Source organism: Mesocricetus auratus, unplaced genomic scaffold (genome assembly GCF_017639785.1).
Source record: "Mesocricetus auratus isolate SY011 unplaced genomic scaffold, BCM_Maur_2.0 Super-Scaffold_100013, whole genome shotgun sequence".
Classification (NCBI taxonomy): domain Eukaryota; kingdom Metazoa; phylum Chordata; class Mammalia; order Rodentia; family Cricetidae; genus Mesocricetus; species Mesocricetus auratus.
Genome location: NW_024429196.1, coordinates 76,306,916 through 76,449,894, shown reverse-complemented (window position 1 = coordinate 76,449,894; position 142,979 = coordinate 76,306,916). Strand labels below are relative to the sequence as shown.

Genomic DNA, 142,979 nt, shown 5'->3' with positions numbered 1-142,979 from the left:
AACTGCATAGCCCCCAAAGCCTAGAATTCTGTGGTTTCTTCCCACCTCTTGCTAGGAAAAATACATTTTTCCCTGTTCCATTCACCTCTTTATTTCCAGACTTAACATAGTATCTGGAACATAGTCAATACCTATTTCTTAAAAGGATGCATGAAGGGATGTTATAATAACATGCTCTTTTTCTAGCAGATTTGAACAAAGTAAATAGTTACATTTGTTGAAGAATTACAAAATAAAGCTTATTAATAATTTGTTCTCAATGTAGGTAGAATTCCACACATTTTCAGATCCATTGTTTCTGGAAAAGTCAGGAAGTGTGGAAAGCAAATCCAAGATCCTTTTTCCTTCCATAAAATCAGTCTTGGTTGTACTAAAGGTTCTACTGGTCCTGTTAGGATGAACACATTGGTTATAAATGTATAAACATGGTGTCTCATACTAACTAAAAGTGGTTTTCACATAGTAGGGAGCTAGTGTGCTACTAAATTACTATGGAACGATATCTCTTTCTCAAGACACATAAAGTTGGTTTTTCCCCTCTTTAATCAACTCTGAATTCGTTGTTTTAGTCTTAAAGGACACTTAGGTGGCACAGTACATGTTTCATCATAACCACATTTGCTATCTTCTTTGAAATCCCATAATTTTATCTAGTTTTCCACTGGTTTATAAGTGGGAAAAATAAGACAGGATCCTCGAGAGCTTCTCAAGCTGTCCAGAGGCCACAGAATTCACCTAGACAGAGCAGGCTACCTACCCAGGCAACTGCTGGGTAACCGCATCAGCAAACGAGGCTGATGCTCGCCCTGAAGGCTAAAGGGCTCCACCAGCCTTGGCTTTAGAACCTAAGACCATCAGGTCAGTCTGGGTCTGTGGTTTATAAACAAGGAAGTAACTATTTAGCACTAGTCAATTTTCATCTGATTACTTATATTATTCTTAATCCCCAAATGACCCAATTTTTTCCAGCCTATCTTTTAAAAAGATAACAGGCTAGCAGAAAGCCTGGATAAGAGAGCCATGACCCAGTTTGTAGGAGTGAAGATGCTGTTATCCCTACCCCGCTTCTGTAGGAACTCTCTGTGAGGTGGTTTTTATCCACAGCCAATAATGTAGTGCTAGTTACAAACCGAATACTACTTTAACCTGGCTCCCTGGTGGTGAACAAAATGGAGATAGACTCCCATCCTTCAAATAATTAGCTTGAGTGTGAGGAGAAGACAATGAACAGGCCAAGTTCATCATTAAGATGGCTTTGAGTGCTAACAAACATAAAGAAGATAAAATATTGTAGGCGTTATGGTTAGTGTGAGTTGTCAACTTGACAGACCTAGAATCACCTTGGAGCCTTTGGAGACAATCACAGTCATTGTTTATTTAGTCACTTACTTACGTGTGTATGCTCGTGCAAACACACATGCTACTCACTGCCCATGTGTGGAGGTCAGAGAACAAATTGCTGCCACCATATGGGTCCTGGGGGTCAAACTCGACTTCTTAGACTCGATGGGAGGCACCTTTACCACCAAGCCAACTCGCTGTCCCAGGACTACCTCTCCCTGTTTGAGCTCCTGGACTGTATGAATGGCAATGGGCACTGAAGAGCAGCAGTGGGCATCCGGCCTTCCCTGCTGCCTGACAACGGTTGCCACGGAACGGATGCCTCAAGCTCCTGCTCCTTGGCTTCCTGACCACGATGGACGGTGCCCTGGACTGCCAGGCAGGCCATTTCTCCCTTGCACTGCTTTTGACAGAGTATTTCCTAAACTAAGGAGCACGAGCAGGGAGTGACCCGCTTGAGAAGACATCTCAGAGGAGCTGAGGACACTCAGGTGAGGCTTGAAGACAGTGGTTCCTACAAAGACAAAACTCCACCTCTTTGATTATCCAGCACTGAAATTTAACTGACAGGCAGACCCCTGGGGCTACTTGGCCAGCCAGTCTAGCCTAATTGGTGAACTCTAAGCCAATGAGAAACCCAGTCTCATGGATGGATGGATGGATGGTGTTTGGGGCTGGGGACGGGGAGTTGCCCTCTGGCAGTCACATGCACGCACTCATATGAGCACCTGCACACATATGAACACAAACACTGTTTTAAAAGAAGTTTACCATATCTCACAAAAGGCACCACATTCTTACCTTTGGCACATTCATAAAACTCGGTTTGGCTGTGGAAATCAGTCCCAAGGTCTGGATAGAACAGTTTACCAGCTGAGAGAGGATATCGCAGGCAGCCTCTGCTGACTCAGCACTACTATCAACCTGTAAAGACAATTCTCATCTGAATGTCCTGGAGGCAATTGATCAGAGACACTGGAAATGCAATTATTTAGTGGGATTCAGTAAGTGAGTTTTGCTGGCCTCTTTCATCTGCATAAATGGCTGTGTTTATATGAAATGTCTGAGCTTCCAAAGGGAGAAACAGGGATATTGCAGAGTAACTCTGCAGCACTTCATGCTTTCAGGCCTCTATAATTACCTGGGTATTGATAATAATATCCAAATGAGGAAAGTGGACTTCAGGTCATTTACTTACAGCCCATGTTCTCTATTTCAGTCTGTGCAATCACTAGAGACAAACCAGAAAGCGATGTGGGGTAACAGTGTCCTGGAGTGTTTACCGAGTGCCTCCAGGTAAGGACCCACACACACAAGGGTTTGCCGGGTGAGCGGCTTCCTACCTTAAAGCTGACGTACTGCAGATGTGCAGCGTGCTTCTTGATGATCTGCTGGATGAGGTCAGGGTGCGTGGACTTGAAATAGGAGGTGGCTGACTGGTTCAGCTCAAACTCAAACTTTCTCCAAAGATCAGGGATGTGAAACACTTCATTCCACCTCCTACACACGGAAGATGCCCGGGCTCGGTCTATTAACGGGAGATACTGGAAAATGTGTAATATCACGTGGTGAGGTAACGTCCCCCAGTCCAGGAGAACAGAGAGCATGTGAGTCTGCGTGAGAGACGTGCAGAGCCCGCGCTTGGGCTGCTTCACTACTGGCGAAGTCGGGACAGCTTTATTCACAGCAGAGAAATTGTTCCTCTTCATTCTGAAAGCACCAGAAGACGCTGTTTGTTTCCTTCCCACTGTTCCAGAAACATCTACGCACTAACTGTGTAGGATAATACTAGAGATGGATAATACTCCCATGGACACACCTCTAACTGTGTAGAATAATACTAGAGACGGATAATACTCCCATGGACACACCTCTAACTGTGTAGGATAATACTAGAGACGGACAATACTCCCACGGACACACTTCTAACTGTGTAGAATAATACTAGAGACGGATATACTCCCACGGACACACCTCTAACTGTGTAGAATAATACTAGAGACGGATAATACTCCCATGGACACACCTCTAACTGTGTAGAATAATACTAGAGATGGACAATACTCCCACGGACACACCTCTAACTGTGTAGAATAATACTAGAGACGGACAATACTCCCACGGACACACCTCTAACTGTGTAGAATAATACTAGAGACGGATAATACTCCCATGGACACACCTCTAACTGTGTAGGATAATACTAGAGACGGACAATACTCCCACGGACACACTTCTAACTGTGTAGAATAATACTAGAGACGGATATACTCCCATGGACACACCTCTAACTGTGTAGAATAATACTAGAGATGGACAATACTCCCACGGACACACCTCTAACAGTAATGTCCACTTCCTTGCTTTGGTAAGTGCTGCTTTGTGCTGAGGACACAGGTCACCTGTTAACCCGCCCTGGCAGCCATGACCAATGGTTGAAAGCAGTGGTAAATGACTTGGCTGGGGGGGGGGGGACAAGCAGCATGAGAGGAAAAAGAGAACTAACTGCTCGTGACTGCTCTTGTGTGTGGAAGAAGCGCCTGGGGGGCCTCTAAGAGGAGGCATTAAAGCAGCATATACACCCCCTGTATCTTATTATATCCTACAAAGGAAACAGCACACGGAAATTCTGCTGAATCCGTGGGATCTGGGAGACAGTACAACTACACTAAGGGCATCCGTGGCGAAGAGTCTCGTGTGCTGACCACGTGACTCTAAGCCTGGTCTCTCATCCACAAGGCAGGGATCAGGGCACTCATGGAGCTGCTGTGAGGCGTGGACCACTTTATATATGAGTGTGTGCCGTGCACACGCGAGAAATGCAGCTGTGCTAACTTGTGTTTCTCTGAACTGCTTTCATTTCACAAGCCACGGTTCTAGAAGAAAACCAAATGACTCAATGGACTGAACATAAGAATTCTGGGACATGTGGACACAGCAGACAGAGTATCTGCATGAGTACAATCTGCTCCTCTGCGGTCAGTATTAAGGAGCACAGGGATGAACATTATTCTCCCCAGAAAGAATCTCCAGGCATTAACTACTTGGGACACCACAAAGCTCTAACACTCTGAAGCCCAGATATAGCGATACATGTGAGAAATTATCTGTAACCTCTGCACGTTTTATGTAAGAATCCAAATTATTAAACAGAATATTACTTGAGAGGTTTTACAATGGTAAAAATGATTTTGAACTAACCCTCCTTTCACACATCAATATCAGGAACAGATATTACAAGTTCAGTATCAGTTTTGAACATACCTGCAAATCTACTGAAATATTTATTTATAGTGTAAGTATATTTGTCTTGTGATTCGGTCTGAGTGATGCGAAACATTTCTTAACCACAACGTAAAGTAGAATCCCAGAAGCAGGACTGATCTATAAAATCACTGAAAAAAAAGAAAGTCATTTTAGGGCTTAGAAAACGCAATGGAAAACAAAACCCTTGAAACCCTTGCCAACTTGTAACAAAGAAGGAGCTGCTCTGTCCATCTCCATCTGAGCCTGCCAAGCAACACAGGGCAACCATTCAGAGCACAGCCTACAGTTGCACTCTTTACTGCTCGCTCCTTTAGAAACGCCTCCCCCTCCCCGTGTGTGTGTGTGTGTGTGTGTGTGTGTGTGTGTGTGTGTGTGTGTGTGTAGGTGTGTAGGTGTAGGGGCTAGATTCTAAACTCAGAGGCAGAAGACATCCAAAACAGCATGACTATAACTGTCTCAGTAGCCTATAAAACAGTTAAAACTTTGGCTGGTTGATGGTGGCCCAGGCCTTTAATCCCAGTATTGGGAGGCAGAGCAGATGGATCTATGTGAGTCTGAGGCCAGCATGGTCTACAGAGTGAGTTCTAGGACAGCCAAGGCTACACAGAGAAATCCTGTCTCAAAAAACAAACAAAAACAAAAACAAAAAAGGAAAGAAAGGAAGCAAAAAGAAAGGCTATCCCTAATATAAAACTTCACTAGAAGAGCAGTGACGACAAATACAGACTTTATCCAAATGCCAGGTTTTGCACAACTACCTCACAGTTCTCTGCACAGAGCGATTGTGTTTATATAGCAAGCTTGATTGTACATTACAAGAATTGTTTAATTTCATCTATTCATTATATTGCCGGTTCACTGAATCATCGTAAAGAATTAATGTTATTAAGAGCTAGAAAGATAGCTCCGTGTTTACAATCCCTTGCTACTCTTACAGAGGACCCAGGTCAGATTCCCAGCACCCACACATGCACCAGGCATACACATGGTGCACAGGCAAGTGAACTTCTCAAGACATATTATATTCACATTACAATAATTTAGTAAAATACATGTTAATTTCCTTTCCCCTCACATAAATTAATAAAGCATAAAACTCCCAATTATAAACTTTATATAGCACAACATTGCAGGCATGTGTGCCAGTATATTTTAGAATGTAAGATAAATTGATTTGTATTACTTGGAAGTACTTTTCTGATCATTTATTCATTATTTAGTTAAATAATGTGAGTTACACCAAATGATTTATGAATACAGAATGCCACTTGTATTGTATTCCCCTTGAATTTTTTCTTGGAAATGTTTTATATAAAAATTCTAACTTAGCCAAGCGTTGGTGGTGCATGCCTTTAATGCCAGCACTTAGGAGGCAGAGGCAGGCAGATCTCTGTGAGTTTGAGGCCAGCCTGGTCTACAGAGGGAGTTCCAGGACAGATAAGTCTATTACACAGAGAAGCCCTGTCTCAAAAACAATACAATACAAACAAACAAAAAAACCAACAACAACAAAACTAACTTAAATATATGGTGCCATTATTTATTTTTACGTAAAAGAAATGGGATCAATTCTTTTTCAAGACTCTCTTACCTAACGGTGGTTTCCAAGTTGCAGTGCAGGCTGAACCAATGAAATGAAGGAATTGCAGCCATGGGATACTCACCAGCATCCATCTGCCTTCTCTTTCAATCTTGGAAAACACCACAAAAGCATCATTAGAGCAGATAATAATTTATGCTTAGGTTATTCATAAGTCATTATTACATTAAGTGATTTTATTAGTAAATTATTAATGCTAAAACTATTTTCTGTCCATATGGAAAACTAACTTGTGGAAATATTGCAGTGCTTGCCAGGAATCACACTGGAACGTATACTAAAGTTCCATATCAGGCAGTAAACAACTCTGAAAAATTACATTTTACTTAATATCTATGGAGAGCTATCACGAAAATTTAAGGTGCTTCATAAGTACATGCATTTGTTTATAAGCTGTACAAATCTTTCCCCACAGTTCAGACTTCCCTGTAGTATTAAGATATATTTACTTACGAAGGAAACTTCAATTTTTAAAAATAGATACACTCATTTTTAATTGCAGTATCTGAAGACTGGAGTTTGCAAAAACGGACTTGGATTGAAAACACCCTTTTGAGACGCGAGGATGCCAGAAAAGTTGCACAGAACTTGACCTGAGTCATCTCTTAGGATCCCTTAGGGAGCTGGGCACCCAGAATCCTGCCCCATCTTCCTGCAACCTCTGCTTCCAGCCTGGACAGAGGCGACGTCAAGCCAGGGCAGAGTTTAGAGTCTAAAACTGAGTTCAAACAAGAGTGCAAACGCACCGCTCTAAACATGCACGGTGCAATTGATCTTACATTCTAACTGGCCGGAGGAACGCGGTTTGGGAACAACCCCACCCTAGCCAAAAAACCTTCCACACAAGACACAAGTAGCGGCAAAAGGCCGGAAGAGCCGGCTCGGGAGGGGGCTCGGCTCGGCTCGGCAGGCTTGGGTCCGAGCCGGTTCGGTTCCGCTCTCCCTCTGGGGCCCTGCGGCCCCGGGGGCTCGCCTTTGCGGCTCGTCTCGCCCCGCCCCGCCCTGCCCCGTCCCGTCCGTTCCGGGAGGCTGCTCCACAAATGTTACCTCAAAACACACGCCTGAGCTGCAGCCAGCCCAGGTCCTGGCCTCGGGAAGCAGCGCAGGACTCTGCTTGCCGAGCACACTCAGCCCGCTTCTCAGGTGGGAGCCCTCGAGCGCCGCCCAAAGCTGGGCTGTGATGGACAGAATGGGCCCGTGGCTCAGGCCCCGCCCCCACCCCGCCCACGTCCCGCCCTCCCGGAGGCTCAGAGTCTGTAAGCCCCGCCCCCGCGAAGCCTCGCCCCACCCCCAGCGGCTGTGCTATGCCTTGTGCCCGCCCACACCCCGCCCCTCAATAATGCCACGCCCTCCGGAAGTGCCTGCCCCTCAGCGATGCCCCGCCCCTGTCAATCCCGCCCCGCCCCCAGCCACTGCGCTTAAATTCAGAATTCGTCTAGAGGCCGACCCTGACGCCCGCCCACGCCCCGCCCCTTAGGGAATGCTCCGCCCATTGGTGGAAGCCCGGGTCAGCTCCGACCCTAGGCAGCCCCGCCCCGTCTCCGCTGCTCTGTGGGAGCCCAGGGCCTCACCTAGCACCTGCAGGTTCCCACGCCTCTAGAAGTTCTTTGGTGTCCCCATGGGCAACGTGAGAGTACTCCATAACTGGCAATCTGGATGCAGTTCCTGTTTCCGGTTTTAACTTGAGAATCACCCCAAGGCTACCATAAGGCAGATACTTGAGGGACCTTGGTAAGAAGCTGCAGTGATAGCCCCTTGGGTCCGGAAGCTGCAGGCCAGGATTGCAGAAGGTCACCTATGAGCGCCCAGCCTGCCGGCATGCAAACAGTGCACAGTGAGCTAAGGATTTTAAAGTTTATTTTTTAAAAAATTCTTTCAAAATGGGAGCTCAAGCCATGCACAGCGTTCTGGAGCTTTCCCTTTTGCTTATTACATCAAGACACAGTTCTGCACCAACATGTAGTCCCGCCCACACTCGCTTTGTAATGACCAGCCTTATTGCCCTGTAACCGGCAACCACAAACTGCACATACCCCAGGATTTGCTGCCTCTGAGACCAGCATGGCGGACGAGATTAGGAGCACACCATGGATCTGTGTCTCCCCCAGATTTCCCCAAGTCCCTCTGTAATCCCCACCATCATCCTCCCTCACTGTGTTCTAACACTTTAGATTAACTTGCGGTTCATATTCTAAACTGAAGTCTGGGGCGTCCAGCAGCTGGCTCTTTTCCCTCGGGAACTCCATTGACACAGACCTTTCCACGTTTGCCTACCAAGTGACCTGCACAGGCCCCTCCCCTGCGCCCCCCGACCTGTTTTTGCCCTTCTCTGACCTTCTTTGATCTCTTTTAGATCGTCTGGTCACCTCATGAACTAGACTCATCTGCCAGTCTAGAGCTCAAGCCCACCAAAGCCTCTGCTTCATAAATTCACTTCCAGCCATGGCGTTCAGCAAAGCCACTTCCAAGCTCTTGTACCCCAAGGCAAGGCTTTTCAACTTGGATCTATCTTGAACCTTCTTAGACTTCCAACTTGGGATCCCGACTCTGACCCCCTGTGGCTCAGCCCTAGTTACACATCTCACTATCCATAGCAAGAGCCTTGCAATTCCTGCCACGATAATAGTAATATTAGTAGTAGTAATAATATAATAAATCAAGTAAATCATGGAAAACCCCACCAGCCTGGAGGCCTCTGCTCAGCTCACAGACGGTTCAAACAGACACGCTTCTCTGCTGCTCACTGTGGTTCAGCTGGTCAGCGCCTGGATTTAAGAGCCGTGTACTGTTTCCACACAGCTTGGAGGGGCCTCTGAGAATACGCCAAGATTCTGCTCTCCACGTATGTGATCTTCCCTTTCCCTCCAAGGTCTCATGAGCCTCTTCCTCCCTCCTGGAGGGGCTGTTTCGGTTTCAAGAAAATCTCTGTACACTATCTCCTATCCAGTGTTTCCTATTTCATCTCTTTATGACATCTCAGAGACCACGCCTCTTGCATTCCCATTTTAAAAGCCTTTTATTGCCGTCCTTGAATGAATATTCCATTCCTCCATCTTGTCTTCGAGCCCTGGTATTTTGTTCTCCCCATGATCTGCTCCACTGGCTTTCCACGGGGCTTCTCATTTCACTCGCTGGGGTTTTCAGTCCCAGCACTGATTCCTTTTCCCCCAGATGCTTGTCTTTGCTGGGTTCCATTCATATCCTACATTGACTTCCTTATTGCATTCAGCTGTTTGTGGCCTTTGGGGTTTCATTCAGGAGTTTGCCTATGCCTTCTTTCATTTCTATGAATGGATTTATCATCGTGCTTTTTTTTGAATTCTTTGTCTGGAATTTCATCTAGGTCAGTCTTATGGAGGAACTTTGCTTTAGGATGGGCAGAATTTGGAGGAGACGTGTCTTATTTTGTTGTTGTTGTTTTCCTTCTGTTTTTACATTGGGACCTGCATGTCAGGAGTTAGGTAGTTGATTTAATATTATTATTATTATTTAGATAATGTTTGTTCTTTTAGCTATGTTTAGGAGGGACTAGGTTGTAGTGGGGTTGGAGTGTTGTTTCCCTCTGTTAGGCTGGTGTTTAGGGAACCAGGCTCTATTCCCAGCTCTCCCCTGCTGTCGAAGAAAAAGTTTCCACTACTTATAGCCTACCCACTTCTTGGTACTTTGTTGTAGCCTAAGACAGCAATTCACCATCCAGGATGAGACCCACTATGAAAAGAAAAAGAGTAATAGGCAACTATACAACTCACCCCTGTGCAGAGCTGAGGAAGCCCTAAGTGAAAGTAAAGATTAAATTAACGAGTCCTGAGTAAATGTGTACGGTTGACATGCTCACAGCTGTGCCAAGAACCCAATGCCTCAGACCCAATGGGAACTGACAAAACCTTTTCCCTGGGGTGAGGGTTGGAGGGACCACAAAATCTTCCTTTGGCCCCAGTGCGAATTTGGGCAGTGTGTGCAGGTATGCGTGTCTGTGAACAACTGTCCAGTATGTGAAAAAACTAGCACCCGCAGCTTCCTCCTTCCAGGTTTCTACAGCCTGAGGCTGCCTACCCTTAGAGGCCCCCTTCTGAGCTAACTCCTCCCTGATGCTGGGGTTCCAGGCTGCTGTTTGGAGTTGGTGACGCCCCAGCAGAGTGCGCCTGTGGCCAGTGTGAGCCCAGCTTTTCTGCACGTGTCTGTTCTTTCTTCATTACCTCATCACCCCAACCAGGTCTCCAGAATCGAGATATGCAGGCCACAGCACACCCTTAAGTGGTGATCAAGGGAACAGAGTGTCTGGCAGTACTATGAGAACTCGCACATTAGTTATTGTGGGTGTAAATGGACAACAAAATGAAGGAAGAAAAAACGCACGCACACTCAGATTCGTGGTTAGGGGTGGACGGAGAGCAAGCAGAAGAAGGAAATCTCATGGCGTGGGCTGTAGGAGAAAACGCACATTAGGGATGTGAAGAACAATTTAGACTAAAGATGGGGTAAAGACGCATTGTCAGAGGGGCACTCCCCTTGGAAGGAAGCTAAGGCACAGGGACCCCGAAATTCAGGCCAGTTGAGGTCTTCAGGCAAGGGAAACAAAAGAAAGACTAACGAAGAGACAGGGACAAGAACAAAGGCCAAGCTGGCCTTGGGGGTCCGGACGTGTCTTCAAAAGTAGTCATGCATGGTAATAGGACTTGTATGAGAATTTATCTACCTTTATGAGGCAGGTGCCCAAATCGCCTCATCTCCTCTGCCCCATAAATTCCAGAGACCGTGTCAAAAAGCCCAGAGGAGCTGGAGACTCACACCCTGATTCTGGTCCTTCCTGCTGTACCACAGACAAGCTGCTGCTTCTCTCTCTCTGCACACCACTTCAGAAACAGTGCAGTGTTTACACAGAGCAGTGGGTTAATTAGGACAATGGGTTCACAGCAAGGGCTTAGATAGTGACTGGCACACAGTGAATGCACATGTCTCCCTCCCCGATTCAGTTGTTGACTTCTGAACCTTAAATTGGTTTCCTGGATGTGGCGTTTTGAGGAGCCAATTAGATACTGAGGGCAGGGTTCTCATGATTGACATTGGTGTCCTTAAAAAAAAAAAAAGACTACACAGTGCTAGCAAGGGCCTACCAGTGAAGATGTAGACAGTAAAACTGATAAAGTCGCAGACAGCCCACAATGAATCTACAGGCATTTAATGTTAAACTCTACTGCTTCCGTATTGTGAGAAATACATTCCCATTGTTTGTAAGCTACCGAGTTTACAGTATTTTGTTATAGCAAGCTCAACAGACCAGCACAGCAAGTCATTTAAAACGTGCAGAATGGTAGTCACGTTCTTTCTGGTGCTTTTATCCCAGTGCCACGAATTTACCACACAGAAGAACTGACATTGCCCTTGCCTGCTTAGCAACAGCTCCTGGGTCATACACATGAAAATGCTAGGCATCTTCAAAACTTTGGTCCCATCTAACTTCCTACTTTTTTCCTTCCCAACTTCCAACAGGTTGGACATATCAAGGGCTAGAAGATCACAACCCAGGAGCTGAGGCCAAAGGCCAGACCTGTCTTGGAGTAGAGGTAATTGTTCCACTCCTAGGTTAAGTCATAATTGACTCGACAATCACTTCAAACTCTACAGTGATAGTGTTCATACGTCCTTTTGGAAAGAAAAATGCTCTTGAAATACGCCAGGAAGATTTTCTGATATAGGGTTGTTATTTGGGGCTGCATAATCCTGGGCTCATTTCTCAACTGCCTATTCCTAGGGAAAATTCAGGGTGGTGTTTACACTTTCCCTCTTACATCCGTCAGACTCTACTGGGAGGTCAGCAGGGGAGGGTGGATCCCAGAGCAGATAGAGGGAGGAGTGGAAGGTAATATGAACAAACTATATTGCATGAAATTCTCAGAGAATTAATAAAAATATTTTAAAAAGGTTCTCTAAGATGTCCCAGTGGGCAAACATGAGCAAAGTACAATGATACATGCATACAACACTGTCATCGTTAAGCTCATTGTTTTCCAAAGTGCAATGATACATGCATACAACACTGTCATCGTTAAGCTCATTGTTTTCCAAAGTGCAATGATACATGCATACAACACTGTCATCGTTAAGCTCATTGTTTTCCACACTAACTTAAAGATTAATAAATATAAAACTTTATCTTTATTATTATCCCATTTGGACCTCTAATTAATTAATTAATTATTCTTTGGATATCTATTTTTCAATATTTTTTTCATTTAAAAAGATGTGTAATCTGTTTTCTCAATAAATTTCCAAAGAAATAAATAGCTCCCTAAATAAATTACTTCTAAATATTACTTGCCTGTGTAAAAAATACATACAACTTTCACTTCATAATCTGTTAGATTAACTCTTCCTTGAAGGAAATGAGAAAAGGAAGTATTTAATTTTACTCAAAAGTTTGGGCTATTCATTTTAATAACCATGACTCTCACACTCTGTCTCTGAATGCAGAAGAAATCTTCAGTGCTTGTCCGTCCTCACAGCACGAAGCTCCCACAAGCAGGGAATTATGAAATAAGTGTTTCTAAATGGGTCAGGCTGAGTCACCACTGCCAACACTGATTCAAAGCCATCACTCTGCTCTGGAGGGTGAATAAAGCCAGAGCATTGCATGGAGCCCACGATTTCATTAACGCCAACTTCTGACACATTGTAGCTTTGTCTTACCCAGTGAGTCAGAGAAGACAAGCAGCCACATGCTCCCTGGGTAGCACAGCCAGGTGCTCACAACAGAGATGGGCTGGACGGTCTGAGTCATCTCTGGTCCTTCACTCAATTCTCCAAGTCTCCCAGCTAGTGCTGTTAATGAAAATTATTACAAAAGTAAAGTCCAAACAGAGCACAGACTATCTATGTATTTTTTTTAATGTATGGGTTCTCTGTCTGCATGTACACCTGCAGGTCAGAGGAGGGCATCAGATCTCATTATAGATGGTTGTGGGACACTGTGCAGGTGCTGGGAATTGAACTCAGGACCTCTGAAAGAGCAAGCAGTGCTCTTAACCAGCAAGCCATCTCTCTGACCCCCAAGCACAGAGTGTCTAGTGTTCATGGATCCTTACATGGAGTGCCTGGATGGAGAGAGCAACACCTATAGACAGTGATGGTTTCCACCAGAACCTTGCAGAACGGAGTGAGGCATTTATGTACCGATTTTTTCTTTTGTTTTGTCAAATAATTTTTATTGATTCTTTGAGAAATTCATACAGTGCATTTGAGCATACCTAACCCTGTCCCTTAGTCCTCCCAGATCTACCCCCAACCCCTAGCCCACCCAACTTCCTGTTCTCTCATCTCTTTTCCCCTCCCTTTAAATGCAGCAAGTCCAGTTTGTGTTGGCCAATGACTTTTGCGCTTGGGGACCGCTGTGTGTTCAGTATACCAGAAGGAGATCATATCATGAAAGAGAACTGACTCGTCTCCCAGCAGCCGTGGAGTGTTAATAGTTCTTCAGCTGGGGTGGGACTTTGTATCCACTCTCTCCTCCATTTAAGTGAAACTGCTTGCTGGACCACACGCGGATCTGGAGTGGCGTGGCTCTGAGGCCAGCTCAGGATACAGCCAAGCCTTTAGGATGGCAAAAAAATCCTGTGCTTGGAGAAGAGGTTTTCCCCCTAAAGGAGAGAATTGAAACAAGCTCCCCTCACTCCCACAATGAACATCTCATCTCATAAATGCACTTGGGCTTGAACCATAGCAAATGTGTATTAATACGGCTACGTCACTTCCTGCCTGTCTGTACAGACCTCTATGGTTAGCTAGTGGCACGCTCCATTCTCTGACCCCCACACAGACTTTATTTATGCAAGAAAGATATCACCACACTCAAATCCTTGCTGGGTCTTTACCTTTCTGTCTAACATCAGAGGAGCTTCTCCTCAGGGAATATTTCCTCATTCATTTTTCTATAGCAACATCTAGCACATCTTCTTGCTTTTAGGGACCTTTTCAAAAATTTAAAAGGAAGTTTTATAACACCATCCATTGCTGAATGAAGTGTGTTCCATGAAAAGCGAATTGCTATTGAGTCATATCCTGAAGTCTATTGTCAGTTTTAGTAGGTAATATCCAGGTGCTTCAGAAGAGGACCCAGCCAAGACTATGACCTTCCTGATGTTTCTCTTTTGGGCAGAGCTTTTAAGTTGGCAGACACACGTGAGCACACGTAAGCACGTGCTGTGAACATAGGTGCATGCTCCCTTTTAATAATTAGTGACTATGGTAGGCGAATACCTCACTGATGCCCAGACACAACACTACAGTCGTGTGTCTTTGAATGACATAGCTAGAAACTTAATAAATTAAACATAGCATTGCTTATCCAAGTACCTAGAACCTTTTGTAATTCTCTCCAGGTTAAAGTTAGAGCATCATCCAATCAGATAATTTGGGGGTGTTATTCCATAGAAATATGCTAAGGCCTTCCCACAGAGTCTGCTACTGTTATTCTGCTAACGGCCACAGTGTTACATCAAATCCTTAAGATCTATTGCTACACTCATAGTTTAGTCTCCACCCACATCACAGAAGCATCTTTCTTCAGCAGATGGTGGCTAACACGGTGGGGACTTGGTCTCTGTGGCTCCCAGCATCTGCTGCTCTCCTCTGCATGGGGTACACTGGAAAATAAAGAGGAGTCTGCTCCTGCTTGATGACTAAGTGCTGTGAATACATGTGTTGTCAGTGCCTTGGACACTAAATGGAGAATAACTATGCGAATGCCCTGGACAAAAAAACTCACTTGTCATCTTGGTTTAATTTTGGTAGGTCATGAGCATTTAGAAATTTATCCATTTTAGATTTCCCATTTTAGTGAAGTACAGGTTTTTAAGGTACATCCTCATGATTTTCTGGATTTTATTGGAATCTCTTGTAATGTTTCCATTTTTTGTCTAATTTTATTACCTTGGGAGCTCACACTTTGTTTGGGATAATTTGGCTAATCATTTGCCAGTCTGTTTATCTCTTCAAAGAACCAATATTCAAATCCATTGATTCTATATATTATTTTTCATTTCTATTTCATTAATTTCTACCTTGTTCTTACTTATTTCTTGCCATCTACTACTTTTAGGTTCGGTTGCCTCTGTTTTCTAGAGACTTAAAGTACATTATTAGGTTATTTACTTGGGACCACTTGAACTTTTTGATGTAGGAATTAACTGCTATAAACATTCCTCTTATAACTATCTTTGTGTGTTTTGCAGTTTTTGCTATGCTGTTGTTTCATTTCACTCATTTCAAAGATTTTAAAGTTTCCATCTTGATTATTTCAGTGAGCCAATTATCATTCAATAATGTGTTGTTTAATTTCCATGTGTACTTTCTAGTTCCCCTTTCTGTTCACATCTAGCTTTAGTCCATTTGATCAAATAGAATATATGGTATCATTTCAATATTGTGATATTTGTTGAGGCTTGCTTTGTATTATAAAACATGATTTATTTGGGAAAACATTTCCTGTGTTGTTGAGAAGAATGTGTATCCATTAGTGTTTGGTTGGAATTTTATGTAAACATCCATTAGTTCTAACTGATTTATGATGCCATTTAACTACAGTGTTTCTGTGTTTAATTTTTGCTGGATGACCGGTCTAATGGTAAAAGGGGGATTGAAGACCCACAATTACTGTGTTGGGGTTAATTTATGACTGTAGATCTGGTAGAGTTTGTTTCATGAAATTAGGTGCAATGGGCTTGGCACATACTTGTTCATAACCATAAAATCCTCTTGGTGAATTGTTCCCTTAGAGCCCTTCATCTCTTCTCATTAGTTTTGCTTTGACTCTGTTTCATCAGATATTAATATGGCTACACCTGCTCATTTCTTAGTTCTATTTGCTTGAAATACATTTCTCCATTCTTTTTTCCCCCGAGGTAGTGTCTATCCTTGATGATAAGGTCTGTTTCTTGAAAGCAACAAAAGATGGGTCCTGTTTTATTAATCCAGTCTGATGTTCTATGTCTTTTCATTGAGGGATTTGAGAGCATTAATATTCAGAGTTAATATAAAGATGTATTAATTCTTGGCATCTTGATGATTGTGTTTCCTAGACATCTTTTGATGAACTGCCTTGATTTTGATTTCTTTTCCTGTGGTCTCCTGGGCATGTTTATTCTTCTCTTTAGTCCTAAGTATTCCTTTAAGTACACTCTGAAGGACTGGCTTAGTGATCATGAATTCCTTTAATTGTTTTTATTTCCTCTTTACTCATAAAAGATAGCCTTGCTGGGTATGATATTCTGGACTGGCAGTCAAGATCTTTCCAAGATCATGACTTTAGAAGATTCCACTGTATAACAGGCTGTTAATCTAAGGACCCTGCCTTTCTATGTAACTTGGCCATCCTTACTCTCAGCTTTCGATAGCTTTTCTCTACTTTGTGTTTTTAGTCTTTTAACTATTATAATACAGTTTCTTTCGGGTCCCATCTGCTTGGTGTTCTGTAGACCTCTTTGATCTGCATGGATACAGATTTTAGAAATTTTCTTCTACTTTATTCAATATATTTTCTGTGCCTTTGACTTAGACTGCCTCTCCTCTGTGCCTGTAAGTGGGAAGGGAAGGAGGGCTTTATCTGGTCCCATGGATCCTGGCCATTGTGTGGTTGGTTTGGCTCAAGAGGACTCTAGATGGTTTCTTTTTTTTTTTGAACCGCAGACTCTCTACTTAATTTCAACCAGACTTGCAATAGTTTTTCTCTTTCTTCTGCCCACAGTAGATTCCAGATCTTCTCCAAAAGTTGGTCTCTCACTGCCTTCCTGTATCAGCAAATACCAGTTCCCGTTTTCAGTTTCTAGGGCCTAACTTTGAAATTTTCTGAAACTTTAAAATTTTTTTCTTTATCCCCGCATGTCAGCAAATCCCCCGTCTTCCAAACACGACCATAATCTGAGTTCCATCACCCTGCCCACCACTAGACTGTCCTGAGTCACCACGTTCTCTGACAGCCTTCTGAATGGCCCATCTGCCTCCCCTCTGCTCTCCCACAGCGCCTCAGTACAGGGACCAGAGTATCACTATCACAATATCTGCTCTAGTCATCCAGTGGCTTTCTCTTACTCAGAGTAAAAGCCAAGTCCTTAGCAAGACCTATGACGTCTCCTAAGTCTGCCCTCACACCCTCTCCTTTCTCTCTGGCCTCCTTTCATCCTTCCACTTTCCTCCCTCCACCCGTCCTCTTGGCTGGGCCTCAAACCCTGCAAGCACACTCGTACCCCAGACTTTCTGCAGCTGCTTCCCCTCCCACCCACAATGAGCACTCCTAGGTATCTGTCCTCTCTCTCTGAGGACCTGCCTTTTCTTTCTTCTTAGCACTATCCATGGTATCACTTAGACAGGCGGGATAACCTCAGCCAGGCTGGATACTCAAGCAGTGCTGAACACCTAGTGGGTGCAGAGTGTACAAAGACATAGATGGATAAATTAGTGTCCCCCCCCATTTAAAGCACGCTCCACTAGTGAGAAGACAGGTGGGAAGACAGTCAGATGGATGTAAAGACAGACTGACAATACATGAATGGAAACTGTGGGTTGACGGGCGTTCTCTGTCCTTCCCAATCTCTCTTCCCTAGGAAAAGCAGCACAAGTACTCATAGCCAATCACAGAGAAAAAAAAGCATACAGTCATTATGTAGTCTGCATTTTTCATAAATTAAGTACCAATGCCTTTCATTTGATGATCTTAAAATATGCTACAAGAAAGATCACTGTAATTACATGTAGTTACACATCACTACCGTACACCAAGCAGCATTAGAAGGCTTAATGGATTCAGGACTTCACTTGCTCCTGACACATCTGTATTCATAAAAGGAAAGGCAAGCTGAGCCCAAGCGGCAGTCTGACATTTGCACTGCGTCATCTGAGGCTCTGGGAATCTATTATGGTGGGGCTGATTAGCATAAGAAAAAGTGAAATGACTTGTAGACCGTCAACAGTCTCATGGCATCTTGGGACCAGCCAGTCACCTCAGCTGCCTTCATCTGCTCTGTCTCTCTGAGCGTGTCACAGCTGAACAGATCACTGAAGGGGGGCTTTGAGGAGGAAGTGGGTCTCGCTTCTGGTGGTTAACCAAAAGTACATCTCTGAGGTCAAAGTGTGGCGCGTGTGCTCTGTGTTGACCACACTTGTGTCAAGGAAAGCTCTCTCCATGCGACCAAGTCCTGACGAACTTTCCGAGCGCATGCCCCTCAGCAGTGATCCTCTCCTAAGAGGCCAACCACCTTCCTCCTCCTTCTCCTCACAAGTGTCTCCCAGAAAAGCCTCTGGTAACTGCTTGAGTGCTCATCTCTCCTGAGAGTCCTACACAACTATTTAAATGTATTATGACCTGAAGCAAAACTACTGACAGGCCTACAGCGTGATTTCAGCTTCAACCTCTGCGTCCGGGTATGAGAATATGACTGCCAAAACCGTGGACATGAAATTGAGTGTGATGCCCTAAGAATATTTAGCACGAGAGCTTCTCTATGATAATGAACTGTCTCACTGGTGAGAAGTGTGAAAGAAAGACCTCATGTTCACAGTTGGCTGGAGGACCTTAGAAGTCACTGTGTCTCATCCTGTTACACAAAATGGAAGAAACGGAAGTCCCAGAGAGTCCCCTGCTGATCTGTGAGCCCCTGGGCACCGATTCCAGGTCTTCGAGAGAATGTTACTCTCTAAATGCTCTGAGCCTCAGTGTCACCTTTCTGTGAATCTTCCTCTCCTGACAAGTGGCTCAAGTTACCAGTCAGGACACTCCAAGGGCCTCATAAGCCAAACCACAGAGTGATGGGGGCTTTCAACCTCCAGTTAACTTGTCACTTGCTGTGGTGGTTTGAATAAAAATGTCCTCCACAGGCTCATATATCTGAGCGCTTAATCACCCCAGTGATTAACTCCACTTCAGTGGAGTTAGGGAGTGTGACCTTGTTGGAGACAGTGTGTCACTGGCGGTGGGCTTTGGAGGTTCAAAAGCCCAAGCCAGGCCCAGTGTCTCTCTCTTTTTTCTGCCTTTGGATCCAGATGTAGATGTAGCTACCATGTCTGTCTTACGCTGCCATGCTTCCTGCCGTGAGGACAATGGGCTAAACCTCTGAAATTGTAAGCATGTCCCAATTAAATGCTTTCTTTTTAGAAGAGTTGCTGTGGTCATGGTGTCTCTTCATAGCAACAGGGCACTGACTAAGACACTTGTCTTTACATTGGAATAGCCTTGCATCTACATGACCAAAGCTAAGTAATAGGGACTGATATGGGATGCCCTTCTCTACACTGTGAATATGTGTTGCTTTTATTGGTTGATGAATAAACCTGTTTTGACCTGTGGTCAGGCAGAATATAGCTAGGTGGGAAATCAAAACAGTTACGAAGAGAAAGAAAGCAGAGTCAGGGAGACACCATGTAGTTGCTGAAGGGTTGGGATGCCAGAATATTACTGGTAAGCCATGACTATGTGGTGATACACAGATTATTAAAACTGGGTTAATTTATAAGAGAGAGCTATCCAGTAATAAGCCTGAGCCACAGGCCAAAAACTATATCTAATATTAGCCTCTGAATGATTATTTCATAAGCCCCTGTGTGGACCCATGAGCAGGAGAGAAACTGATCCAGGGGGACCAGTGGGATCGACAAAAACATTCAACTACAAGGGACAATGGAGAATGATAGAGAACCCTGAATAGCAGGTGTTGAGTTTTAGCTCAGGCTTGGTCACAATCTAGCCATTTCACTTCAGACAAGTATTCCATTCCCTTTGGAGACAGAAACTATTGTGTGACTTTACCTGGGGACAAGTGAGCAAATATCTCTTGACCCCACAAATGGTAGAGTGTAGTCCTCCCAAGTCTAACTTAGCAAACCAGTGAGTTTATCAGGGTTACTTACAATAGCCTGGGTGACTCAGAGGCAGGTGCATCCCTAAGAAGCCCACCCAGCCTGGGCAACAGATTGTGAAAGCTGCATCCCTGGAGATTCTGCTCAGCCTATCAGCAGCTCAGGAGGCTGAAGTTGGTCTGAGCCTCTGCCGGGCAGCTTGGTGCTCACTGTTTCTAGGCAGTTGGGTTGATCTGAACTTCTTTTAAGCAACTCAGCTTGTCTGAGATTCATTTAGCCAGTGGGTTGGTCTCTTTCTGGTGCCTTGCCTGGTCTAAGAGTGCCCCTCAGCAGGTCTTACTGATTACATATGCTTGGGGAGGGAGGGACCTAGTGGATTTGGTCAGCTTCAGGGTCTTCCTGAAGCTACTGAGTTGTTTACTTCCTGAGTTTAGCTTAGCAAGCTTCCCGGCAGGATGGAGTATTTCACCTACTACTGTGTCTAAAGGAGATTGCCTCCAAGATGGAAGGTTTTGTCTTGAAGGAAATAACTACACAATAATATTGGAAGGGGTGGAGGAGGGAGAGGGAAATTGGGAGAAGGATTGAAAAAGAAAAATAAGCAAAGTTTCCAGTAAACAGTTTTCCTGCAGTTTAACAGACTTTATAATTTGCTAACTAGTATGTTACAGACTTCAAAGGAAGTCATGAAGCTAGCCCTCCACACTGCTGCTTTTCCTAAACTGAACAGAAGAAACCGAAAGAGAAACCTCAGACCACAGGGACTTGAAGATTAAGAGCAAATGAGGTAACAGAAGATAGTGACACTTGATAGAAGTCCTCATCATCCTAGTTCCATGAACTGCTTCTGACAGGGCGCCAGCATGACCAAAAGCTTCACTTTCTGAGGCTTCAGGCCGAGGGGAACCGTGTGAAAGTGGGTACTTCCTGGGCTTAGTAACACAATGAATACTATTTGAGAAATTTGAATATTTGACGAAGAGGTGGGAAGAGTGTTTAGTATGAGTTGTATCATTTTCTGTGATCAGATTTTTTTTCAGACCACAAACAGGATGCAGATGAATGGTGCCAGAAACAAAGTTGATAACCAAAAGAGTTTGTTTTGCATGCTTCGTCAAATCATGCAACCACTGTAAAACCTACTGTTTTCTAGTTTTAAATTCAGTCATAACAAGCAACACCTCAAACTATTATTTTTCTTTTTAAGATTTATTTATTATGTATACAGTGTTCTGCCTCCATGTATCCCTGCAGGCCAGAAGAGGGAGCTAAATCTCATTATGGAGAGTTGTGAGCCATCATGTGGCTGCTGGGAATTGAACTCAGGACCTCTGGAAGAGCAGCCAGTGCTCTTTAACCTCTGAGCCATCTCTCCAGCCCCCTCACATTATTTCTTTACTGGTATAAACACACACTGAAAGGTATCTTCCCCCATCAGTTTATATGCAGACATTATAAACAAGGAAAGGAAAACATTTCATTACTGTTTATACTATATATATTAAAATAATATTTTTTCATAAAAACATCTAGGTGTAATAAATCTCTACAAAGCAACTCAAACTGGAAAATGCTTGTTCTTATAACTATAGCAACAATCTCCAGGATATATCATTTACTGCTCAACTAATAAGCCTCAATAAACTTGTGAATATTAAATAAAAATAAGATGTTCTTTATGTAAAAAAAATCTTCAAGGGGACTTACTAAAAAGAACTCTAGAGTTTCAAAGCCATTTTCCTCTAAGACTGGTGACATGGTTCAACGGGTATGCATACTTGCCACCAAAGCTAGTGACCTGAGTTTAATTCTGGAGACCCACATGGTAGAACCCTACAGGTTGTCTTCTGACATACACATGCCTGTCATGGTGTGTGCATGTGTGCATGCGTGAATGTGCACACACATTCTCACACACACACACACACAAATAAATAAATAAATAAATTTGAATAGTTTCCTATTCCAAGCACGTAAGAGTGTAACTACCCCTTAACTTCCATAATATTGGGAAAGTGAGCCACGACAGTTGATGAGAGCCAACCCTGGTGTTAGCATCAATCTGCTATGTTGTTTAAGTTTGAGGACACGAGTACACAGTTCACTGCCCAGCAAATTGCTTTTCATTTCCTGGCATTTATCCTTCTGTTTATGTGTCTCTAACTGCACGTCATAGCATCTCCGAGAAATTCTAAAGGCTTGGCTTTGCTGGTTAGCAACCCGCAGTCTTGTTAAGAGATGTGCACAATAGCTCCATATGCAGGTGTAACCACGGATTCTTCAATCCCAGCATCCATTCAGCCGTGTGTGCCACTCAGTGCCCAATGCTCTGAAAACAAGAGTGGGCCAGGCTGTTTCCTGACTTAGGAGTTTTTGCTTCTGCGGAAGAAAAAGAGGAAGAAAACAAAATATAAACAGATGAATAAATGGGAAAGTGATTTTAGAGGCTGATAACTGTTACTAAGGAAACAAAACAGGTAATGTGATAGAGGGTACCAGATGAGAGTTACATTAGCGGTGCCATTTAGGTCTGTCCTTACTGAGGACATGCCATCTCAGCTAGACCTGAGTGACAGGCAGGAGCCAGACTGCTTATTCCTGTCCCACATAACAGAACAGCAAGAGCAAAAAGAGGGAACTGGCATCATGTTGGGGGGGGCGGTTGTGAGGAAGATGATGAGGCTGGAGGAGGAAGCAGGGGCCCCATCAGGTAGGGCATCACAGGCCATGGTGGGACTCTGCAGACTGGCCTCCGAGCTGAGGGTCTTCCCCAGAATAAGGAGACCTGGTCCACACAGGTGTCCCTGTAGGGAGTGGGCGCTGGCTGTGCTCTCGTCGGTTCAATCCCAGGCAGGGGTATCAGGCATAGCAGGTAAGAAGGGGCCAAGATCTAGGACTTGCCTGCTCCACGAGCCCTATGTCCCTCATGGGGATGGCTGTCTATAGAAAGAAGGGGTTTTGTTGTTCTCTGAGGGTCTCACGTGGCCCAAACTGGCTTCAGACTCTTGGTATGGCTGAGGATGGCCTTTGAACTCCTGATCCTCCCGCTCCCGCCTGCAGAGTGCTGGGATCACAGGCATGTGCCCCCATCCCCTGTTTCATGAGTTTGAACCTAGAACGTCATGCATCCCAGGCCAGCACTCTGCCAACCGAGTCACACCCCCAGCTCCGGAGATCTCTCTTTTCATAGCACGCGACACACCACGTGGAAGCAGCCTCCGGAGTGAAAGCGAGGGAGCGTGTTGCAGCGATGATTACAAGAACAGCAGTCATTGTAGAAGGACAGAGAAGCAGAAGAGTCTGCCTGTGTCAGGTTAGAGATTGCTAGTGGATGAAATGTTAGTGCCCAGAGGAAAGGAGGAATCCGAGTGAGCGTTATGTTTGCAGGAGCGATGACGGCGGCAGGGACACTGGGATTTTTGGGGGAAGGGTAAGCTAATTTTAGGCTGCAGTTTAAAAAGAAATGCCTCATGTTACAAGCCAAAGTAGCACTTCGTTTTGGTTGAAGGAATTTACAGCTTCTGTAACCATAATCCAAGAAGCACAAAGCTGCAGCTGCATTCTGGGTCGTCCCATGACTCCTGGGCCACTAGGGAAAGATGCAGGCAGGGGACTGGCATCAGTCTGGGATGCTTCAGTCAGGGAGGGAACAATCTCTCCAATGTCCAGCCTGATCCTCCTCCCTTCCCATGGTGGCGGGAGTCCCCAGAACCCTGGCGGAGGGAGTTAGTCATACGTGTTGGGATCCTCTCCCTGCACATTCTTGGGGTCAGCCTGCCCATATCCCTTGCTGTACCTGGGAGTCAACTTTGATCTGATGGAGACTGGTGAAATCCTTGGGACTCTCGGGCTGATGCAGCCCCATACAAGCTGCACCAGTATACCTTCTGGGTGTCTGTCATACCTCCACCCAGATCCTAGCTCTGTGGACCAAGGTACCTTGACCCTCACACATGATGTCTGCTAACTTTCTACCTAGACATGGTATAGAAACCCTTTGTGACATGGGGGTTTCTGACTCTCATCCCTGTGTAGGGAAATGAACAGAGCTTTTTCTAGCTCCAGCCCCTCTGTTTCTGTCTGCCCACTGAATGTACCCAGGTAAACTGCCACCACCTCTTTCCCAATGCCCAGGTGGATGGCATAGTGACTGGACGGGGGGATATTTGCCTCTCAGGGCCCTCAAAGCAAAACAAGTAAAAAGCTCTCTCCTCATCCTCTCAAGACCACATAGCACATCTCCCCTGACTAGACGGGGCTCAGAGAGAAGAGAGTCACCCAGTGTCCCTCTCTGCCCCATTCTGCCCTTCTTCTTACTGTCCCTTGGCACTGGAAGAGGTAGGCTTCCAGCTGGAATTCCTCCTACTCCATATTCCTTGCCTGGGACATTCAAGCTCACAGCCCAGTCATCAGTCAGGAGGGCAATCCTCCATCTATATATGGAATCTTAACATACAGTGAAGGAATTAAAGAATTCTTTCCAATCCCATTGCTACACCTTAGTGGTTGAGGAATGATCTGATCTTTTTTTTTAAATACTGAAAATAAGCTCTTTTAATATCAAAACATATCATATTTGTGTCACGAGTTTGTAGTTCATGAAGCTGTCAGGGTCTTTGCCATGTGACTGAGTAACACTGGGGACTGGACAAGGACTTCAGGTCATGACAGAGATGAGCAGAAAGGTCAGGACTGGGTCTGGAAAACCATGAAGGAGCCTTAAAGCCCACAGAAATGAGGTTGCACACGAGACTGGCAGCGAATCAACACGTGGTGACCAGGACACAGCAGGTTTCCAGGGGGAGGCACGCTCAGATGAGTCAAGGGTTGCTGGAAGATCCGACTGGTACAAGATCGCAACACATAATGATCCTAACCTGGACAGACGCTCACCCAGGGCCTCAGGTTTTCCTTGAAAGACACTGGGAATGCCTTTTCCAGATCATAAGTCAACTCTCCTAACCAAAGAAGACCCCTGGCAGGAAGAATCCACAAACTCACGCCACCGTTGTAAAGGAAGATGGTGTTTTCCTGAGCAAATGCCATGCTCTTTGAGCCAAACTGAAACCCCGGTAGCTGACTGTGTTAGTGAATCCTGGCCGGCGGAGAGTCCCCGTGGTTACTGAGAAACGTGAAAAGCACTCCAGGGGACCCGCTGTCTGCCACAGTGAGCATCACACACAACCAGGGTGACTCTCTGCTTTGCCTATCTTGTTCTGAAATCAACTTGGGAAATACTACCGTTCTCTCAGGCACACACTGAAGTGCTCGGTTATGGGTGAGGCAGGCCGTGCACTCAGTGTCTCAGGAAAGCTGGGGGTGGTGGGAATATCACCAGAGGTAGATCCCCAGTTTCAACCAGTGAAATAAAATCCTGGGATGTAAAAGATGTCCACATCCTTCTGCCTATCCCGCTCTGAGATCTTGGTACCCACCCCTCCTACCCTGACCTCAGCTCCCAACTGTGACTATGGCCACTATGGATGTCTTATCTAAGAGAACGCATGTATGTGTGTCTTTATTGCAAGGAGGGAGCAGCCTCATATACAGACTTACAGCACAGTGGAGAAACCCCAGGTGTAAGAGCTCATGTTTTCATAATTAGAAGTTGATGCCAGTGGGGCAAGGCCGGGGATGTCAGCCAGGACTAGAAAACAGGATGCACCTGTGGTTATTGGTTGACAAGCAACTCACAGAGACCCCGTGGGAGCTGGGTACCAACAATTCACATCTCCCGTCCCACCTGACCAGTTGGATCCAATTGAGATAGAACCAATGAGACGGTCGCTGGGCTGCAGTCCATCCAAGGGAGTATGGTAAGATGTAGGAATAGAAAATAAGGCCAAAGGTTTGTCTTTGGGGCCAACTCCAGAGGGAGTTGGTAGATCTGAAGAGAGACAAGGAAATGGATTCTATTCTAACCCCAACACACTGTCCTGATACAGAGTCTTTGGGATGGAGAGTGCAACTCAGTCAAGTAACTCATGGGAACATGCGGTAGCTTCTTAGGGTGTTGGATGGCCAGACACTGAAAAGCTGTTTGCCCTCCCTATCTACGCCTCTGGTATCTTATCAGGTGATGACAATACCTCCCCCTAGACCTGATGTGGGGTTTATGATGAGATAGTGTATGGACGACATTTAAGTCAGGAGCTAGCTTATAGGGAAGGTTAAAAGAATTACTAATGAACAACAGCCTGGATTTTTTAATTTTAAATTTTAGGGACTGGCGAGCTGGCTTAGCAATCCAGAGCTCTTGCTGTTCTTCCAAAGGACACCACCTCAGTTCTCAATGCCCAAGTAGCACCAGCTCTGAGACATGTCTTTAATGCCAGCACGCAGGGGGGCAGAGGCAGGTGGATCCCTGTGAATCTGAGGCCAGCCTGGTCTACACGGTGAGTTCAGGCCAGCCAGGGCTACATAGTAAGATCTTGTCTCAAAGATAAACTAACTAACTGATTAATAATTAGAGCTTAAAATTTTAAAGGAATTTGAAATTTTAAAGTTTTTGCTTACTTGTGGGGCAGCTAAGGGCACATGCCATAGCAGGTTTGTGGGAGCAGGAAGGCAGCTTGCAGAGGTTAGTTCTCCTCTCCCACCATGTGAGGCCCAGGGACCCAACTCAGGTCATCAGGTTGATGGCATGTGCCTCTCCTAACTAAGCCATCTCACCAGCCCGGAAACTTGTCACTTGAAGTTCTCTATATATCTCAAACTTATGGAAAAAAACCATGATTTCAAGTTCATCATATTCAACATCAGGTTCACAGTGCAAGACTAAGCGGCTGCACCAAGCCGCGTGTTCACACATGTTCTTTCCTAGCAGCCCAGACCATGCCAGAAGGAACGCATGATCCTGCTAGACACTGTGATGGACTCTCACTCTTCACCCTAGTGGGCAGACCCTGAGATGCCCCTGTGAGCCCATCTTGTGGTTTGCCACACACTAGTGTAGTCCTCTCCCCTGGGGTCTGGGACAGACTCGGTGGCAGGATGCCTTTTCCGTGATGGATTGTAGGCGGCGGTGACTTTTGCTGGCTCATCCTGGCACGCTGTGATAAAGCCAGTCCCACGGCAGGAACCGAGAGGAGCCTCCAGCCGGCGGCCAGGGAAGACTCAGAGTCCTCTGTCCAACAATCCACGGGGACCAGATCCACATACTCTGGGAAGCAGGTCCTGCTTTCATGGGGCCTTCAGATGGGACCACACCCCCTTTGGTGACACCTTGATGCAGCCTGGTGAGAGGCAGAAGCACAGCTACAGCTGAGCGGCGGCTGATTTCTGAGAAAGAAACAATGTGACAGTAGGCAAGTGTTGTTTTGAACTTCCAGTTTTGAAGTATTTGTTACATGGCCGCAGATAACTAACAGAGCAACCTTGTGACAATCTCACCTGCGAAGGGCGGGGTAAGAGCCAAACCTGACCCATCTTCACATCCCAGGTCCTGACAACACTATCAGGCCATGAGGAAGTGAGGAGCAGAAACAAAATCCACTGTTTTTTAATCTTGCACCTCGGGTAGCCAAAGAAGATGCTGGAGGCTGAGCGGAGTGGAACCATCAACCTTGCTTATAAGCTGAGTCCTTACGGCATCAAAGGACAGAGCCAGTCCTCGGGGAAGAGAAGGATTCCGTGAGATCAGCAACGACTGAGACGCTACCCAGTGAGGGCTGCTGCCATCAAATGGCCTCCAGCTTCTACAGGAGCAGGTGACATTTCACACACATAGCTCGCAGATCTTGCACCCCCCACCCATGTCTCTAAGCTGCTAAGGTACACCTGGGGTCCCCCGAGACTGAAGACTTGGGTTCAGTCCCAGAGCCCCCAGGGTGGAAGTAGAGAATCGACTCACAGAAGTTTCGTCTCTGAGTTTTACGTTCCAGTGCGTGCACAGCCCTCCTCAAATAAATGGGTGGAAATTTAAAGCACACATGTAAATTATTTTCTCTCCTGTTAAGGATGGAGAGAAATTATATTGGTCTACACAATCCCAGCTGGGGATTATCTCAGCCACTAATACTGATTTTATTATCTTTCTGTGCAAAAACCCATTTGCATTAGCGGAGCAGAACATTACCAGAGGAATAAAATGCTCAGCCGCTTTAACGGCTCATTCAGTGCAATGACTCTGACTGCAAAGGCTCTTCCTAAAGAGCAGTCCCTGGGCATTTCCTATGCTAATTATAATTCTTACTGTTACATTGCATCAATAAGGGGAGGGTAGGCTGTTAGAGAAAGGAAGCCATGTTCAAACAGTCACCGAAGACAAGTCTCAGTGGGGCACTAACAGCAGTGAGCATACCTGGTGCCATCTTGGTGTCTAATGCCATTTCCCTGTAAACAAAGCTAGAATTCTCTAGATACATGGAAGCTCTAGGACTGTGGCAGAAAACAGATCAAGTGAGCCTGGAGTATCATGGAAAAAGAAAGAGAGAAGGAGGAGGAGAGGAAAAGAGACAGGTCCCACAAGCTCCCAGATAATGAAATTACAAAAGCTTAGCCTTAGCTTAGGCTTGTTTCCAACTCGCTCTTAAACTAACTGGTTTATATTAATCTACGTTCTATCACATCATGCTGCTACCTCTCCTCAGTACCTCACATCCGACCTCCTCCGTGTCTAGCTGGCGAATCCCCTGCCTCAGATTCTTCCCTGAGTTCCTATCTCGGCCAGGAAGTGCCACCCATTCTCTCCTGCCTAGCTATTGGCTGTTCAGCTCTTTATTAAACAGATCAGAAGGTGCCTTAGGAGGAAAGGCTTTCTTCCAAAGAGCATCTTACGGGGAGAGGAGGGAAGAGAGATTCATCTCACATCAGAGAAGCAGCAGGACCACCTCAGCTGAGCAACCATATCGGGAGTGAAAAATGTTGACAAAACGTACCTTTGACATCAGAGAACTAAAAGGTTTCTTTAAAAGAAAATCCAAACCTTAAGATTAAATGTGCGAACCCTATCTGTTAGGAATGGCCAAGGACAGCCATAACTAAACACTTCAACAGTAGCTTCACCAAAGGAGCGATGAAACTGAAGACAGAGACTCTGAAAGTTAGACCGAGGGGCTGAGATTGCTCAGTGGTTAAGAGCACCTGCTGCTCTTCTGGAGGCCTAGAGTTTGACTCCCACCACCCATGTCTGTCAGCTCACAGCTATAACACCAGTTCCAGAGGGCCTAACACCCTCTTCCGGCCTCCAAGGAGACGTGCACACACTTGTCACACACATCTACACAGGTACATCTCAAAATAAAAGGAGTGTGACTGAACTATGGGATGAGTCTCACAAGATGCTGCTCTGTGAGCAGCTGTGCGACCTTGTGCTAAGCACTGGGCCTTTCGAGCTCTCATTTCCTCATCTTCAGACAAACACGTCAATCACTTCCATAGTGGTGAGTGTGTCCCTCACTGTTGAAGGCGCTTCACATATGCAAATTCACTGGTCCACTCTCTATGACAGGGCTCAACGGGGATACCCTGTGGTACAGATTTTACTATCTTTCCCTTACATGCATAAAGTCACACATACTGCGAGTGGCAGAGGTTCTCTGGCTCAGGTCTGTACCCATCATCACCATGATTTAAGACCTTATGATGCTTCTCAGGATGCTATGGGGACTCAGTACAGCAACATGTTTTAAATGTGTGGCTCTACTGCTAAAAGATCCACAACTGTATATATATTTGTGTGGAAAATAAAACAAGTGTGCAACCCAACAGAGCTAGAAAAGAAATGGTAAAAACAAATCTAAACCAAATAGAGAGCAAACAAAGGAAACACACACCATGTCAAATTGTAGTGGTATTTTGTTTGTGATCTAACAAATAAAGCTTGCCTGAAGATCAAATGCAGAGCTAAGCCACTAGTTAACAATATACCTAGTTAATAGCTAAGCCACTAGTTAGACACAAACACACACACACACACACACACACACACACACACACACACACCAAGCCACTAGTTAGCCATAGAGGACAGGCAGTGGTGGCCACCCCTTTAATCCCAGCACTCAGGAGACAGAGGCAGATGGATCTCTGTGAGTTCAAGGCCAGCCTGGGCTACATGAGAGTGAATCAGTCTAAAAGAGAAACAGCTCACACCTTTGATTCCAGCACTTGGGATGACACACCTTTAATCCCAGCACTAGAGAGGAATATAAGGCAGGAGCTCAGGGTGGTCTCAGGGTAGTTGAGGTTTGGTGGAGAGCATTACTGAAGTACTCTAAGGACAAAATCACCACCCCCTTTGGTCTGAGCCTTGGTAGAGCTAAGAACTCTCTAGTGGCCGACTGCTTTGCTTTTCTGATCTTCACTTGAACCCCAAAATCTGTCTGTGGGTTTTTACTACTCATGACACACCAAATTAGTGTGGTGATTTGGATGAGCGTGGGCCCCGCGGTCTCATATGCTTGCATACTAGGCCCCAGTTTGTGGAACTGTTTGGGAAGGGCTAGGGGGTGTGGCTTTGTTGGAGGAGGTGTGTCATGGGGGTTTGTGGTTTTAAGAGACTCATCACTCCCGGTGTCTCTCATGCCTGTTTCTCAAGTTGTGAGCTCTGAGCTACTCCAGCACTGTGCCTACCTGTCTGCTGCCATGCTCCCCAGCATAGTGCTCACAGATTGTAACCCTCTGAAATCGTAAGCCCTAAATAAACTGTCTTTTAGAAGTTGCCTTGCTCACGGTGTCTTCTCACAACGATGGAAAAGTAACTAAAAAAAAACTAAGACAAAAGTTGGTGCTAGGTAGGCCACTGCTAAAACAAGCTGACTTTTCTTTTTTGGGGGGGAAGGGCAGGGAGAATGTGGAAGCCTTTGGTTCTTTGGGTTAGAAAGGCAGTTAAATGCTGGGAGAAGAGCTTAGTGGGCCACCCTAGTAGGATCTGAGAACAATGTGGACTGTGGAGGTCCAGGCCAAGAGGTTTCAGAGGGAAAGACTCTACAGTGAGGCTAGATAGAGATCATATTTGGGATATTTTGGCAAAGAATGTGGCTGCTTTTTGGCCTTGTCCTAAATATTTGACTGAGGCTTGTGGTGTTATCTTGCTTGTGCAAATAAAGTTTGTCTGAAGATCAGAGGATGGAGCTCACCACTAGCTAACCATAGATATCAGGAAGTCTGTACAGACAGACGGGAAGTGAGATGGCTGGGTGGAGAGAGGATATATGTGGGAAGAAACAGGAACTGGCTCTTTTCTGCTGGGAAGCTAATGAGGTAAAGCAACTGTGGCTTGCTCCTCCTCCTCCTCTCTGAGCCTCTATATCTGACTCCAGGTTTTTATTACTTAGACCAATTAAGAGCTCCATTTACAAAGGCTAAATTGAAAAAGTATTGGATTAATTTCCTCAGCAGGGGAAAATTCAAAACAGACTAATCTTGACTCTCCCTCGCCGTTATTAGTAATTACTCTTACACAGTTTCTATAGTGAAAATTAAGAAGGTATTTTTAAAAGTTGGGAAATTAAAAAGAACTTGAATTTCTGTAAGGAACAAAATATAAATGTTAACAACATGTTATTAAAGGAAAAATTGGACATAATATATGATTTGTTAATTTTGATTTTCAACAAATCCCAGGCCAGGTCATGTTCTAGGAAAATTAATATTTAAAAATTAAGAAGGGTGGGCTGGAGAGATGGCTCAAAGGTTAAGAGCACTGCAGGTTCTTCCAGAGGTTCTGAGTTCAATTCCCAGCAACCACATGATGGCTCACAACCATCTATAATGAGATCTGATGCCTTCTCCTGGTGTGCAAGCATGTACGCAGATAAAAAACTGTATACATAATAAAATAAAACATTTAAAAAATTAAGAATGGTGCTGATGGGCAGAAGATAATATGCTAGTAAGTTTCTACTGCGGTGGGTTGCATTTGGTTCTAACTACTCACTTCTCTCCATACCCATGCTCTTGCCTGGGTCATCTTCCAGAGTTCTGAGCAGTGGGCCAAGCGGTCTCCCTTAGTCATTGATCAGTCATATGACTTGTTTTGGCTCTGCGCCACTGACAGATGTGATTAGAGCAGAAGTGTGACATGACTCTCAGCCTTGAGCTCAATATACTTCCCCTATTGCCGTGGGAAGAACATATCTGGGCTACCCAACCAATTTCCAGCATGTGAGCAGCAAGTATGGAATTCAAGTCAACATAAGCTCAAGGGTCCTGGGAAACCCAGATGAGCCCTGTTGGGGTGTGCAAAGTTCATGAATATCATCAGAAGCTGGAGAGGCATTGAGCTTGTCTGTTACACAGCAGAAGCTGACGGCTGTATCTGAGCCTCAGTAATAACCCACTGGAAGACACACACCGTAAGGAAGACCTGTGACCTCTAAAGGATCTCTTCTATTCTTGCATCTCTTGTCCCAGCTATTCTCCAAGCAACAGCCAGAAGAGTGATGGGAGGACTTCCTCCTATATACATGTTTCTCTTATTGGGCGATGAATAAAACAGATTGGTCAGTAACCAGGCAGGAAGTATAGGCGGGCTACCAGATGAGGAGAATTATGGGAAGAGAAGAGCGAGGCTGGGAGAGAGATACCATGTAGCTGCTGAAGGAGTAACATGTTGGAGGAGCCTTCTCTGGTAAGATAGGGCCATGCAGAAATGCATAGATTAATAGTTATGGGTTAATAATTACGAGAGAGCTAGCCAGTAAGGCGCCTGAGCCATCAACCAAGCAGTTTATAATTAACATAAGCCTCTGTGTATTTATTTGGGACTAAGGGCTGCGGGATAAGGCAGACGGAAACTCCATCCACAGACCAGTTCATGTCATTCCAAAGGCCTAGCTCCCACCGTCCCCAGAGTCCAGCCTGGAGTCCACCTTCACTGCCTACAGGGCTTTCTGAGGTTCGCCTTTTTGCCTCGGACCAAAGCTCTCCCCAACCCTTTGCACCAAACCTATAGAAACACGAGTGACCTCGCTGCCTGCCCCTCTTACAAGGTAGGCACACTGGAGCCACGAGGCCTTTGTGCTAACCATCTTTTTTCTCCCTGCCGGAAACGCGCTTCCACAGGCTGTCGTCTGTGTGACTCACTGGCTTGCTTTCTTTGGACCTCTGCCCCGGTCCCTGTCAGCTTCAGCAGAGAAGCTTTCACTGGCTACACAATAGGCCACAGCTCCGCGCTTCCCCACATCCCCCACCTCCTCGCCGGCCTTTGTCTTTCTGGCCACTTGACATTGTACCAGTGTTTTTATTTGTTTCTCACCGTCTTCTCCGCACTTCCTGAAGCACAGGCTGTGCGCACCAGGGGTTTGACTCTCGTTGGCTTCCTTGTCTCAAGAGTCCAGAACAATGATCAGGATGTCAGCTGTCAGTAAATACTGTTGAATTAATAGGCGAACCTAGGAGGAAGTTTAGTAAAAGATGCATAGAACTTGCATGGAATGAAAGGACAAACCTAAAACCTAATTGAGGGAGGTAGAAAAACACACCCAAACATACCTTGACAAGTAAGCTTTATGAGGAGAGATGTAATTTCTTCTCAAATTCATTTTAATTGAACACATTCCCTATAGCATTTAGTGGAGGGATTAATAGATCTCAAGGACACTTTAGATACATCTACAATTATCTAAACTGCTCTGTAAGAATGAACAGCTAATGCTGGGGAGGTGTGCCTCTCCATGTGCAGGGCCTATGCTGGGTCCTTAGAACTGAAAGCAAAAGGGCGTGCATGTGCTCCTTACCATCTGTTAGGACACTTAGAGGGTCACAGAAATAGAACCCTGGCAACACCAGTAACTCGAGCAGGCTACAGTCCAGAAACAAACCTGTGATTGTCCACACTGATTTTCAACTTGGTGGGATTCAGATTTCACCTAGACAAATCTCTAGACGCTATCTGTGAGGGAATTTCTAGATTGTATTAACTAACATGGAAATATGCCCACCCTAAATGCGGGTGGCACCATTCCCTAGGCTCAGATCCCAGGTTAAATGAAAAGGGAGCCGGGTGGGCAACTAGCAGACATTGCTCTTTAATTTCTGGCTGTGAATATAACATGTCCAGTCACCTGTTCCTGCCCCGTGCCTTCCCGCCGTGATGGACTGTAACCTCAAACTGTGAGCTGAAATCAATCTATCGTCCCTCAAGTTGCTAGGCTGTTGGGATGGCAGTTTTGGGACAGTGACACAATTAATCTCTCTAGACTCTCTCCATTTATTAGTTACTTGCTTCACTGTGACAAAACATCTGAAGAAAAGAACTTAGAGAAGAAAGGATTTGTTTTGCTTTACGGTAGCAGGGAATACATTCCATCCTGACAGGAGTGGCGTGGCAGCAGGAACAAGAAGCCAGCCGGCCACACCGAGTCCACAGTCAGGAAGTCACAAGGGATGACTCCTTGTGCTCAGCCCACTTTTTAAAAGGCATTTTTAATATTTATTCATTTTATATGTATGGGTATCTGGCCTGCATGTACCCCTGTGCACCACATTCATGACTGGTGGCCACAGAGGCCAGAAGGCGGCCTTAGGTCCCCTGGGACTGACGTTACTGGTGGTTGTGAGCCACCGTGTGGGTGCTGGGAATCAAATCCTGGTCCTCTGGGAGAGCAGCCAGTGCTCTGACCTCCGTACCATTTCTCCACCTTCTTCTCTTTTCAGTCTAGGACCCCTCAACCTTTGGAGTGAGGTGTGTCCTCTCATCTCAATTCACCCTGACGACCCCTCAGCGTCCCACCCAGGGCTTGTCTTTCAGTGACTCCAGGCTCAGTCAAGGTGTCGGAGAACGCTAGCCACCACATGTCTTGCCCTAAAGGGATACACTGACTTTCTGAGTATATTAAGCCATCTTGGGATATGGGCTGGGTGGAATGGGTCAACAGAAACAGGGGCTGAGTCCTGGCATCATCCACAGGCACAGGAGCATTGGAATTTGCTACATCCCCATTGCTGCTGAGGATTCGGTGACCAAGAGCTGCCTCTGAGCACCTCAGCATCTATTTCCATATAAATACATCTGGTTTTCCATATAAAAACAGTTTTAAAAAAAGGTTGAGAGCACCTAGTGTGATCAAATACTAAAGCGAGTAATATGTTACCTTCTACAACTGAAGGCTTGACTGAGTCTAAGATTTCCAATGTGACCACAGGAGTCACCAGTTCCAAGCCACATGGTCATCAATAAACTGGCCAGACCCAGGGGAGCCCCTGCAGTGCCTCAGACCATTTACAAAGGTAGGCTGCGCAGTTATTAGGCAGTGGTAGTGAGTGAGGAGGAGAGGAATGGACCCTGGGTCTCAGGCGGGGGAGAACCTGGTGTCAGGTAAACAGGGAACAGTGTCTCCCTGTGCCCGTGTCAAGAAAAGAAGAGTTGGCTTGGGAGAGATTCTGGAGTAGCAGTCAATGGTGTCCAGTTAAAGAGTATCTTCTTCTGGTCTTCTGGAGAAGAGGACATCCAGAGGGGCCTGGCCCCCATCATAGCTGGTGAGAAATATTGATCTAGAAATTACTATCTGATGAAGAAATTAGTGCTAGAAGATTCTTGGAACCAGTTATCTCTACTGTTTAGAGTAAAATGTGGAATGGTTTTTTTTTTTGGCTTAGAAATTTAGTTATTTAAAAAAAAATTTGGTCATTTTGTGTTGTATTTTCCTAGAACCAATAACCATCTTGTTGTATTCCTTGAGAAATAGTCCATGACATACGAGCTTTTTAATCGCAAAGTGAGTATGTTAAGCTTTATCTTCGGAACAAAGCAAATGGCTGATTACTGTCTCCTGTCGCTTATTGCTGAAGGTATTATCTGGGTTTGATCTTGGGCCGCTCTCTGCTCCCCAGCCTCCCTGGTAGTTAATGTCAGTGAGTCACTTTCCAGTTGGGCGCGTTTCCTGCCGGTCATTTGCATACTTGCGTTCTGACACTGAGAAAAATCCTAGAAGCCAAACTTCAAAAGTAGCACAGGGCTTGGAAAGTGCCTGCTGCCTCGATGGAGTTCAACTGCAGGGCTTCCATTGTGTTCATCCATCATGTTCCCCACTCTGCTCCTCTCTCTTTACGGAGCACTTAGGGGAGGGGGAGGGGCAGAAACAAAAGATGAAGAACCAAATGCCTGTTCTCTTTCCCGGTTCATTCTTTACAGAACGGGCGTCCCTGCCCCACAGCCTTCCTTGTGCAGCCTGGATGAGAGCAAGCCCGGACAGCAAGGGCTCAGAGCACCATGACAACTGCTTTCTCCTCAAGTGCTTAAGGCATTAAATGACCATCTGCCGGGAATGGTGTGTTGGCTATTTCTAATAATATGTGTGTCCAGTGAGTTTTAACGAGAGCTACGTGTTAGTCATTTATTCAGTAATTGCTGAGCAATTAACAAACTTCGACTTTGCTTTTCCTAGTCCTATAAGAATGCCATTGGTATCCGGGTGGGCACTGCGTTGAATCTATAAGCGGCTTTGGGTAGTACAGGCATTTCAAATGTATTAATTCTCCCAGTCTGCGAGCTTCCACGGTCTTTCTCTTGTGTGTACACACACCGTCTTCAGTTTCTTTCATCAGGGCTTTTGCCATTTTTTTCATTATAGGACTTGTTACTTCTTTGCTTAGGCTTATTTCTAGACTTTCTGGGTTTGTTTGTTTGTTTGCTGCTGGCCCTGAATTCCCAGGTTCTATCCATCTTTCCTCAGCATCCTGAGTAGCAGGGACCATGGGCTGGTACACTCCCACACCCGGCTTATTCCAAGGCATTTCATTTGTCTTCTTTCACTTTAATTTTGCTGCAGTGGTGAATGGATAGAATGCCACCCACATCTCTTAAGGAAGTTCATTGCTAGTGCATGCAATACGGCTGGCTTTTATGTTGGGTTATGGGGATTTTATGTCCTTCGGTTTTACTGAATTCCCTTATCCGTGTCTTTGGTGGGGTTTGCAGAGGTGTTTGTTTGTTTGTTTTATCTATATATGACATCATTTCCAAGCAGATGATTTGTTTTCTTCTTTTCCTACTTATATACCTTTGATTTCTTTTACTTGATAGCAAATTCAAAATAACCGTTATAAAAAACAGCAAATTTTGACTGGCAAGGGTGCAGGGTAGGGCTCAGGCACTGCTGGTGGAATACAGATCAATCAGTACAGACTTCTTAGTGTCGAGGTTTCAAAAAGAGGAAAATCAGATTGTGCAAAGAATCCAGCAAACCCTACTCTTGGTTCTACCCAAAGGAAATGACCAGAGGCAAGCTGCAAGCAGAGTGTGGTCTATGACAACAACTCAGATGCAGGATCAACCTACAAGAAAATATGTGGTGTGTGTGTGCGCGCGCGCGTGTGCGTGCGTGTGTGCGTGTGTGCGCGTGCGTGTGTGCACGCAGTGGAGTATGGCTCTACCATAAAGCTGAAACTCTGTCACCTGTGGCAGGATGGACTCAACTGACAGACATTATGGTGGAATAAGCCACATTCCACATCCTTTCTAGGCCAGGATCTCTCACATGTGGAAACCAAAGCTATAGTTCTCACAGTAGATGAAAGTGGTCTAACCCCTGGGGCACAGGAGAGGGAGAGGAGGAGAGAGGTTAAATGATGTTGGACAGTGGGTACCAAGACACACTGCCGCATATAGGCAAGAGGTTATAGTTCACAAAAGCACAAGAACCCAAAGGTTCCTCATCTATGGGGATAGAGACGGCTCAGAGGTTAAGGGCTCTGGTTGCTCTTGCAGAGGACCTGGGATTGATTCCAAGCACCCACAGGGCATCTCACAACCACCTGTGACTACAGTTCTAGGAGATCCGATGCCCTCTGTGGCCTCCATGGGAACTGCACATGTGGTAAACTTACACACAGGCACACAAAATAGTTATACATGTATAAAGTAAAAATAAACACATCCTTTAATAAAAAGGCTTCATGCATAGACAAGTGATAAGGAGATGGAAAGCTAGCTGCCGAGGTAAATGAGGACACACTGTACACACGCACTGAAATACCAGCACATTGTATCCCACGAATGCATACAATTGCTATGAATTAACTTTAAGGTGAGATAGGTACATACAATTGCAATAATTATCTGGTCAGGGAAAGCACGGTGAATGAGAGCAGGCCCTGTACAGGAGAGGTGGGTATGGTCATCCCAGGCAGAGCGTAGTGAGGATGATCATACAGAGGTGGAAACTCGTGGCAGCACTGTCTGGAGGATACTCTAAGAGAGGAGGTCAGCACCTGGTGAGGCTGGACCACATCAGACCAAACTTCCAAACAGAACAGTGCTTAACTGCTGAACAGTGTGTTCCAAATCGAATAGTGTCATCCTTCTGGAAGGGATGATGCCTCCACTCTGATTGCTTGGATCTGGGAAAGTTAGGTGGCCAGCCTAAGAAGTACCAGTGAATATGCCAAACTTTTTCTGGGTGGTGTCAGGAAGGTGACCCAAGGACTATGGGTCAAAGCAGCACTTACCAGATTGTGTAAGCAGCCAGGATTCAAATGAGACGCACGGTTCCCACAGCAGCAAAGTTGGGGCGGGGAGGATGAGTAGGTCTTGTCACACTGAACTCTCCTGAGTCCTGCCAGAGAGAGGTGCTGATTTAGACTTAGGAACCAAGTGTTTTCCACGGGCTAGGAGGCCATCGGCCTTGTCAAGGGTCTGTAAAAGGCAAGTGTGTAGGACTAAGCTGTTGGGGAGGATTTGGGGAGTCTAGTGAGGAGTTTACCTCTAACTTGCTTACTTCTATGATGGCCCTCATGCCCACTGTGCAGCCAAATTCTGGGAATACCTCTCTCTCCTGACAAAAGGAACTAATAAAAACTAACAGTGCTGCCCACTCTCACAACACACCGCACAAAGCGTACGAGCTTACTCCCCGACAACTGCAGTGGGCATGCTCAGCCAAAGGACCCTCGCCTGCTGATCTTGATCGCGCCGAAGGCAAATTTTCTGATCTGAACTTAACCTCTAAGTATACCTGGCCTCACAGGAACATGGTTTAAATGCACCTTTAATTTGAAACATATTTTAAATGGAATGTTTAAGTCAATTGACAAGCATTTAGTCAGTTTGGGTCTCTAGGTTTCTCAGTGTGGAGACTGCACTGGAGAGCCAGACCATGAAGACCCTGGAATACGCAGCGCAGGGAAGCCCTCAGGGTGGCTGAAGAACAATTAAGACTTACATTGATGGCTGTGTGGAAAGCATGGGACTGAGCCAGACCCCCTGAATGTGAGGAGGCCTAGGTAATCTATGGGGCCTTGGGTAGTATTTATCCCTGGAATACAAATAGACTTTCAGCACCCGTCCCACAATGAGGGATGCTCTCTCAGCCTGGACTCTTGGGGAAGGGTCTAGGTCCTGCCCTGGATGAAATGACAGTCACTGGAGATCCACCATGGAGGGCCTCACCCTCCTTGGTGATCAGAGTGGAGTTGGGTGGGAGACTGGGGAGCCTGGTGGGGAGGACTCCTGGAGGGGAGCGAGAGGGAGCTGGGATTGACATGTGAAACAAGCTTGTTTCTAACTTAAGTTAAAAAATGGAAAAAAAAGTGGCACTTGAGGGCTGTCAAGGTGGCTCAGCTTGGAAAAACACCAGTGTCGCAAGACTGCCAATCCAGGCTCGAGCCCCAGACACCAGGTGAAAAAGCCTGATGCGGGAGTGCTCATCTGTAACCACAGAATGCCCACAGCGGCATTGTCCAGAAACTTGAAAGCCAGCTCGCTTGGAGTACACAACTCAGCAAAAACAGAGACCCTGCCTCAGAGACAAGGCAGGGGGAAAGATCCTGAGTCCCCCAAACTGCCTCCTGATCTCCACACACATACCACAGCAATACTATTTAATAAACTGTGAAAGGATTTGTTTTTTAAAGATGCATTTGGGGACCAAAGAAGGTGGAGCCTGGCAATGCAGTGCACTCCCTGGGAAGTGCGTGTTGGTACAGCACACTTGTCTAGCTGAGTCCAATTTCCCCACTGTTGTAATTTAAGAAAAGCAGTTCATGAGAATTTTTTCTTTTTAATTAGGAAAAGGGATCATAAAAAAAAGGGAAAGCGGAGGCGGGGGGAGACCAGCCTCTGGGAACAGGAGCAGCAGGAGAGATGAAAGAGGGGCAGAGAGAGTGGGGGGGAGCAGAAAGAGAGAGGGAGAAAAAGAATGAGAGAGAGGAGAGGAGGTGGGCAGGGCCCTTTTAAAGGGGAACACAGTGAGTGTGCACAGGAGGTGCTCTTAGTGGCTGCAGCTGAGGGCGTGCCCTGTCAGAACCCCAAGGGCAGGCCAGTACAGATGCCTGAATGCTAACTCCCATCCCTCCTCACCCCCCCCCCCCCAAAAACCCGCATTTGGGACTTTCAGATTAGAATGTACAGACTCCTAGTTGCATGACTTTGGGCAATTACTTGCTTCTCTGGGCCTCAGTTTCCCCTGCAAAAAATACTGGGGATAAATATAACATCTTTATCCGTGAGCCACAGAGATTCTGCTCTCCAGCCACAGTGATGACATAACCGCATTAGAGGTGAACCGTCGTGACCACACCAGGAAACCTGGTAACTAAGATGTATACAGTGGCTGGAGGGGTAGAAATGAGGATGGCAAATTAATACCCATCTCACGTGACTGCTTGATTCACACAGAGGACCCAGGATGGGGGCCGATAGGCTGTGAATGCTCAGTGTTGCAGCACTGAGTTTGCTTTGTATTTTTAACCTGACCTTACCCAGTGCCACACACGGTCTGCAGAGAGTCTAAGCATCCTCAAAGCCAATGTCAGCAAGAACAGTCACAGCATCCCTGAGCTTACAGAGAACAGCCCCTCACGTACTCAGTTTTCAGAGGCCCATGTTCCCAGGGCTGAGAGACCATGGGGATCTGAGCAGCCAAGCATGGTAAACTGAGGCTGCAAAGGAAAACCCCAGTGAGTGAGAGGGGCTGCCCTGCTTTCCCCTGATATTGCCAGGGTGACCCCTCTCGTCACAACACCACGGTGACGACTGTCTTGTCAGCGTTTCCACTAATGCAAAGGGGAAAACACAGACCTGGCTTTCATGGAAAGTGCTCTGACTCTCACACCCAGAATTCCTGCCTTTAAAAGGGGGTGGGGGAGACCTCTAACTTTTCCTTCAGCGTTTCAGAACCCAACTACTTGAAAAGCATCTTTTCTGAGGAATGGTATTTCCTGGCACAAACAGTCTTTGTCAAGTGACTCAGACTGATTATTTTTTTCAATATCAGTCGGCCTCAACTTACAGAGAAAAAGTGGGCACTGGGTATCAGTTTGATGTCAGGGTTTTTCCCGGTTTGGAGAGCTTTAAATACGGCTAGCCTGGAAGGTGCCAGTAGGTTGAGCTCCAGACTCCTGCAAAGATGTTTGTGGCCTTCATGCTTGTCTCTGCCCTGCTCTTTGGTTCTGTTGGTTCTGTGCTGGACTGGAAATGCAACACCAAGTTGGTGATCAGAGACACCAGTTTCCTCATTGAGAAGCTGAAGGTAGAATTACGGGGCTGGGGAGAGCTGGTAACTGTGTGAGTCCTCCTGGAGGAGGATGTGGAAGGGCACTGTACTCATTCCGGGTTATCATCTCTTTGCTCACTGTAGAATGACCCACCCTCGAAATGCAGCTGCAGCACCAATGTGAGTGGATGACTTCTTAAACCTCCCAAACCTGTCTTAACGCTCATAGCGGGAGTGTTCACGCCAAGGTTTCTCTCTTGCAGGTGACCAGTTGCTTGTGTCTTCCCATCCCATCTGTGAGTATGGCTGCAAAAGGTCCCTGGGACGTTGCTTAAGCTTTGAGGAGAAATAACACGATTCACTTGGCGTTCTAAAGTTTAAGTTATTGTCTAGGGGCAACTGTTAATTGTATAGACCCCACCTTTAAAGCTCATATATTTACATGTACGTTACATACGTAGCTATATGTTTAAGTTGGCTTTATGGTCTTTGAGATATTTGAATACGTTCCAGAGTCTAAAAATTATTAACTATCGTCTGAGATAAATGGCTGTGTACAAAACGAAAAACAAAAAGGAATTGCTTTCTGATCCATCTGCTGATGACTCCAGGTTTGTGAAACATAGCAGCATCGACAGGACATGGACAGCAGAGACGTCACACACCTCTCCTTTCTCCAGCCTCCCCCCTGCTCCTCCTCCCTGCCCCCACCTCTTCCTCTTCCTCCATCTCCCCGCTGGTTTTTAGTGGCTGTCAAGCAGTCCCAGGTGTTCTCTGGGAGGACAGTATCAAAGTTTGGTGCTGGGTACCAAATGGATGCCAAGGGAGCAACTGACATCCTGGCAGTCAGCGGAGCAGGAAGCCTCTGGTCCTGTTCTAACTCCTGGTGAGGGCGACAGAGCAGTCGCCGAGACCGGTGGCCCCTGAGGGGCTCACCCTGCAGGCTGGGCCTGGGAACAGACACTGAACTTGGACTCTGTGAAGATGCTCATCCTTCAGGGTCTGGTTAGGGGCAGGTCCAGCTTATTCCCTCCTTTCTCAGGGCAGAATTTTAGCTTGTCTGAAGCCTGAGCCCTGTCCAGTGGCTCCGCGTCTCAGCCGGGTGAGAGAGGCTTTTCCTTTTCTGCACTTTCAAACTGGCAGCCACTGGACCTGGACAGGGCCACCAGATAGATAGATGCATTGCCTCCGCCAGGGTACTAGCCCACATTTCCTGGATAGAATCTCCTCTGGGGTTGTTGCTGGGAAAATGACTCACCTCAGATAACTTAAGGTCTTTTCCTAGAGCATCAAGAGACAGGCGCTAAAATAGCATGCGTTTGGGTGACTCTGGGTAACTTAAGTTTGCTCTTTAAAATTCTGCTGGTGGTTACTTCTCAAAGCTGTTCTTAGACAGTTCTCATGAACACTTTTCATAAGTCCCTATTATTTGCCAGGACGATTGTACCACACCATGCTTCCAGGAAGGGCTGTCACAGCTGACCAACACCACACAGAACGCAGAAATCTCAGTTGTTTTCCAACGGGTGAAAAAGACAGTTGATAGCCTAAAGATCAGCAAGTGTCCGGTGAGTCCTGTGTCCGCGTGTGACAACTGATCTCTGAGTGAATGCTGACACCGAATGCTTCAGGTCGGAGCTTAGCTGAGAAACTTGGGAGCAAGCGCCATCTGCTCATCTCTGAGCAGATGACAAAGGACGGTAGTTGGAGTCAGCAGCCCCAGGCTGGTAGGGGCCGGCAAGGAATTTAACCAAAGATCCCTGAACTGGGATCTCCTCTGGAGTGCGTGGTTTCCCTGCTTAAGTGGAAACCACTGCCACCCACGCAGCCAATGTCTTCTCTCTGCTTGTTGGATAACGGAAGAATTCGCCCTGTTGTATCAAAGGCTGTACCCTAGAGAGTCAGACAACACAAGGCCACCTAAGAACTGAGTATACTAACCAGGGATGGGGTAGCCTCTAAGTCAGGGGGTTTTGTTTGTCTGCTGGACGGGCTGAAAGGTTTGTAAAACAACAAAAACAAAGTGAGTAGGTAGTTATTTGCCACTGTCATCGTGTGCCCTGGTTCCCGGGCACCAGCAATCCTAAGTGCTGTGGTTGGCCAGGCTAGTCTCATATCGACGTCCACAGTGGCATCTGCCCTAGCTGGGTCACGTGTGCTGCCAGGCTTAGCCACCTGCCTTAGGGACCAGTTTCAGCGCTGTCACCCCTGCTAAGAGAGGACAGTGATACCCAGGAGAAGTTATTTTCTGATGCGAATGTATTTAATAAGAGACAAAGGTGGGACTTAAACTCTGGTCTATGTGAATCCAAAGTCTCACTCAGAACTACTGTGTTGTAAAGAGACCTTGAGTGGGCAGGAGGGAAAAAAAGGTAACAAGTGTACAGATGTTTAGTCCCCAGGGAATCCCAAGAATAGAGTTTCCCTAATGACATTTAGGGGAGTGTGTGTGTGTGTGTGTGTGTGTGTGTGTGTGTGTGTGTGTGTGCAGACTCCTGGAATCCTGACCCCAGATTAACCTCTACACAGTCTTACCAAACACTAGCTAACCCAGGATCACCCTCTTATTTTCCCCACGCCTCACTCCTCTCTCCCCTGCCCATCAACCTGTCCCCAAGGCTCGGGGGACGATGGTCCCGGGGCTGCTAGGTGAACACTGCTGCGGAGGCTCACTCTATCTTACCTCTCCACAGCTTTTCTCCTGTGAGAAGCCATGCAACCAGACCACAGCAGGCAACACGTTGTCCTTCCTGAAGAGCCTCCAGGAGACGTTCCAGAAGGCAGGGGTGAAAGCGCCAAAACAGCGAGCATGAAGATGAATATTATTTATTCTATTTATTAAATTTATGAATCCCTTCCTCTTTAACTGTTACAACGAAGAAATAAACTCAGTTATCCTAGGTAAAACTAGTTGTGCTCTTTGTTCCACGGGGAGGAGAAATGCAAGCCGTCTCCAGGCGCCTTCTTATCGCCTATTCATTCCTGCTGATCAAACCTAACAAAGCTTCGAGCTTTGTCATAGGTGGGATGGGTCAGAGACTTGGTAATAAGCACATTCATGTAGCCGAGCAGCCACGTGGGGACAGTCTGAAAGGTGACCACAGCAGAGGCTACGAGCAGCCCGATGGAGGCACAGGGCACTACCAAATCACCAAGGGGTTTCGTTCCTGTGAAACAAACTGTGGACCCAAAGTGGGAAGGACCACCGTCTGGTGAGTCCAAGGGCTCAGAGACTCCTTGGGGACGTGAGTGCTGGAAATACGTATCGGTGGTTAGGAGGACTTGCCGCTCATCCAGGGGAAGAGTTCAGTTCCCAGCTCAGGGGAAGAGTTCAGTTCCCAGCCCAGGTCAGGAGGCTCACAACCATCTGTAACCCTAGCTCCAGGGGATCTGGTGCCTCTGCCCTCCAAGGGCACCTCCGTTCATGCGCACATGCCCGCAGGCTTGAGTGAGTGCGTGCACATGGGTACACAGGTGCGCACAACACACCTACATAAAACTTTTAAAAATAAAAACAAACGTGGGCATGGCTTATATAAGAGTGCAAAGGGCTGGCAAGTGGGGTCTGGAGATGAGCCACGGAGTAGCGCCTTCAGGTTAGAGCTTGAAGCAAGGAAGTGTGGATCAACATGGTCTGTTTACCCAAAGCTGTTCAGGGGGCACCCACCATGTGCCAGCCAACAATGCCTAGTGGGCAATTCCCCAGAAATTCTCAAACCACACTGCGTGGCTGGCAGAGTGTGGATGTGGCCGTTCCCCTTACCCTAACACTCTATATGTCCCACTCCCGTGCCCACGCTGGCCTCTGTCCCACGATGCTCACAGCCTTCACGATGCCTGCCTCCCCGGGTCACATGCCAGCTCTCCAGGGACCCAGTGTGTCCACTCCTGTACTAGCACTGAGCTGTCATGGAGCAGGTGCCCTGTGAATATGGTCTGAATGGATGATGGGTGTCCTGATGCCAGGGCACAATTGGAACAGACTCAGGACCATGCATTCCTGGTGGACGGATTGGAGCCGGAAAATCGTGTGGCGTCTTTGCAAAGCCCCTAGGCAGGTCACTGGTCAGTTTACACTACCTGCCTACCTAGAATAGAAAAAACGTCAGGCCTTCTATTTGGCCCCTTTAGCCTTGACTGATGGACTGGCAGACACAGGGTCAAGGACAAGGTGAGAGCTTTTGGCAGAGAGAACGGCCCTCTCCTCCTCCACCTGCTGACACAGGGGTATGTGGGAAACCCTGGGTTCGGCCTTCATGTGTGGAGCTTCCAGAACTAAGTTCCTGCCTCTACACGGTTGGATTGAATAGGGAGTGTGTCTGAGTATGTGTGTCATGCCTGACTGTCTAGCCTGTGGGTCCCCCAAAACAGGGTACCCTTCCCCAGGCCTCCTAAACTTACCACTCAAAGTGTGATACACAGGAAATCCCGAGGGAGTCTGGTAAGCCACACGCTTACAACAATCATTAGTGTTGAGTACTTAGCATTAGGCATTGTTTCTGATTGGACTGGGAGGAGCAGCCTTGTTTAGTCACCCAGGATTGGTAGGATTTTTTTATTTCTAGTATCTCTTCTTTTATAAGCATGGGCATCAAAGCTTTCTAGGTTGGAGATGTTCCCGAGATCCCCCAGCTGGTGAAGATTAGAGCAGAGAGCCATGACCAGCTGACTGCTTGCCAACCGTCACCCTGCCTGCCCCGTTCTGATCTCCTGTCCATCTAAGATTTCCATGCCGTGTCCTCTGACCACATCCTGAGGGTCAAATGGGCCACCACAGCCCCAGAGAACCCGCTTATGCAGAAAGCAAGGGTCAGGCAGGGTTCAAATGTCAAGCTTTTTAGCCCTTTCAAAAGTTAATGCATAATCCATGTGCCCGTGTTACATAACACCCCATAGCAGGGCCTGGAGCAAAATTCTGTGATTAAATGCATCAATATTCTGCAGTGGAAACCAAAAACATTCACACAGAGTGGTCAAGGTTTACAGCCAAATGAGTCACAACAACCTTGAGTCGGCTGAGCTGTTTGGGTTTCGGGATGGTGATAAGGGATTGGGGACCTGTGTGAACAAAGGAGCTTTGCCCCAGATGGGGACTCGCTTACACTCTACCTGGCTCTGGGTCATCTCCAGGCGGAACGGAGGCTTCTGCAACCCCCTGGCTGACTGGCTAGCTACATGGCAACCCTGGTGTCTTCTCCTGCCTGGGTTTTCTGAGTCACACTTCCCTCTGTGGTTTGCAGTCTGCACTCAGTGGGATCACCAGCCCTGCAGTCTGCACTGGCCTCAGCGGGATCACAGGCAGGGGAGGATGCTGGTGGTTGGGAAGGTCTCAGAAAACAACCTAGCAACACAAACTACTGCTAGAGAGGAACTGAGCGATTTCAGGTGAAGCTCGTTGCCACATCAAAACCACCTCCCAGCGTGGTGCTTTCCCTTGGCTTGTCTGTACAGTTGTGTAAGAGAAGACTCACTCCTGCAGGCAGACTCCAAGAAGGGCCCCCCTGGAGTGAGAAGGGCTGAACTGGGGGAGCTGAACTCTATTGAGAAGCACCTTGGAGAAAGGGGAAGAAACCGAGTGTCTTGCTATGTGATCTGTACCACAGCGAGCTGGATCCACACGTTGATGCCATGGTAGTCACTAAAAGTTGTATATGATCACTCCCCTTGTGCAAAAGAGAGCAGCCCAGAAGCACATTGTTCAAGAGGATGCGACTGCTACCCTTCGCAGGTGGCTAAGTCGCAGGCAGATTTGTTCCAGGGACCCAGAGGATAAAACAGAGATCGTCTGGAGAATCCTTCTCCCTGCATCCCAACCCCAGAACCCCAAGTCTCCTCTGGGGAAGAAGGGGACTGAATATTTATGTCACTTGTAATTCCTACATGCTTTCCCAGCTACTGGGAAGAACGGAGGCTGGGGTTTGGGTGACAGGTTGCCCCTGCACCCTGCACACCCGGGCACGCGGTTTGACGACTGCACAACCATAATGAGCATGCAGGTGCCAGCGGGCACGACAGTGAGTGCTGTCCAGCTGCGAAGTACTGAGGCAGGGGGATAGAATGATGGCTCTTAGAACTTGGAGAACCAAACCCAGTTTGGCCCCGCTCTGTGCTCAGGGGGAAATGAGTCTAGTGGGCTCTCTCTATGCTCAGCCAGAGGCCAGAAGCCATACTTCTTTGGACGTCTGGCTCCCTGGATTACACTGCTGGATCACATGCTTCTGGAATCTTGACATCAGCTTAGCAGGGAGGATTATGGGAGTTAGAGCCTGAACCAATAGCCCGACATGTATCCTGAGCATGTAAGGACTTGCTCAGAACTTGCATCTACCCTGCTCCAAAGCACAAAGGAGCAGCTGTGGCTCTCGGGGTTTCACACAGACCAGACTCGGGGAGCATAGATGCTGCAGCCATCCTTTGTCAACTTCCAGGCAGAAGCAAAACCGCCCAGATTGGGAGAGGAAGGCAGACAGAAACAAAAACAAAACGGAAAAAGTACAGCGCCCCCACCCCAGCACCACCACTGTCTTCTAACCTCTACACAGGACACATTGCAGCTCCCAAACCCACATCTGCCCTTAGCACTTACTGAAGACTCGGACGGCAGGTGGGTATCCGCAGGTGAGGAGGAGTGAGGCCCAAACAGGCGGAATTTGTTGAGACTATTCAGATAGACACTGAGCCTGGAATCCAAGGAAAGGATGGGACGCAGAGGCTTGGAGAACTGAGAGACAGAAGTGTCAAGGACCCCAGGCTCTGTTACACCTAGGTCACCATTTAGCAGACGCCTCTGGGGGTTTAGTTGACCTCTGCTGCCACCAAGTGGCGACTCAGTGGTATATCAGCCAAAGAGGCTTTTGAGGGACAGTGTTTCTTGTTGGGGGAGGGGAACGCCTGCCCTCAAAGTGACCCCACGAGACCAAAATTGTCTTGGGATACCTTCCTTTCCACTCTCGTTTTCTCATGTGTACGTTGGGTCTTCCAAAGGCTGCTCAGCAAGTGAGGTCACTGCTAAGCAGAAGGGGCCTCCAGCTGCCCCCTAGTCATTCACTGCAGAGGAGTAAACTTAGCCTAATCGGGAGCACACGGTGGAGACCCCGCCTAGCCTCTGAACAGACCACCAACCCCAATCCGACTGCGCACCTGTTGTGACTTTAAAAGCAGCATGAGAAAGATGCCATGTGAGTGACAGAACTCACGTGGAGGGTTTTTTTTTCAATTAGGGGCAAAGGAGGGAGGTGGGATGGGGGGGGAGACCAGCCCTCTGGGGACAGGAGCAGTGGAAGAGAAATAGGAGACAGAGAGAAGAGATGGGGAGAAAGAGAGACGGGTGATGGGGGAAGTCCTGTGTATATGTCAATAAAGCACTGTTGGCCAATAGGGAAGCCAGATAGGTGGGACTAGGAGTCGAGGAGGACTCTGGGAAGGAGAAACACAGGGAGTCAAGATGTAACTGCCATAGGGATAAGAAGCCCGGAATGTTCTCTGGTAAGAAAAATACTTAGATTAACAATTATGGGATAAGTACTTAAGTCAGAGCTAGCCAGTAAGAAACAAGCAAGGCCAACAACTTCATAACTAATATAGCCTCCTGTGTGTTTATTTGGGACTGATGCGGCTCTGGAACCAGGCTGGCGGGAAGGCTTTCCCTTTACAGACAGGCAGAGCGGTAGAGGTGGGGGAGGCGGGCAGGGCCCTTTTTAAAGGGAGCATAGTGACCAGGCACAGGTGGTGCTCTCGGTGGCTGCAGCTGAGGGCGGATCCTGCCAGAACCCCAATGACAGGCCGGTACAGATGCCTGAACACTAACAACACCTACTTGACACACCCTAGGATGTGATAGAGGAGGTACCCTGGGTCTACCCCAGCATCATCTCACTAATGCCAGGAGCATCTCCTCCCCCCCAGCATCCCCAGGGCCTGCCAGTGTTGCTGAGGAAGGGAGGAGTCCAGCCTCTTTCCACCAAAGTGTCTGACAAACTAGCATGAAGGTACCCCAGGCTCTTCCATCCCCAAGCCTTGAGACAGCGCCTGCACAAGGTATGATGATTAAGTGACAGAGGCCCCATAGCCGTGGGCTCAGAGCTGCCCAGGGGGATTTTTGCAGCCCCAGGAGCTGTGGAGGATGGAGGTGGAGGAGAGCACTGTGAGGGAAGGAGTGCCTGTGAGCTACACTGGGAAGAATGACCAGTCGGCCCCTAGGGGGCAGCAGCGATTTGGTGCTGACTGTCAGATCTGAGCTTTCGGGAATTTGGCTCAATCACAAATAGGTAGGAGGGGGTGGGGCATAATAGAAGCCAGGGAAGGCTCTTAAAGGCTTGCTTTTGACATGAGTGTGAGGACAGGTTCCCTCGCGGGGGTTTAAGGTCACCTTGCATGACATTTCTGCTTGGCTGATGTTGGCTGCCCAAGGGACAGTGTGGGGCAATTCTGAAGCCACGTTCAGCAGTGCACTGGGATGTGGTGGGGTAGGGTGTGGCTGCTGCGGGTACCGCATTGGAAGCCACACCATGGACCCATGCCACATAACAGCAGTGCAATCTCCCACGTGGTTCCAACGGGAGACAAAGCAGAGGCCTAAAACCACACTGGAAGGCAGCGTGTAGGCGACACGTGCATTTTATTACGGTTTTTAAATGAGGGTTTCCACATAAAAGTCAGGTCCGGAGAGCACCCACCTCCTTGCAAGTCTGGACTGCCATCTGCCATTCGTGACACCAACACATGCTACAGCTCAGGCTTTGGATTTCTCTCTCCTACACGATCCTGTCTAGTCCCTGTGCCCTCCCTGCACACCTCAAACCCAGGAGAAAATGACACTGCCCATCCCCCTTAGTTCCGCTACAGACCTAAACTGAGCACAGGTGGGGTGGGGTGGGGGTGAGCAAGGCCCCTCAGAAGCCAGGCAGAGGCATGAGACACAGAAACAGCCCAAAGGGCATTCGGTGCCAACCCGAGCTTCTCTGCAGGTCTCAGTTGAGTTTTCAGCATCCGGGGTACACAGGGTTTTGCCCCAGTTTCTCATAGGTTCTGATCCAGAGCCCAAAGAGATGGTATGGCTGCTTGGTCCATGGTCTGCTCCTTCCTTCCAGCACCCTGGGCTGGGGAGACCAACAGAGAGCCTGCAATCACGAAGGAAGTGACTCTGAACTCAGTGTGATAGCTGTGGCCCGCCTGGCACGGAACCAGGATGGCTGGGGCTTCCTTGGTTCCAATGGCTCGTAGTTGCTGGTTCTACAGGTATCGTCAGCAGCACCAACCCGTTGTGGAGCGAGGCCCGGTCGGCCCCGGGAAGAGAAGGATGTAAAGAATCCTCTTTCGAGTTGTGGCCAGCAGGATCCAGGCTCAGCCAACCCACATGGAGACGGTTCACGTCCCACAGAGATGGGGTAGTGACCGCCAACACACTGCGCAGTCAGGACAGCTGTCTGGGATTCTTTATAAGTGTCGAAACGAGGCGCCACGGGAAGGATACATCCTTCTTTGCGTGTGAGGCTCCTCGTAAATGGAAAGTAGGCTTCCCGGGTCTGGAGCACACACATCAGGGCAGACATAGAACGGCACTATTCTAGGAGGGCTCTGGTACCAGGACCCCAGAAGGGGAGGGAAGGATGACACAGAAGGACTCGGGAACAAGCCTAAGAATTGGCTGCTTACCAGTGACTAGGACCCTCTTTCTCAATTGTCCCTATGGCAAAATAACTACCTCACAGAGTTCCCGCTGAGCTCCTCGACTCTGCAGGGAGTGGCCTGGAAGGAAACAGAACCAGGGATGGATGGGGAGCAAGGTGTTGTCCCCCAAGACTGGGTAGCTGTGTCCTCCATCCCACTCGTGTATTTGGAAACAGTTTCCACTGAGCCTTGTGCCTGGGTCTCTGGAGATGGTCACTGCCAGGACCGTCTGAGATGCACCCTCTCTTCCATGCTGGGTCTCGATGAGGAGGGAGGCACTGTTCTGCATGTCTTCAACGAGTTCATGCTTCTGCTGCACAAGATCGTGGACCGCCCCAAACCTTTGTTAAGCTAAAGCCCAGGCTTGCTAGACAATAGAGAGGACCTGGTGTTCGTGGCTCTGTTTTGAGCAGGATGTTAAACATGGGTGAGACAAAGTTGCTAGGGTCACCCGCTCTCATTGAAGGGGACCTGCTCTTCCCACTCCCCAACCCCTGCCACCCTCGGTGGCTTTTCTCCTACCGAGATGGGAGAGGACATTCAGAATTAAAAGCTTCCAGCTGGCTTGGCTGCTGCTCTCAAATGCCAAATCTAGGGCAGTCAGTCCTGACTTGGCTCTCCAGAAGCTTCCTCCAGCCTCCTTAAAGAGCCAATCTTCAGGGTGGCAAAGAGGGGCATTGTGTGGCAACTGGGGCATGTGCCCAGCCACTCAGATCTGAGGTCTTGGTACTGAAGCCATCTTGTAGTTAGATCCAGCCATGCGTGACGTGTCTGGTCACTAGGAGGAAGGGAGGGGAGGGGGCACCGTGCAAATTGGCTCTGGGTTTGAGACCTTATGGTGACTGCTGGAATTCTTACTGTGTTCTTCCTGTAGTTTCTACATTTTCCTACAATATAAAAATACAGTAATTTTGTTACAGGACTTTAAATTTTTATTTCCCTGTTAACAGGGATGGGTTTGGGGGTGGCGCTGATGTCTGAGCACAGCTTTAGGAAGGACACAACATCCGTGCCCTGCCCTGCCTCATCCTGGACATCACCCATGTCCGGGATGCTTCACCAAGAGCTCTTACTATGCAAGTGTGTTGCTGCCCTTTTCATTTTGTATAAAAAAACGGGCAGCAAGCCGGAGGAGTTGTGAATGTCAGAATTCCAGTAAAAGGCCTCAATGGTTTGTTTAAGGCCAGCTTCAGGGTTCGCTGTGGTCAGCCTGCCTGTCGGCTGCCTCCATCTAGGACCTGCTATGCTGTCTGCATTCCAGAAGCCTCTGTAGTGGAGGGTTGAAGGGCAATAGCCAGGCTCCTAGGCTTCCCTGATGGTGGCCATCCTCCTTGGGAGAATTGGCAGCCATAGAGGCAGAAGCTCACGACAGTTCCATGAGGAAGAATGGAGCCCCAGCTTCACTAACCCCTGGCTAGGAGAAACCCACACTCGCCTGACGCTCATGGGCTTGTCACGGTGTGGTCGCCGCGGAGTGCCTTCAGGGAGAGCTCGTAACCCAGGAACATGGCGGCGCTGGTGGGGAAGCCACGCACAGCGTTCACAGTGAGGCCCCTGAAAAACACCTTTGTGCAGGGAGGTAGTTATGACAGGGCCAACCCTCTGCAGTGCCAGCCCACACACGCAGCAACACTGCTTCTGAGGGTGAGAGACATGACTGTAGACGCAGCGTGGCCCAGCCCCAGCCTGTCCCAACCCCGGATAGCTGTGGTAGCACACGTTTTCATGGGCTCCACTGTGCGCTCACTGGGGGCTTCAGCAAGCTGAGAGCCAAGCAGTTCTGTGCTTGGCACAGTTGTATGTACCCGTGTTTGCCCTCTCTGTGTCTTCCCCCAACCCCCCATTCTATGCTGGTACAGAGTCGTATGTACCCGTGTTTGCCCTCTCTGTGTCTTCCCCCCACCCCCCATTCTATGCTGGTACAGAGTCGTATGTACCCGTGTTTGCCCTCTCTGTGTCTTCCCCCCCCCCCATTCTATGCTGGTACAGAGTCGTATGTACCCGTGTTTGCCCTCTCTGTGTCTTCCCCCACCCCCATTCTATGCTGGTACAGAGTCGTATGCACCCGTGTTTGCCCTCTCTGTGTCTTCCCCCACCCCCATTCTATGCTGGTACAGAGTCGTATGTACCCGTGTTTGCCCTCTCTGTGTCTTCCCCCCACCCCCCATTCTATGCTGGTACAGAGTCGTATGCACCCGTGTTTGCTCTCTGTCTCTTTCCGCCCCTCCCCCACCCCAGGGTTCTGGAATCTGTATATAAAATGCTCCGCCCCACTCAGGACTAGTGACGGGCGCTTCCTACAACATTCCCAAAGTGGCAGACAATATGGGCAGGACAATGCTTAGAATCACGGGCATGGGTAGGGTCACGGCACGGGTGGGTGACAACATCTCTAATCAGAGTGTTGATGTTGGGCTGCTAAAGGGTGTTCTAGGGAATAACCCAGCCCATGAATGCTTCTTAAAGCTTTTCACAGGGCCCATCGAACCACTGGGCACCAGTGACGACTGACTGCCACCGTCACCTGTGGAGGCTGAGGTGGTACGGTCTGAGTGGAGAAGCAGCTAGCAGACTCTGCCTCTGTTGTGACCGGTCCCCTGAGCTTTGCCTTCTGTCTCTGGGCGTGGCTCTCGTGAGCTCCTTACTCCCCTCGCCTTCCTGCTTGCTGCCGGTGGGCAGCCTGGAGCCTCTTGGATGACATAAGCACATTCTAGAGCAATGGCAATGTTACCAGGCAATGATGGGGACTGAAAAGGGTCTAGGGATGATGTAGGGAGCTGAGCTGCCCCTGAAGGCCTTCTCTGGAAACTGCACACAATCAAAAGGTAAACCTTCCGCCAAGCATGACCTGAGAGCCGTCAGGTATGCAAGCTGTCTCTCACACAGAATCACCTCAAAGTTTAAGACAGAGTGGGTCGTTTTCAGAAAGAGGCAGCCAGCCTGTGCGTGTGCCCAGTTTCAGGGGACACTGCCAGCCATAGGATGAAGCTTAGTGTAGGAGAAGCTGACAACAAATGCTGGAGCCTCTCAGGCAGACCCGCATGGGGGCAGGGTAATATTAACACTCCTCTCTAATGCCTAACCGAATTGGAGCTCCTCAGGCTCACCCAGAGTGACTGCGTAATAGCCAGGAACCGGGTCTAGATCCAAAGGGAAAATTCCATGCTGGCTTCCCAGACTCCCTGTAACCTCGGCTTGACTCTGCTCCAAGGCCTCCTGCCCCATAAAACAACATTCAGGATGTTTGGGCCAAGACCTTTCTCATGGAGCCTCCATGGCTCCCTACTACGTGGGATGCATCTGCATGGATGCCTCACTGGCCTGTGATGACCCCTCTGCCCCAGCCTTTTGTTCTTTCTGACTGACAGTCTCATCTGTCTCCCTGGGCCACCTCTGGTCCCCTCCATTTCGAATGCTCTTCATATGTGCTTGTAGCCTCTGTCCATCCAATCAGGGCCACCCCAGAGTGGCTTCCTAATCACACCGTGTCCTCACTGTTCTTCATGGTCCATGACTCATTTGTCCCTTACAGGGCAGGGAGCAGAGTCTATGAGCATAGTGCCCCCTCCCCCACTGGGTGCTTGGTCCTGAGCAGACCTTCTTTAACTGTTTCTCAAATGAGTCCTTGAAGGATGAGCAAGTGAATGACGAAAGTATAGCCTGTGCTGAGGGAGTTCTGGTTGTCGTAGCTGTCGGGGTTCGAGTAGGGTGAGGACTTCAGACCCCTAAAACGCAGGGCCATCAGACAATTGACCCCAGGCCCTCAGGAAGCCTGAGTGCCACAAACACGCCTCACCAGCCCCGAGCCAGCCTTACTGAACCAATAGGAATCCAGGGCTCAACTCTGGCTCCTCACTTCAGGGGATAAACCCCCTTTCGGAAGCCACAGAGCATGCGGCCCAAAACAACCCTCAGACAAGGATCAAAGCACTGGTACTGCTCCGGTTCTAGTTTGGTGACACAGGCAGGATGTTCCAGAAGCTATTCTTTAGCAAGCAGAACCTACATCATGGGTGCTGTAGTTACTGTTGCTCTAAGATAAAGGGACTCTTCCCACCTGGTGGTTGCGAAGTTCGAGGCAGCCCGTGGGGTATTGCTTGTGCGCACTACTGTTATAACAACATGAAATGCCCGTATGTGTGAGCACACACAGACATCCACTTGCTCGCATGTTTGCAAGTACACCGTGTATTTGGGGGAATAAATCACAAGAAACTCAAACTGGTGGCTGCTTTTGATGATAGGGTGACAGGTGGGACACTAGACATGTGTCCCTGTGTTTGGGAGCTCTCTGCTTTCACGCAGCACTGACCTTTCATCAACTAGTACAGGATTTAAAGATTAGCCTGAATCTCGGGCTGGTGAAGCGGTTCGTCAACTGGGCATTGTACAGCGTTTAATGAAGCCTGATTCTTGGCACCAGTGACAGCAAATAAAACTCATCTCTGAGTAAGAACTGCACAGGGGACAATGCTAAGACCGAGAGCAACTGCCCAGTCTTGACGGGCCTGAGGGCTTGGTTCACATGAAGCATGGTGACGGGGTGTATACGGGGGTGTGGCATGGGGGTTTTGCCTCTACAGATTTTCTTTAATTATGACACAATTAATTTCTTTTGGGGGTAGACAAACACTCTCAAATAAAATGATAGCACCCCGAATGAATCTCTTTGGGTCCTGTAACTGCTGATGGAACCACAAGCTATCTGTCTTCTGAGAAAACAAAGCGGGGCGTGGTGGTGTACATCTTTAATCCCAGCACTGTAATGCCAGAGGCAGGTAGACGTCTGTGAGTTCCCGGCCAGCCTGGTCTACAAAGCCACAGGGCAGGGAGCCTCGGTTTGTTCCGCTGTAGCCTCAGGACTAGGCAGGGATCGGGGAGGTTATGGTGAGCAAGATAGCTACGGGCTGACAGTCAGAAAGGCACGGGTAACAGGAGGCTCAGCTCAAGCAGGCAAGCGCACACGCCTCTGACAGTCAGAAGGGCACGGGTAACAGGAGGCTCAGCTCAAGCAGGCAAGCGCACACGCCTCTGACAGTCAGAAGGGCACAGGTAACAGGAGGCTCAGCTCAAGCAGGCAAGCGCACACGCCTCTGATGGCAGGAAACGGATCTTCACTGCTGACCAGGGCGCTTAGCAGTCCCAAAGCTCATGTCAGTGCAGGGCTCCACCTCCCGAGGCGGCTGCCTGCTTTAGAAGCGCCTCCTGACCCACCTCAGTGTCCTTCCAGCAGGTGATCAGTACCCAGGAGGCACTGGGACCCCAAAGACAGGGCCTCCACCTGCTAGGTCTCAGTGCTGTGTTTGCTTCCCGTGCTGCCAACACACAAAGACTGGATTTCCTAGCTAGATGATAGCCACTCCAAGGGTTACAGTCTTGGAGTTCTAGACAAGCTGCCCAGTCCATGGACTGCAGAGTTAAGTATGGCCAGCAGAGGCCCCTGGCTTACAAATAAACGAATTAATTAAAGAAAGAAAGAATAGCAAAATGAACACAGAGCTGGTGGACAAGGGACACTTGTCCAACATAGACTAAGCAACCATATAAACCACAGGCAAGACAAGAGGTCACAAGTTCACCAGTTGGTGGTGGTGGTGGTGCACACCTTTAATCCCAGCACTCAGGGGGTAGAGAAAGGCAGATCTCTGTGAGTTCAAAGCCAGCCTGGCCTACAAACTGAGTTCCAGAACAGCCAGGGCTGTCACACAGAGAAATTCTGTCTGGAAAACAAAACAAGAGGTCACAAGTTCAGCTGGCCCTCACTCCCGTGCACAGGACTGTGATTTCCAGTGTGTGAAGGTCACTGACGCAGCACCACAGACGACACATGCAGCAAGCAGTACTGCACACAGAGGAGCATGAGAGACAGTCTCCATGGTGACTACATCGGAAAGAATAAATGACATGAAAGGAATGGAAGAGGAAGGGGATCTGGAAAAGAACGCATCATGTCCAACCTCCATTGCTAAAAGGGGGGGCAGACAGTAACCCAACTAATCAGAAAAACAGCAATGAAAGCAACAGGAGTTAGTAAACGCCTCTCAATATCATCCTTAAATGTATGTGCCATCAACACGTGAATAGACAGATTCAGATCAGCTGACTAGATTAAAAGATTAGCCCAGCTGTCTGATGTCTGCAAGAAACACACCCCACTGGCACACACACCCAGGGATTAACGGTGGAAGACAACCTGTCAAGAGAATGGAAGATGAAAACAAGCAGGCATAGCTATTCTGACATCTGATAAAGCAGACTTCAAACCAGAATCGGAAGAGATAAGGAGGTCACTGCATATAAAGAAAGCTCATCAAGAAGACAGTAATTGTAAATATATATGTACCAGATGGGAGACACCCAATCTCTAAAAGAAATTCTAAGGTCATTAAAGGTCTTACAGACCCTGTGTGATTTAAGTATCCCATCTAAAGATGGACCATCAACCTAAAAGGAAGCAAACAAAAACCCCTCAGCCTTAAATTACATGAGAGATTAAATGGACTAACAGATACCAATGAAAAGTCCACCCAACAGATACAGAATATATATTCTTCTAAACAGCCCAAGGAACCTGGTCTAAAATAGGCCACATTCTAGGACACAAATTAAATCTTGGCAATTACAAAAACATAAAAAAACTTGTTTCTTATCAAATATTAGTGGAATAAAAGTAAAATTCAATAACTAAAGTGTAGAAACTGAAGATGTGTGGAGATCAAACGATACACTCATCACTCATTCCTAAATGTTCATGGAAGAGATCAGAGAGACACTGAAAAGTTCCTAGACTCTGATGAGAGTGAGAACACCTGTATGAATGCTTATATCAGCCCAGAGTGCGCATCAGGAAACAGCCCAATGGTGCATCCAAAGTCTTAGAAAAACAAGAATCAGTCAAACCCCAAGAAGTGGGTGGTAAAAAAAAAAATCATAAAGAAACGTACATAGAGTCAATCAAAGAGTTGGTTCTCTGAAAAAAAAATAAGCAAGATTGACAACCACTGGCCAAACTAACAGAGAGAGAGAGAGAGAGAGAGAGAGAGAGAGAGAGAGAGAGAGAGAGGCATTAAAAATTAGAGATGAAAAGGCTGAGATTACCGCAGACTCCAGTGACATCCAAGCATTCACTGGGGAATACTAGACTATCCATGCTCCAAAGGACTGGAAAATCTGGGGGAAATGGGTAAAGTCCTAGACACAGATGATCTACTAAATTAGTGCAAAAGGATGCAAACAATTTAAAATATACAGAAAAAATATCAGTGATAAAGCTGTACCAAAGTCTCTGTCAAAAAGCCCAGACCTGGGTGGAGTCACCACTGAGTTAAATTAAGTATTTGAAGAAGAGCTGGAACCAATTCTCCAGAAATTTCCGCAAGATAGAAAAGACAGAAACACTACTACCTCATTCCACAAAATCAGCATGAGCCCAACACCAGCAGTGGAAAAAGACAACACGAGGGAAATTATAGGCCAGCTTCCCCAGTAACACAGACACAAAAATTCTCAATTAAGCCCCACAGGCCTAATTAAAGAACACAATGGGAAGCTCATACACCATGACCAGGTTGGTTTCATTCCAAGGGTAGCAGCATGACTACACATATGCAAATTAATGTAAAGAGACAGAAGTCACATGACCATCTCAACAGACCAGGAAAGGTCTTTGACAACTCTTAACACCTTCATGATAACAACTAAGAAAAGAAGGAACCCACATCAGGATGCCAAGAGCTGCATGACAAACCTACAGCCAAAGTCATACTACTTGGGGTAAACTGGAAACTTCTCTGAGATCTAACATGAGACAAGGGTGTCCACCCTCCCCTGTTCAATGTGGGCTTGAAATGTGAGCTGGGGAAACATGATAAGAGAGGAAATAAAAGGAAGTCAAGCAGAAAAGAAAGAATTCAAGCCACCCCTCTTTGCAGACAGCACAGTCTTTTTCTTAAAAGCCTAAGGACTTCAAAACCCTCAGATTTGATCAGCAAAATAGCTGGGTACAGAATCAATATGCAAAATTTCGTAATTTTCCATTCACCAATAACCAACTTGCTGAGAAAGAAATCAAGAGGTGAAAAAAAAAGTCCCATTCACACTGCTTCAAGGCTGGCAAGCCAGGCGCATGCCTTTAGTCCCAGAACTTTAGTCCCAGGAAGGAAGAGGCAGGAGAATCTCTGTGAGTTCAAGGCCAGCCTGGTCTACAGAGCTACACCGAGAAACCCTGTCTCAAAAAATAAAAGAAAGGAAGGAAGGAAGGCTGGCAACCTCCAGTCCCCAGCCTCACCCTCACCACAACACGCCTGAGCCCTCCGACCCGGGGATGGGGGGGGGGCTGTATCGGTGTGCCGCTCACCCTCAAGCCTTCTTGCCGGTAACTCTGGGAGATGCAGTCCAGGACTCCATTGTATTTGTTTACGTAGACGCCATCAGCCTGGAGTCGACTTTTCACAACATCCATTGGAGTTGCTGTCCCCCAGGAAATTGCCCCTGCAAACTCAGAGGAAACAAGCATGTCAGAGCTGGCTGTCTTGGGTCTTCAAGGATGCTGGCCTTCAGAACCCTGGTAGGTAAGTGGCGGTGGCGGGGACATGGGCTGGGAACGGGACTACAGGACCCAGCCTCCTGCACCTGCTCTGTGGACTGGGCAGAAGCCCTGTGTCTATGAGGAGGTTGTGAGGGCGCGGTGAACTGATGCCTGTGGGAGCCTGGAGGGTGAGAGCAGGCCACAGAGAGGCTCCACACACGGCAACGTTTATCAGTGGGACAGAGACTGCTTCACAGTCCTCTGCGGTTCTTCCTAAGCACAGAGAGAGCTCAGGGTGAGACGTGTGCCCACAGGCCTGCAGCTACCCACAGGCAGGCTTTAACAAAGCATGCCACACAGATCTCTCACCCAGAAGGGCCAGCCTGGGGGCTGCCAGGCAGGACAGGCATGGTTTTTTTTTTCTGTGTAAAAACTTTTCTAAATCTGTGACATGAAACTGGGGAGCCACACGTAGGGGTTATCTTCACTCGGTGAGCTTGAAAGTTCCAGTTTAAGCATTCATGTGACTTTAACAGACTAGGAAAACAGTGGGAGGGGTTTTTTGTTCTGTTTTGTTTTACTAACACAGAAATTGGCACATTCTTGGCTGGGGAGGGACAACACTCCAATGTCAAAGTCCAGAGCAGCTGGCGTAACTGCTGCCAGAGACGTCCTGGACCCTCGCCCACGCAGGCCTCCAGTGCCCCAGCTGTCTGTCGTGGCCTGTGGAAGCCTGTCTCGATGTTCATTCTCTCCTGACCTTGCCAGGGCTCCTAGCTGCTTCCCTACGTGAGCCTGGGATACTCATCCCTCAGTCACAGTGAGGGTGTCATGAAGAAAGGTCAGCAGGCCCTCGGCACCTGCTCCCCACATGGATGAGGACAGATGGGAACTTGAGGGCTCCACATGGGAGTAGGTCCAGGGATGAGCCTCAGACACGCAGGGGCATGGGCACAGCACCATTGCCGTATGGTCAGGCATGGGCTTTGAATGTTTGCTGTGAGTTTAAAACACAGATAGCTCTGGGGAAGAGGAGGAGGAAGAGGGGAGGAGGGGGGAAGGGGAGAGGAGAGGGAGGAGAAGGGAAAGGAAGAGAAGGGGAGGGGAGACGATGGGGAAGGAGGAGAGAGGAAGGGGAGCAGAAGAGAAAGATGCCAGGGAGGTAGTACCCAGTCACACCAAAGCAGGCACGGCAACCACTCCATGCATGCTGACTTTCCCTCTGAATGAACTGTGGCTGGGGTACCGGGTAGGAGGGTAACATGTCGCCAACCATGGTACCACATGTCACCTACCCGGTACCACAGTGTATTGGTCTATGGCATATCACAGACCAATACACTGCATTGCAGCCATTGTGTGAGCTGAGGGCCTGGTGTAGGGGTGAGCCCCACAAAGCTATCCGCCCTAAGGGCAGGGATAAGGAAAGTTAGGGCAGGTGGAGATAAAAGGAAGTGAAAGAGAAAGGAATCCCTCTTCTCCTCTCTTCCCCTGGAAGCCGCCACGCTTCTGACTCCCCAGCCTTTCGTGTGTAAGTTCTTCTTCTGGTAAATAAATATATTATATTCCCTATCGCATTGACCTCCCACATCAGCCCGGCAGGCTACGAGTGAGCAAGCATGGCTACACTTGGCGACTCCCCGCTCCTATGCCGGTAAAGGGGGCTGCGATAATAGCTTTCCCCAAAGTTCAGCAAAGCCTGTCACACAGAGCATGCCCAGAATGTACCCAGGGCCTCAAAGTCCAGTGAATTCACACAGAGACTCACAGCCCAGCAAGGAAGGACAGGTCAAAGGGCCGCTCCCCTATGAGGCATGGCGCAGAGGGTTCTGCATGTGTGGCTGCACGGGTGCTGCCTCCTCAGAGCTGGGAAGACCATGGCGGGAGCCCCTGCACGCTGCCGTCACTGTGATAGGCCCAGGACCCAGGGGCAGGACTCCCACACTGTAGCTCTTACCTGCGATGCCACCTGCCAGCCACACAGCGTAGAGGCTGGGCCCTGCGCAGGCCTCAGGTGTGATCCATTCGCTCAGGAACACATAGGGAATAAAGTAGAGGCAATATCCTGGGGTGTCCCTCAGCAGCATGGCACTGGCTCCCCGGTACAGCCCTGCCAGGCCCTCGGTCCTCACAATGGTTGCAATGCAGTCTATTGGTCCGTGATATGCTGCCTGTTCCCCCAGGGCAACTGGCCTGGACTTCAATCCATGGTTGGCTGAAAAGACAGGGGACAGATGGTGGCAAGTGACCGGGCAGGTAAGAGACTGGCCAGCCCCTGGCACCACAGCCAGGCCATCCCATTGACAGCCTCCACTCACACAGGTTATTTGCTTTTGCCAAGCTATCTGTCGCCCTTGGCAGCTTACACCAGAGTTTTGAGACTCCAACCAGGAGCCCTGGCAACCTGTATACCAGATCGGAGACACTACCAGCCAAGTTGCCCTGGGATTCCCAGAGCCTTCTGGTCAACCAACACTATGCATTTTTCTAAGCAGTTGTGATTGTAGAATGCCCGGGATCATTGAAGACAGCCAAGTCAGGCTCGCCCTTGATGGGGAGGATTGGTAGTTGTTCATATTCTCTCTTTCTCTTTTTCCTTCCTTCCCTCCCTCCCCCCCTCTCTCTGCCTCTGTCTCTCCCAACACTGTGTGCACACATACACACAAGCATGCATGCGAGTGCCTGTACTTTGATTGATCAAATGAATGTGACTTGAAGTCAGGCTGTCCTGGATGCCATTGCTCCTCCACCACTTACAAATGCCAGCATTTTTTTTTTTTTACCTTTGTTTTCTAACCTTTAAAAGACTGACGGACCGCTGTCATGGATGTAAGTCAGGTAACATGCCAAGTCCTCAGTGTGATGGGTGGAACAGTGCTGGATGAGATGGCTGGGCAGAGACAGGAAGTGAGATGCTGGGTGGAAACGGGGGGGGGGGGGGATGAGATGGCTGGGCAGAGACAGGAAGTGAGATGCTGGGTGGAAACGGGGGGGGATGAGATGGCTGGGCAGAGACAGGAAGTGAGATGCTGGGTAGAAACGGGGGGGGAGGGGATGGTGAGTGTGGCAAAGGGCATGCTTTTGTTGTTATTGTTTTGTTTGTTTTTTTGAGACAGGGTTTCTCTGTGTAGCCCTGGCTGTCCTGGGACTTGCTTTGTAGGCCAGGCTGGCCTTGAACTCACAGAGATCCACCTGCCTCTGCCTCCCAAGTGCTGGGATTAAAGGCGTGTGTCACCACTGCCCAGCCATCTTACTTCCTGTCTGCCCAGCCATCTTACTTCCTGTCTGTCTGTACAGACCTGCAGACTTCTATGGTTAGTTAGTGGCAAGCTCCAGTCTCTGATCTTCAGACAAGCTTTATTTGTACACACAAGGTTGGGTCCAGTAGGTTAGCAAATGGTGGTCAGTGAGAGGACCCGCTGGCTGGCTGAAGGATGGGCATGTCTGACTCATGCCACCCCTGATCTGGCTGTACCCTACAACAGCTGTAAGGCAACATCAACGGACCCTCAAAGTCCAGGGGCCCAGTACTCCCTTTCCTTTGGCAGTGGGCCCCAGACGTAAACACAAGTGACTCTATGATAGAAGTATCAGTCAGGCCATAAAACTTAGCAGCGGGCAGACAGTGCCACCTGCTAAAACGAAGACAAAGGCCTCGTCCCTCAAAGCCCACAGCTGTGGGGAAGTCTCTAGTGTAATGACTTGCTTTTTGGCTCCTGTAGCTCCACGTCTAGCTATTGGTCCTCGTTAAACCAGATCATGGTTTCTGTGCTTAAAAGCTCATCCTGAGGATGCCGAGGGGCTGTACCGGAAACCCTGAACATCCAGTGTCATCGCCAGATGGTTAACAAGGACTTTCTGTGAGCTTAAACCCATGTTCAGGCAGTTTTCTTTGGTGGATCCCCCACAACATATTCAGGCTCTGGGGTCATGCTGTGGTTTGATCTCTCTTGTGGCTCATGGTCAGAAAGGCCTTCAAATATCAATGAAGAGACTTGATGTCCTTTCCGAAGGGTCTTACTAACACGATGGGACCAGGATGAAGCGCCATTGGTGACCCCAACACTGTTTGAGCCACCTGGGCTCCATCCCCTGACCCCAGCTCTGATTTGGTCATACACATGGTATAACCAGGAAGTACACACTGCAAACAGGAAGTGGCCTTTCATCCTGGGAACTATCTCCCAAGTCCCCAGACATTCCCATCTTTCTCTGATGGACATTCAGCCTTGTGGCTGGGAGGCAGAGGCAGGTGGATCTCTGTGAGTCTAGGCCAGCCTGGTCTACACAGCAAGTTCCAGGACGGACTCCAGAGCAATACAGAGAAACACTAAAACAAAACAACAACAACAACAACAAACCTGAAGTGGAAATTCAAGGACATAAATTTTAACTCATTCCAGATTTCCACAAGAGCAAGAGGAGGCAGCGCTTGCCTGAGAAACATACCTGAGCAAATGCCTACATATGCATTTCCACCCGTGTGGGGGAAGGAAGGTGAGAGGGATAAAGGCCACCTTGGGGTCACTCTGAGCAAGAGCAGATACTGTGGCCCTTGAAAGGCCCCAAGAGAGCACTGTAGGTTCTTGCCTAAAATTGTTGACAATACTGCCAGTGTTATCATTGGAAATTTGCCTTACATCAAATTTCTGGCTGTGTAAACGCTGGCTGGACAGCCCAGCTCTAGCTAAAGCTGGCCTGCACCGGAAGTCAAGGCTTCCTAGACCGGTGTCTATAGCATGGCTCTCAGGAGTTACTGATTGAAAGGCCGTGTCCAGATAATGATCTGCTAATTTGGCAGTGCAGACGGTAAAAGAACCCTGGCCACACTGCCAGCCAGCCCCGTCAATAAATCCCCGCTGTTCCTTTTCTCTATTACCTCTCTTGAATAAGCAATAAGAAAATTCCCTCATACTCTCCCAAGTCCGCAACGTAAGCAATCTAGCTTTTACTGGTTTATAATTACTCATTTGTGGCTATTAAACCAATATAATAGCCAGTGAGACTATGAACTAGACTAAACGACCATTAAGATAAGATGCTGACACAGCCCCACACCAACCCAAACTCAAACTCTTAAGACTTGTCAACTTGGCAGTTCTATAACAAAATACCCGAGGCAATTATCTTCTGGAGAGAAAAGGTTCCTTCTGGCTCACAGTGTGTGTGTGTGTGTGTGTGTGTGTGTGTGTGTGTGTGTGTGTGTGTGTGTGTGTGTGTTCTTTCAATGATATAGTAGCCTCACTGTCTGAGGCCGGTAGCAAGGCAGCACATCATGGTTAGCGAAGACGATTTCACGCAAGTGTGTAGCCTGCTTTGAGCATACCTGCCCAAGGCTCTGCTGCTCACTTCTCTCACCTCTCTGTTCCCATTGCTCCCCGCAATGTGTCTTTCATGACACAGGTACATGTACCATTCCATGCCTATGTAAAATATGAGAGCCAAAAATGAAAGATAACACGCAGTATTTTTTTCCTGAAACTAACTTAATTTGCTTAATGGCTTGTATCCAGCTGATTCAGTTTTCCTGGAAATAACGGAACTTCATTTCTGCATGGCTCAAAAGGTTCTCCAGTGTGTACAACCGTATCTTCTTAGTGCACTCTGTGGCTGACACCTGGCCTGGTTCTCTATCTTAGCTCCAAGGGCTGCAGTAAACCCTGAAATACAAGCGTCTCTGTGATGGGCTGATCTGGAGCAGCACAGGCAGCTGGGTTCTAGTTTTTGAGGAACCATGATTTCCACAGTGGTTAGACTAATTTGCATTCCTACCAAGAGTACCTCTCTGCCCCTTCTCTGGCATTTGTTATCTTCTTTCTTTCTTGTTTGTTTTGTTTCTCATGATTTTCAAGATAGGATTTCTCTGTGTACCAGCTGTCCTGGAACTCACTCTGTAGACCAGGCTGGCCTCAAACTTGGAGATCCACCAGCCTCTGCCTCCCCACTCAGTGCTGGGATTAGAGGCGTGCGCCACCACTGCCCAGCTGTTATTTAGATTTCCATTCTGACTGGAGTGAGATGGAATTCCAGTGTAGTTTAACGGATATTTCCTTGATGATCAGTGACCCTGAGTCCTCTCTCATGTCTGTTGGCCATGCACTTACTGACATGCGTCTACGCATCTCAGCAGGCCATTTATCGATTGGGTTGTTTGGCTTATTACTCAGTTCTCTGAGCTCTTTGTGCAATCTAGGTATTAACCCTGTTAGGCGTCCAGCCATCGAAGAGCCTTTCCCATTCTGTGAGCTGTCTCTTCACTCAGTTGTTTCCTTTGCTGTGCTGAAGCTGTTCCATTTCATGGAACCCCCCCCCCCACTCGACAATTGTTAGCATTATTTCCTGGGTGACTGGAGTCCCGGTCAGAAAGTGTTTGATGGGCCAGTGAGATGACTCAGTGGGTAAAGATGCTGGCTGCCAATCCTGATGACTTGAGTGGGATCTCCTAGGACCCACATAATGGAAGGAGAGAACCAATTCTCACAAGCTGCCCTGCGACATCCACACGTGTACATGGCATGTGTCTCCTCCAACACTAAATAAACAAGTAAGACATCATGAAGTCCTTGCCCATGCTGATCTTCCTCCAATGCATTCTGGGGTTCAGATCTTACATTAAAGATGTTAATCCCTTTGATTTTCATACAGGGCGAGAAATGAAAATCTAGTGTCTTTCTCCTAATGTCACTGTCCAGTTTTGCCAGCAACACTTGTTGAGAGGTTTGTCATTTTCTTCAATATATGTTGCCTACAGCTGTGAGCGTCTATATATCTGGGTGTTCTGTTCTGTTCTGTTCTGCTCTGTTCCGTTCCATGGTCTCCACGCTTGTTTCTGCTCCCATGACTCTACAGTACAACTTGAAAGTAAGCATGGTGATAGACCCAGCCCTTCTCTCTGTTTAGACAGTAATTTTAAGATTTTTTCCCATTTCTATGAAGGATAACACTGGAAATTTTATGGGTTACCTAAGACTTAGTGCTCCTGACTGTTTTGATTTTCAGGAGTCTGTGCTTCCACAGTAATTTTAAGATTTTTTTCTCCCATTTCTATGAAGGATGACACTGGAAATTTTATGGGTTACCTAAGACTTAGTGCTCCTGACTTTAGGTTTTCGGGACTCTGTGCTTCCACAGTAATTTTAAGATTTTTTCTCCCATTTCTATGAAGGATGACACTGGAAATCTTATGGCTTACCTAAGACTTAGTGCTTCCCTCAGCCTTCAGTATTTTCCTTGCTCTCTTGTTTAGTGTTGTAACTATAATCTGCTGTCAGCAGGTTCTTTTCTTGTCCTGTTTAGTATTCTAAGTGCCTCCTGGTTCTAGATGCTCATCTGTTTCTCTACATTCGGGGAACCTTGTGCTATTGTTTTGTTGAATACATCGTATATGCCTTTAGGTTGGAGTTCTTTTATCACCCCATGACATGTAAATTTGATCTTTTAACCGTGTCCAATAAAGCTTATGTACACAATTCATAGTTTATCACTTTATCTTTGTCAATGTCTGAATGCTCTAATCGATCTATTTTCATCCCTGATAGTCTGTCTCCTATTTGAGCCATTCATTAGTGGGGCTTTGTAAAGAGTTTATTTGACTTACTGAACTTCTATTTCTTTTTTTTTGAAATTTTTAAATCAATTTGTTTTTACATTCCAATCCCAGTTCCCTCTTCCTCCTCTCCTCCAGCTCACCCCCACCTCTCCCATCTGTTCCTCTGAGCGGATGAACTTCTATTTCTTAAATTTCAATTTTATTTGCATTCAGTATTTTTAATCTCTTTATTGAGTTTCTATGTCAAATCCTGGTTGACTCTCTTATTCCATTTATTTATTTATTTGATTCTATTTCAATTATTTGATAGTTTAATTACAATCCTCCCTTTGAATTCTTTATCTGGGACTTAATGCCGATGCTCTCTCATTGAGATCCATCATTGTTGTGATTTTCTTTCTTCTTATGTATTGTGCTCTGACTTACGCATTTGTGCATTCTGTTGTACTGACTGGATGTTATCAACTGTGTTATTCCCGCTGAATTATCTGTAATGTCCAAAGTAAGCTAGATTATGGTAGAGTAGAGTATACAGCTTAGCGGTAAAACTTTCAATTCATGTGCATAAGGCACAGTATGGTCCCCTATGATACTCCACGAACATGAACCACAGAAACAACCACAGCAGTCGGATAGGACCACGACGCCAATGTCGTACTGGACAGCTGAAAGTAACCATCCCTTTGACTTCAGTAAGTATCCAGGAGCAAAAGGACAAGGGTTACACGGCACCTACAGGAGTATTGGTTGCTACAATTAGTAGGAGACAGAAGTAGGCTGGGTAGCAGTGTTACATCAGCTGAGAAAAAAAAAAGCTGAAATGGAAAAGTAGCCAAGAAGGGGAAGCTGGGATAGTTTTGTGGCCCATGGAGCTCAAAGATTTTTAGAGCTACGGAAGGCTAGAGTTAAGAAGTAAAAACAGGAAGTGCAGGGAATTAAAGAGAAAAGATGAAACAGGAATGGAAGACCATCCTGGGCTGTTCACGAAAAGAACAATAGACGGTTGGCACTAGGACCGGTGGGAAACACAGAACAATAGTAAAACCTAATCAAGCAATTGCCCAAGATGAACATGACAAAATCATATAAGAGTGAAGACTACAAATTAACAAAGGCTCAAAGTAACAAAAAATAAATACAATATACAAAAAGCCCATTAGATCAAAAACACTACATCAGTTAGTGTTTCTCCCTTCGTGGGATGGGTTTTGAGTTCTTTCCCTACTGCGATGTTTCCTGGAGAAAGTGCAATTTACAATTACACTTCAAAGCTACAAAAGCAGATTTTGGAGTATGTGTTGCCCAGGAGAATTCACACAAACTCCCTTTCAGGATGAGCTTCTGGTGCAACTGTGCTGAGTGTGTCAGCCTCAGTCCAGAGCATTGGCAGCTCCCCCTCCCCCCCTTCCTGATCCAGCTCTCACTCTGCAGTAGCACAGGCGAGGGGTGGGAACTTCTGCCCCAGGCTCCCCTGGCCTCAGCCTAACGCAGCCCAAGCACACACTTAGAGCCCAAGACTTCAGAACTGATTAACTGATTCCCTAGGCTTTCTATCCACGGTGCACCTGGCCTTTAGTCCCACCGCCTAAACAGCAGCTCTCCCTGGCTACACAACTTTATTTTATGAACTATTCCAGGGTGGGCTGCGCGCACTGAATGTCTAACCCTAAATACTGCTGAACGTATTTCCTAAGGTTTGAGATGTCGTCTTGCTAACCTTAGTGATCAGGTTCAAACTCTACACTGATTAGACCTTTATCTAATCTGCGATCTATAACGAAGCTGTCATTTGACCTCATGACATCCTTTATAGCGTTTTTTTCTCCTCCAGGAAGAAATCTAGTCTTTCCATCTATGGCATGTCCACAGTCTTTAGCTGTTTTTTTTTTTTTTTTTTATGACACCGACACACAGGAGGAAAACAGCCAGTCTCTTCTTGCAGAACATTCTCGAGCAGGGCGTGCCTGAGGTTTCCTTGTTCTTACACTGAAGTGACCCCACTCCCGTGTTTCTTCCCTGTCTGTCTCGCCTCCTTCTCCTGAGACCCCAGAGACTGCCTCCTCCTTCTTCTTAATCAGTTTGTTTCTAAATTTACACTTACTGAAAAGCTTAGCTCTTAGGTGCATAGTTGGTGAGCCTGGCAATTGCGGACACCTCTGAAACCACGCCGACCGTGAAAACCATTTCCTATATTTGCAGCAAACCTCTGTGGCCGCCACAGCTGCACTGCTCTCCTGATGCTCAAGGCTAAAGAACACCATGATACCATCGAGGAGGCACGCACCGAGAAGCAGACCGCCTCTGGGGCACTGGTTGTTTGGGGATCACCTCACAAGTTCAGTGGCTGCACAATTCACGTTGGGACTGAGAAGCATGCTATCAGCTGCAGATGTTACAAGTCTGGGCCCACAGAAAAATACATCACAGTACTAACAACGGCTAGGCCAAGGTCACAAAGGCCTAACAGGATGAAGACTTTGCATCACACTTGTCAGCTCAGCAGCTACGGCAGGAACTAGAGAAAGCTACGCCTGTCAATACGCAGCTGCTGAGCAGGTTCTGGAGCTTTCTTCCAGAGATCAAGAGGAGTTCCCATCAGTCACCATGTAGCACCCTGAGCTCTAATACTTTGGCCTAGAGGCTAAAATCCCCCTAAGTCATGTTTTCATCCACAGGTCTAAGGTAACAGGCATCCAATACCATGGTGGCATTCCCTGGGACAGACAAACTGGTTATGCCCACCTTGGGCTGGGTTTGGGCATCAGCAGGCTGGCAGGCCCTTCAGATCACATGCTCAGGGACTTCTCAGCTGGCACACTCTTTGCTAGAGACAATCTATTTCCCCAGGCTCGGGGGGGGGCTCCAAAAGAGCCAGGGCTGCCATAGAAAGAGCCCTGCATTATAAGCAGGCCAGGATGTGGGATCCAGTTCAGTTGCTATCTGCTGTACAACCATGTGCAAGGGACTGAACCTCACTGGACTTTGTTTCCTCATCTATTAAGTGGGGGCAGAGATGAACGGCCAGCTCACTTCCTTGGCTTTGTGACTTAGACAATGTCACAAACACACATCGCCGAAATGCCTGCTGTGAGACTGCACTCCGCTCTAGGGAAATAGTAACCGTTCCTACGGGTACTGCCCTGCTCTGATGGGAGTCTGGATTCCCGAAAGGACACACCTGTCAACCTTGTTGCCTGCAGTCAAACCTGTGGGAGATCTGGGAGCAAGATTGTTCAAGACTGATATCAAGTCTAGAAGTCAGGACAACACTTAGTCTTGTCCATTGATTAAAAACAAAAAATAAACACCATGATGGACCTCCAATGCATGTAACTTTAACAAAGGCATATTACATATTACGTTTGGTGAGTGACTATGTGCATAGCCTCTCTACAAACCTCCTCCCTCCACTTCTAGGCTGCCAGAGCCCCGCCCTTCATTTCCCTTTGGCAACTCAGAACCTCCTAGAGAAGCATAGGTGGGGTACAAAGTCCGGGAACATCTCTGGGTTTTTGTGTCTCTTGTGTTCCCAGGGTTTCGTGTTCTCATAGTTCCTTTAGCTGGGAAGAGAATGGAGCTATCATTAGTAATTCCCGAACTTAGGAAATCGGGGAAGGCCTGCTGTTCTTCTCAACATGCCTGGAGAAGAGTGGAGTGTGAGGTGTGCAAGTGGTGTGTGTGTGTGTGCACGTGTGTGTTATGCAAGTGTGGTATCTGCAAAGTGTACATATGTGGTGTACGTGTGTGCGTGTGTGTGTGTGTGTGTGTGTGTGTGTGTGTGTGTGTGTGTGTGGTGTTTTGGTAGCCACACATCTAGCCATGCTGGGAAAGAGAAACGGATGCACTCAGGACCACATGAGCACTGGTCGTTCCCAACTGGGGACCTCTAAGGACCCAGTGAAGCAAGAGAACAGGTCTCTTCCTGGCTTTGTGACCTAAAAATGCCCAAATTTCCTGGAGCAGTTCTCAACCTCCCTAACGCTGTGGCCCTTTAATACAGTTCCTCATGTTCTGGTGACCCCCAACCATACAATCAGTTCATTACCACTTAACGTACATTACTATACATAACTGCAATTTTGCTATTATGAATCATAGATATCTTATAGGTGACCCCACAAGGGGGTCGATCAACCCCTCAGCTGTCCTCTTCCGCTCATCATTCCGCACAACTCATCCCCTACTGGCAAGTTCAAAAGCCGGGCCATCTCCTCCAACCCCAGCTACATTCTGCCCCACCCCCACCTCATTCCAGCTACAGTGTCTTCCCTGTGACGGCATTGAGTCCATCAAGCCACCAGCGTGCTTCCACTCACCCTCAAAATCCTCTCCGTATTTCCTCCTTTCCCTTCCCTACCCCATATCTTCCCTAAATTATTAACTCCCCTGCAAAACACCCCCGCCGCCACACTTCGGTGACCCGTGTCTCAGAGTTCTTTCTGCTCCTAGATGCCACAGAGTAGCACAGCTAATTACCTGCGTCACCTCGAACAGCGGGGGGAACAAACTGAGTCACCCAACCCAAGATCCTACACCCAGCACGTTCAGCTCCCATGCTTCCTGCTCCTTCTCCAGCCTGACACCACCAGCTGCTCTCACACGCACCTCCTACAGCCCAGCCCAGCCAAACGTACTCTGTTGGCACTCAAGCCCGACGGCCAGGCTCCGGAGCAGGAGCCTGGGCAGTAGCCGTTGACAGCTCCTGCCCGCCAGACACTGTAGTCCCTCTTTGCCCACCCAGCTTTGAATCCTGGGTCAGTTCTGACACGCTTCCCTCCTCACGCTTGGCCTGTTGGTCCTGCACCGTCAGTGCATCAGATCCGTCACTGCTTTCTGTTCCGAGAGTGTGGACCCTGGGCTAGGGCAGCAGCCGCCTCGCCTCAGTCTACCCATCCTGCCCTTCCTATCACCACGTGTTTCATCCTAAGGCCGGCTCTATCTTCCCATGATACAACTCTGGAGTGCTCGCTCTAGGGTCCACGCTGCTCCACTGTGGGCTAGACTCTCACCCCATCCTCTGCTAAGAAATCTAAGCTCCTCCCAACTCACCCTCACCTCCCCAAGTCCCTGCCCGTCCAGACTTCTCACCCTGCCACTGACCATCACGCTACCTCACTTCCTCAATGTGAAAAACACCCCCACCCCAGACTTTTGAATCCTTCTCAGCCTACAGAGAGCTCATCATGGCTGCTGCCTCTCGGGGAGCCTTCCCCGTCCGCAAAGCCAGAGTCTGGGGTTCCAGAGAGGGCCCTTGACATGTTACATGTGTGACTACCCCAAGACCAGAGTTCCTGAAGGCTGCGCACCCTACACCTCTGCTTTATCCACTCTGAGTGGCTCAGAGGAGCTCAGAAAGTGTTGTGAAGGATGGACTGAGTCCCAGAGCCAATGCCAATGGGCAGAACATAGCACGCTTGCCTCCAGCTGGGCCTGGAGATGACTGGGGTCGTGGCCAATGCTGAGTCTCCTCCAGTCTGCCAGCCTCCTTCTGCCACATACGGGCCTCGGGAGCTGCACCTTAGTGTTTCAGTGGCCGTGCAGACCCAAGAGTGTCCAGGCAGAGGAGAGCCTCACTGGCCACCTGCCTCTAGGATGCAAATGGATGTGACAACAGGGAGATTGCTGCCCTCAGCACCCGGCTCCTATTTCTAGTCAGGCCCAATAGGGCAGCCAGGTGGGCTCACTCATGCGAGTAATAAGGCTGAAGGGAAAGCATGTTTCTTCACAGTGAGGGGCACATCTGAAAGAACCCAAGCCTTTCCTACATGCTTACCAAGGGCCAGGGGCCCCAGGAGACGAGCTCTGGCGAGCTGGGAGAGTCTGGAGGTGAGTTAAACGCTGTACACCATGCAATGGCCCTGGCTGCTGGCTGGAAGGGAACTCCCTTTCAACTTCAGCAACTGCCACCGCAAAAGGGCAAGGCATCATGGTTTCACAATGCGTATCAAGAATCTTAAAAATGGCCACACCCTTGGTCGGGCCCAGTCATGAATCAAAGAGCCCACGCATTGAAGGAAGTTACCCTAATGAAGGCAGTTCTTTATCTAAAAAAGTTGGCTAATAACTTCACTGTTTGGGGACGAAGACAGACTGCGTGCAGCCAGGCTTAAGTGGCCACCAGCAGGGAGGCTTCTAAATAGCACAGTTACCAGCCATACAGGTGACAATTATTTCACAATTTCAGACACTGTGCTGAAGGCTTCAGGGACATCCATTCTGTCCTAGCTGTGAAGGGACCCATCTGAGGCTTGGTGGCACCAGGTGATTCATCCTGACTTTCTCAGCCACTGGCAACCTAACTCCAGAAGTGGGATTCTTACCACAGGATACTGGCCCTGCCCGTGTGCGTGCAAGCATGTACACATGTGTGTACTTGTGTTTGAGGGAACAGTGCACTTCCGCTTGAAGTATCACACCTATTTTAAACAAATGCCTGTGCTGTTTGAATAACACAGGAGATGTGTCTGTTTCTCTGGGAAGAACCAGAGGATGTACAATTGTGTCTAATCTGGGTGGATTCTCTTAAAATCTGTTAAGATCAGCAAAAGGAAACACCTTGATGAGTCCAGTGTGTGTCTACTGGTGACAGGGCATACTCAGTGTTCTGGTCAGCTTTCAGCCAAGGGACCACCAACACACATTCAGGAGGAAGCCATGGGCTCCCCCAAAGAGATGAGCTGAGCCACCTCGCTGTGACCTCCAAACCTGTCACATTTCCTAAAGTAGAGAACACAGTCATCTGGCAACTGGCTTCGGAATGTCAGGCCACCTCTCACATGTCACATTTGCTCTGGAAGTGGACTGGCGACTTTGGAATAAAACCACAAACCAAAGGAGATCTCACAAGTGGTGCCCACACTTCCTGCAAATGCTCAGGTCAGAAAAGCCATGGTTCATGAGGGCCTGACCTGCAGCCGAGACCTGCCGTCATCCCTGGCTTCATCATGTTCATCACATCAGGGTCACAAGTGACCCGCAGCCGAGACCACAAGCATGCAGTCATCCCTGGCCTTGCACACGTCAGGCCACAGGGTGGTCTCACTGAGTTGACTTGTAATTGGAGTACCTGATATTTTTCAACTGTGATATCTTACAGTAAAGTCCAGCTTTCTGTCTCGTCCTAAAAAAACAAAAAATCAGAGTCTCCAAACGCATCAGGCCACAGGACAGCAAGCAATGTGGGAACAGTGTCATGGCTGTCCCCTTGGAAGGACACCATGTGGGTCGCCACAGCCCTGTCTGCTCTTGCTGCTTTCAGGTACCGGTGCTGCCCCGTTGTCCTGGGCTGTGGTTTTTTCAGAAACACAGGGAGGCATGCAGTGAGGTGTGTCCTGAGTAGAAGTTTCAATCAGAAGAGGAAAACTGAAGCCAGGAAGGAAGGCTGTGTCTCAACCACATGGGAGAGGGAGCACTTCCTAGGACCTGTCTGACGTTGCCTCCTTGGCCTCAAGTGACTGAAAGTTCTCTTTCTAGCCTAGACAGTTCTTAAGAAGCAAGTTATTGAAGACCACATCCTTCCTCCTTTTCTAGAGAGAGTCCTATCTGGTGACGCTCTGCCTCCCACAACCATTCTTCAGAGTCCCTCTGACATTTGTGGTCACCCGAGGCCTCGTCGTAAGCTGCCATGATAAGAGGTGAACAGGAGGATGTTCCTGTGAATAGCCTGACTCATCTGACTCGGGCCCCTTTCAGGGTCCAGGAACTGGGAACTGGGCCCATCATGAGCAGTATTTTGGAGACACACTCCTAGCCTAGCTCTTCCCTGAAGTCTGAAGCTTTGTATGTGAAGATTATGTTCAAAGTCCTGCATGGACAGGAGTTACAAGGTCGCTATAGCCTTAGCTTCTGTAAGTCAGAAGTGCACCCATGGGCTCAGAGTGAAACCTGTGCTATTATCTCTGCTGGACCACCAGCTAGGGCGGAGACGCCAGGATCTGAGACCTGTGGGCTTCAGCTTCCCCAGACATCAGGCTGTTGTGAAGATCAGCCAAGCAGGAATCCACCACTGAGTCTAATGTATTACAGGGCTCCGCACTATGTGGCCCCAAGGTTGTGACCCATCTGAGCCCAAACTCAGTGGACTTGTGGGCATTGCTGAGGTGGTACCCACAATCCGGCCTGGACTCTCCCTCCCCTCACTCAGGTAAGCTCTCTATGTCTCTGCTATCATCTAAGACCTGGACATAGGCTCTGAGGACTAGAGCTTTGCCAGCCCTCCAGACACTTACAGAGGCCTCTTTGGGCTCCCGGGGGGCTTGCCTCCTGCACATGAACTTCATGTGGCAGTTCATCTATGGTGCTCACACAGGTGTGGGGACAGGGAAGCCCAGAAGAAGGTGCTCACCCAAGTTTGGTCAGAGATGCCCAGAGCCAGCTGCTCATACAGACATGGTCAGGGAAGCCCAGCCCTCCTGTAATGCCTCACCTGGGGTTAGGAACTCTTGGTCTCTGTGTTCCCACTGGTCGAAGTGATTACCTCGGAGGTAGCATGCTAGAAAGAGCTGAACTTCCTAGATGGGTAGAGCCAAAGGGTCCTGACTCTGGTGGACCATGCACTCCAGGTGAAGACAGCCTGGGTGGCCCTCTCCAATATTTTTAACTGGTGTATGCTCCTGTCCTTCAAGGCCTTCTTATACCCTTCTTGCCACTCTGCTCCAAGGCCTCCCAGACCTAGCCTGGCTGAGAGCCTGTATTCTCCCCATAATCCACCCAGCTTCTGCCCAGCCCTTGGATGGATGCATCTGAAAATGAGGCAGATGGAGTCCTTTCCAGGGTCCCCAGCATAGAGCCCTGAACGCTTTACGCATCAGGGGCATAGATGGTACCCATGCCCACCTAACATGCCACAGCTCATCACCCAGCCTTGAGTCCCTTTAGGGTCCATTCATTTCCCTAGCTGACTCCCACCTTCCTCCTCTCTAGACACTTCCAGCCAGGCCAGGCCTTCTGACACACAACCCCTCTCCCATGGCTCAGGCTTTATCCCTCGCCCATCCCTGCGCTCTCCACAGGGCAGATGCTGGAAGGAGAAGTTAAGACAGGATGGCATCAGATCCCATCAAGAAACCTCGCTTACTCCTGGGCTTGGTGTCTGAGACCTGTAATCCCAGCCTAGGAGGCTGAGGCAGAGAGGTTACAAGTCCCAGGCCTTGGATAACATAGCGAGATCTTCTCTCAAAGATGAGCAGATAAATAAATCAGGCTGGAGATGTGTGTCTTCCTTGACTGTCTCCCACCATCTGGACCAGTGAGGAGAGTCGAGCGCCCCCCCCGCCCCATTTTAGACTAGAGAGCTTTTCTGACGCAGACAGCAGAGCGTGAATGGCTAGCTCAGGGCAGGATGCCTGCTCGTGAGACGTCCCCCAGACCCTTGCTTTCGCGCCTGGGGGATGGACCTGCTCCATGCCTCCCTGGTGGCTCCGCCTTGGTTCTGCATCTCCTCTATCCCAATGCTGACTTTGTGTACTGGAGAGAGACATGCATCCTCGGGTACGCAGGGCAGCAGACCCTCCCTGTGCCCAGTGGTGAGCATCAGCCTCGATCTCAGAGGGCCTGGGGCCTGCACTAGACACTACCTGGACAGGGAGCTATAGACTGGGCCAGGATGCTCCTGAGTCAGCTGGTGGGACTCCCGTGGCGTCACACAGCTGAACCCCAGCTTCAGCAAGCACAGCAGTCACCCGGCAACCATTCCGAAGGCTACCAGCAAAAAAAGGGCAGGAAAGACCAGGGATCCAGCCCCGCCTTCCCACAGAAATGGAAACTGAGGCAGGGAGAGGGCAACATCTCATCTGGGAGGATGGTAAAAATCAGTGAAACGACCAGGAACAAAACTCCCAGGCCCTGGAATACGCCTCCTCCGGCACCCAGTTCCAGCAAAGCTGACACAGCGTGAGCCCCTCCTCTCCTTCCTCCTCCGTCAGAGCCACTTTCAAGAGCAGGATGGAGAACTCTCAAGAAGAGAAAAGGAGAGACAGATGGCACTTAGTGAACAGGGTGGGGGGCGTGGCCTTGCTCCCTAACAAGGCTATGGACAATGACACCCCAGCTCCAGCCAAGTGGGAAAATGTCACAGGTCCTCAGCATTAGATTTCCCTCCAGTGGTCTCTTACCTTCCCGAAACGGCTGTGTTTGCATCTGTAGTCGGATCTTGACGAGGTCCACGGGCCCTCCCAGCCCGACGGAGACCATACCAGCCACCATGCTAGCCAGGAGTAGGTCAGACAGACTTCGGCCAGGGTCAGCCTCTGGCTCCCCACAGCGGTGCTGGCTGAGGAACCGTTCTGTGTTACTGAAAACCCCAAACACCACTGAGTTGTAGACCGCAATGCTGGCCAGGGGGAAGGACATGCCCTTGAAGAAGCCGAACACCTGTGGCAAGGGGACCCAGCGGGAGGCAGTGTGAGGCCAAGCCACTCCCCTGGGGTCTCCATCTGTGTACCAGGTGTGGGACTCCCCTGATGCTCTGGGCCTCCCTCCAGGAAGCATCAGGTAATGCACGCCAGAGACATCCAGAGTCGATTGCCCAGTGTACCACAGAAGATCCCCAAGAGGGTCTAGATGACACGGAAAAGACAGAGGAGGAAGGCCACGTGCAACCCAGGCAGTCATCACAGACCTAAGGATGAGCCTTCTACACAATGCAGTCTTGGCATCATATATGATGCTAAGATGGTGTGTGTGTGTGTGTGTGTGCGCGCGCGTGCGTGCGTGCATGCGTGCGTGCGTGAGTATGTGTGTGTGTGTGTGTGTCCCAAACATCAGTGTCTGGAGCTGGAAATAAATCAGTAAGTCAGGCCATGACTGTGGAGCATCTGAGGAGCCCTGAGGAGTAGCCGTGATGCTGGAGTACCCACACACCTCCTCTCTTGCCACTCAAGCTCTCTCTCTCTCTCTCTCTCTCTCTCTCTCTCTCTCTCTCTCTCTCTCTCTCTCACACACACACACACACACACACACACACATACACACTGATTTCTGCGCGTCGAGCCCTGGGGTACACCAATAACAAAACAGTCTTCACCTTCACTGAGCTCATGGCCTGGGGTAGGGCAGGTGAGGATAGGGGTGGGGTGGGGGTACTGACAAACTGACAGGCAGCGCAGTACAACTCACTAAGTCTGTGTGTGGGAGACTCACCAAGTCTCCCAAGGGTGCCCAGGACAGCCTGCAGGTGGCAGCATCTCAGAATGGGACCCCCCCTCCACACAGAGACACATATAAATACACACATATATGAACATACATATACACATGCACACATACCACATATGCACACACACATATGCACACACACACACACACACACACACACACACGCAGAAGGAAAGAAGGGGAGAATGAGGAGGGGCAGCTGAGGAGTAATGCTTCTTGATGGGGTCAGGTTCTCCTCTACAACTGTGTTCTCAGTAAGACCACAGCTGCTCCAAGGAAACTGGAAAATTCCAGAGCCGTTGGAAAGTTTAACAGTACGCCTGTGCCAAAGATGAGGAAGTTCCAGGAGGCCAGCTCGCAAACTGAAAACGTGCAAAGCTATGCCACAAACTGGTGGTCCTGACAGGGCAGGACACCCCACACACATGTGTGCACGCACGCACGCACACACGCACGTCTTGTTTCAGGCTCTTCCTCTTTAACTTGGTTCGCTGAGTGACACTGCCTCAGAAACACCACCTGAAGTCCCCAGCAGAGCCGTGGCAGTGAGAACCCTGACTGGCAAGTACTGCAGGGGATGGAAGCCAAAACAGAGGAGTCAACGGCCATCTTTCAGGAGACTGGGGAATCACACCCATTGCCTTGGAACACCGACTATGAGGTTGGCAACACTCGTCCTGAGTTCAGAGTGGCCAATCGAGACAGGTAAAGCCATACTGGCAGTCAAGATGACCTTCTCTGCTGACACTTGCAAGAGGCTGGAGCATTAGCTACGATGGGGCCTGTGACACAAACAGTCACACTGGGTGCATCTCCAGGACGCAGAGAAACGTTGCAGAGCCGCCACAAACTGCATTTGACAGTTTCTTTAAATTAGCTCACCTCATCCTCAATCTAATTTCCTTGTTTCAGATTCCCAAACGGGTAGTCTTAGAAAGAGACCCACTAATTCTTAAAAAGGGAGATGATGTTACAAAAAACAACAACAACAACAACAAAAAAACCAAACATCCCATTTCCTATTTGAAAATCAGCTCCTCGGTCACGCGGGGGAGGTTCTGCATCCGGATGAAGGGAAATCTGTTGCAACTCATCTTTCCCGGCAGTCATTGTTTTGAGAGCTAACAGTGGGGCTTGTTTGCACCGAAACTTTCCATACCGTCGTTCTAAAGTCCTCAGAGCTGCTCCATAGAGCTCACACAAAACCAGTTTCTCCCCGGGATGCACTAGGTGACCAGGGGGTAAGCTGAGGTAAGGTTAGCATTCACCATACGGTACAAAGTGAGAAAGCAGGGATAGATAAGCAGGAACAAGCCGTCTCACGCCTGCTGTGCTGGCGCAGGGGTGTGACCTGGACCGCAGTCCGTGGGAGACCCTGGCAGGCACCCTCCACCCGCCCCAGGACACTTACGCTCTCCCTCTTGTACACCATGCGGATACAGCTGAATGTGTTCCTGTAGCCAACGCCAGCCTGCAGGCGAGTCTGTGGGGAAAGGCAAGGGCAGAGACACACTGAGACAAGTCACAGCCCCCCCAAGACGCCCAAAGGGACAGGCCCTGCAGCAAGCGACCCAGTCGGGGAGGGGGACCAGGCTCAGTCCTGACCAGCCTGCTGCCACGTGCTCTTCGGGGACACGGGCTCTGATAGTCACCCAGCCACCCCCACAGAGCAGAACCTGCTCTGAGTCAGAGAATGACCCAGGGCAGCTAGCTGTGTAACGATGATGGCTGTGGATTTAGGAGGCCTGCTTCTTAAGTACAAAACAAAAGAAAACAAAAACAAGTATTTTCTCTATCTTACCTTCTACTGTCCATCACTCCAGACTTCTAAATGTCTTTGGGGACACCTGCTCATTTTCCTATCTTTCTAGTCTTTGCCACTTTCTCACCCGGACAAGGCCTTGGTCCAGTGCGTCCCTCTACACCACAGCCGTGCTGGTTTTTCTCAAAATAACTTCAATCTTGTTCACTCTGTTTAAAACTCTCCTGGGCCCCCTATCAAATGCTACCTATTTCCAGGACACTTTGGGGGTAGGGATTGGCCTCCTTATCCTGCTCTCCACTCCGCTCCAAGCCCTCCCAGACCTAGCCTGGCTGAGAGCCTGTATTCTCCCCACAATCCATCCAGCTTCGGCCCAGCCCTTGGATGGATGCATCTGAAGATGAGGAGTCCTGTTCCAGGGTCCTCAGCATACAGCCCTCAGCAGCAGGGACATAGACGGCACCTGAGTCCACCTTGCCCTGCTGTAGCAGCCCGGGTCTCGTCACAGGAAGGGGTTTTCCAAGACGCAGAGTGGAATGGGAGGAAGAGGGTGTTAGCTTTTTTTCCCCCAGGGTGTGTTGAGGTGGGGGAAGGCTTGCCTATGTCGGGAGCAGGGGAACTTGCTTCCCTAATGGCATGAATCCAGTGTCCCGTGTCCTTAGAAAGGAGGCAACTCGTTGGCAAGAAACACAGGCCGTGTGAAGGCAGAGCTGTTGGAGTGGTGAAGCCGTGATCAGAACTGCCACAGCAGCACCAGCCTGGAGGGAGGATGGGGCCGAAACCCTGAGATCCCCCAGAAGGGTCCAACACCTTGGCTTTGCTTCATGCTTCCTGACTGCAAGAGAATCAATTTCTGTGTTTTTTTTAGGATTTGTTTGTTTTTAGTTATGCGTATGAGTGTTTTGCCTGCGTGTTTATCTGTGAACCATGTGTGAGCAGCTACCGTGGAGGCCAGAAGAGGACATCAGATCCCCCTGGAACGTTACAGATGGTTACGAACCTCCTCATTTGGGTGCTTATGGGATTGAACCCACGTCCTTTAGAAGAGCAACCAGTGCTCCTAACCACCAGGCCATCTCTCCAGCACCAATTTCCACCAACCTGGGGTAATTTACTACAGCACACCAAGAAACTAAACCCCAACCACCTTTTTATGGTCCGTTTCTCACACCCTATTCAGGAATAACTCGTTATAAGTTTACTTTTATCCCGTCAACTAGAGAAGCAATGGCACATTTCTTGCTGTGACACAGAGGAACATGCTCGGTGAGTACATGGTCAGTATTACTGAGGGGTCTCCATATTGCCCCCGAAGAGAAATGAATGTATACTGCTTACATTTGGGGTTTTTTAAAAAAACACTGAATTTGGTTAAAATGTCGTGGAACCTGGGGAGAAGATTAATTTACACCAATATTAAAGTCACAGCTCCCAGTTGAGAGTGCCCACCGCGTGTCAGGAACAACATTCCCACAGTTACCCCGAAAGGCGGAGTAAACTAAGCCCTGCTCTAACAGGCTACGCAAGCAGGGATTTCCTGAATCAGGGTTTAGAGACCTGTGGCCCGTGAAGTGCCACAGCCCATGATTTCCGGCTTGAATTGTGCCGCCTGCCAATTGACGCCATGGTGTTGACTGACAGAGGAGCCTGCTGGGGAGTAGACTGGGAAGGACACGGAGATTGTGAGCCGGTGGGGTGGCAGGAGCAGACGGTGCCCTCCTGACCAGAGAGAGGACAGCGGCTGAGCCCCACCCTGGAGAGGTGTACAGCAGGAGTAAGCCTCGTCCTGACCGAGGAGGGGCCATTGTCGAATGCAGAGGAAGACAGAGAGAAAAGAAAATTGCAGACACCTGAGTCAAGCTCCAGACTTTCCTGTGTGCGCAGTTCAGGCAGTTTTAGGAATGGCCGGAGCACTATTGGTGTCTGTTTCTGGGGCATGGCTCGATCCTGCTCACCATGGATAGGTCTCGTGTGGGACAGCTGGGACTCAGACTGTCCTCTTGTGGCATCTCCTTCCTTCCTTCCTTCCTTCCTTCCTTCCTTCCTTCCTTCCTTCCTTCTTTCCTGTTTCTCATGATACAACCTGAGACAAGCTCCCCTACTCCTTTGGGGGTACCTGCGACTATCAGGATGGCTGTGCTGACTCTAGAGTCCTCGTACCCTGTGTGCCTTTTCAAATTCTTCCAACCTGACAGTCAAGGCCCTAAGGACTGGGTGCTGACTGGCCTGGATTTGAGTCCACAGTTGTAACATAGATCCACGTGCATCAGCAAAACCGGTCTTACTGGTCTTTGCCAAGCATGGTCCCTACCTAGGGCCCCTACCTCAGCACCCCCTCCCCATGCTGTTCCCTCTGTCTGGCAGATGTTTTCCAATGGCCGGAAACCCAGTCTCACATGCTAAGCTTGGACCCCATTTCATATCTGAAATCCTTCCTGATTGTTCAGCTTTCAGGTACTTAAAGGAGGACAGTCACCATCCCCAGGTACTTGGAGGAGGACAGTCACCATCCCCAGGTACTTGGGGGAGGACAGTCACCATCCCCAGGTACTTGGAGGTGGACAGTCACCATCCCCAGGTACTTGGAGGAGGACAGTTGCCATCCCTAGGTACTTGGAGGAGGACAGTCACCATCCCCAGGTACTTGGAGGAGGACAGTTGCCATCCCTAGGTACTTGGAGGAGGACAGTCATCATGCCCAGCACCTTCCTCACCAAGTCACAAGATCCTGCAGGCAGACAGGGGACAATGAAGGAAATAAAGCAAGTCTCCTGACATCACATCTCCAGGTCAGCAGAGGGCCTGCCTTGGGCTGGAGAGTCCCTGGAGATCAGGGAGAGGCAGGTAAATTCCCAAGAGGTCATGAAAACGCAGCTACCGTACCTTGACTGTATCCAGAGGGTAGCCCACAATGACACTGGCCGCACCTGTAGGTCCAAGAACAACATCCGGTCACCCAAACCCTGAACTCCTGGGTTGTCCTGCCATCCCCTAGAGGAGGTTGAGAGTGGAAGCCATGCTAGCCGTGCATTGCTAGAGAGGTCGTCCAGTGCATGGGCCTGGTCCAGCTACTGAGGAAGGCAGAGAGAGCAGACTCAACCCTGGGCCTCAGAGACAACTAGATACCCATGTGCCGAGGAGTGGAGTTAGACCCTGCCTCTCACACTACACACAAACATTTATCCAAAATAGACCAAAGGGCTAAAACCATAAAAGACACAAATGTGTGGGAAATATACCTGGGTACGTATATATGGAAAACAACCTGGGTTTTGTAACATTTGCAGTTACAATACAGAAAGCACAAACAACAAAAGAAAAAATAACAGGTGAACTAGACATCATGACAGATCCTCTCATGAAAGTGAAGGCAGATGGCTTAAAAAATTGCAGATATTGCTTATAAATCACCTGTCTGTTAAGGGTCTCAGATCCAGAACACACAGAGAACTCTTACACCTGAAACATTGTTTAAGTGACCATGATTGACATCTCTGAAGAAGATATGTCAATGGCCAACAGTACGTGAACATATATACACAACATCATTGGTCACCGGGGAAATGCAAATCAAAATAATAATGAAATTTCACATCCACTAGGACGGCTGCAATGTCTAAAACAGGAAAATAAATAAAAAGTGTTGACAAAGATACAAAGAAACTGGATTTTTGTTCGTTTTTTCAAGACAGGGTTTCTCTGTGTAGCTCTGGCTTTCCTAGAACTTGCTCTATAGACCAGGCTGGCCTCGAACTCACAGAGATCCACCTGCCTCTGCCTCCCGAGCGCTGGGATTAAAGGCCTGCGCCACCATCGCCTGGCTAAGAAATTGGAACTCATGTTTGTATGTGCAGCACATGCATGCAGTGCCATGGAGGCTAGAGGAGGCTGTGTGGGTCCCTGGAATTGCACAGATGGGCGGGTGACTGTGAGCACACGGACGGACACTTGAAACTGCGCCGGGTGGGAGAGAGGAGCAGATGCTTCACTTCTGAGCTGTCTCCCCAGCCCTGAGGACCCTGCACGTTTGTTGGCGGCAACGTGAAGCAGCGTTCCTGCTGCGGAAAACCGATCATTCCTCAAAAAGGTTAGACACAGAACTGCTGCCTGACTCAGCATTTCCGATCCTACGTATATCCCTAAGACTCAAGGACTCAAACAGGCACACCCTGGTCACCACAGCATTCATCACCGGGGACCAAGGGTGGGAACACACAATGTTCCCCAAGTGACATTCGGTGAATAAATGTGGCTCATGACGATGGGTTGCTAGTTAGCCTTAAGTAGTCTTTGTAGCCATTCCCGCCTAACGGAAACATCCCAACCTGAAAGAAGGGTCCTTAAGACTCAGGAAGTAAAACTTACAAGTCCCAGAACTTCCTGAAACTTGTTAAGACTTACAAGGTCTTCTTCCTGAAGTTATGTAACAGCAGGGCTGCTGGAGAGAGGAGACCGTCCAGCTACACTGAGATCAGCAGGAGACCATCCGGCTACGCTGAGACCAGGTGTGCGGCAGCTTTTCGGAGCTGTCCGTCACGCTGGGGTGGGCTTTTCAGTGCTGCAGCTGTCCTTGAGTCAACCATGCCCCTGTAACCAACCCTTGCCTACACTCCTGAAAGTAACTCTAGTAAACTCACCAGCCTGTTGAGCTAGACTTGGATGGAATCATTTCTTCGGTCTGTCATCAATGCTCTATCTGGGGGTGAGCAGCTACATTTGTTCATATCTCCCCAGGTAAAGTCACAAAACAGGTAGGAATGGAGTGCTGGCCCCTGCTGCGGCGTGAGTCAGCCTTAAAAAAATACTGTGCTAAGTGAGAGGGGCCAGACACAAAAGGCAAACATGTTATACAACTTTATTTAAATGAATCATGGAGAATAGGCTAAGTCATAAAGACAGAAAATAAGCTAATGGGTTCCAGGACTGTGGGGAGAGGAATTCGGAGTGACAATTGAATGTGTAAGGAGGAGGAGGGTGAGGGGAAAGGGACGAGAGAGAGAGAGAGAGAGAGAGAGAGAGAGAGAGAGAGAGAGAGAGAGAGAGAGAGAGAGAGAGAGAGAGAGAGAGAGAACACGGGGCTACATACATACTTGTGTAAGGCTGTCTCAAAGTCATCTAGACGAAGAAGCCTTTGTGATCCCTAGCAACTGACATTCACACAGGGTTTTTGTTTTCCCAGGACAAATTCCTCCACCATACTGATGAAAAAAAGACAGCACCTCTGTCAGAGGTGGCTCAACAAGCCAGGCACCTGTCTAGGACCTGTTGCCTGGTCTAGAACCTCCTGTCTTCTTCATCCTCCACTCTCCCCTGAACTAAGTGAGCCACACGGAGTTGATTAGTAGCCAAAGCCTCGCTCTGCTGGTCCAGCCCAGAGGTGGGACCTTAGCTCCCCGGGTGTCGCTGTCTCCCCTCAAAGTGGGGGGAAGACAAGCTCAGGTCCGGAGCAGCAGCCCAGAGCCATGGACAAGCATCTCCAGGGGTGCAAAATAAAGAGTGGGGTGCCAGGGCAGCAGTCTGCAGAGCTTGGAAAATCTGCGGGGCTCCAGACAAACGTGGAGGGCATTGTGGTGAGATTCTGTTGCACAGTGTCATCCAGGAAGACAAGGCATGTGACAGGGACCTCACACACAGCAAGCAGAGGGTGGGCTTGGGCTTTATTCAGAGACTGTCATTTTGCTAACCATTCCACTTTTGCATTGCTATGGTAAAATGATGGTGAGCGTAGTGACTCCTCAGCAAAGGGAGCAAAGGGTCCAGAAGAGGCAGAGATGAGGGCACTGAAGACAGCAAGGACTGACAGGTGACAGCGCCCAACCACAGGGATCCCTCTCTCTGTCTTGGGCAAATGCACCATAGTACTCCACTCCCTGCCCCACGGCTCCACTCCCTCTGGGGGCGAGGCCCTTGAGACCAACCTGATCTAAAGTCCAGGTTCTTGGCCACCCTGAGACCCGGATTCAGGAGCCAAGCCGAATGCCAACCTAAGCACAAATTTCTTGGAGACACGTCTCCAAACGCAGGTGTGCCCGGGTCACTGAAGGGTGTGCACACACTGAGTGGCTCCAATGGTTGTATGCCCTGACCAGCAGTTTAATCATTACGAAATCTAAGTTCCTTGGGGCCTGACATTGAGGCAAATCAGAAGCTCCAGGAAATGGCTGTGAATCTTAAAAGCTTTGCTTCAGAGGCTAGTTGGGACATCAGGACCAGCCAAGCGGACTGGGCTAGGGATTGCGGGTGCTGCAGGCATAGCCCACTTGGGACTTCGTGACGAAACCCAGCACACTGAGAACACCATGTACAAACAGGGCCGCCCTGGAAAGGGTGTGGGCTGTGGGGTGCTGTTCTTTCCCAAGCATGCTCACCGCTCACCTCCAAAAGCACACTCACCTCCAATCCAGCCCGCTGCGAAATCTTCCAGCTGGAAGTTGCCCATGGCCTAGGTGACATGTGCCTTGCCCTCCTGCAGCCGGGGAAACCTCTGTCCTTTCTGTTCAGTGCATGCCGGGCATGGCCCGGGTCCACACACACTCAGGCGACTCTATAACCCTGCAGGTTCTTCTCCAAATTCAGTGTTCCAGCCACCCGCGCTTGAGCAGTCCGCGAATGGGGGCGGGCAGCTGACAACCCGCCCCCCAGAGGATCTTAAAGGCACAGCATTCACTCGGAGCCAGGAGGCTGGCTGCCCCAGTCATCAGGGGAATTCCCCGGCCACCACCCTCACTGGCTCTTCCCAACAACACAGCCTCAGGGGCCTTCCAGGTGAAAGTGGCAGCCAGAGGTGCCAGCATCTGTTTAGGACATGTTTGCAAAGCTGTTCTGAAGAGGGAAGGCGGAGGCTTTACAAACACCACAGGCTGCCTGTCAGAGGACTCACCTGGCAAGACTCCCAGCTGTGTTGAAGGGCAAACAGCCCTGCAACAACTAACTGGAGGTTTGGGGTGAAGGGTTAGCGGGAAAGAGCACTTGCCATGAAAGCACGAGGACCTGAGTTTGGGTTCCCAGGACCCACAAAAACGCTTGGCACGGTTAGGTGGTTGTAGCGTCAGAGTTGGGGGATGGAGAGTCCCAGAGACAGGAGGATTGCTGAGTGGAAAGCAGAGGAGGACACCTGAGGCCCTCTTCTCATCAACACACACACACACATGCATGCACGCACACAAACTGTAACTGAACAGCATCTACAAATCAGAAATTCTTAATGCTTTGTCAGGCTGGTTGAAAGTCATGGACCATTTCGCTATGTGATGGAGTACACACAATTTTCCAAACCAGTTCTCCAGTGAAGAGACTGCCCCTCCTCCTTTGTGTCACACACCGTCCACATGCCCTGGGTTGAAAGCCTCACCTCCTCCTCCTGGCCACACACTGTCTGCATGGCCTGGGTCGAGAGTCCCATATATCAGTGAGTAAATCGAATAAGGTATGGGAGGCACCTTGCCCAGAAATCAGCCTCAAGCCAGCTCCCAGTAAGACCAAGGTTATCCTGCACTTAACTGAAGCCCCCTCCTGAGACCTTAGCAAGTCTGTGGACCCCACTTCACAGGCCAGGAGAGCCATTTATGCTTACAGTATAAAGTGTGCATATACTTCTATGTATATTTCACACAGAAATGGTAGTCCTTCAGCAAAGTGGCCAACGCAGAGCATGAACATGGCTGGATCCCAGTCTGAGAACAGATTCCAAATTAATCCCCTGGGGTTGTCTTCCACAGGGGAAAGCCCAGGAAAACCCTACCCAGAAGGGAAAGCCCTACAGCCTCCTGTGATGTGGACACACAGTACCCTCCTACAGACAGGCCTGGCCTGATTGGGCACCCCTGAATTGCCATAAGAGCCTCCTCACTGTGCAGGGAACAAATGTTTCCAGCAGGCAGGCTGCAGTAAAGCACGGGAAACTGCTCCAGGCCACGGACGCTCTCTGATGCTCTCTTGGCTTATGTGTTGGTAGAAGTCAGTGGTCTCAACACAGTGCAGAAGTTTACCAGATAGCCCAAGGGTTGTTAGTCAGATACAGATATGGATGGTAAAAAGATGGTTTGAGGAACAGCAGATAATTTTGGATTTCAATCTGCAACATCCCATCTCTCCAGTCACAACACTCTGGGGGATCAGTAAGTAGCTCTGCAGAACCTTCTATGTAAGTGAGGCTTCAGAGACCATCACAGCAGAGCAGGAGAGCGCAGCTCACCCTGGCCAGCCTTCAGAACAGCGAGGACAAGGCTGGAAATGCCCTCCAGAACCTGCCTGGAGCTAAGGAGATATGGCAGGGAGCATTCTTCCTTAGTAGCAGCTACCAGAACCTAAATCACAGATACCCTCACTCTACTCAGCCAGAGCTCTGGAAAGACATGGCTCTACTTCAGGAAGCCCACAGGCCCCAGTCCTGCTCTGTCAGCCACCTACCTCAAGGCACACACCTCTCCACTGTCCTTACGAAACTCTGATCACACACACTGCTGGCACTGCCTCAGCTAGAGGATGCTGTGGGCTTTTCACACACTTCTCCATCCGACTGGGGGCAGAAGACTGTATGGACACACATGGCAGTGAGACTCAAGCAAACACTAATCCAGGGGGTGCCACGAGGAGTATGTGTATGGATTTGGTTGTTTGGTGGTGGATATTAATAAGGATGCAAACCCAGGGTTTAAACATGCTAGCTGTGATTGTTATCTAGGTAGGACAAGCATTACAGTCAACTGAACTTTGATAATAGAGATGAGCCTCATTCAATAAATTTAAACACCCTAATAGCAAAAAATGTGACATCCTGAAAGAAAAAGTTGGCTCCTAACGATGGTTTCAGACTTCTGCTCCATCCAACAAATGACATTGTATCAGGTCAACCGTGACATTACATGCAGGGGCTTTGGTTTCTAGGGCAGAGCTGCGATGGGTACCCGTCACTGTGTGCATCTTCCCCATCATCACTGTGCATCTTCTCCATCATCACTGTGCATCTTCTCCATCATAATCACTGTGCATCTTCTCCATCATCACTGAGCATCTTCTATATCATCACAGTGTGCATCTTCTGCATTATCACTGTTTGCATCTTCTCCATCATCACTGTGTGCATCTTCTCCATCATCACTGTGCATCTTCTCCAACATCACTGTGTACATCTTCTCCATTATCATCACTCTGCATCTACTCCATCATCACTATCTGCATCTTCTCCATTATCATCACTCTGCATCTACTCCATCATCACTATCTGCATCTTCTCCATCATCACTGTGGATCTTCTCCATCATCATCACTGCGCATCTCCTCCCTGATCACTGCGCATATTCCCCACCATAACTGTGTGCATCTTCTTAATTGTGTGCATCTTCTCCATCATCACTGTGATCTTCTGCATCATCACTGTGTGCATCTTCTCCATCATCACAGTGAATCTTCTCCATCATCACTGCCCATCTTCTCCATGATCACTACCCATCTTCCCCATCATCACTGTGTGCATCTTCTTCATTGTGTGCATCTTCTTCATTGTGTGCATCTTGCCCATCATCACTGTCTGCATCGTCTCCATCATCACTGTCTGCATCTTCTCCATCATCACAATGCATCTTCTACATCAGCACCGTGTGCATGTTTTCCATCAACAATGTGTGCATCTTCTCCATCATCACTGTGCTTCTTCTCCATCATCACTGTGTGCATCCTCTCAATCATCACTATGTGCATCTTTTACAATATCAATGTGTGCATCTTTTCCATCATCACTGTGCATCTTCTGCATCATCACTGTGCAACTTCTTCATCATCACTGTGCATCTTCTCCATTATCACTGTCTGCATCCTCTCCATCATCACTGTGCAACTTCTCCATCATCACCGTGTGCATGTTCTCCATCAACACTGTGTGCATCTTCTCCATCATCAATCTCCATCTTCTCCATCACCACGGTGTGCATGTTCTCCATCATCATCACTCTGCGCCTACTCCATCATTACTGTCTGCATCTTCTCCATTATCACTGTGGATCTTCTCCATCATCATCACTGGTCATCTCCTCCATGGTCACTGCACATCTTCCCCATCATCACTGTGTGCATCTTCTTCATTGTGTGCATATTCTCCATCATCACTGTGCATCTTCTCAATCATCACTGTTTACACCTTTTCTGTCCTCACTGTGTGCATCGTCTCAATCATCACTGTGTGCATCTTTTCCATCATCAATGTGTGCATCTATTCCATCATCACTGTGCATCGTCACAATCAGCACTGTGAATCTTCGCCATCATCACTCTGTTCATCTTCTCCATAATCACTGTGTGCATCTTCAACATCATCACTGTGCTTCTTCTCCATCATCATTGTGTGCATCTTCTCCATCACCACTGTCTGCAACCTCTCCATCATCACTGTGCATCTTCTCCAACATCACTGTGTGCATCTTCTCCATTATCACAGTGTGCACCTTCTCCATCATCTTTGTGCATCTTCTCCATTATCACTGTGTGCATCTTCTCCAACATCACTGTGTGCATCTTCTCCATTATCACAGTGTGCATCTTCTGCATCATATCTGTGCATCTTCTCCATCATCACTGTGTGCATCTTCTCCATCATCACTGTGTGCTTCTTCTCCATCATCACTGTGTGCATCTTCTCCATCATCACTCTCTGCATCTTCTCCAACGTAACTGTGCACCTTTCCATCATCAACACTTTGTGCATCTTCCCCATCATCACTGTGATCATCTTATTCTTCATCACTGTGTGCATCTCCTACATCTTCATCTCTGTACATCTCCTACATCATCACTGTGTGCATCTTCTCCATCATCACTGTGTGCATCTTCTCCATCATCACTGTGTGCATCTTCTCCATCATCCCTGCACATCTTCTCCATGATCACTGTATGCATCTTCTATATCATCACTATGCATCTTCTCCATCATCACTGTGAATCATCTCCATCATCACTGTGTGCATCTTCGCCATCATCAATGAGCATCTTCTCCATCATCCCTGCACATCTTCTCCAGGATCACTGTATGCATCTTCTCCATCATCACTGTGCATCTTCTCAATCATCCTTGTGCATCTTCTCCATCATCACTGTGTGCTTCTTCTCCATCATCAATGTGCATCTTATCCATCATCACTGTGTGAATCTTCTCCATCATCACTGTGCATCTTCTCCATCTTCCATTTCTGCATCTTCTCCATCATCACTGTGTGCATCTTCTCCATCATCACTATGTCCATCTTCTCCATCATCACTGTGTGCATCTTCTCCATCATCACTGTGTGCATCTTCTCCATCATCACTGTGTGCATCATCTGCATCATCACTGTGTGCATCTTTTCTGTCATCACTGTGTGCATCTTCTCTATCGTCACTGTGTGCATCTTCTCCATCATCATGGTATGCATCTTCTCTATCATCATCTTTGTGCATCTTCTCCATCATTACTGTGCATCTCTCCATCATCCCTGTGCATCTTCCCCATCATCATCATTGTTCATATTCTCCATGTTCACTGACTGCATCTTCTCCATCCTCACTTTCTGCATCATCTCCTTCATCACTGTGTGCATCTTTTCCATCATCACAGTGTGCATCTTCTACATCCTCACTGTGTGCATCTTCTCCAACATCACAGTGTGCATCTTATCGACAATCACTCTGCATCTTCTCCATCATCACTGTGTGCTTCTTCCGTAAGATCAATGTGCATCTTCTCCAACATCACAGTGTGCATCTTCTCAATCATCACTGTGTGCAACTTTTCTGTCATCACTGTGTGCAAATTCTCTATCATCACTGTGTGCATCTTCTCCATCATCACTGTGCTTCTTCTCCAATATCACTGTGTGCATCTTCCCCATCACCAATGATCATCTTCACCATCATCATCACTGTGCATATTCCCCATCATCACTGTTCATCTTCTCCATTATCATCACTGTGCTTCTTCACCGTCATCACTGTGTGCATCTTCTCCATCATCACTGTCTGCATCTTCACCATCATCACTGTGTGTATCTTTTCCATCATCACTGTGTGCTTCGTCTCCATCATCAATGTGCATCTTCTCAATCATCCTTGTGCATCTTCTCCATCATCTCTGTGTGCATCTTCTCCATCATCGCTTTCTGCATCTTCTTCATCATCAGTGTGTGCATCTTCTCCATCCTCACTGTGTGCATCTTCTTCATCCTCACTGTGTGCATCTTCTCCATCATCACTCTCAGCGTCTTCTCCAACATAACTGTGCATCCTCTCCATCATCACTGTGTGAATCTTCTCCATCATCACTGTGTGCATCTTCTCCATCATCACTTTCTGCATCTTCTCCATCATCACTGTGTGCATGTTCTCCATTATCATCACTGTGCTTCTTCACCGTCTTCACTGTGTGCATCATCTCCATCATCACTGTGTGTATCTTCTCCATCATCACTGTGCATCTTCTCCATCACCACTGTGCTTCTTCTCCAATATCACTGTGTGCATCTTCCCCATCACCAATGATCATCTTCACCATCATCATCACTGTTCATCTTCTCCATTATCATCACTGTGCTTCTTCACCGTCATCATTGTGTGCATCTTCTCAATCATCACTGTGCGTCTTCTCCATCATCACTTGTGCATCTTCTCCGTCATCAATGTGCATCTTCTCCATCCTCACTTTGCATCTTCTTCATCATCACTGTGTGCATCTTTTCCATCATCACTGTGTGCTTCTTCTCCATCATCACTGTGTGCATCTTCCCCAGCATCACTCTCTGCATCTTCTCCAACATAACTGTTCACCTTTCCATCATCAACACTTTGTGCATCTTCCCCATCATCACTGTGATCATCTTCTTCTTCATCACTGTGTGCATCTCCTCCATCTTCATTGCTGTGCATCTCCTGCATCTTCACTGTCTGCATCTTCTCCATCTCCACTGTGCATATTCTGCATCATCACTGTGCATCTTCTCCATCATCACTGTGTGCATCTTCTCCATCATCACTATGTGCATCTTCTCCATAATCACTATGTGCATCTTCTCCATAATCACTCTGCATCTTCTCAGTCATCACTGTGCATCTTCTTCATCTTCACTCTGCATCTTCTCCTTCATCACTGTGTTCATCTTCTCCATCATCATCACTGTGCATCTTCTACATCATCACTGTCTGCATCTTCTCCATCCTCACTGTCTGCATCTTCTCCTTCATCACTGTGTGCATCTTCTCCATCATCACTGTGCATCTTTTCCATCATCACTGTGCCCCTTGTCCATCATCACTGTGCATCTTCTCCATCATCACTTTGAGCATCTTATCCATCATTACTGTGTGCATCTTCAAGCAAGGATGCAGGGACTAGAGTGTAGCTCAGTATTCATGGTCCTATGGAGCTGGGCATATTATCCTGCAGCTACTGGGATATGGCACCACTGTAGGTTCAATCTATAGATGACATTGTTCTTTTCTAACATCTCCCTTCAACATTCTCTTGGGCCTCTGCCCTCACATCTAGCCCCTCCTTCCTAGCCAGAGTTGGCACTTGGCATGTCCTAGCATCATCCTGTTCTGGCTTCACTGTGTGATTCCACTCCACCGTGGCTCTTCCTCTAGACACATCCTCTCAGAGCTCTGTGCTCAGAGTGCCTAGTGGTACAAAGTACCTTTGTAAATGGGTTTTCTCCCAGTTTCCAGTTCCTGAATAAGCACTCTGAGGCTTAATATTAATTATAATTGTTTGGCCAGTGACTCAGGCATATTACTAACTAGCTCTCGCAATAAAATTACTGGTGATGTTCTGGCATCTTACACCTTCAGCAACTACAAGGCAGCTCCCCAACTCAGCCTTCCTTCTCTGTTTATCTCGGATTTTCTGCCTAGCTACATTCTGCCCTGCAACAGGCCACAACAGCTTTATTTACCAACTGATAAAAGCAACACATACTTGCAGCATACAGAAGGACATCCCACATCACACCTTTGTTTCTTCCAGAATTTCCTGCCCTTCCCCTGTTTCTAAGGAAGGTGACCCTGTGCTCACCAGTGCCCAGCTAGCTTCCAGCATGGGTGCAGCTCTGGGTCCCAGACACAGTACTCAGGGCTGATAGGAGGCATCAATGTGGCCTAGAGGAAGTCCCTCTGCTTGGCCTGCTCTTGTCCCACTGGCACTTTGGGGTCAATGTGTAGTAGCAACTGGTCAGGGTTCCTTTTCCCAAGGCAAGCATCTGACCACTGGCACCTGCTATACCGCCGAGCCTGAGGAGGGAGGCTCAGTGGTGGGGAGCTCCTCCTGCAGCCTTGTCCTCTTTCCCCATGAGGTGTGCACAGGGTTTGCTTTTTTAATTGCAGAGCCAACGCCACCCCTCTGAAGGAGGAGGATGGGATGAGACGAGCACAAGCTGCTGGTGCTGGGGTGGGGTCTCGCAAAGCCATATGGAGGGGTGAGAAGTCACAGATTGTGACTGGACTCACTTCAAATGCACATGGTGATCCACTTGGCCTTGAGCCTATAGCACCAGTCCCTGTGTTATGCCCCACTATGCCTGTGATCTGGGCATGCGACCGTCTGGGAAATGAAAGGTCCCTGAAAAGTAGTCATTTGATGAGTCTACCATTGGGGTGCATCCAGTGTGAAGGCAGCCAGTTCCCAAGGCCACTCTTGTAGGACCACCCAAGTACTTCCAGGCAGACCAACAGCTCCTCACTCCCGTGTCAGCACTGTTAGGGTGGTCTTGAGTTGGCAGGCAGCACCGCTGGCAGGCAGGGTGTCCTCCCTGGCCCCAGGTACTGCTGCTTGATGGCGATGAGCCTCAGATGTGTGGTAGCCCTCACATTCCCGATGGCATGCTGCAACTCTGACCCTGAAGCACATCCCAAGAAGGGCATGGAGAACCCTATGTAGTGACAGCAGCTTGGAACAGGCCCTCAGAGTCCTGAGCCCTGGGGTGTGGGACCCAGCGGAACACTGGTTCCAGAAAAGCAACCTAAGTTTTCACACTTCCCTGGATTTCCCTCTTAGGACAGCATTGCTGCTGCTGCTGTTGCTGCTGCTATCTGAATCTATGCTCTCCTCTGGGCTGGGATGCAACTAGCCAGGGCTCAGAGTTAGCCTCTCAGAGAGAGTGGCTCCCTGGGTTGTTGTGGCCAGAGGGAAACTCCATTGTTTGTCCCTCAGTCCTTCCACCCAGGGAGCCCTTGCAGCATCAGCTATGCGGTGGAGGCAGGTGGGTAGGATTGGAGTGGGTGCTGGTATCCTTGGATAATGAGGTCCATTTCCTGCTTCTCACTGGCTCCTTCAAGGGCAACGGAAGCTCTGGGTACTGAGTCTATGCCAGTCTTTGCTTCTTAGAAAGCTGCTAAAGCAGAGACCGCTTGCCTGGGCTGTGACTTGGGCGCCACTGGGAAAGCACTGGGCAAGCTGTGTTTCCACAAGTCAGGGAAGGCTCCACAGCCTGGGGTCTCCTGATGGGACCGTGAATCTACACAGCCGTGGACCCGGTTCTCCAACTCTCTTCTCAGCGAAGGACTCAGTCCCTACCTGAGCCCACCACCTACACCTGAGCCAGCTGCTGGCCTACTCCGATGACGGGCCTGTGGCTTCCTCTTGCCTGGCTTTCTTCTCCCCCCTTTGTCTCCTGTTCGTGTCTGGACATGGGTTCCTTGGAGAGCTTCCCAGACCTCCCTCCGTTCACACCATCGTCTGTCTCCCCGATTCCCTTGACCCCAGGTTTCACTTCTGGACTCTGCCCCCACTTAACACCTCTACCTGGGAGGCTCACACCTCACCTCGGCAGCATGTCCGTGAGGCTAAACCCCCCCAGCGCCTGTCCTCCCACACCCCTCCACTTAGGAAACTGCACCTCCGCTGAGCCGCCACACTCACGTGGGTGTGAGCCTCTCTCTCTCTCTCTCTCTCCCAGGTCTCACCCCTCCAGCTAGGCGCTCCCGGTACTCTCCCTTCTCAATGGCTCCAGTGTCCTCTGTCCTCTGTCAGCCCAGCCCAGGCCTGTGCTGTCGCTGCCTCGGTATGGTGGACGCAGGCCCTTTGTCCCCTCCGACCTGGTCCTGGGCCCCCTCTCCAGTTATTACCATACCAGACTTCTGAAGCCTGGCCTATACTCTGGCCACCTCTCTGCAGGGTGCTCCGGGACTCTCTGTGGCCTGGCCTGCAAGCTCTAGTTGCCCATTTGGGTGCGAGCAGGACTGTGAAGCCAAGTCCAGTGACCTTTCCCTCCTGCCTCCTACCGCCTCAGTCTTGTCCAGCGGGAGTCCAGCCAGGCAGCGTGGCCTTCACACCCCACATTCCTTCCCTGTGTGGGGCCGCACATGCTGGCCCCTTGTGTGCACGCCCTCCCCTAGCTCTCTGGCTAAGCCCAGTGCCCTGCCACCTTGTGATTCTGCCCCGCTGCCAAGCTCCCCTTTGCCCAGGTGCACACCACCTCGACTGCCTGTCTGTCCACTCCGGCTTACTGTCTGTCTGTCCATCAGATGGGACACCTCTGAGAACAGGCACCACCTTGTTCCCTGGGCCTGCGTAGGCCTGTTGTTCAGTCAGCACTCAGAGGCGCCTTAACCAGGGAAGCCATGGGACAACCACCTGATGTCAGCAGAAGGGAGCGTCTGGGTCATGGCAGAGCCGAGGATGCAGCCACCTCACCCCCGGTAGCAGTGGCGACACTTCCCATGAGCCTTCTGGCAGACCCACAGAATCCGGGCTTCTTCGGGGGCCTCCAAATTGTTGGCTGCGTTTCTACCCCCAGGTCTCTGCACTGACCACTAGGGGCCCCCCACACACCCCAAGAACAGAGAGACCCTAATGACCGAGGGCTGTGACCGGATGCCACACACGCCTTCTTTGGGGCTGCATTGTTCCTGTCCTGGCTGCAGCAGGTCACCGGATAGGCAAAAAGGCCACACTGGTTTTGGGGGTGCCATGTGAGCCTGTCATCGAGTGAACAAGGGCTCCTTCCTTGTCGGGAGCTCTCTGGGGTCTGCCCAGAGAATGCTCAGTCCATGGAGGGTTTGGGAAACTGCTTGTGGGTGGCCATGGAGGGAAGGCGGGTGGGCCATTTGAGGGCGAGGCTTCCTGGGCTCTGCACCAGGGTTGAGGGCGCTGCTGCTGCTGCTGGCTCAGTCTTTATAAGGCAGGGGTGGGGTCTAAAGAATTAAATTGTCTAGACCCCGGAGACGCCAACTGTGTCTTGACAAGATGCGCCAGGAGAGGGCGCTGCTGCACAACACTGGGAGCTTCCGGGTGGAAAAGGCCAGCGCAGTTGCGGGGAGGGGGGCGGGAGAGAGGCCGGACTCTGCATAAAAAGAAAGGTAAGAAGAAAGGTCTAGAGAGACGTCTGGGGGTGCCAGAATGGCCTCTGAGAGAGACACCTGAGGGTGCCCGTGAGGCCGCTGAGAGAGATGAGCGCTGAGAGAGAGCGATGTCAGAGGGTGCCTGCCAGGGGGCCGCGCGGGCGAGCCATCTCAGCGGCTGTGGACCGCGAGGAAAACTGCTTCAGCGGCGCCTGCAGCTTGCAGCCTGGCTGTCGGCCCGCTCCTGGCTTCCAGGGAGGTGGTCAAACAAATTCGCTAAAGCCACACAGTGGTGCTCATCGCTGAGTCCCGGATGCTTCGTTCCAAGCCCCAAATGCTCCTTCTGGCCCGGACTCAATAAGGGAGGCGACTTTCCTGAAGGTCCATAGCACCACCCCTCAGCATAAACGTCCCGACTCCACCGCCTCAGCTTCTAAATCATCAGTGAGACGTGATTATCACAACACATCCCGAGGGCTCCTAGATAGATGGCTGTGTTTTCAGAGGGGGAACACTCTCCCAAAAAACCAGTCCAGACAGGACCCTGGAGCTCCCGCACTGTCTTCCATTCCGGGTCCTGAGGGCCGAGGGCTGCCTGAATCCCCTCCAACTGTCTCCTCAGCCGATGGACACAAGCGGGCTCATACCAGTGATGATGAGTGATGAGCAGCGGTGTTGTGGGATATTTGTACACTGTGTGAACAAATCTGTGACTGATTTAATAAAGAGCCGAACGGGCAAGAGTTAGGCAGGGCTTCCGAGCAGAGACAGGACATAGGAGGAGATAACTGAGGGGCAGAAGAGACACAAGGGGACACAGAGGAAGCAGGGTGTGCGATAGATAGGTGACAGCACGCAGCCTAATAAAAACGGGCTACTTTAAGCTGTAAGAGCTGGTTAGAAACAAGCCTACGCTAAGGCCAGCCTTTCATCATTAATCAGTCTCCGTGTCATTACTTGTGAGCTGCTGGCCCAAAGGGGGAAAAAAATCTGACTACACAGAGGTTCCATGATGGTCAGGGCCGCCTGTGTAGCCCAGGAGAGAGCTGAAAGTGAAGGGTACCTGTGAAGGAGAGGGTGTAAGGCAGCTGCCACTGAAACCTCACTGGGGAGCCACGCGAGGTAGTGGCGCCATGAATGGGAGGCAGCTAGATCGCACGGCTGCCCTCTGTGTGCTCAAGGCTTAGGTGCAGGCTCACCCATGCCTGCCTGAAGAGCAGAGGCTGGCAGCGTGCAGAGCAGAGGCTGGCAGCGTGCAGAGGGCAAGTCTGAGCGTAGCCTGGGAAGCTGTGGGGAGAGGGTGCTTGAGCTTGTAGGTGGTTGGGGAAAACGGCGCCGGGCAAGGCTACCCCTGAGCTGTGGAGAGAGAGCTGAGGTTAGCAGGCCTGTGCTTGGCAGCCTTGAAGGTCAGGATGCTGAAGAGCAGGGCCTGGCTCCAGAGGACCCTGGATGACAGGGCCAGGAGCTGAGGTGGGATCCTGCGGACCTACAGGGGCGGTCCTCCGTGAGACAGCTGCTGTCGTGAGTGGACAACCACAGCATCCACGTGACAGGAGTTACGGGCTCCTCTCAAGCCAGTGTTTGCTCTCGGGAGATCTGGTGGATTTGCCACCTCTGTCAACTCTCACCCCAGGGCACACATGTGCATCAGCCAATACCGTCCTAATGCCCTCTGAGGGCAGAGGTCAAGGCTGGGGGCACACGGCAGGAGGCCAAGAACCAACACGATCAGCACCTTGTTTGCAGCGAGTGCCCAGGTCTGCCCACTTGCTGCCAGTTTTGGAAGTGCCTGGTACCTCTATGCCCATTTACCCACCTACAGAAAAAGGCCCGGAAATAGGACAGCACTATTTTTTGTTGGGTACTAATCCTAGCGCCTTACCTACACCCCAGACATTCATTTATTTTTTAACTGTGAGCGAATTTCACTAGTTGTTAAGACTAGCAGTGAACTGTGATCCTCTCCTCAGCCTCTTGAGTGGCTCAGATTAAAGACCTGCACCACGTACACGACCCAGTGGTTTTGTTGTTGTTTTCTTTGTTTTTGTTTTGGTTTTTTGGTTTTTCGAGACAGGGCTTCTCTGTATTGTTTTGGAGGCTGTCCTAGGACTTGCTCTGTAGACCAGGCTGGCCTCGAACTCACAGAGATCCGCCTGCCTCTGCCTCCGGAGTGCTGGGGTTAAAGGCGTGCAGAGCCAATGTCTTTTAAGAATCAAGTCTGGGGCTGGGGCGATGGCTCAGCGGTTAAGAGCGCTGGCTGCTCTTGCAGAGAGCTCCAGACTCGGATGAGGCCCGGGTGCCCACGGGGAGGGAAAGGGAAGAAAGTGGGTCCTGCAAGCGCCTTGCTGGATCTCCTGGCTGTGCCATCAGGCTCCAGCTCGGCTCCCTCGGGGCGGGTCAATCCCTCCATCCCCGCAGCCCCAGCCACGGCCTCTGCTACAGTCCGCACTCGGAACCGGAAGCCTGTCTGCCCGCCCACTGAGCCCGCTTCTTCGCCTGTAGGATGAGGTTTCCTCTGAGGATCTGGCAAGGTGCCGTGCAGCTCATGGGGGCTCCGTGGAAGGAAGCGGGGGCCTGGTCCTGAAGCAGCACATTGAGGCAGCTAAGACGCCCGTGCCGACAGGCTTTATTGACAAAACCAGCTGTAGGCATGCGTACCTCCGAGTTGTCCAGGAGGCCCCTGCTCCCTGTGTCCAGGCCTTTGACAAGCTACAGAAGGAATGGTGAGGTTCAAATGGGGCGGGGCACAGTACGTTCACTCCCAGAAGTCCCTGCTGCTGTCACCGCTGCACCTTCACAGGCCGGCAAGGCGCCAGGTTGGGGTCAGTCCCTCGAGCTCCCCGGCACAGAGGAGGAAGGCACCGGGCTGGTGTGCAGCGTCTCTTCGGGACTTCTGTAGTAGGGTACAAACCCTGACTTACCGAGAACAATGTCCCTGGAGAGGCGAAGGCTCTGCTGGCCATCACACGTGAGCCCTCCCAGGAAGCGGCAGCCTGCTGGCGAGGGTGAAAACCCAGAGAGGAGGTCTGGCCCTGCCAAGGCGGACTGGGTGAGGAGGAGAAAGGTGTCAGCCAGGTTCGGGACCAGATGCCAAGGTGGACCCTGGCTTGTCACTCTCTACAGGGGCAATCGGGGAGGGTGCCAGGACCCAGGCCAGGTCTGCAGTGTCGAGCCCTTCCTGATGTTGTTTACATATCCAGGGGCCCCCATGGGAAAGTTCCATCCTGGCTTTGAAGTCAATATCTACCCTACTTCCTCCGCAGTCCCTGGACCCCACACCCGGCAGTGTGGTTACCGGTGGGTTTGCTCGTGAGCCTAGAGGGTATGGGTCTGGGCCAGAACCCGGGCTTGGCGCCTGCTATGTGAGTGACCAAGGTCACATTCCTTCTATTTTAAAAGAGATGTCGTCTCCCTCACAAACAGCCGTTAGTATTAAGAGAGATGGCACACATCCCGTCTCCGGGTGTCTAACAAATTTCAAGAAGTAACTGGGCGTTTCTATGGGCTCAGCTCTGGTTTCAGGCCTCTCTTTGAATTACTGTGTGTAATTCGATGTCTCCACAGCCACTTCCATGCAAGCGAGGAGCTGAAGGATGGTTGGACCGTCCCTCCCTGCCTCTGTGCCCACAGCCAGTGTGCCACCGGGGACCTGGGGATAGGTGTCTGGAGCATTGCTGAGGTTTGGTGCTGCCTGCCCTCCTGTGGTCTCTTCGGACTCACGGGGTACCCACCCGGGGCTGTCACCTTGCAGCAGCCATCCTGTGCCCCACTTCCGGGAAAGCCGTCTCTGGTGCCCAGACACCAGCAGTCTTGATGGGTGCTGCAGGAGAGATGCACTTCCTGAGAGCGGTAGTATGGGAAGAAGCCACTGGGTGGCGCCAGCTCCCCGAGGAACAGCCCCTGTCTGGGGCTCCAGGCAGCAGTGTGTCCCGGGCCGACTTCACCCTGCTGGGCCAGTCCCTCCGTAGCCAGGGGCTGCTCAGGAGTGTGGAAGGAAGTCAGGTACTCTGAGCCCACCTCGGACGGGCTGGGAGAGCCAAGTGGCTCCTGGTCCTGCGAACGGCTGACCTGCAGTTGCTGGGACGGGTGTCCTGGGTTCTCCCCCCAACAGGAGGCTCGGAGAGATCAAGGACTCAGTCTCGTGGCTTTTCTGGGCTGACTGAGAAAGAGAGGGCATCCATTCACCCCTGCTGCCTGCTTCCTCCCTGGTCCTGTCTACATTGGGGGGGCGGGGCTTGTAGGGCCCACAGCTCATCAGGGTTCCTCCTGGGAAAGTCCATGCTCCTCATCAGTCCTGCAACCTCACCCTACTGGCTCCTCTCACTATCCCCTGCCCGCGCCCCCCCCGCGCCCCCCCCGCGCCCCCCAGGCCCGCAGTCACACCCCCTTGACCCTGCCTGAGTGTCTGGGGCCCTCACCTCAGAGGAGTCTTCCTGGCTCCCAGCCTCCCCGACAGCGACCATTACCCATCCCTTCTTTCTAACAGAGGTGCTGTTTCTCGTGTTCTGCACCCGAGGGGGTCATGCCCCTGCCACTCAACCAACACTTTTCCAAGAAAAAACAAAAACAAAAACAGAGTTCCTCACCCCGACCTCCAGGTCTCGGACCCCCTTAGCCGTGTTGGGTCCACACAGACCTTCGCTTGACCTTCCCTGGGCAGGCCCCGCGTACACACCAATGGGCTCGCCTAAGCAATGCCCGTTCCGGGTGACGCATGGTGCCTGGTCAGGGCTGCCCCGTTTCCCTCCCTGGTTTAGTCATGACACCCTACCGACCGACACCCCTTCCAAGTGAGGACATTTCCCCCTTTGATGACCTGAAGCACTTGGCCTACACTGTCTTGTTTACCATCTGGGATCCCAATACATCTCACCAGGGCAAGGCCGTCTGCCTAGTGGACATCTGCCTCCAAGGGATCTAGAAGAGCCCCGGTGTGTGGTGACAACAAAAGGGGGGGGGAGGAAGGATGGGCGGGGCCGGAGAGACGCCTCGGAGGCTAAGAACGTAGCTGTTCTTCCCGAGATCTAGGTTCAAATCCTAGCACCCACTTATTTGGTGGGCTCACAACCATTTGCAACCCCATCTCTGAGAGGATCCAATGCCCTCTTCTGGCCTCCACAGACAACACACCCCTTCACGTGAGGGGGGAGAGAAAGAGAGAGAGTAGAAAGTGTCAAACAGGGCTTGGTTAGGATCTAAGCTCTTGCTGACTTGGGGTTGGTGGGGGAGGAGTCATGTCTTACGGGAAGGCGGGGAAAGGGTGGGGGCTCCCCTCCTTCTTGGCAGGGGGAAACAGAGACCCAGGTTCTCCTGTTTCCGTCATTTCCCATTGGGACCATTTCCAGAGGCCTCAAGCTGCTCCAATTTATAGACTCCGGGCTTTGTGGGAAGTCTATTATGGTCTGGGCCCTGGCTCTCCTGACTCCTCTAGGGGTCACACCTCTTGCCTCTCCTGCCTTTGTAATCGGCAAAAACCAGAGCAGGTCCCTAAGTCCCTGAACATCCCTAACTCCTGGGAAAGTGTTGGCCATGGACCTGTGATAGCTCCTGGAGACGGGGACCAGAGCACACATTTGACTTTCCTGATCCTACCCTAGAACAGACACGCCTCTCCTTACGCTGTGCTGAAGGAACAGGCTGAGCGGCTGTATCAGGGGCTGAGGCCCATCTGCTCTTCCACTGTATATGCGCGTTGTACATGCTTACACGTGTGTTGCGCATGCTTACATGTGTGTTGCACATGCTTACACATGTGTTGCACATGCTTACATGCGTGTTGTACATGCTTGCATGCATGCTGTACATGCTTACATGTGTGTTGTACATGCTTTCATTGTGTGGTACATGCTTTCATTGTGTTGTAAGATGCTTACATGTGTGTTGCGCATGCTTACATGTGTTGCACATGCTTACATGTGTGTTGCACATGATTACAAGTGTGTTGCACATGCTTACATGCGTGTTGTACATGTCCCCAGGAAGGTAACCCCAGTCCTAAGCCCCGGCACTGTGACTACGCCCTCCCTTATCTGTATGATTTTAGCAGATGCAATCAAGTCAAGATGAGTTCTACCAGCTAGGGCACGCCTGAAATCTATGACTGGGCAACTTAGGCACAGATAGCAGGGGACATGACATACGATGACCTCATGTGGCAGAAACTAGACTGACGGTGTCACAGCCAAGGGACACCAGGTCACCAGCCATCACCAGAAGCTAGAAGACGGGGCTTGGGGCAGCTTTTCCCTTGGAGCCCCAGGAAGGAGCGAACTCTGTTGACACCCTGACACCAGGTTTCAGGCCACCAACGCCGTGTGGGAATGAGCGCCACCATCTTACCAGGTCTGCAGCAGTCTGCTGTAGCAACCCTAATGTGTCAGTGGGCTAGACGGCCTCTCGCTGGGCTGGAGCGCCCGACTGTGCTTCCTATGGAGGCCCCTATGGCGACTCTCCCTGTGTCTTACCCTTCCTGCCATTGAGAGCGTGCTGCCAGGGCTGACTGTTCTGGGTGGCAATGACCCACACTTTTGTCTTTCCTCCTGGGGCCCTGGCCGCTCTTCACGGGCTAGGCCAGGACTGAAGGAGGCCAGGTGTGACTCCTCCAGCTCGCCAGAGGGCTTCAGCGGAGAATGGGCCCGCGTGCTGGGCTGATCACTTGCCACTAGAGTCTAGTGGAGTTGGCTGGGGTCCTGAAGGCTGACACTAAGAAGCCTAATCCCCAGACTAGAGCTGGGAGGTCAGAGCCCCCTCCCCCATCCTCTTCACCAGGCAACCATGAGAGAAGATTCCACCGTGAAGTCACAAGGTCCAAACGCCAGGCAAGAAAGCCAGGTGGCTCTGTTGCCATGGAGACTTCTGCCCTATACCCGGCACCTGGGCTCCCCACCTGCCTCTGTATTCAGCTTAGCTCCAAAGGCCCCAAGAGACGAAGGAGACAAAAGGAAGGAAAACATGTGCAGGCAGACCAGCCCTTTCCTCTGGGGCCAGTGACTCACCAGAGACCTGTGCCCAGAGACTACAGGGTGACAGCCCCGGGGGACGGGAGAAGAGAAAGGCTCCCATGGGCCTGTCCACACCGGGTGAGCTGGCCAGTGTGAGTTTCCACTCGCCTGATGCTGCAACCTCTCAGGCCCCTTGGCTTTGCCGAGGCCCCCTCCACGGCTCTTCCCAAGACACCTGTAAAGGGAGCAGGTCCCGGGAGTGGCTGTACAGTGCTGCTTCCTGCCACGGAGCCACCGTCCTGGTCCCTGTAGCACACCCAGTGCTGCTGATGTGGGTGCTGGGAACTGAGCCCAGATCCTCTGCAAGAGCAGCCGGTGCTCCCAGCCACCGAGCCATCTCTCCATCCGCCACTGCCGCCCCTTTAAAACTGGGTCTTGTGTAGCTCAGGCTGGCCTCAGATTTGCAGCGCAGTCAAGGACGGCCTTGAACTTGTGACCCTCCCACCTCCACCTCCCACACTTAGGCGTCCCAGGTGTGCCCCGCCACGACCAGACACTCTTCTTAGTACTGTAAGATCCCCGCTTCTTCTCCTAGGAGCGGGGTCACAAAGGGCGGACTTCGTGTGCGGACGTATCTTTTGCTGGCACTGTGTGGCCACACCCCCCTCATGTCCTGCTCTTTGCTCCCCTCTCCATGCCAGGCCACAATTTCCTTACCCACACACCTGAGCATCGAGCACCTGGTTCTGTCACAAACCTTATCGGCGACAAATCGCTGTACGCGAGGCGTTGCGTCAGTAACTTCACATTTCTCTAGCCGGGACTTGTCTAACTAGATCATAGAGTTAACGTGTGTTTAAATAAGACATGGCGTCATTGATTCCTCGGAAAATTCTGTTTTCATGCATATTCTTGCATGTTCTTGCCGGCGCTTTGAAACTTTTGCCACCCGTGCGGGCTTGTAGCGCCATCCCGTTTCATGTTTAGTTCTGTCTTTCTGATCATGGTAGCTTGAGAACTGTTCCCTCTTTCTTCCCATAGTCTGTGGCATTTAAACACTCGGTCCCCAGTCGGTGGTGCAGTTTCGGGTGTTCTGGAGGAGGAAGTAGTCCCTGGAGGCAGACTTGGAAGTTAAAGTCCTCCTGTTTCCAGTTCCCCCCTCTGCTTCATGCTTGCCATTCAGGGAACTCTTAGCTTCCTGCTCCCGCTACCAAGCCTGGCCGTCGCTGTCGCGCCTCACCACCGTAACAAACCCTTCTCGGCCACAGCGTTCCATGACAGTAGCGAGAAGTGCCTGAGGCACGGATGGCTGAAGCAGCTGAGGAGCTTTCCATGTGCACAATGCCAATTTGCGTATTTCCCTTTGTTGAGTCTTCAGATCATTTGTTTATTCCAATAATTCGCTCTGTAGCTAAAGTGCATCGAATCAGGTTTGTTCAGAGAGCAAATATGGTCAGTTCATACACAGGTCCAAACCTAAGAGGATACCACCACAGTCGAGATACATCCTTATAACCCTCAGAACTTTGTCCTGTTCTTTGATAATGCTGCCAACTTCATCTCACCCCCCCTTCCCTTCTGTTGTGTGGTGGTGTCCTCTGAGGTTAAAGCCTTCCCTCTCAAGGGAAGCTGTTAGGACTCAGGAAGGGAAATGAAACAACGGGGCGTTCAAAGGGGAGGTGGAACATCCCATCCTGCAGGGAGGCCCATTTAAAACCAGGACTAAACAACTCACTAGCCCCAGAAAGTCCCTGAAACTGACCAGATTCACTAGGCCCCTCCTCCCCAAGCTCATATAAGCAGGAAGGACACTGTCAGGCAGGCTGTGCTGTCTAGAAGAGGTTCAGGCCAACTGGTTCACCTGGAAAGGACACCCTGCAACCTGTCCAGCTGCCTGCAGGCTGTGCGGTGGGCTCCAGGCTCCCAGCCTCTGTCAGCTGTCACCTGTGCTGGGGCGGGCTTTGCTGATGTAACTGAGTGATTTCTGCTCCTGGAACTACCCCTTACCCACACTCCTCTAATTAGCCCAGTAAAACTCACTGGTTCACGAAACTGCACTTAGATGGTTGGTATCCATACTTTGCTCTGTTACTGCTTTCTTACCTGGGGTGAATAAGCATTTGTTCACACCTCCCCAGGGATAGTCACCCAACAACACCGTCCTTCTCTCTCCCCCCACCATGCCCAGGACCCCAGCCACCTGCTGTCCCTCCAGGACCCCTGCCACCTGCTGTCCCTCCAGGACCCCTGCCACCTGCTGTCCCTCCAGGACCCCAGCCACCTGCTGTCCCTCCAGGACCCCTGCCACCTGCTGTCCCTCCAGGACCCCAGCTACCTGCTGTCCCTCCAGGACCCCCGCCACCTGCTGTCCCTGTACTTGGCTTTGCACTGTCCAGAGCTTCGTGAAATCATTATAAGAAGGTCAAGGGAGTACGGTTTCTCTTCCCCACACCCAGCTCCTGACTGCGTTCCCGCCGATGTGAGTCACCAGATCCCGCTTCTCTGACCCGTAGTACCGCCCTGGATTGGATGCTACCCATCCCTGCCCCGCTGTGAACTGTGTCATCTCTTTGTTCCGGAAGGAACTTTTGTCTTTGCTTTCAGCAGTCCCTGCTGCCTCGGGCACAGTGTTTGCAGGGCACGGCCTCTTAGGGTGCCCAGAGCCTCCTGCGTACGCCAGGTTCTGCCCTTTGTCAACTGTGGGCCTTTAATTTCTTCAAGCACTACTCCTGCCCCCCCACTCTATTTCTCCTCTTCTCCCAGAAATGAAACAACCAGCACATCATTAAACCCTAAGCACGTGTCCCCAATTGTCCCCAGGCTCCTTCTTCAGACCTACCTTAAGTGAAGCCCCTTCCCCTTGCCGCTGCATTCTCCCGCTGGGTCTGCAGGAGACATTTTAACTTCGCCTTTATATTTTCAATCGTAACATTTCTGTCTGCTCTTCTTGAAAGTGTTTTTAAAGTTCCCCGTGGACAAATGTCTTCTTATCCCCCTTGCGTGTGTTCCTCTGGATCGACTTGGGCATGCTCTCACCACAGCCTCTTTTGAAGTCTCTGTCTGGTAACCCAGCAGGCATGACTCGCCTTGGCATGTGAATGTATTCATGCTCTTCCCCTTGAGAACTGGCCATGCTTTCCCGGCTCCTTGCAGGCTGGATAGATTTGGATTTTCCTAGAGATGGAGAACGCCACTGCGTGTAGACTTTGGGTTCTGTTCACAACCCTCTGTCTGGGAACACTGGTGTTCTAGTTCTATTCCCAATCCTCTGGGGAACACTGGTGTTCTCGTTCTATTCACAAGCCTCTGTCTGGGGAACACTGGTGTTCTCGTTCTGTTCACAAGCCTCTGTCTGGGAACACTGGTGTTCTCGTTCTGTTCACAAGCCTCTGTCTGGGAACACTGGTGTTCTGGTTCTATTCACAAGCCTCTGTCTGGGGAACACTGGTGTTCTCGTTCTGTTCACAAGCCTCTGTCTGGGAACACTGGTGTTCTCCTTCTATTCACGATCCTCTGGGGACACTGGTGTTCTCGTTCTATTCACAGGCCTCTGTCTGGGAACACTGGTGTTCTCGTTCTGTTCACAGACCTCTGTCTGGGGAACACTGGTGTTCTCGTTCTATTCACAGGCCTCTGGGGAACACTGGTGTTCTCATTCTATTCACAGGCCTCTGGGGAACACTGGTGTTCTCGTTCTATTCACAAGCCTCTGTCTGGGGAACACTGGTGTTCTTGTTCTATTCACAAGCCTCTGGGGAACACTGGTGTTCTCGTTCTGTTCACAGGCCTCTGTCTGGGGAACACTGGTGTTCTCGTTCTGTTCACAGGCCTCTGGGGAACACTGGTGTTCTCGTTCTGTTCACAGGCCTCTGGGGAACACTGGTGTTCTCGTTCTGTTCACAGGCCTCTGTCTGGGAACACTGGTGTTCTCGTTCTAGTGGGTCGCCTGTTTGCTCAGGTTCAGCTTCGTCTGGTGTGGACAGCGGTGCCAGTGCCGGTCGCTGTGTAGATTTGTGTCTGTCCCGAGCATGCTCTGTATTTAGCAAGCGTGGTAAAAAGATAGTTTACATTTGAGTCTCCAAGTTTTACTCTGCTGGTTTGAGTCTGTGTGGTTTGTGCACAGCGCAGGGCCCGGCTGAGCCTATTGCGCGATTTCACAGAATTAGGGAACTGCTTTTTAGTCATCTATACCCTGGACATCCCTTACACCTTCCTTACAGGAGGGACCCTCCTCACATTCCTCTGACTGAAAAGAGGGGTGTCCTTGTGGGGTGCCCTTGTGGCTCTGCCGCTTCTATGAGAAGTGGGGGAAGGAAGAAAAACAGAAGGGGGAGGAGGCGTGAGGGAGAGGAAGAGGAGGAGAGAAGGAGGGAGGAACCATGCCCAGCACATATCTGCTAAGTTTCTCCTCTTTCTTTCCAATCTGCAACCGCTCACCTTTTAGAGTTCTCACCCAGCAGCTTGTATTCTCTGTTAGTCAGAGCAGGAATGGGCTGCAGTGAGCTCCTATTGCCCTCCCAGCCGTGGTCGCCCGTTCGTTCTTGCTGTTGCGTTGTAAACACTTTATTTGGATACAAGTCCTTCACCAAAAAGTGGCATTGTGGATATTTTCTTCTTAGCTGTGCCCTTTTCATTCTGGGAAACAAAAGTTTAATGTTTTATGAAATTCTGCTGGTCAGTTTTTTTTAATTGGTGCCAGTTTATCCCTGTGAAGAGCCCAAGGGGTAAGGGAAGGCTCGTGCAGGGTTTCAGAATGGTGGAGCTAGGGCCCGCCACAGGGCTCATGCCAAAGGTCCGCTTAAAATGTGTCTTCATTTGAACGCCTGTTCTCTGCCAAAGAGCCTCTGCCATCTGGATGGGAGGGACACGGCAGAGACAGGTGTTTGAAACTCCCATCACCCCGACTTCCAGCGGCACGTGGCCCCACAGTGATGAATGCAGGCAGGGTCTGAGAAGACAGCGACTCTGAAGGCTGGGTCTGTGGCCAGGCTGGCCCTGTAGCCACAGAGAATCTGTGAGGGACACACACACAAGCACTGGTCCCCAGGGTGGCGCATGGAGGAGGCCCACACACCACAGTTCCCTCAGAACTCACACTTAATGCAAAAACTCGGTGATTCCCCAGCTGTCCACTAGGGGGAGACTGATTCCCATTTATTCTGGAAAGTCCCCACTGGGTCATCATTAATGATTATTTAAAATGATATTTCTATTTCTTTGTCTGTGATTGTTTCAAAGGAATCAAATCTTGTGCAAGGTTGGCGCCATTTTTTTTCCATCTGACAACTTACAGATGGTCCTTTGTTTGGAGAAATATTTCCGAATCATTTACACACACCCTCCCCTGCAGTTAGTCATGGGGATGTCTAACAAATACCACATCTAGACCACGAGGGGCGCGTCTTGCGGTCTTTCCACCAGAAATCAGGCAAATTATTTAAATTCACAGGAAAGGGGGAAAAAACCATCTTTTGTTGACATCAAAGGGAAAGTATGCTCTCTTTGAACATGTAAATCCCTTAAACATATTCAAGAATTTTAACAAGCATTCCAGAAAGCTATCCTGTTACTCTTTGAAGCCCTGGAAAGATTTTCCTAAAGTGGTCGCAGGCCCCTCAGGGCAGGGCGGGGCCTTTGCCGTGACAGTGGAGACGGAACTACACAGGGCCTGTGATCCAGGGAGGAAAAGCCGCCCCCAGAGGACAGGGATGTCGAGGAGGGACATCTTCCAGAGAGAGGAGGCCCTGGACCCGTTTCCCATCTGCTCTGCATGAAGGGTTAGAAGAAGGTCAGGAGCTGTGACCGGCAGGACAGTGCGGAGGCCGGCCTGATCAAGGTCACCACACTCTCAGGGAGGAGTGCCTCGGCTCAGGATCCGCAACCCCAGCATCTCCACCCGGGGTCAAGAAACTGAAAAACCAAGACAGTTCACCAGTGCTGCTCCTTAGGAAACGGTGGAAGGTTTTCAGAGGCCTGGATTTCAGAGACTGACACTGGCAATGGGGCGGGGGGAGTAAGTGGAAATTATTTGAAACCCCTAAGTATCCAACAGTGGAACATGGGTTGGACAGATGAAGCTGTATCCACGTAATATTACAAAACAGTGAAGTGACAACACCAGACCCGTGTTTACTGTTATGGAAAATGCCAGGAAAACCCGCTTACAAAGGGAGAGCTGGCTAAGAGGGAGGTTCTCCAGCGTTCTCACGGGAGGCAAAGGAACCACAGTTTTCTGGGTCATGAGTAGAGTGAGACGCTCTGGCTCTGGAGACTTGCTGCAGCCACAGGGATCAGGACACCACGTGGGACTGGCCGAGAGAACCCGGAAGCAGATTCGCACAGCCACGCTCTGACAGGCGTGTGAAGGCATTCTACAGGGCTGGGGGGCAGTCTTTTAACAAATAATGGTGGGACTTTGGGTGTGTATGAGAGAGAGAGAAAAACTCACAATATATATGAAATTCAATTGAGAGACAACCCCTCAAAAGCTTTAGTGGGTTAAAGAAGACAAAGGAAAAAACTCACGAGTAACGAGGGCAGGGTAAGAGTCCTCGGGCATCAAAGCACCTGCAGAGGGGGAGCTAGGAAAGTGAACCCCAGAAAAGAAGAGATGCTCCGAGAAATGCCCCGCTGACAGGATTGAAAACACCACCAAAAAAAGTGAGAGAATGGAAGACAAATTCTTGCAGAGCATGTATGTGACGAGAGTCACTGCGGACTGTAGAGCTGACTGGACAGCTGGACAGCAAAGCACCCCATGCCCCGATTAGAGAGTGGACAAATGACCAGAGGACCTACGGGTGACCCGAGGGCACTTGAGACAGGGTTCGGCATGACCAGCCTTTAGGAAAAATGCAAATTAAAACCTGCGAGAAGCAACACAGTGGCTATTTTAAAAAATGACAGCAGCAAATGATAGAAGGATCCATAGGACCACTCCAACCCAATTGATGAAAATACAAAATAGGACAGCCAGTCTTGGAGGGAGGCTTTTAATCAAAACACACAACTCCCACAGAACCCAGAGACTGTACTCCTGAGCACATGTGTATGTGTGTGTGTGTGTGTGTGTCTTTGAGCAATGAAAACACTGACACCAAAATCTACAGAAATGTTTATGTCAGATTCATCCACAGTAACATGAGACTAGACATAATCTAGACATGGATTTGCCCATGGGTGAAAGGTTAAATAGACTGTGACATATCTATACTATGGAGGACTATTCAGTCATAGAAAGGAAAAAGTTATTCACAAATGCACACCCTCAGTGCACAGCCAGAACGTATGCTAAGGAACACAAGCTAATCCAAAATGTCTCCATGTGATTCCATTTCTATAACACTCTGGAAATACAGACTTTCAGAAAAGGAGAACAGTTCAGTTCCTAGCGGTGCGAGCTGCTGTACAGACACAAAGAAGAGGATAGAGCTATAGAAAAACAACGCGGCAGAGACCAATCTGGTTCCTTATGGCGATGGAAATGACTCTATTGACTATATTAACGTCAATATCCTGGTTAGCAGGCTCATAGGGTAAGCGCTTGCTGCCAAGTCTGATGAGTGCTGTTGACTGCTAGGACTCATGGAGGGAGGAGAGAACTAACTCTCCCAAGTTGTTTTCTGGCCTCTAGGTTGATCCTGAAGTCCTAAGTAGCTTAGGGTGACCTTGAACTTCTGATCCTCCTGCCTCTGCCTCCCAAGTCCCAGTTTTACAAATGCACCTCCATGCCTGGTTTTAGGCAGTTTGGGGGTTAGGTTGAACCCAGAGATTCACTCAAGCTAGTCAAACAGTCTGCCGGTGGAGCCCAGTGTGGGAACACCAGACCTTGAGCAGAGACCCACTTCCCCTTCTGCCTGGGAGTTGGCAGCTGTAAGACAATCTAAAGACATGTTTGCTAAAAACAATACAATGCCTGGGGGCATTAAGTTCCTGGAAAAGGCCTGCCTACAGAAACCACCCTGACCTCGACCTTGTCCAAAGACTAACCGCCCCTTCTGCCACGCCCAGATCAGTTTCTGGGGTCAGATCAGAACCAGCCAGGGGAGAGGAGAGAGCAGAAGCTTCTCTGGTGGGAGCCTTTCTTAGGAAGTTTTCTTGAACCTTTTTGGAGCCTGTTTAAAGTTTTCTTTACATCGTTGAACAAGTCTCTGTGTTGTCAATCCCCGACACCCTCCGCACGTTCTCGGACACAGGCCGCGCAGCAGACACGACAATTGGAGGTTCCACCGAGATCATGACAGCGAGGTAAGTGGACGGGGTTGTCCCTTTTGCCAGCTAGGGACAGATGGAGGAAAATAGGAAAAGAAACAATGGGAAATAGTCCCTGGAAGTTTAAATTACAGTATCACGTAAAAAAGTTGCTTGAAGAACAGGGGACTACAACCATGGCAGGCTTTTTAAAATGGATTGAACGAGGGAGCCCATGGTTCATTACTGGGGAAGGCTTAAATGTCCCAGATTGGGAGGATGTTTGCTATGATATTCAGAGAGCCGGGTGTTGGTGGCATACGCCTTTAATCCCAACACTCGGGAGGCAGAGATAGGAAGGAATGAGGCCATCCTGGTCTATAGAGCAAGTTCCAGGACAGCCTCCAAAAGGATAGAGAGAAACCCAGTCTCAAAAAAAAAAAAAAAAAAAAAAAAGAAAAAGAAAAAAAAAAAAAAAGAAATGAAAAAAAAAGGGTAAAATAAGAAATAAAATAAAAAATCTCCAGTCTTTCGCCTGATCCACTGAGGTCAGGAAAGTAAAGGGGAACTGAGAGATCTAAAAGGCTAGCCAGTAAGGCTATGTGGATGTGTTAAAAAGGGGTACCAAGCTAGGGGTACCGGATTAAATCTCCAGGCCTTCGCCTGACAAAGGTCAGGAAAGTAAGGGGACCCTGAGAGATGGCCCTCAATTGGAGGGTGGATTGTGTAAATCTTAAGGCTTTTTGCATGAGGGAATATCCTGGGTTGAAAGTTGGATTGAAAATGGGTGAATAGCCGGGCGTTGGCAGCACACGCCTTTAATCCCAGTACTCGGGAGACACAGGCAGGCAGATCTCTTGAGTTCAAGGCCAGCCTGGTTTACAGAGCAAGTTCCAAGACAGCCTCCAAATAATACAGAAAAAAAAATTGGTAACAAGCTGGGCGGTGGTGGCACACGCCTTTAATCCCAGCACTTGGGAGGCAGAGGCAGGCGTATCTCTGTGAGTTCGAGGCCAGGCTGGACTGACAGCCTCAAACAATACAGAGAAACCCTGATTTAAAAAAAAATGGGTGAAACAAAAAATTTGTAACAGTAAAAAGGTACTGGTATTAAGTAAAGAAAAAGAAAAAGACAAAGGTATATAGAATGGAAAATTTTGTTTACATTTAAGTTCTATTTTGTGAGTCATCTCTAAAAACTTTTGGCCAAAAGCTTGGCCTCTCTACCTTGCATCTACAGTTACAAGGAGTAGGTACAGCTGTACCCCATGACTGTAGCTCAAATGGAGGAATGATAAAGAACATACAGGACTTTTTAACCTTTTAGTTCAAGGATTGGCTGGAGTTGTTCTTTTACATAGATTTCAATTAAGGAAGCTTCATTGCAACAGACTAATCATGACCTAGGGAAAAAGGATGACTGAAAGATGCATGTATGTTCTGAATGTATGGTGTGGCCACACCGGTATGTATGAAATGTGATTGTGAATGCGTGAGTGTGAACTGCTTATATGATTAAAAGGATACTTAAATCCCTTCAAAAATAGTTCAGAAGCTACCTAGATTGCTTTAAATATAGCTAAAAGGAACATCCAGCCAGTCTGTTAATGTTTTTACAGAAAAATTTAAGATGCAAATGAGGCCTTGTCAGCTAGTGAGAGCTCTACAGGTTAGATTGGGAAAGACTGCTCACAGACTTCAAATAATTTTCAAAAGTTATTTGGACACAGTATAGTTTACAATCTTTGAGTGATTTTCAGAAGTTTTTGGGAAATATTTAATGGATATGTCCTTTTTAATGGGCATCTACAAATAATCTAAGTAGTAATCCCAATTTACCTAGATAGTTAACCAAGGAGGGTAGACAAATCCTTCTACTGTTATGGTTCAGCTTCAACAGTTCAAAAAAGAAAATTTTTTAGAAAATAAAAAAGGGGGAATAATGTCCCCAGTCCCCATATGACTCATCAAATAATGCACTCCTCATTTAAAAATTTTATAATGTGAATGCCAGTGAGCTTCAGACAGATTCTGGCATGATGGAACTTGAGCAACCATTGCTCAGGTCAAATGGAGACATCCATGCACTAAACAGTGGAGAAGACCCTAATTTGGGGTCGAGGGCATGTTTGTGTTTTCTTGTAGGAAAAGAATAAAAGCTTCGACATGGAGCAGAGAAAAACTGGACCTGAGTCCATGGGAGCCTACCTAAGCCAGTTTGAGTGAGATCTCCTAAATCAGTGTTCCTGAACCTTGCTGTCATCGAATCTAGAGCCCAAGAAAGAAAGAAAACAGTCGGTTCGAGATTTCCAGTTTCTCAACAGACCTGCTGCATCAACCTTCCGGACCCATGAGTTTTCATCATGAAGCCAATAGAGAAAAAAGGACCCATTTAAAACATTTGGACATGGTATGGACTGTGATGAGGGGCAAAAGCCTCTTTTAAGTAATTGAACAGGACATGGTCACTTGAAATATCAGACTTGATGGTTCCTGTTTCTGGAATCACGACTAGGCCAGTGTATTTTTCTAGAGAGGTGCAACTTGTCCTAATGCGACAAAAAGGAGACTTTGACTCAAGTCGCATAATCAGCTGACGTTAAATCAACAAACTGCATCACCACAGGAACAAATTGGTGCTCTGTGGATAGTGCAACAAGCCTATTGTTCATATTTTTCATAATGCTACATGTGTAACATCAATGATTGTACCTAATGTATCTGTGCAAGTGCACTTTCTAAATGCTTTCCTGAGCAGATCTTGGAACAATTGTAAACTTCATCAAATTGTAAATGTAAATCACATGCGGGTTACCCTTGTAACAGAATGTAAATCACGTGTGGCTTACCCTTGTAACAGACGAAGGCTGGTAGAATGTTATGGCCCAGATCTGGTGATGGGTACGGTGATGGAGAGGCGCTATGTCAATGGGGGTCCTGGAAATGGTGGCAGTGGCGGTAGGCATTCTGGCTTTATGCCGGGCTCAAACGTGCCTTGTCCCAGAGGCAAGAGATCCGTAACCAAGTATTGCTTAGCCTAGCCCATGGCAATCCCGATAGCCATGAAGGTTGGTTACAGATGATTTAAAGTTGGGGTGCTCTGATGACGGGCCACCTGTGGGGAAGACCCCTCCCGCCTAAGACAGGGGTTCAAGGTCCCCCAATGACGGGAAAGGGAGGGTGACCCTACTTGACCTAAGCCAGGAGTGCCTCATTTAAAAATAAAAAGGGGTGAATTGTGGGAACACCAGACCTTGAGCAGAGACCCACTTCCCCTTCTGCCTGGGAGTTGGCAGCTGTAAGACAATCTAAAGACATGTTTGCTAAAAACAATACAATGCCTGGGGGCATTAAGTTCCTGGAAAAGGCCTGCCTACAGAAACCACCCTGACCTCGACCTTGTCCAAAGACTAACCGCCCCTTCTGCCACGCCCAGATCAGTTTCTGGGGTCAGATCAGAACCAGCCAGGGGAGAGGAGAGAGCAGAAGCTTCTCTGGTGGGAGCCTTTCTTAGGAAGTTTTCTTGAACCTTTTTGGAGCCTGTTTAAAGTTTTCTTTACATCGTTGAACAAGTCTCTGTGTTGTCAATCCCCGACACCCTCCGCACGTTCTCGGACACAGGCCGCGCAGCAGACGCGACAGCCCAGCTCTCATTATTTCTTAGATGTGTGAATCGCCTGTGTTCTCAGGATTCCAGGTTTAATTAAAAGGGACAGAGCATGAGACTGCCCTGGAGACCGGAAGATGTGGATGTGTGTCCGTATGCCTGGGGCTTCACCAGGAGCCTCACATTGGCTGGGCATTTAGATGAGGTGCTCACATCAAAAGTATGAGTGCATTTGGGTGATAAGCCACAGCGTGAAGAAGTGCTTGAGTCCCTAATTGGCAGCTCAGTCCCCGCTAAGTCCTGAGGTCCTGAGGATACCCCTCCCCCCCTCCCCCGGCCACAGGGGTGACAGAGGAGGGTGGGGAGGACAGCGCCGTCCTCCCTTCAGTTCGGAGCTGCTGAGCAGAGTGTTAAGTGCTGCTAGCCGGCAGGACCAGGCTTGAGGGTCGGTGTGAGGACCAGCGCGCACTCCCAGCAGCCCTGGGAGGCAGGATGCAACACTTACACCGCCCCACACGAGTGAGATCTTGCGGTCAGTTAACGTCCATCAGCAAGCAGCAAATGAGCAGGCAGCTGTAATTAAAGCGGCCCGCGCGCGCTCTCCGCTCAGCCTGGAGCCCTTGACAGGGGCAGCTCCTCCAATTAAGCAACCGCAGGTAGCTTCTTTTGCAAATCTTAGCCATCTGTCTGGTAACCAGAAAGTAAACACGACACGATTTAGTGCTCTGTAAGGTCCAAGAAATGCTATTTTGATCTGTCAGCTGCTCCTAATGAGGACACAGCCATCAGAGATGTAAACAGGCCATCAGCCTGAGGGACTGACGAGTGAGGCAGTCGGAAAAGCTCACCAGGCAGGTAGCAAGCAAAGGTAGGCGCCAGAGGGGAAAGCCTGGACCACGGGGCCAAGGCAAGGCCTGAGCGGGAGCCTGGGAACCTGGGCAGGGCAGGTCTGTGTGCCCAACAGCACCAGTGCTGAACAGAAAACACAATCCATTCCAGCGGCCTCCCTTGGGGTCCGGGAACTCTCGGCACCGCGCCTACCTCGGGGCTCAGCCCTCGCTCCGTCCCCTGCCTCAGTGCCCACCTCCACGCCTGTACTTGGTGGGGTCTTCCATTCCTGCTCTTCCTCAGAAGGCCCCCCTCCCTCCAGACTGGCCGCTGGGCCCACCAGTCCCTTCCACATCCCCCTCAGGAAGCATGTTGCTGAGGGGAGAACAGATGGTCATCTGGCTCTAAAGCCTCCCCTTCGATTGCAGCCGTGTGTCTTAGAACCAGTTTCCCGGGAGGGTCCAAGCCTAGGCACACAGGGCACTCAGATCCCAGCTCTACCAAAGACTCACCTGTGCTCGGAGGCATGGGCCTTCTGGCCCCTGATGTCTACACCCAGCAGGTGTGCTTGGCCTGTGCAAAGCTCCTGCTGGATGGGGCGGGGAACTTGCTTCCCAGATAGACAGATCCCTTAGTGCTAACGCTGTGGGAAGTCTTGCAGCATGAGACCAGCCCATGCCCACAGGTCAAGCGCTCACTGGAGGAGCAGGCTGGTGCTAAGTCTTGCTCATCCCCGGGTGGGCTTCAAGGAGATCAGATGGAGCAGGGCAGGCTCTGAAAAGTGGAGATTTGGCTGTGGGAAGAGTTTCATCAAAAATACCGTAGCGCCAGGGATGGAGCAATGGCTCAGCGGTTAAGAGCACTGGCTGCTCTTCCAGAGGACATGGGTTCAGTTTCTAACATCCACCTGACACCTCACAACCATTGCAACTCCAGCCCTAAGGAAGGGTACCTCACCCAGTTCTGGCCTCCGTGGGTACCAGACACAAATGTGACACACACGCACACGGACAAAATATCCATATACATAAAGTTTTTAAAGCACACGTGATGGGCAAGTCCTGTGTCTGTGTCAATAAAGCACTGTTGGCCAATGGGGAAGCAAGATAGGTGGGACTAGGAGTCGAGGAGGATTCTGAGAAAGAGAGACACAGGCAGTCATAGGAATGAAAGGTCCGGACCTTTTTCTCCGGTAAGAGAAATACTTAGATTAACAATTATGGATTAAATACTTAAGTCAGAGCTAGCCAGTAAGAAACCAAGCAAACGGCCAACAGCTTCATAATTAATACAGCGTCCTGTGTGTGACTGATGCGGCTCTGGAACCAGGCTGGCGGGAAGGCTGCACTCTACTTAACATGGAGCACCCGGCACAGAGACGAGTGGCTTGGAAAGACGACGGAGGCTATGTCGGTGGCGGATGAAAGTGAAGATGAAACACGTATTGAAAGAATGACATGTTAAGATGCATAGAGCAACAGGGAGTTGCTGTGTGAGACTTGTGAGAAACGTGGTGAGTAGGTTAAAGCTCCACAATGCCCAGCTGGACAAGGTAAGCCGGGGTGCAGTGGAGGTATGCCTGCCATGGCAGTAAGCAACAGCTCCCCAGCTGGACTTAGGACCCACTCAACGAGAGCTAACCTTGCCTGGTATGGAAAACCTAGCCAGCTGCACAGGGTTGGTAAAGTCGTGGATCTTGGAGAAGAACCTGTAGGGAAAAGGTTCCAGCCAAAGAAACACACCCTGCGCAGAGCCAAAGAAACACACGTTAGCTGTGCAACCAGAACCAAAGAAATGTACCCTGACCCTGAAACCAGTGCCAAAGAAACACACTTTGTCCCTGGAATCAGAGCCAGTGAAAGAAATGCATCCTGGCCCTAAAACCAGAGCCAAAAGACTAAAAAGGACCAGAGAAAGAAACACACTTTGACCCAGAAATCAGAGCCAAATCTGACACTAACCCTGTGCGGAAAACTACCCAATCCCTGAGCAGGAGATTAAAATCTGACCAATCCCCACCCTGGAAGCCCCATATAAACCCTGTGTCTGTTCAGTTTGTGGGTGTTATGCTACCTGGCTGTCCTCTGCCACTCTCCTGGATTCTTCCCTCCCAATAAGACCCTTTAGATGAGCTTTGGGTGAAGACCTTCTTTTGCGGCAGAGCAGAGACGACCCTGGGCAGAGCACAGCAAGCAGGGCTGTTACACTTTTGCCAGGAAACCTTCCCTTGGCAGAGCAGAGTTGTTACACTCAGCTCTCCACTCTCCCTGGAGCAGAGCTGAATTGTAGCCACTTCGTCTAGGAAACCCTCTCCTGCTGGAGGAGCAAAACTGCTACACTGGGCGAACATCCCCAGCTGGAAGACCCTGTCCTGCCAGAGCAGAGGGGATACACTGGGAAGCCTTTCCCTGAGGCTGGGCTGTAAGCACCTAAGCTTACTACAACCTGTGGTGGTCCTGGGATCCCGAGCTCCAGGATACCTTTCCATCTTAGCTGTGTAACACTCAGTATTCTTTGAATTCTGAGTACCAGGATACCCATCCCACCCGATCGGTCAAGATGCCTACAGAACCTACAACCACCACTTGACTAAACCAACGTAATCCCTAACTACATTCTAAATATCTGTCCTTATACCTAAAGGTAAATGTAGTCCTCATCCCTTGTCAAAAAAGCCTCTCTTTGCAACAGATGGAGACCATTACAGAAAAACGCAACTAATCCAAATGCAGTTGTACATCTCAGTCCCAACACATCTACAGCACAGCTCCTGCACCGAAGGCTCAGGGATCATTGAAGAGCCAGAGGACCAGGAGTTTGCTGTGAGACTGTGCCTTCTAGCAATGTCAGAAGCTACACCATCAAGTCTCACAAACATGGTCACCGAAATGTGAGCTGAATAAAGACAACAGTAGACATGCCAAAGCCGACGGGGATAGGGTCTGTGGGAGCCCACGGGGCATCAATCCTACACAACTCTAGGCAACTAAGGAATGCTGAGAGCGAGGGAAATAATCTTCCCCAGGGAAGAGCCCACTGATTTGCTATCCCATACCCAATAGTCAGCTCTGAAAGCACACATAGGAGTAACACACAGACTAAGCAGGCGGTATTTATGTATTTTAGAATATGCATGTGTATACATAGAAATATATGCACGTAAGAACAATGAATGAAAAAGGAGGCCATGAATTTGAAAGAGCGAGGAGATGGGTATATGAGAGGGTTTGGACAGAGGGAAGAGAAGGGGGAAATGTTGCAATTATAACCTCAAAAAAGAAGTAATTAAAAGTAAAAAATAACTCCAGTCTTCAAACAGTGATGTACGTACCTGTCCCAAGGAAATATTTTAATTTTTAATGCCAGATAAACACTGAGACATTCTTGGAATCTAGATGTCCATCCCTGGCTAACTTTAACCTCTTCTGAGTGATGACATATTGAACATTTGGGGGACTGGTAAGCATTTGCAGGAGCTTCATGGGGTGGGGGTGGGAGTGACCCATTGGACAGGATCCCCAAGAATGGCTGTAGCAACAAGGAGCAGGGGCTGAGCACCAAGGGGACCACGATGTAGTGATTGTAGCTATTTACAGAACCATCTACTCCGGCAAGCTCTGGGAGGATTAGGGAAGATTAAACACAGTTGATTTGGTTGAGTGATGGGATTTGGGGTGATTAAAGCAGTGTTTTGTTACGGTTGTTACCATGTGGTTTGTGCAAGTTTTTAAGTGGAAGGAGTAAGAACTGAAATGGAGTCCACATACCTCAGGGGTCCCGAAACTGCTCCCCAGTCCTACAACTTATCATTAAAATGAGTCTAGCTCCAGCGGGGCTTAAAAGGTCTGTTACTGCATAAAAGTTCTGGTCTGCCCTCTACAGGCATAAAGACAACTGCCAGAGAGCCAGGTGATGGCCAAGACATTTGTTGTATCAGGCTAGCGGATGGGGAGATGGAAACCGCCTCAGCTAGACAACTTCCTAGCTGGCTGGTGAGGGGTACAGAAGGTAGACATCATGACCCATGAGCACCTTCTCACAGCAGGGTAATCAAAAGACACTGGAAAGCAAAGGCCACCATTTCCTCAGGCCATGCTCATCCCCGAAGCACTGCCATGCAGCTCCTGACATTTCTCATGGGGGACAAACTGGGAAGGGCAGCACTTGATTTCTGTAGAAGACAAGGATCAGTGAGGTTGAATGGGGATCGACCGGGGAGAAGCCACTGCTGGGCTTTGTTATGGGCAAATACAGCCCTATGTCCTCAGGGAGAGCTGGCCACTGCTCAGACAGGACACATCTGCCACACAGGCTCCTTAGAACACTGGGTACCATACAGCAAGCAGAGTAGTTCTTGACAGGGTCTGGTCGAATCTGGGGGCGACTCCTTGTGTGCAGCCAGGGTAGTTGCTGGGCTCTGCCTGCAAGAGAGTAGGGAGGCCCATCTGAGGCCAGCCTGGCTGGCGAGTATGGATGAGGGTCAAGGACAGCACTCTCGAGGACATTCTAGGGTCCCTGGGTTGTCAGGTAAAGTGCTGGCGGCCGCAGTTATTTTAAACTCGAGTCCTTACGGCAGAATTGTTCTCCCGGGTCTCTCCATGCTCTCTCCACAATGTCGTATACTTCTGATGAGATTCCACCATGGGTGAGAGCCAAGCACTCAGAAAACGGAGCTCGCCTGACACCCAAAGCCACATGCCCTTGTAAATGGCTGATTCCAAGCCCCCGTGTCCTTCCTGTTCTCTGTCACAAGGAAAATGAACCATAGCTGTGAGCTCGAGGAGGTACATACACTGAGGCGGGACCTGCTGTGTCACACACATGGCTACGGCCCTCAGCCGGCCTCTCACACGGTCTGCCCACCCAGAGGGAGCCAGCTACCACCACTACTGGGGGAACCTTGAGGCAGGCTCCCTATTACTTCAGATGGACTGACCAACAAACAGCCTGTCAGAATGCCTTCTTCACATCTTCACACAGGCCAAGAAATGCAAGAGATTTAAAAAGAAACAGAAGAAGGGGGCTTCTCCCTCCATGGCAGCCCTAAGCTAGTTAGCTAGTATACACAATTAGTTACTATGTGGCAGCCCAGCTAGTTAGCTAGTATACACAATTAGTTACTATGTGGCAGCCCAGCTAGTTAGCTAGTATACACAGTTAGTTACTATGTGGCAGCCCAGCTAGTTAGCTAGTATACACAGTTACTATATGGAACCCATCTAGTTAGCCAGTATACACAGTTACTATATGGCAGATTGACAAATTCAATTTAAGTCGCTTTCTGCTCTGGGCTTTCTAAAACTGTTGACAGCAAAATCTAAAGCAGTGCACACAGACACGTCCACATGAGGTCCAGGGCCCTGGAGGATGAAGTGTTCAGGGGTGCCATGGAGCAGTCTGGGAAGAGGGAGGCCCTGGCCCCACCCACCTGGGCTCCATGCCCACCTTGCTGGCCATCGCTGACTTTCAACAACACATTATCACCCAAGCACATCTTACAATAATCAAAGAGGAATTCGGAGCATGGCGACCTCGTCTTTCTTGGGCTATGTCCAGGTCGATCTCCATCTTCCCAGAACCTTGGCATCTTCCCTGTCGGTGAGCAGAACTGTCAGCAGCATGCCTGGGGGACTTGGAGCTTCTTTGCAGTCCTCTTCCCTCCCTTCCTCCCACCTCCTCCTCCCTCAGGAACCCCACCTGTCACCCCTTCCCTCCCTCCCTCCCTCTGAAGCTAAGATCTACCTGATTACATTCTCATCTCTAGCTTATGTCTCTTAAGCAACTGTTGAGTCTTTTCACGTGTCTTTTTAAGGTGGGCTCCCATGGGGCTCCAGACCCACAGGGCACCAGGCAGAAGGCACCATCTGCTTTCCTTTGCCATCTATTCCTAAAAGCACTCCTTTCTTCAACTCCATTTACACCCCTGCCATGCCCAAGAACACTGAGAAAATGGCTAAGCCAGCAAGCCAGGTAGGAGCTGAGCCCTGGCTTCTACGTGGCCTTTCTTCCCTGCTCCACTTTGCCCCGCTCCCCATCTTTGTTAAGTGAGTGAAGGCGCCCTCACACCTGGCTTCTGCCCCTCCTTGGAGCAATGGAGTATGGAGAGTCATGTAAGGAGGGCCCTCTGTGACTCTGTTGGCACTTGGCTGTGCACAGGACAGGTAGATGGGTGCCAGGTGCCACGGTATCAAATCCTTGTGAGGGACCCACTGCTTTTCAGTATCAGAGGCAATCAATACTGCGTTTTCTGGGGTTACTCAGTCCCCTGAGCAGTCATTTCAGTCTCCTGCAGCCGTGTTGAGTTGGTCAGGCAGGCTGGCAAGGCCACGGGAGTGGAGTATCAATGGAGACACGGTGGAGTGGGTGTCAGGATAGCCAACATGCTGCCAACTCATGTCTCCAGGAGCTCTGTCTACAGACAGCCCAGCCTGGCCTGACCTGAAAATTTTAGCACACAGCTGGGACACAGGGGACCTGGGTTCTCCTGTGAATGCAGCGAGTGCTAGCTATGGGGACCCTGGACGAGTTCCTTCGTCATCATCCAGCCCATAGCAAGAGGTCAACCTGTTATCATGGGCAGAGGCTGGAGGAACCATGAGCAACTCTTGGGTGAAGGATAGTGAAATGGGCATGCTCAACTCTTGAATTGGGTCTACATTTGCTCACCCACAAACCACTTCAGAGTTTGCTCCCAGGGGAGATTTCTGGATGCCAGGGTCTGTCTCTGGTTGTACATGGCCTTCACCGATTGAGGTTCACCCCAATCCGTAGAGAATATGGTGTCTGCCATCCCCAGACACAGCAGCCTTGGGCATTCGGAAGAGTGCTAGCTCAATCCACAGAAACACCAGAGGTTTTTTCCAGCCCTCCTCGGGGAGAAAGGTCAAGGACTCAGGTCTGCCTGTGGCCAGGGTCAGCCATGGACACTGATTCTCTCTCCCTCTGTCCTCCCCACACTCATGCTCCCAGCTGCATCTGGAGTAGGTTTAGGCACATCCCTGTCTGAGGATTCTTCAGGCTCAGCACTGACCCAACTTTCTGCATGCAGCAGCTTGAGGAGCTCCCCAAATGCTTCTACTGCTCTCTTGAAGGTGCGTCCCTGGGTGAAGTCTCCTCCCCAGGTGAAGACGGAGGCACATCCAGAACAGCATCTTCCCCTTGTCATGGGACTCCAGGGGTTTCCTCAATGTGGACGACATATTTCTACTGTGTTGCTTTTATTTTCATTGATGCTTCTCCAGCCTGTTTGCTCAGTATCCTAGCCTGCTCCTAGAACCTACACACACACACACACACACACACACACACACACACACACACACACACCACCCCATACCACATACAGGCTGTTCCTGGTACACAGTGGACTCATGTATATATCTTTCAAGTCAATTTGACATGCACTGAGAAAATGGGTCTAAGAAAATCCAAAGGGGAAAATAAATCCTAGATTTATCAATGCAGAGCCCAATAGATTTATCAGTGCAGAGTCTAATAGACTTATCAATGCAAAGTCCAATAGATTTATCGATGCAAAGTCCAAGGAGCTCGGATTAATTTTGTTTGCATTCTATTTCCAAAACCAGCGTTTCTCATTTTAATGTTTTGTTCTGGCGTGATTATAGATCTTTATGTCAGTGTTAATGTTTTGTTGTGGCGTGGCTGTAGATCTTTATGTCACTGCGCTCCTTATCTGGTGTCCCCAGTGAAGGAGACTTGGGAAGGCAAGCCGGCCCATCCCAGCCAGGGCAATCTCACACCCTGGGCTTGCCCACATTGTCCACATTTGTACCTGCATTGTTCTGCTGTGTCCAGGGGTGGAGAGAGGGACGAGAGGAGGGGAAAGAAAGGAGATGTGGGGGGAGAGAGAGAAGTGTTCAGTTCAGTTTTATCTTGTCTGGATACAGGACAGTTCCAAAGGGATGAGGGTCCCATTCTGTCCTTCTAGAAGCACACCACCTCTCTACTGTTCCCCTCAACAGTGTAGCAAGGTGCCTGCGGGGACTGACTGCCAGGCAGCTAAATGCATTGGGAATCTGTTCAGCACCTCGAGGGATTGGGGGAAGAGGAGTGGAAACACTTTAAGAGCCAAAGGACCAGGATGTCTGCTGACACACTGGGACTTGAACTCAGGGCCTCTGCAAGAGCAGTCAAGCGCTCTTAACCACCGAGCCATCTCTCCAGCCCCCGATTCCTCTCTCCTCTGCGGAAGAGGAGCTGGAAACACTGTAAGAGCCAAAGGACCAGGACGTCTGCTGAGACAGTCTTCTTCCCTATAGGACAAGAGAGCCGCACCTCAAGCTCTCAGCAATATGGCTGCCTGAAAAAGAGTTAAACAACAGTACCAGCTGAAGTGCGATTGTGGATGAGAAGCCTCACAAGGATCCACTCCTAGGTGAAAAGCTACAAGCAATTAATTAATGGCTGCTAAGAGAGGGAAAGCCAGCCTTCCCCAGAAATAAGCCCCTTCAGTGGTCCTCCCGTCCCAAGCAACCGTCCCTAAAAGCTTGCATACAGAAACACTGAAAGGACACAGCAGCAGGTTTTATTTATAATGCTTATGTTATTTATATAAGTAACAAGAAAAAATTCAAGAAAAAAAGAGAGCAGGTGGTGAGAGGAGTTAAGAGGAGTCAGACGGGTGTGAATGTGATCAAAATACATCAAAATTGCCGAAAGATAGTAAAAATTCTACATTAAAGATAATGCTGTCCCGTCTATTGCTCTGTAATATTGCAAAGCCTGTCTTCATAAGCAGAGTCTTCGTTGATAGAACCATGGCCATAACCGCATGCTCACAATCATTAGCACTGTGTGGAAGGTGCTGTCTGATCTCCTCCGGGGGCCTCGCCTCTGCTCGAGATGGGTGCCACGGAACCCCCAGTTCAGACACACAGAGGGCAGCCGAGTGAGCCCCAAAGACAGGGCTCCTCTTGGCTTATTGTAACCTGCTTGTTTGGAGGAGTTGGGCCTCTCTGGACTCGTAACTTCGCTGTCAATCATAGGCTCGATGGGAAGGATAAGGCTTTGTAGCTTGAGCACAGTGCCTGGTTATTAGTTCTCATCAAGGCTGGAGGCAGCAAATGTTCCAGAACATTCCATGAGACAAAGCCTGTTTGGGAGCCATGAGGCATCAGTCTGCCTCCACCCCTCTCCAAACCTGAGCTCATTCCTGGTCAGGCTATGATTCATTCCAGAAAGTTGGCTAGTTGGCTTTGTGTGTGTGTCTATGTGTGGTGTGTGTGTGGTAACATGAGTCCACCACTGAGCTATACCCCAGCCCTTTTTGACTTTTTATCTTGTCACAGAGTCCTGCTAAGTCACTCTGAGTGGTGCTGAACTCTCTGTAGCACAGAATAGCCTTGCATTTGTGGTCCTCCTGCCTCAGTCTCTGGAGCAGTTGGGATCACAGACCTGCAAATCTAGGTCAGGCCAGAAAATTGACCTCTTGGATGTCCTCTCTGTGGCTATATGCTACCTGGGTCTGCTGTAGCATGACACAACAGGACACCATAGAAATTTCTTCTCTTGTCCTCTCGTGCTGAAGCCCGAATATGAGGTAAGGGGACATTGTGCCTTCCTTCCGTGCCCCCTCCAGACTCTAATGGCTCTCTGGAGCCTCAATCTCCATTATCACAACACCACACTTCGTGTGTGTGTGTGTGTGTGTGTGTGTGTGTGTGTGTAATCAGACTCTGTCACACTTATTTTAAAAGGACTCGGAGTATTGGGCCCACCCTGATTCAACATGACCCCACCCTAACTAACTACCCCTGTGAAGACCCTATTTCTTTAAATAAGGTTACACCCACAGGCACAGGGGTTGATATTCCAACATATGGAAGCATCACTCACCTGCTGTGCATATGGTCATCCTCAGGTCAGCCAGCAGAAGGGTCATCCTCTCCTTGAAACCCGCTAAGGCCCAGTGTCACCGTCGCCAGCCATGCATGCAGCAGGTGGAACCGTGGAGTGGATTTCTCCTCATTCCCCCATGACCACACTTAGCTCTGCTCTCTGCCCTGTGAGGGTCCCGCTGGGCGTCTAGGGGCCACACCAGGTAACACTGTGGTCATTTTCCCCCTCAGCGATACAGTCTAGGGCTCGTGACAAGATTCATTTTCTCTGCCAGTTTAAGAATGAAAAGGCAGGAAACATCTGGAGCACAACAGACAGCAGCAGAGACAAACACGACAACACTCCACAGCTGAAGAAAGGCGTTTATTTGGGGTGAGGAATCACACACACACACACACACACACACACACACACGCACGCACGCACGCGCACACACACACACACACACACACACACGCACGCACGCCAGACACACAGAGAAAAAGACCCTCTGCAAAGCCCGTGGGAGACTCAGAAAGCCAAAAAATGCAGTCTCGTCTTGGGGGCTGGGGGTTTAAAAGTCTCTGAAGAGTTTTCCTCCCCTGATCTTGGTTGGTCAGCTTGAAGAAAGACAGGAGGGCTGATTGCAGGACAGACCCCTGGTGCATAACACGTCCTGACCCAGCCTTGAGCTTGCTGAGCCGGATTGTCGGCAGGTGGCCTGCTAGTGGGAGGAAAAACAAACCTACAAGACCTTTGTTTTTAGCTGCCAAGCTTTTGTCTCAAGTCAGCAGAGAGAGAGAGAGGAAGAAGTCAGCCACCTTGGAAATGGTTACCTGGCTACAGTCCCTCTCTCTTTCCGTCTGCCTACCAGTGAGTTTGTCTAATTCCTAGTCTCTATAGCCAGCTGAAAATCTTTATTACAGCTTCCTGGGACAACACTCAGGTATTCGGAACACAAGTGTAGTGCCAGTGTTTAGAGTAAGGATTTTTTAAAGGCAAAATCACATCTCGCTTGGAAGCTTGGGGGGGAGCGGTCTGTGCAAGCAAGCAGTTTAGCAGAAGTGAAGATAAGCAGCTGGAGAGATTAAGTTCTGTACAAGCAGACTATATAACAGCATGTGTTTATTAATCAGGGCTCTCTAGAGTAACAGAACCTATAGAATGAATCTCTCTCTCTCTCCATATATACATATATATGGTTTATTGGAATGACTTACAGGAAGTCCAGCAAATCCAACAATGGCTGGCTGTGAATAGAAAGTCCTAGAATTCAGTAGTTGTTCAGCCCGCAAAATTGAATGTCTCAGCTGGTCTTTAGTACACACTGGAGTCCCTGAGAAGTAGACTCTAATGCCAGCGAAGGAATAGGCTTGCTAATCAGGGCAAATAGGCAAGGAGCAAAAGCTTCCCCCTTCCATGTCCTTATACAGGTTTCCAGCGGAAGGTGTGGCCCAGATCTCCTCGGATCTGCCTTTTCCCAGCGCAAAAGACCTGAAGAAATGTGTCTTCCTAACTCAAAGACCCAGATTAGAAGTGGACCTTTCTATTTCAAATTAAGAAAAGGAAATCCCTCGTGGTGTGCCCTTCATTTTTGGTCTTAGTTTCAGATGTAGTCAAGCTGACAACCTTGAATTACCATCCATCACAGAAGCCGAGATAACATAGCTGGGGCATCTTGACTCCGGGTTCCTAGAACAGTGTTGGGTAATTTTCCGCAGTGCTTCTCATTAAGGAGATCAGATTCTAGTTAAACCTGAAATGGCCTCAGCAGGAACACAAGACGGAGGAACCTCCATACTGTCTTGCCCTGTCACCGCGGGAAGCAGCTTCCACCTTGAGCAAAAGAGGTCTTGATACACAAAAGCTTCCTCACTAGTGAACATTCTTCTACGAGGTAGTAACGTATTGTTAGGTAGCAAGGACAGCGGGCTGTGGCTATCACGGAGCCTTGGAGAACAGACTCACAGAACTGTCTGGGTAATGACTGCTAGGAATAAAGTGTAAACCACACAATACCCAGCTTGTTTCCCAGTAAAAACTGGGAAATATACTGAGACACCCAGCCTAGGTAGCAAGACTGTATCCCAGCAAGGGCTGGTGAACCCCTGTTAGCCTCAGAGAGCCATGTCCTGAGCAAACAGGGCTTTGCAATGTAGACAAAATCTTTGATAACAGGTCCAAGCAGTCCTAGGAGAAAACTGCCTGGGTGATCCAAGTTGGATGTTTTCTTTCAAGAGGCATTCACACAGCACTGATGGATTTGTATTTTTAGAAATTTGTTTTCGCTTTCAAATGCCTTGCGCATGACAATACGCTGGTGCCCATCCATCCATCCCTCCCCTGGGGCTCTGGAGAGTCCTGAGAGGTGAAGTCACCCCCGATAGTCAGCTCCCAGCACCACCTGAGCAGCAGGCCACCCAGCAGCAGCAGCAGCAGGCATCTGCCGGGCCTGTGATGAGATGATGGGTCATGCTGGAGACAGGAAAGGCCATCAGGGTCAACAGGAGTCCCCAAAGCACACTAGCCACCTTGGCAGGCATTGTAGGAAGAGCCATGGGACCTAGAAAAGGGTAGAGGCTGCTGGCCACTCTCCAGCGCCTGAACATTGCTTTAACCCACTGGGTCCCTGCCACACCCTGTGGCTCCTATGGAGAAGTGCCCATCTGGAAGCCCTGCCTGGACATGTGAGCATCCGCTCAGCCGTCATGCTGCCCCAGCTGCATATCCGCTGTTTCTCCCCACCTGCCCATCCTAGTTCGGCCCTCACTCCCGCCTCTGCCCTGTAAAACAGCTTCCTGGCCTTCTGTGTCTGCCGACTCTCCTATGCAAGCAAGCCTCCTCTCCCTCCGTCTGGCCCACTGCATGCTTGCCTGCACTGTGGCTGGTGGTCCCCTTTCACAGACTCGGGCATCTCCTTGTGTCATCTCTCTCTGTCACTTCCCAGCAGACTCCAGGCCTGAGGCCAGAGCACCAAGGAGAGCGTGCGGTCTTGGCCCAGGTCCTCTTGCACCCCATACAGACCACACTGCCTTGAACCCCGGCAGGTGACTGGACAGGCCTTTCCACTCACCAGCAACGTGGCCCCTGGCGATCGCCCACAATTGTGCTCCTTAGCATCATCTGTGAGGCATAGCCGCGTGATGCATGGCGGGACTTTACTGCCTCCTAGGGCTAGAAGAGGGAATGACTTCATACTTGGAAAACATTTAGAACAAAGCCCAGCCGAGGAGGTACTCGAAGCGTCTAAGGCTATCACCTTTGCCTGCCTATGTTTCCAGCCAGAGTGTCCTAACTCGAGACGTGGGTAAAGATGTACCCTAAGTTTAACTGCACCCAACTGCCCTGTCCCTGGCCGGCCTCCCTGCTGCAGGCTAACCCTCGGAAGATGGGGGGGGAGTGGGGGGCAGGCCAAGGTTGCTGTCTCTGAGCTGGCTCCATTGCAGAGCAGTGTTGGTGAGCGGCCAGGAGTGTGGGAGATGGCAGAGGGTTTGCATGGAGAGGCCTCCGCCCTTCCGGCCCCCAAGTCCCCAAAGAAGCAGATCTTTCCCAAGGCCAGGCAAGGAGCTGAGGAATTTTTGGAGAGGGAGATGGCTCATCTGCCCGTCTTCTGTGATCTCAGGGGAGACTCGGAGCATTCCTGTGGTCCAGGTTCCCCTACACAGACACCCTGTCCTTCCTGGTCATCATGCCCAGCTGGTGGCCTCTGTGGAGGCCGGCGCTCATCTGCTAATGCATCTCTCTGTATTCGGAACGTATCTAACCAGCTCCAGGTGGATGGCCAGGACCCAACGCCTGCGGGATGGGGAGCCAGGGGAAATGGCTCCAGCTTCACAGGCCCACAACCCGGAAACCATTATGGATAAGCCCTGCCTCGCAGCATTCGTGCGGGCCCTTTGTGGCTGCTTCTTCAAACTGGGTCCCGGGGAGGTAGGGCTGGGGGGATGAGCAGCAGGTGTTCAGCCTGTCTCACTGGTGGTCTTCATGGCCATGGGCCCTCCCCAGAGGCATGTGGGGGCAGGTGGGCCTGTGGCCGCAGGGCGGAGCTAGGACTGGGCTGTGCAGAATGCCCCATTCTACACAGGACCCCACTGTAGACTTGACATCAGAGTCCAAAGAGGATTATGGAGGGGGAGACCCACAAATCTCCCTGCCATAGACTTGTCAGCAGGTACCTTACCCCAAGGGTGATTAGTCACTAAGAGACATGCAAAGTCAGAGCCTGGGCCTAGACGTAAGTAAGGTCTCACCACTATGAACCAAACCCTTCTGGGTCTCCTGGAGCCTTAACTTTTTCATGTTTGGAAGCTGATGGTCTCCCTCCGGGGCTCTGCACTTCCGCAGTAGTGCAGTTACTAATTAAACAGCCACTAGAAGCCAGGCCTGAGCCAGGTTGCCCTGGAGGGATCTGCTGGGCCCCCGGGGTTCCCTGAAACTCAGCACAGTGGACCAAATGGACCATACCAGTTCCTAGTATTGAGAAAGCTTTGTAATGGGAAATGCCAGACTACTAGCACGATTAGATGCCTAGCATCAAAAGTAGTTATGCTAGTGAGAGGGGTAAATTACAGTCTAGGTTAACGCTCTCCACATTGAGCATGCATCCAAACCATTGGGATCTTACGGACGCTGGTCAGGAGGTTTGGGCTAAGCCTGTGTTTCCAGCCAGCTCTCCAGGGACTGCCGCTGTCAGGTATCTGTAATGTCACATTTTGGTTAGTAAGTTTTAGGGCTAACGCGGAGCAACTACTGTTCATTAAGCCTAAACTATAACTCAGTTGATCCAATTAGCTACCTAATTACAGGATTTTATGGGAAAGGAACATAAATCCCTGAGACTAGGCAACTAGGCTCTCGAGGGTGGGCTGTATATTTCTACCTGTCTGTCTAGATATGGATCTTGCAATCAGCTACGTAGAGTTTGCTAGAGAGAAAGAGGGAGACAGACAGAGAGGGAGAGAGATGTGGGGGGGGGGGGGAGAATGGACAGCTAGATAGAGTGACATGTGGGTCTATACACAGACATTTTGTTTTTCAGATGAGAATTATGGGGTAGATAAAACACATCACATTCTCCTTCATGGAATCTGGAATGTTTCCTGGGGAGGCAGGTTGTCTAGGAGCTAGGGGCAGGTACAGTTTGAGCACAAATCTTGAACATCTTTTGGTACCCTCATCTTTTGGAGGGTCTCATCTGACTGAACAAGGGAATGATGCTGTCAAGACAATGCCTGAAGGCATGAGCCCAAGGCAGGGACTGAAGAGGGGTCAGGGACAGCTGGAGTCCAGCCTCTTCCTCAAGCTTTCTTTTTTTTTATGTCAAGAGCAGAAGGCCACTCAGAAACATGCTCATGCTATCTGCTACAAATGGCGGGGCACCTGAAAAATCCTGTCCTTTCCTTGATGAACCCTGTTCCCAAAATAAAGCCACAAACTCTGCCAGCAGCTGGCATCTTCCCTCGGCAGAGAGCACCTCTCCTGGCGTTGACTTAAGCAGTTATTTGCAAGCTATAATTTTCACAAAAACAGTAGGGTGTGCCTGGCGGGAGATTGTTTTGTACAATTGGAAAGAAAACAATGAGAAAACTTTGGAACAAAGAGCACTCAAAGATTCTCACGCCAATTCAGGGTCAAGGCCAACAGAGACAGGCAAACTTTTCAAGCGACTTGCGAGGAGTTAGGGACTCCGCTTCAGAAGGTCAGGGAAACACACCGCCTGAGCACAGCTGGGTGAGCAAGAGAGGTCGGTGCTAGAGGGGACAGGGGAGCCCATGAGGACCTAGAGTGGTCCAGGGGAGGAAGCCCAGAGGTCCCGGAAGCGACAGCCATGGGGATGGGGAAGAAGGATGTGGGCACTTGAAAACCACCAGGGAGCCACCGTCCTGGGGTACCCATCCCCAGGGACCACAAAGCACAGCCCAGGCAATGGGAGAAGCGCATGAAGGCACAAACTGTTCTGACAGGAGGCGAAGGCTGTGGGGGCCAGAAGCAATATGAAGGCAGGCTCCCGTTTTCATAATTAAGTCCCGTGTGCCCCTGGGCTGTAGGAGGAGAGAGGTGAGACAGATGGAAGGCGGACCCGTGGGGACCTCACCCCTCAAGGCCTCTTTCTAGAGGCCCTTTACTCCCCCAAACACGAACACGACAAGTCACAAGGCACCCGAAGACCCCTTTGGTCAGTTCATGTCAATGCACGAGGCCCAAAGCCACCTGTGAGTCCTCGGAAGGTTTGACGTTCTTTTCCCACAACCACGAGACACTGAGAGCCCACAAAGACAGGAAACAATGCCGGCTTTCCGCAAGGCTTCCCCTCTGCCCCGTGAACCCCTTCCAACTCAAAGAGCAGGTGAGTCAAAGGGCAACAGAAAGGACTTTGATCTTTATTCTGAACTAGCAGATGTCCCGTGTGGCTTGGAAGAGACATGTGTGTATGCGGTTTCTAACATTTCTGGGTGCTGGCCCATACACAGCCTTGGCTCTGAAGTTAGGGCTCGTATCACAAGCGTCCAGCACCTCGGCTTAGCAGCACTGGGATGTTACTGACTCTAGAGTACTCCCTTGAACAGTTCCCAGGCCCTCGGAAGGCACTGCAATTATATAGTGCTTTAGATTTCTAATGCCAGCTGCTATAACAAAAAAAAATATAGGTGGTCTACATAAAAACCATTCACGTTTGACCTTTGAACCATGCAGAGTGTGGGTGCCCTTCTCGCCCTCAAACACAACCAGCTGGGAATTTGCATAAAGTGTTCCATTGGTCAAACCACCCCCCTGCCACTATTCCCTAGAAGCCTTCTTGATGACACATTTGACTTAGCATGTCACATACATTACATACAGTGACAGATACCCAGAACCTGTGACGGACCACCATTTTGGGTAATGAGTTAATCGCGGCTCTCTCGGGGTGATCAGGATGAAGGCAAGCATTTTAAGCCGAGACTTGCAGCACGTGAGCTGGTGGTGGCAGCGGTCACAGAGGTTTGCAGAATGGGTGTCCTCTATGGTGAACTGTATGGTCTGCGGCCACCATATAACCCTGCACCTCCAGGTCTACCTCAACCACAAATGGCCTCTTGGGCGTGCATACATTTTGGTAAGCTATGCAGCTCATCTCTGGGCTTTTTTGTTTGTCTTTCCAAATAGTCACAAACTGCAAAACGGTAAGATCCTCACACAAGGGGATGTTCACCCAAGCCTATGGTACTCAGAGTCAGCTGTGTCTATCACTCTGGGGACATCCACAGGGCCTCTGTCCTACAGGGCACCCTCACTGGGAACTTCGGTGCTTGGGTCTCCACCATCTTTGAAGTTTTCATACATTTCGGATAGGCCTGGAGTTGGTTTGAGAGCAGTCCATACACACAGTGTTATACGTGTCTAAGGGACACACACTCATTTGCCTCCCAGGCCTGGGGAGTTTGAGAGTGAAGGGGGTCTGGAGGAAAGGGCCTGGCTTTGTCCTAACACGGTGAGAAGGTGGCCATGGGAGGAAGGCGAGGAGGAGCTGCTTACATCATTAAACGAGAAACTCCTCCAGACCGGGAAAAGAATCCACACGAGGGGCTTTATAGGAAGGAATCTGACAACAGTGTGTGTGTGTGTGTGCGCGCGCGTGTGTATGTGTGTGTGTGTGTGTGTGTGTGTGAAATTCTCCAGTGTGAAAGCTGCTGCACCCCACTTGTGGGAATCAGTCTACTTTCCCAGGCAGCTCCCAGCTCCTGGAATAAAGATGGCTTCCCAGGAGCAGGAGAGTTTGCTTCTCATTCATTTTGCTGCTTTTCTCTTCCACACTTGTCCCAGGCACAGGTGCTTAGTTCACAATCTTGCTGAGAAGCTGGGTGGCTGGGCAACTGGCCCAAGGTCACACAGATCCCCATGAATGGCATCACAGGGATCTGATCCCCAACAGTGCGGCTCTAAGACCCACACTTGTTTCCTGACACAAAACGCTTTTGCCAGTGATCAAAACTTTAAGAAGAACAAACCCAGGAGAAGCCGGCGACAGCAGTGTCTTCACACCGCGCCCTTCCATGCGCAAATAGGAGACATCAGTGTACTAGGCCTCGTCTGTCCTTTGACAATTATCTCTGGCTTGGGTTTTCAGAGACGGTAACTGGAGGTCACAACTATTTCCTGCATAGCTATGGCACACGTGGCCTCCCAGGTACATTCAGTCTGGACCCATGGGTTGCTTGTACCCCAGGATACCAACGAGTGTCCCTAACACAAACATGAGACCTTTAGTGTGAAGTGTGTGTGTGAAGTGTGTGTGTGAAGTGTGTGTGTGTTATCTGTGTGTGTGTGTGCATGCATATGCAGGAATATGGAGGCCAGAAGCCGGATATGTTCCTCACTCATTGTCACACTTTCTGCGACAAGGTCGGTCACCGAATCTGGAAACTGGACTAGATGATCAGCAAGCCCTGAGGTCCTCATGTCCATGTCACTACCTCCCGACTTGTTCTACAGGGACACATTACTGTGTTCGGCATTTTCACATGGATGAACTTGGGCCCTCATGTTTCCCTGGCAAGTATTCTACTGACCGAGCTGTCTGTGTGTCCTCGAGTGTGAACTTTTTGATGACAAAGTCCTGTCCCAATGTCAAATACCCCAGCCTCGCCTTGCGGCAGGAGAGGGTAAGCCACTGCTGCTCACGGTGAGGCGTCTGCCAGCACCTGCCGAGGCAACGTCCAAGCTAGAGCTCAGAACAGAGCAGACCTGTGCTGGTATGCAGAAGCTAGCCTGTATCAGCTTTGCGGCCGACAACACATTTATCCCCCAACGTGTCCAATGTCGTCACATGTCGAGCTTTAAACTGGCCACGCTCCCAGTGTTCATGCCACAGAAACGAACGAGCTCTTCAGGTCCGCACCCTGGCTGTTTTGACGTGAGGCCCAAGAGTCTAGATTTGTTTTATTTTTATATGTGGATGTGTGTGCACGGGGCTTCATATGCACCATGTGCAGTGCCTGCAGAGGCCACAAGAGGGCGTCAGAGTCCCCCCTAAAGGTAGAGTTGTTGGTGGTTCTGAGTGCCAAAGGTGAGTGCTGGGAACCGAACCTGGGTCCTTTGCAAGAGTAGTAAGCACTCTTAACTGCTGAGCCATCAACCCAGCCCCAAGAACTCGGATTTGTATTGAGAAAACCTTGCCAATGCAATGGCGTTCCGTCCGCTCCAGACAGAGTGAAGTCACTTTTATAGCAGAGGTAAGGCCTGCGGTGTGAGTCCGCCTGGTCATTGTGCCCACGGACACCCAGTTTCACGGAGATGGTCCACCCTCACGCTGGGATTCGGGAGGGCTGAGCCTGGTGTTTTTCCACCGGAAGCCACGAGGGGTGATTTGAGGGGTGATTCTCATGAGTCACTGGCTCTCCCTAAAGCACCCCAAGTCCTGGCCTCCACCCAAGCCCCACTCTCCTGGAGCAGCAGCGGGGGCAGCACAGGGCCCAGCCCAGCTGTGACCAGGCCGCCTTGGGACAGCTTGGTCATCTCTGCCTGTGTGATAGTCAGGACCCACCCACCATTCAAATCCAGAATGAACTCCTGTCTCTCGGTGACTACAAAGGCAGCCATCTGGACCTCCCTCTGCGGAGTACTGAGCAGATCCTCTATGAGGGCTAATCCTAAGGAGAGCAGACAGGGCCCAGAAGACTCAGGGTGCAGGGGGAAGGATAGAAAGCGGGACACTCTGGGAAGAACTTTCCAGGGGATATTTCTAAGCTAACCCCCCCCCACATACACAGTCCCTCCTTCCACAGCAACCCAGGGGTCACAAGTTCAACCACAGGGGCATTCCCAACAGGACATGAGCAAAGGACCCTCCCATCACCACCACCACACAAGTGCTTCAACTGCTAGGCCCCCTGCCACCCTTCAGCCCCAGCTTCCCTAGGCACACACACACACACACACACACACACACACACACACACACACACAGACTCACACACAGACACACTCACACATATTCACTCACACATATTCACTCACACAGACACACACTCACATGGACACACACTCACACTCACACACACAGACTCACACACAGACACACTCACACATATTCACTCACACATATTCACTCACACAGACACACACTCACATGGACACACACTCACACACACACAGACTCAGACACAGACACACACACTCACACAGACACACTCACACACATTCACTCACATGGACACACACTCATATGGACACACACACTCACATGGACACACACACTCACACACACGCACACAGTCCTCCCCCTCCACACTTTGTATGTGCGTCTCTCTGGTCCCAAGAGTCAAATGGCAGCAGTTCCTAGCCGCTTGCACACACTTTAGCGCCCACGAGGCCTCCATCCACGGCAGCCACAAGAAGCTCCTGTCCTCACGCCCCGCCGTCCCGCCGCCTCCTTAGCTGTCCTGGCTTGCCCATCACACAGGCGTGGCTGGGGAGACGAGGCAGGTCCACATGAGGGGCCTGAGGAAAGCGTGTGCGCCCTTCTCCTCTCCTCCTCCTGGGATCCTGGGAGCTCTTCCTCTTTCAGAATGCCCAGGCAGCTCTAGGCTCCTGGGCCCCACTGTGTCCACAGTTTGCCCTAGTGTTGTCTCTGCTTGTCACTTTGCCACAAACAGGGGCTTCTTGGCAGAACAGTGATGCAGACTGCTGCCGGGAACACTGAAAGCTTGATGTTACACCCGAGTCTGGTGCCGAGAGCATCTCATGCCCTTAGGTCTTTGTGGTGGAGATATTGCTCACCCAGCTTACGGGTGGTACAGCTAAGGGTTAGGGGACTTACGCATGTTACCTAAACTCACAGGCAAGCTCAGCAGGAGGATCTGAGCGGAGCCTGGGTTTGTTTCGCCCTGTCATGGAGCCCACATGTAGCTCCAGGGCAGAGGCCTGGACCTTTAGAAGCCCTGGGACAGAGAGGGCCTGACAATGCCTGTCACAGCCTCCAGAGCGGTGGAGGCTCACAACTCCCCCCTTCGTGGCTGCCCAGTCCTTAGCCAGTCACTGCCCTGCCGAAGCTGCCTGCGTAACAGCTATATTTACTCAGGTGACAGGTGTGACGGGCAGGACTCTAGCCTCAGAGGCTGGGCAGCTCCTCCCAGAGAGGCTTGGAAAAGAAAGGGCAGCGGTCAGTTCAAAGAAAGCGATTCCTAAGAACGAAGGTGGGGAAGCTAGCTCAACACACCTGTGCTCAGCCAGGCCTGCTCACGCTCAAAAGAAACTTCCACCAGCCACTGGTGTGGCCAGCCGAGAGACTTTGCCACAGAGACCTGCACCCATCAGAAATTGCTGACATCCCCCCTGTCCCGTGATAGCCTCACTCTACCTTCCAGAGAGGAGGCTCAGGTTTCCCTCTGTAGGCAAATTGTCTCAGATGAATGGGCTCAGGGATGGCTGAGACCCTAGGGCACCTGGGCAGATTCACTTCCTACACAGGCCGTTTCATGTTGACCTGTTAGGCAGGTACCGAGTGGTTCTAGTCTAAGCACATTGTCTGGGATGGACCGGGACCTGACGCACACACATCATCAATACCACCACCTTCCTTCCTGTCACTGTCGTCAAACCTCGGATGGCGGGCGTATTTACCAGTACTAATTAATCACTTTTCCCATGTCATCCTATCATCCGGGGACTCCGCACAGTGCCTCATGAGATAAATGTTGATGTCTCCACTCGATTGAGCCAGACTCACGGCCAAAGCTGGCAGAGTGGACCTCTCACTGCTCCATGGTGGTGACAGGGACAGGGACCATCCGGAAACAGCAGCCCATGCTCTACAACACTGAGCAGGCCACAGGACAGTGCCCTGTGGATGTCATCTGTGCGCCACCGAGAGTGCCTGGCAGCCCGCAAGTCCGCTCTAGCCACGCTGGCCACACCTGCCACCCTCAGCTCTCTCTGGCTGCTGAGTGTGCAGTCAACCCAAGCCCAAAAGCACTCCAGCACGCCTGATATCAGGGAGTCAGCTAAGATGCTTGACAAAGTGGGTTCAAATAGACCGGCCATCAGCCACCAGCGCTGGGTTTGAATCCTGGCTCAGGTAAGCTACCCAGCTCCTGTGTCTCCATTTCCTAATCCTGAAAATGGGGATAATATCACCTTTGAAGAGTTAGGAGAGGGACTAGATAAGAGCATTGGGATGGTTCACCAAAGCACAATAAATACAGACGAAACAAAAAGATAGGAAGGAAGGAAGGAAGGAAGGAAGGAAGGAAGGAAGGAAGGAAGAAAGGAAGGAAGGAGAAAAATTTGATCAACCCTGAATTTTTCTTACATTATCAAAATTATGAACCAGACTAGTCTTGCAGCCCTAAATCCCAAACCTGTAATTTTAGCCAAAGAAAGACACTTTCAGGTCTCGTAACTCTCTTCCCTAAAGTAGGATATTGCCGCCATCCTATTCACTATCCCCAGAGGCTGTATGCTGCTGATGTGTTAGGAAAATATGCAGAAGGCTTCAAATTGGGGCTGGGTGGAATTAGAGTTGTCATGTCCTCTACCCATCTAACCCAGAACCTATTGTTCTGGCTAAGGAGCGCCTGACCTTGAGGAAACTCACAAAACTGAGAAGCCAAGCTGGTCAGGGAAGCAGCCTTTACCAGTGACATGCATCTTCGGAGAGTGTCTCCCAGCGAAGCTGCCTGTATCTGCTGCTCCTCCCTGCACGTCACAGCCTAGCCTGGAATGACACGTGTGCCATCACTGAGGCCTGGCCTTCTGTATAACCTCACGCCAAGGCTGGTGTGACAGCCAGATCACTAGCTGAATGGCACAAACTGACGCAGAGACCACTGCACGTCTCGGTGCAAGAGCCCAAAGCCGCTGCAGATTCCAAACACAGCAGGAGGCACTGTACTAGGCTGCCTGGGTGGTGCTCAGGTTTCCACCGACACTGTCCTGGACCTTCGGGGTCTGGCACACAGCAAAGTGTCCCTCGTGGGGCACTCAGAAGGGAAGGCAGACGTGAACATGACCACAAGGTCCTCGTGTCACTGCGAGGTGCCGGTGCCTCAAAGGAGGACATCCAGGAGACAGAGGGGAGTGGCAGGGACCCGCGATGGGGTGGAAGGGAAGACATCTGTACTGAGAGAGGAGCCAGGTCAAAGTAGGCAGAGGGACAGACGACGGACAGCCGGATACGCCAGAGGAGAGTGACGGACACTCTAGGTCGATCACTATGGGACAGGATGAGGAAAACAGGCCCTGGCTAAGCAAACACGTGACTCCCTGCCCTCAGGCCCAGGTACCTGCACGCAGGGTAAGAAAATGTTACACGTGGGTCCAGGGAGACCTGGCAGGGTTTTCTGTGGACCTATCACAGAGACCTTCTGGATGGGGAAGGGGGACACAAACGAACATCCCTAAGCAGCGACTGAGGGCTTCAGAGATGCCATTAGCGGAAGCCAGCGTAGAGCTCCCAGCGAGCTGGTCCAGATCCCAGGCTTCTCTTTACACCAGATGAAACACAGTTCTGGCCCGCACATCTGCCTCTGCTATTTTTTGCCCGTGGGCTCTGCCTGATACTAAATATTACCATCTTGCTCACAGCTCACTGTGAATGGCATTTTCATAGCTGTTTCTATAATAGTTAACCATCTTGAAGTCTTTTATGTCTTAGAGTTGATGAGAGTGACAGGGCTGTCAGAAGTGATGAATAAGCCAAGCAGGTTCGGTCAAGAAGTGACAGGACCAGAGCCAGCAGCGATGCCTGACGGTGATGGACGGGTTTCTCCAAGTGCGCTCCACTTTGGCTGACTGGTGTTCTGTGAAAAATGGGCTCCTAGGTCAAGTGAGTTTAGGAAACCTTGCTGAGAAAGCGTTGAAGGGCCTTCCTGGCTTTGGACCTTCTCAGCCCCTCCCCTGTGTGGACAGCACTGAACCCCAGCCCCAATCCATGCATGGTTCATACCCTTACATTATAAGAATAAAAGAGATTGCGAGTCGCAGAGCCTGGTAATAAGTCTATAACCCCAACCACTCTAGAGGCCAAAACTGGAAGATTTCTGTTCAAGGCCAGCCTGAGTAACTTAGTAGGACTGTCTCAGAACAAAACAAACACCCCAGGGAGCCTTGAGGTATAGGTCAGTGGAACCATTGTTCCAGCATATACAAGGTCCTGGGCTCAATCCTGAATACCACAGAAGAAAACTAGAGAATAATGCACCCTATCGCAACGCATAGGGAATCATAACAAACTCTCATGATAAACCGCTGTCAAGTGGCAGAAATGTGATCTCACAGTATAGAGGCTAGAAATTCCCAACTAAGGGGCTTGGCAGGGTCCTGCTTCCTCGGGAGGCTCCGGGAAGGGGTTCTTTCCTGTCCCTTCATGGCCGCCAGTGGTGTCCAGCAGCATGTGGCACTCCTTGGCACATCACCTTCCCCTTCCCCGAGTGTAGGTCTTCTTCACCCAGCCTGTTGACAGCCCATCCTAGTCCAGCGTCACCTCACCTTAACTTGGTGACACCTGCCCGCATCCCATTCCAAACATGACCACATCTGTGAGTCCCAGGGATCGGACTTGGACATCTGTTTGCAGGAGCAGGGGTGTTTTTAAGGCCCCCCATGAATTAAAGAGGAGCAGAGATGTGGGAAGAGCCAGTGAGTTCGGCACACAGGACTCTGAAGCCCCGTCTCTGCAACCGCTGTGTGCAGAAACCCGAACACCAAACATGGAGGGCGTAGGACCTGAGTTTATAAAGTCTACATAAAGCCAGAGCCCAGGGTCCCAGTAGGGGCGATGGGGCATGGTCAGATTAATTCTTCAGATAAAAACAATTACCCTGTTTCTGCTTGATGCTAAAATCCCTTCCCAAGATAGGGCATATAAATAAAGTCTGCCCCTTCTTCTCAGGTCCCAATAGCAACCGATATACAAGTCTACCAAAGTTCACCCCCGGGAATCTATGAGTATATCGGGGTTGTGAGCAGAGCGGTCACAGGCTGCCTCACTGAAGGTCTGCACCCAGAATAGATGATAACTCCCCAGGCCACACTGAAGGAGCCCTTCCCTAGTCCTTCCGGAGTCCTATGTACTCCAAGTCCATCTCCAAAACCCTGCGGCTGAATGCAGTTAGGGCAGAATTGCATGGAGATGGCTGGATACGCAGGCAAAGGGGCCATGGTGCCCCTTCTTTCTCAGCTCTGATGATCTTTTGGGGGGCCAGGCCCAGCTGAGCTTCTGAAGATGGTTGTCGTTTGTCTCCGAGGATAGTCCTCAACGGTGTGCAGGACAGGCGGTCAGGAGCAAAGCCGCCCGTTTCCATCTTTCTGGGTCCCATCTTGAGTGCATCTGAGGGACTCCCCCAACAGCCCATCTGGCCAGATGTGAGAAGCAGCAGCTGTCCACAGGTGAAGATCTCCGGGGGGAGCATCAAGCATGGGTTGTCTGTCCATCTGTGTCAGCTCGGACATCATCATCAGACATCAAGTGACCAAGAGTTTGGGGGACCTGTTTCCTTCTCAAAGTGGGAGCGGTAGCTCCTCACTCACTGAGATCCCTGGCAGTTAATATGAGGAACGAGGTAAAAATGCAGAGAGGAAGCTTGGTGGTGCGCAAATCCCTGTCCGAAGTACGTGTGCAGAACGGGTGACTCTGCCCCTTAGTGTGCTGCTCCCAGTGGGTGGGTCACCAAGTCCCTACTTCACACTTTGGTGACGAGGCATGTGAGAACAAGATAGAGATTATCCTCCATCCCTGTAAAGACACTGAGCCTCAGCCGGTGACCCCATGTGGCGCCATCTCAGCCCACGTAGCCTTGACTTGCGGTCTCAGAGATGGGCCAAGGTGTGGAGTAGCACACGGGGCTGAGCGACCGGGGCTGGGCATCCAGGAGCAGTCACTGGGAGGCCTTGATTGGAGCCAGACAGCCAAGTGCTATGACAGGCGACCCTGCCCATCTCTGCTGGAGCGGGGAGAGCGAGGCGTGGGTCCCCAGGGGTGGGTGCAGGGGTGGGTGCAGGTGCAGTGGAGGCTATCCTATCACAAGCCTGCATGCAGGACAGGGCCTGGCAGAACTACCTCCCTTTCCAAGGCAGGAATGTGAGTTCCCTGGGGCCTGGTTCCTGTGATTTATGGGGCCTGTGATGTTTCAGCCTGCACCAAACCTGCCTTAAAAGTTAGAAGCGGACAGGTCTGGCCTCCAGGCCACGAAGCATATGCACAAACGTAGTCACTA

At 49.7% G+C, this 142,979-nt stretch overlaps 4 protein-coding genes across 9 annotated transcripts in view; 1 reads left to right on the top strand and 3 right to left on the bottom strand.

Annotated features, from left to right (window-relative positions):
* The window catches only part of LOC101835177 (F-box/LRR-repeat protein 21), a 13,416-nt gene extending 6,022 nt beyond the window's left edge, over positions 1-7,394 (bottom strand). The window contains exons 1-5 of one of the 3 annotated variants that reach the window (XM_005078389.4): positions 7,256-7,394; positions 6,200-6,299; positions 4,606-4,736; positions 2,685-3,051; positions 2,143-2,265 (exon numbers count right to left, since the gene is read on the bottom strand). In XM_005078389.4, the coding sequence (XP_005078446.1) occupies positions 2,143-2,265; positions 2,685-3,050 (489 nt within the window). In that variant the 5' untranslated portion in view covers position 3,051; positions 4,606-4,736; positions 6,200-6,299; positions 7,256-7,394. Of the gene's footprint in view, positions 1-2,142; positions 2,266-2,684; positions 3,052-4,605; positions 4,737-6,199; positions 6,300-6,661; positions 7,125-7,255 lie in introns of those variants that run through there. The other 2 variants (XM_040756065.1, XM_040756066.1) reach the window with 2 other exon arrangements.
* Positions 7,395-41,340: 33,946 nt separating this feature from the next.
* On the top strand, positions 41,341-44,240 carry Il9 (interleukin 9). The gene is made up of 5 exons (XM_005078463.1): positions 41,341-41,463; positions 41,572-41,607; positions 41,691-41,723; positions 42,864-42,995; positions 44,121-44,240. Exons 1-5 carry the CDS (start codon positions 41,341-41,343, stop codon positions 44,238-44,240), a joined length of 444 nt encoding a protein of 147 aa, XP_005078520.1.
* A 5,787-nt stretch (positions 44,241-50,027) lies between these two features.
* On the bottom strand, positions 50,028-86,935 carry Slc25a48 (solute carrier family 25 member 48). 4 transcript variants are annotated; one of them, XM_013119326.3, is made up of 8 exons: positions 86,482-86,935; positions 82,972-83,015; positions 79,738-79,809; positions 77,285-77,543; positions 61,581-61,838; positions 59,453-59,586; positions 52,532-52,650; positions 50,028-51,983 (listed from the first exon to the last, which is right to left on the bottom strand). In XM_013119326.3, the coding sequence occupies exons 1-8, from the start codon at positions 86,525-86,527 to the stop codon at positions 51,974-51,976; spliced, it is 942 nt and encodes a 313-aa protein (XP_012974780.1). In that variant the 5' UTR covers positions 86,528-86,935; the 3' UTR covers positions 50,028-51,973. The 4 variants fall into 4 exon arrangements, with proteins under 4 accessions (XP_012974780.1, XP_012974782.1, XP_012974781.1 ...); XM_013119328.3 differs by having other exon boundaries at positions 77,285-77,463; positions 86,482-86,933; XM_013119327.3 differs by having other exon boundaries at positions 52,532-52,661; positions 86,482-86,932.
* A 13,064-nt stretch (positions 86,936-99,999) lies between these two features.
* LOC101831148 lies at positions 100,000-105,600 on the bottom strand. Its single transcript, XM_040755237.1, is given in 7 exon segments — positions 100,000-100,428; positions 101,128-101,487; positions 101,489-101,542; positions 101,970-102,070; positions 103,907-104,051; positions 104,493-104,559; positions 105,536-105,600. Coding segments are annotated over 7 exon segments (1,014 nt in total). The 3' UTR covers positions 100,000-100,206.
* Positions 105,601-142,979: the final 37,379 nt, after the last annotated feature.

Excerpts from the sequence above, each read along its gene's own strand:
- Slc25a48 (XM_013119326.3), bottom strand. The coding sequence starts at position 86,527 with ATGGGCAACTTCCAGCTGGAAGATTTCGCAGCGGGCTGGATTGGAG. Across the intron at positions 83,016-86,481 it reads CGCAGCGGGCTGGATTGGAG|GTGCGGCCAGTGTCATTGTG; the intron begins GTGAGTGTGCTT and ends TTGGACCTACAG. Across the intron at positions 77,544-79,737 it reads TGGTGTACAAGAGGGAGAGC|GTGTTCGGCTTCTTCAAGGG; the intron begins GTAAGTGTCCTG and ends CCCTTGCCACAG.
- Il9 (XM_005078463.1), top strand. The coding sequence starts at position 41,341 with ATGTTTGTGGCCTTCATGCTTGTCTCTGCCCTGCTCTTTGGTTCTGTT. Across the intron at positions 41,608-41,690 it reads AATGCAGCTGCAGCACCAAT|GTGACCAGTTGCTTGTGTCT; the intron begins GTGAGTGGATGA and ends TCTCTCTTGCAG. Across the intron at positions 42,996-44,120 it reads TAAAGATCAGCAAGTGTCCG|CTTTTCTCCTGTGAGAAGCC; the intron begins GTGAGTCCTGTG and ends ACCTCTCCACAG.